We start from the raw sequence: 144179 nt of genomic DNA on the forward strand, positions 1-144179 counted from the left end.
AGTTTTTCCGTATAATCCCAAGGAGTTAGCAATAACATTTGGAGAATTAAGGTAGATCGGATACGACGGAAATGATTTGAGATGGAATCACTGAGGATAGCCTTCGTCTCTTTCAAGTTACAAAACCAAATTGAACCTTAAAGCGGGACGCAAACCCTATTCTTCCTATTCATCTGTTTCTTTGTAGTCCCCTCCTATTTATTTTTCAAATCGAAGGTTCAGAGAATCGTTTGAGTTTCCACCATTGAAACAATAACGTTCATAAAATGTCCTTTGGAAAGCAAAAAAGGCGAGCCCTTCGTCAAACGAATATGGTAATGGCGAAGCCCTTTATGCTCCAAAAACGATCTAGCCACACTTTGCCACTCATCTGAACGATTGCAACAGAACAACGGAACTACCAATTCGCATTTCATATCAACGAGGCAAACGATCTATTGTACTTTTCCTGAAGCCTTTCGGTAGATTCACTTGTGAAGAGTGCATCGGACTGTATAGTTATCGTGAAATAAAACTGCGTATGATAAGGAAGGAGTTCGATAGAATGGTGGAGTATGTTTTACTGATTGAAATATTATAAAACATTGATATTCATTCCCCAGCAATGATCCTCCAAGTCAGCTTCAACTGTTAGGCCCTTAGGCTAACAGTCTCACATTAGTCTAATGATGGAGAGAGATGCCAGAAGCGAGAATGTGTAATGCGGGTTGCATCTTCAGGGGCATCTCTGGGAATTACACTACACAAGTACAACAGCGTACTTAACAATCGTCCAATAGACATGATCTACTCTGGTATTAGTCGAATGGCAGAAGACTGACATGATGGATGATATCACATATATGGAAAAATGAAAATATTACATTCCAACGTTATTGAAGTTCAGAAGAGGAACAGTTTTTTTGGCGGAAAATTTAAATCGATAAAACAATAAAACATAATCAATAAAACAATACAATTTTAATCGTATTGGAGAATAAGGATAGTTAATTAACCAACATATTCGACTCGAGAATAATACTTTTGTTAGTTGGGTTCAAGTCTCATCATTCATGAAATATGCAATGTAGCCTTCATTGAATATGAATAGTGACGCACTGATACAGAGAATCATACTATAAATTAAACGGGTAAATCATAAATACAACTGTAGCCTCAATAATATCGAATGATTCATTACAAAAAACAGACTCAATAAAGCTAACATGATATTCTTATATTTCCATGTGAACAAATAGTTGACAACATGAAATTTTTCAAATTTCTCAACAATAAAGAGAGGTTTTCCGGTTAAAAAATCTATCCCTAGTCAGAGTTTTAATCTTTATTGATATATTTTCTCGATAAGTGGAAAAGGAATTATGAAAACGTACGAAGCAAATATTTTATACTTAACATACCGGATAAGCTATTATGCAGGAATTCAATGAAGAAGTGATCAATAGGTTTACAATCGTAAGTATACTTTTCTTCAATTGGCATATATCCGCTTATAGAATTTGGCTAGAAGCAGCTGACATGTGATGTAGTGTAGATGAAGAGAGCTAATGATGATGAAGAATAATATGTTGAGATATTTTTGTCAGATAGGAACTGATTCTGTGAAGATTAAAACAGATTAGATTTTCACTTATGATTCTTGCTAAATTGGACAAGGGATCCAATTGTTAATATTCAGGTTGGGGCAACGAGTGACTTATAGCTTCAATGTGGGATGAAATAATGACGAAATGGTGAAAGAGGGAAGTGCAAAAGTTAAGTGATTTTGGAGAAACAGAAAGCCTCGCTTTGGAGAAGCAAGCAGAGCAACGTCGACAAATTTGACAGTAGTTGACTGGCAGTCCGGCAGAATGCAGCTGTGACAATCACTGTCTGTTCTTTTCGTGTGTTGAAGCGTGCCGAACTCCTTTGAGCGTATAATTTCGCTCAACACTCCGTCCTTATACTGTCTCTCATTATGTTCCCTTTCTCTCTCACTCATATAGTAAGCATCTCTGCGTCTCTTCCTCTGTTGGATGCCCTCAGACCTTAGGCCACAGCATCCAAGGCGAGGTGACGGCTGTGGAGAGTGCGGCTAGCCACATCAGCCTCTGTTTCTCTGAAGCCTTCGCGCGCCACCAAACTTCTTGGTCTTCAATGGACAACAATTTTCCCCCCTCTTCACCTTCTCACTGTTCCTCTCATCACTTCCTATTCTCTCGCCATTCCCTCCTCCTCATCATCACCGTTCATTTCCGGTGCCATCCTCTCGAAAAGTAAAGGCACATTTTGAAGCATTGCACCGAGAAAAGGTCCAGTTGTATTGAATTATTTGCATCACACTTGAGTGATCACTTACTTAATTTATCCGGATGAGATATTGCTGGTGGTCTTCTCCAAATTGGATCATATCGATACAATTCTAATTGATGGTTTTTTGGCTTATTGTAACCAAAAGCTCACTCTCGTTATTACACTGTTAAGCCAGTTACACACACATCGACGTTTGTTCGTACGATATTTTGACGTCCTTATGTTAGATTGAACGAAACTTGCCAAACATCATCTATTTAATCTGACAGAATTTATAAGGACGGCAAGAAATCGTACGAATAAAAATCGATGTGTGTGTTGTTAACCTTACGGGTCACATGCTCAGATGTTCATTGACTCGATTACTTTTAAGAGTAGAAAAGGAAAGTCAGGTTGATATTATGTGGATTTCAGTTCGCGATCGACCTTTCTTATCTGAATGAACTCTTTCTTCTTCTTTCACAAAATACAATATATACAACATTATTTGGACCATTATCAAAATTTGGGAATGGAATAGTTTTAGGAAAGGCCTATTGTTCCTTCGCAATCATATTTACATGATTTGTGATTGTATCCACAAATAAATGAATGAATAATAAATAAAAATTGATGTAAAGAAAACTCCTCCTCATATGGGCAGTTGCCTGTGTGTGAGGAGCGAGCTCTAAATATAATTGAATAAGTTTCATAAGAATAAAGACAAATCATAAAAAAGTATTTCAGATTACATCTTATCATTCTATAATACCTTCAAGTAGTACAAATAAATACAGTATTTTTTCAAGTACTGTATTATTACAGTCATCGACATAGATCAGGCATTGACATAGATGGATTCCAACATGCACTCAGAAACACACGAGCACACGTCATACAGACCAAAACCCAAAAACCACTTTTTTGGACTGGAAGAGTACATTTTTATTAAATACTCTCCTTACCTAGGATAATAGGGTAAGGTATATAATAATTACCTGTTTGGAAATATCCAAGCGGACCTCTACATTGTTATGACAGCAGGATAATATTGTTATTATTTATATGTGAAATATGAAACCAGAGTTTCCCCCATTCATCATGGAATATTGTTTGACGAGGAAACAAAGAAGAATAATCTTGATAATGAAGATAATAAAGATACCTACAATGATCCCTGACAATGTGAATTTTAGAAAGCTTCTGATCACTATCAGAATTGTTTACATATTTTACTGCCAAAAACTTCATCATAAAAAGTCAAATAAAAGTCTGAGTCTATTCCAGGTAGACGAAATCTTTTTTCCAGACTTGACTGGAATGGAAATAATATTTTTATGTGAATCACACCGTTTCGGCTTACGGTAATTAGGCTGCAAATGGAAATGGATAGCACTAATACAATGGCCAATTAATGTTGGGACCACAGTGAGAATTAATTACACTTTACACATATTTCTTCCATGTTCACAATTCAGAAGATTCGTTCGTTCTTTTGTTGTGAATCGGACCAGCCGGCCGAACCTTAATTGAATTTCAGTGTGGATGCAACCGCCATGAATAATTCTGTTGTTCAAAATGCGTGAATAACTAGATATTATAAAAGCGTTTTCCAGCGAACAAGGATCTTCAAACTACAGATGGAATAAATGCACGTGTAGCATTTCTAATAATCCATATAACCATAATTTATTCCAAGTTTCAATCTTGAATAAAAAAAAGAATTATTGGTTATTATTATTAGCAATCACTCATGATTACAAGATAATAACCACCTTTTCAAAAAACCAGAATTTACATTCATTTCAATGGATAAGGATGTGGTTGAAGGTCATGAAGTGAGAAGTTATAGCATTTTGTTTCTAATAATGTTAACTTAAATTGATCCATTGGCCTACTTTTGGCTGTGGATGAACCTGACATGAAATTCATTTGGTTGGTTCACAGATATATGGGAGCTTCATGGCTGGCACTTCCATGAAAAATGACCCCGTTGAACTGGGCCCAAACCAGGCAGAAAATCCCAACTGGTCAATTTCGAAAAAGTCGTTAGAACAGTAACTTAAAGGCGACAGGAGCTTCCTGGCTGGCGCATACAGGCCGTAAATTAGGCATATTTTTAGAATGATTTTTTGCAAAGCCTTTTTGGCCCAAATTATAGGGCGAAAACAAAACAAGACGTTGTCAGTTTATGAACTCTGCAAACTATCAACTTCCTCTACCAATTTTCTTTCCGCTCAGTTTATCACCTGAGCTTTTGTTTTGTCGCAATCTATGCTCCTCCCAACTTTTCGTTCGCCCGTGTATGTATTAAAAGCCGAGAATACGTTACAAGAATAATAATAATGATGACGTGGACATTGAAGCATGGAGAACAACGCAGTACAGGTACAAAGAGGGACAATTTTCCCATGAGAGCGCCTCTAAGGAGTAGTCTTGCAGGTATCGTTCGATGTATATAACAAGCAAGCTTGGAAGGAAAGTGTGTTGTAGTCCTAATTGTTTGGTGCGAAATTTCTTTAACAAGAAAAGTTGTCATCCGGTACAAACCAATGAAAAAGCACCATCGTACTTTATATTTATACATTATGGACTGAAAGTGTACAGACACTTATAATGCTACAGAAGTTGTATTGAACTTTGGTTTGGCAGTAGTGAATGTTGTTAGTCGCCAGTCACCGCCCAATGTGCGTCCGCCCACTCCTATTAATATTAATAATGTGCAGTGATATCGCTTTTCGTCGTCGTCCAAGAGTTATTGTCTTTGTTTAGCATACAATAGCTGTTGGCTAACTGTACATCCTCCTTCTTCAGTCGTCATCAAGCTTCCGCCAGTCGCCCCAGTCGCTTCTCCCAAACTTTATAATCAATTGTCCAATTGGTTTTTTCGTATGTGATCCGACTAGTTCCTCCTCACCTGTTTCTCAACTAAAATCACTACTAGATTGTTTTAATCTATTTTTTGAATTGATAAATAAACGATAATGATGATGTTTTGTTGATGTTTGTGACAGAACAACCTCTCTCGTAGTTTCTATTATCCAACAGCTATTTTGATTAAATCACTCATGTACTTTTTCACACTGATCTCTTAAATATGATCTTGTTAAATGTTCCTTCTATCAAGAAATCTGAGAATCGAAGAATCAAAATACTGTTCATCAAACATTCCAAGATTATAGATACAACGGTAAACTTTCCACCGCTCAACAGCACCTACTATTTGAAACCGAAATGAGCCTATTATTACAATAACTCACAACGCGAATTGAATGTTGAGGAGATGCTGAGTAGTTTTTCCACTCAGCAGATCAGTTCAAAAGATTGAATGGATAAAAAATGTTATGTTTTCTAAAGGTGCATTGTCTGATCTTTTCTTCTCGGATGAGAACAAACATGTTGAGCCCTTTAAATTAATTCAATTTTTCCTGAATAGCTTCCTACATGAATTTTATTCATTTAAATAATGAAGTGAAATTCTTTTATCCATGTTTCTGACCGAAGTTCCATGCTTTAGTAGCACGAGGATATTTGTCGGGTGTACTCAACTCTGAAACAACCCCGAAGGGATGTTGAAGAATAGGCAGGTAAACCAGAGACCGAAGGATTTTCTGACAGACCCTGATTTTTCCTTCAATTTAAAAAAGCGCCCTTCTTTCTTCGGTCCTAATACAATATTCGGACATGTCGTTTCTCCACAGTGAAAATTCTATTAACAACAAGCCATTTAGCAGGAGGCAAATCACGTTATTTAGCGTTCTGTATTTTACGGAAGGCCAGGGAAATGCGTTGTGTAAAACGCTGCAAGGCATTTGTGAGAGAGAGTGAAAGAGATGGAAGAAAGTAAGAAGAGGAAACGTTAGAACGTAGAAAAATGTATTATCAAGTTAAGCGCAACGTTGGCACGTGGTTAGCCTCTCTTATCGCAATTATTTCTCATCCGATTAGCCGTGCATCGACTGCGAAATAATCATGTGGTCATTTTCTGACGCTCAAGAGCTGCCCCCCCTACACCCCTCATCATGATGGTCCCTGATTGGCCCCCGCCGAGGGATAGCTTATAATTTTTATGCCTTGCGTAATTTAATGATGGACCACTTCGGCTCTTTCTCCTGACCTTTAAATTTGCACCACCTCGGCTCCCTGGTGGCCTCTACAGGCAGCGCTTCCCGCCCCCGGGCTGGCTGGCTGTTCATTTCCAATTTACTGTCGATTATTGATACGTGCTTGTAACGCTGATGAATTCCTGGAAGCTAAAAGCAATAAATGTGGACGATCTGGAATTATTTTTCTGCGTAGCATTGTTTTAGGTATATCAACAAGTTCTGGAATTGAATATAAACGATTTTGGTAACAGTGTTGTTAGTATAACAATGAAAAGGAATACTTACGGAGTACAATAATTGGGTCTTGATTTTTTCAGATTAGAATAACGTATGAATTGTAATAAGTGTTTTGAGAAGGGGAAAATCTTCAAATTGGCAGGTTGGATTTTTTCATTGTACTGTGAAAGGTATTTCTGATGAATGAATTCTTATTTGATCCATTCAAATTCCTCAGGAATGGAAAAATTAACCACATAAACAAAAATATTTCTTAGGAACGTTAAAATTTATCACATTAAGGAAAATCATCAATCGGAATAACATACTCGTCCATAGAAAATGCATAAGTGCTTCTCAAATGAATTTCATGTCAATTAAAATGTAATTAAATATCAATAAATTTTCTCCGATTCCATTGTTAAAGATGATTTTTATGCTGATGAATGAACGGGATAGAACTATGTGGATATTGAGAGAATGATCAAGTGATAATACATGGAATCAAATTATGTTTTTGTTGGGTGATTATGATTCCAAAATACCTCAATTACTGATAATTGTAGAGAATGATTTCTAGTTTTCAACAGCAGGAATGATTTTATCTGATATTTGTTCCAAGATGGTCACTCGAAGTCTGCATTGGACGTAGGCCCTACAATGGAGATTGAAAAGTATACAAATGTTTTCTCAGAACAAGTCACAAGCTGCGACTTTCCCCCAGGAAGTTATCTTATGAATATACAGTACTCAGTACTCAAAGTATGTACTATGTGAATGATGAACGATAAAGAGTTGGTTTGTGATCAAATTCCTGTATATTATTAATTCTATGATAGCCTTGTCGCACCTGGAATAAATCATGAAGAATGAAATCTGGAGGTTCACAATCCAACTTTCTCAATCAATATTAACATTATAAATCAATATCAAAACGAAAACAAGTATTTTAGAATCATTTTCCCGGAACACTTTTTATGCTCATACACAAATGAGTTCAAATTTCACTGAAAAAGTGAAAATAACATAATACAGTTAATTAAACATATTATATAACAATATATTCCTATTTGACTATGAATATGACTCAAATTCTACACTAACTTATAGGTGATTATGTTACTCACAGGTTGTTATCGACCATAGGTTTTCCTGAAATTCCTCTTACATCAGTCTACTCTATATATTTAATCTCCAGTCGGAAATTTGCAATTTTGATTTTGGAGAGTGAGCTACCACCTCTACAGTAAAAGATACTGTAATATTATAAATTTAATAGTTTTTAGAAAATTTATCTAAGCTTCTAATGAAACCCATTTTTAGGGACATAAGGAAATAATAGAGAATCACACAAGTGCCTTCCTAATCTGGGATAGGCAAATCCGCAAAGCACGATCAGGAGCAGCATCGTAGTCGGCGTGTATAAAAATAGCTAGCACCACGGCAGATTCGGTGCGCGTGTGTGCGCAGGCGCGTGCTCGTGGAGTGCGTGCGTGTGAGTGGAGAAGTGGTGGGGGTAGTGTGGAGCCCCCTCCAGCGGCAGGCGACTTGAGGCGCCCTTGAGAGTGAGCGCGTTCGCGTTCAGTCGGTCACCGAAAGCGAAAGCGGCGACACGAAGCTGAGACCGAGAGAGAGACTGCGACAGCGTCCAGGAGCGAGCAGGAGCGTCAACCGAGAAAGCACCAGTAGCCGGCATTCGGTCGATCGATGTCGCATCAACACATCACTCGCCACTCATCCTTATCATCGCTTTCGTTTGTATCATCAGCATTCATTTACTATTGATTTGTCTCATTATACAAACTGAGTATACACCAACATGTGTTCATCCTCGTGGTCAAAAACTTCTGCAGAAGACTTTCAAATAGTGTTATAAAATTTTCCCCAACCCTTAGACTTTCTAGTAAGGACCTTAGTTGTCGTGTTATCAGTTTTTATTTGTATTGTACATAATACTACAGATAATATAGAAACTATTGCAGATAAAGTATTCATATTTGATAGAGATTTATATATGTCCAGTTTGTTGTAGAAGAGGGAAGTAAGAAGAAATGGAGTTTATTTAAATCAGTACAAGTTGATCAAATCCTGTACAGTACAAAGAGGAGAGGTAATTGTTGTCCGGTGGAGATAAATAACTTAGAATAGACTGAACCGACAAGTACAAACTAGCTCATTCTCAGCGAAATCGCACCGATCTCAGGACAAAACTTAGGGGAACTTATTGTTGTTAATATTGTTGAGATGGCACCGCGTCGCAACCAGCAGGAGGGCCTAGACGGCGCGGCCATCGAGCGTCACGACGCTTCGACGACGCGTTGCTGCACGCCCGGCGACTGTCTGCGAGGAGGCGCCCTCATATCGGTCGACGACCTGCGGGACGCCATCAAGGTGACTTGCAACAACGAGCACTGCAGCGCCGGCCCGTTCATGCACCGAGAGTGCTTCGAGCAGTGGGAGCAGACCGTTCTCACCTACCTCAAGAGTTGCGGCCGGGCGCGATCCTGGTCTGAGCGCCAACGCCACCAGAACCTGTGGACGAAGAAAGGCTACGACCTGGCATTCAAGGCATGCGGCTGCCGGTGCGGTCGCGGCCACCTCAAGAAAGACTTGGACTGGATGCCGCCGCCTTGGCCGGCCGGTTTGCGGGCTGACGACGCCGAGGCCGCCAAGAAGAAGAAGCGCCGTCACAAGCACAACTCACGTCCAGCACTTGCCGTTTCCGCTCATCACCTGCCTGCACCGAACCCAGTGGTCGTCGCCGCCTCCGACCTGACGAGGGGCCGTGCTGGTTCGCTGTCCTCGTCCAATGGCTCGTCTTCGCCGCCCGCATCCGCCTCCAGCATCTCGCCCGTCCACTCGGGCTCCGTGGCTGCCGTCCTTGCTGGCAAGAAGAAGACGAAGTTCGACTTTTTCTCGGACAGGTGAGTCAACTTCATTATTCTCCATTATTGCATGTCCGCTCGACTTCATTTCATTTTCTAATACCTCACTGTTATTTCCACGGTATTCCAGTTGTGTTATCATGTTGATCATAAAACTGAGGCACTGAGCTGTTGTGTTATACCCTGGAAATACTCTTTAATTCAGAACTTACGATTCGAGCAGAACTTAGAGTATTTTACTCCAAGAAAATTCTTAGGACCTTGAATTCATTATTTAATTAGTTAGAGCTTTCACGCTCTTTCATTTATTTATGAAATGTCAATTGCTTACAACTTACAATGATTAATGAATGAATCATAATAAATCAACATTATAATAAATCAATTAATTGTGTTGAAATGATTTTCTGTATGTATTTGAATCATTTATTTCATGAAAACTTGATTCACAATACTGAAAGGTTTTTAATCTTGAATTTTTAATTTACCATTTTATAAAAAATATTATTGATTCTCGTGTAGAATATAGTATTCATAAAATTAAGGTTGTTCTGTCATTCATAAACATGGAAAAATGAATGAGTTTATGAATTTTATTTATTCACAAAAAATAAATTACTAAATAAAACTTTAATATAGTGATGTCCCATAATTTCAACATCAATTCTAGTTTTGTACATTTTAAACAGTCTGAATTTTTGTTTATTGAGCTGATGTCAATTGTTCATCGAGGATTGTTTATATAGCTTACTGTATTTGTATTCATTTATCCTCGTGGGTGTTCATGAAGTTGTCATCGGCCAAATTGAAATTGTAGTGATGTCCAACAATAAGAAATCTAATTTTGTGTGAATAATCAGAACTTCTGAACAAAAGATAGTATGGTATAGTATGAACTATAGTTTGGTTCAAACAAACGACTATTTGTTTTTTTTTTTTTGTTAGATAATAGAGAGATAAAGTATTATTCATTCTTGAATGATTCAATAATGCAATTACATTACTGTGAAAAGAAACTTCACCAACTATATTTGAATTTGCTATGAGTTGAAATAATGAATTTACTTCATTACTACATGCAATATTGTTTCATTTAGAGTTGCACAGAGGACAATCACTTGTATCATCACAATAATTACTCCATAATATGTTTCTGTAAGCACTTACATAAGATATTATGGATAAATCATTAATAATTATATTATGTTATAGATGCCTTGTTAAATTTTAAAAAATCAGTCTACTGAATGAATAGGTTTATGCCTACTAAATATTATCATCTTCTAGATTCAGATTCGACTTATAATCTTTCAATTATGGAGCTGTAATAAATACTGGTGAAGCTCTCTGTATTCCAACTTCTAACAAAATTGATAAAACAATTTTCGTTCAACATGAAGTTTAATGGATTCTTAAATTGTTGTATTGATTCTTCATTCCATATACTTCTTCAAATGCTCAATAAATAAATAAAATTTTGTTGGATTTTTTTTTTGGTGCTCCTTACAGAGATCAAATTCATGAATTATCATCCACTAGGATTTCTGTTACTGATATTACTTATAAAATTTAGGGCACCCAGAGTCAGTCTTAATGTTACAACAAAAGAATTTATCCATTCTTATTGCATTTCAATCAGATAATCATTCATCAATGACACAAACATTCAACTATTTTTTTATTAAAAAAGTTATAACAATCTACAGGAAATGAGAGTTTCACTTCTATCCATAGAAGATGATGAGAATCATCCCATTAATTAATAAATAATAATATTTAATGTAGCATGTTTGCATAGTAACCCATCTTCAAGTAAAATTGAAAAAGATGGGTCTGTTTACTAGCAGATTTCACCAGGTTAGGGAAGCTCATTGCCTGCGTAGGATGAGAGAGCAGCTGCGTAGATTTATAAACCGTCGTCGACTCCTCGCTTGGCGCCCTGTTCAGTGGGAAAGGGCGCGAAACAAGCTGAAAGGGCGCATGACGCTACCGGGAAGCACGTGCTTAACCCAGTGCTTTTCGTTTGCCTGCAAATTTAATGCCCAAGACATTCACGCACCGTTCCCGTAACCTTCAACCCGACTGCGAATCTCGTCTCATTTCTGACGCGCGAGTTCTTTTGTCCAATTCGCAATCACTTCTCCGTAGCGTCTTGTCGGAACAGAAATTATTCATTTTCAAGCTATTCGCTCCCATATTCTTGTTTATGAAGAACGCGAGCTCTGATATCACCTGGTCTTAAATTAGAATTTTTCTCGCCAAATTTATTCAGACCTTGTTAAACACCTCCTGTTACGATCTTTTTCTATCCCTCACAACGGCTGTTTACTAAATTTGACCCTTCTTCCAGCAAGCTTTTCTGTTGAGAACATAGGAAATGCTTCAAAAATTCAGAGTAAAGTTATATTTCAAAGTGAAATTTCTCCCGGAACTTGATCTTCAACACCCATGAAAAACCCCTGTTATGCAGTTTCCCATAACTGTTCTACCTGCTAGTTTTCACATTTCTGCAATAATTCTTATGTTCAATCATTATTTACTGCCAAAATGATTAAACAGAAAATTTCAATATGGACCCAACAAACGATGACAAAGCTGAACTAAACTTTAATATTATTTCAATTTATTTGCCACTGATCAGAAGAATGTGATCCACTAACACAGGATAATATTATATTTGAATTGATATATTTGAATCATTTTGAACAAACAATATATGATAGTAATTATTCATTTGAAAACAAAATCACTAGTGTGGTTTTTCCTGCAATATCACTAAGTTAGAGTGGGAATTTTCATTCCCTGCAATCAGGAAGATGGTTTAAATGGTTTCAATTTGACATGATGGACCATAAAAAGTTGAATTATTTAGTCAAAAATACTAATTATAAGATTAATGTTGTTTGCTGCTATCTAGACTGTAGTCTCCAGACAACTTCAACATTCAGTGATTAATTCCAAATTATTCAAAGTATTTCTGTCTGAAAATCATTGTCATGCACGGAAGCTTTTAAATATTTACTTTGTTTTATACCCAAAATAATAATAAGGGACTAACCGCGTTCTAATGAGATGCGTTCCTAGTAGCATTATGTTGCGTAGCACGTTGATGGCTCTATCTACTATCTCGTTCCAGTAGGCCTATGTCAAGCTGCTTGCTAGAAATAATGCCCGATTATTTCATTATTTATGATGGGGTATGCTCAACAATTTATTATTATTATTCGGGAGTGAGGCTCGTTATGGAATAGTTGTCACGCCAGTAGTTTCAGAAGTCCTACCCACATGTTGACTCAGTACAATTAAATGTCGGACAATGCAATAGTAGCACTGGAAATTGTTAGCGTGTTTTTATTGTTACAATGAGTGTGGTGCGGTGGTACATAGGGTAGGTTGGATGCGTCCTGTCCCTTAAAAAACAGAATTAGACGGCATCCGGTCAATTATAACTGTCTGGAGGCAACGTTTGATCAGTTGTCCGTGGTAAAGGATGGGGGTTAGAATACTTACTCTAAGTTGACTGCATTTGGGCACATTCCGTTACGCATCCAAATCTGGGCTGAATTGGGCTCACAACAATGGTGGGAATGGGAAAGGTAATGATTGCTTGACTTATCTATTCATTTACCTCAACCCTACTACTCCACTGCTCCGGAATGGAGCTCCGCAATGCACGTAATTAGAAGTAGTTAAATATACTTCTCGACAAAAAAGTGCGTAACAACATGAATCGTTAAGTGGTACTTGGAGCAAAGCCACATTAGTTTCTCCATGTAACCGAACAATAGTGAGCTCTTTGAAAAACAAACATCATTATCTGGATCATTCGGATGGTGGTTCCAAATAGTAGCCTAACATTTTTATTGATGAAACACGGGAAATGAAGCAATATCCAGAGAAGAAGTAAAGATGTATGTAGGATCATACTTTCGATCCATTTGGCATTATCTTCCATAAAATTAAAATACCTCTTATTTTTCAATCAATCAATGTCTCAGACTCTATTGCCTCTTCATGTCGTGTGGCCTGCAAATGGAAAGAAATACGATCATAATACAAATGCCGCGAGTTTTCTCCAGCTACTCCTTCCAAACAAAATGACAGGAGGCCCACTGAAGAGATCAAGCAGAATAACGTATTGCCAGAAACGAGTACATAATTCATGAATAAAGTTCATTCCATTAAAAATGAGATATTTCTCTCGTTAAACCTTCAAGGCGACGGAAAAACTAAGGACGAATCCTCACGACTTAATAGCATGCCCTTCCATTATGCTATCTTGTAATTTCCTTGCTAAATATTGATGAATTCATTTCAACAGCTCTCAATCCTTGGCTAGCTATAAACTGAACATTACCTGTCACTTAAAAATTTATGGAACTATAATTTTCAGCCAACAAGGTCAAACGAAATCGTGAACAACATTTTTCACAACTGTAAACATGAACATATTCGTTTATCTGATCTAGAAAAGTTTAATGGTTTTATTACCAGTCCTAGCGCACTATTTCCATGCATTCAACATTTCCAATAACCTTATTAGAATATTGGAGACTTGGAAAAATGTTTGTTCAGTTTTATAGTTCTCAATTATGTGTTTGCTATACTGTTTGTCAACAAATTATATGCAATTTATGATTGAAATAATTATGTTGGAAGCGAACATTTTGAATATTGAATAGCCTTGCTTGCTTTTTCATGTTATGTAAAATATAATTCGAGTATCAATGGAATTCAGACGAGATAAGATAACAATGGTAGGATAGTAAGATAGAAAGAAGAACTTAGTTGTCATTGAGTGAAGATGTATATGATTGAAAGTAAAGTACACTAGTAGATAATTGAAATATTTATTCAACGGACACTTGCGAAAGTAAGGCTTATAATTAATTTATATTTATCATTTTATCCATTAACAAACTTATATTTCATCGAAGCAGCATTCTGTGTGATGAATTATCATGAGACCCTGAACCAGAATGTGAGTGAAATAAAGAATTTAGGAAATAAGAGGTACTATAATAGAGAAGAGACTATTGGAAACATGTCGTTGATGAAACCGGGTTATGACTCAGCCATCGACCATATTTAATTGATCATAATATTTTTAGCAGTAGTAAATAGTTTTTTTGCTTTTCTTTCTCAAACATTTTACTTCTACAACGCAGATAACAATTCCGCTGCTGTTTTCGATAGTTCGATGGTAGGATCGTACTGTAATGATATTCGTTTTGTTGCCAGAAATAATGAACGATTACGCATACCGTTGCTTTGTCAAGGACACCTCGATGACTCCACCAGCACCTGCTTAGTTTGGTTGGTCTTGATTTTTTCTTTTGTTTTGAATTGATTCGGTTGTAATAGAGTACTCTTTCAATCAAATTTCCTTTTCAAGTTTTCATAGAGTTCAATAAACAACGTTTATACGTTAATAAACTATAGATATAATCAAAAACTATTCTATAAATTTTTTAAATTTATTGTTTGTCATGATGCATCGACATCAACACTTAACTATCATCTTGTTTTCCATACAGTATTCAGTATGATTGCTCTTCCAGGACGGCAGAATGTAACTACCTACAGATAAATATGAACTTAGCAAGTACGTACTATCAATTGCTAATAAACTGTGGCCTAATAAACTGAATAAATCTATCATGGACTGACTAGAATGAATATAATAGCCAATACTTATATACTCATATATATTATTCATTCATTGATGAGTTTTCTTGAGTATGATTCCTCTATCATGCAATGATCACTGCCCTCTCGTTCAACCAAGTTAAAAAATTGAACTCGTGAACAACATTTTTCATGATACTGCAATTACATGGATCTGTTTCTACAGCTCTAGACCAACATAATGCCAACTTGATTACGAACAGCTCCGTTTATCACTACAGTAATAACATTGAAATATTCAAATGACCCCATTTAAATCATTGGAAAAGATATAATAATTAGAATTTGTTCAAGTTTAATCGATCAAAACATAGAAATATGATGATGATGTAGTTTCAAGCACCATTGGAATTTTTGAAAATGTCGTGAGAAAAGATTTTTTCAAGTGGTGATTGCTCACTTTGCATATACTGTACAAGAAAAACATCTCCGATTTTGGTTGCTAAAAATAGCACGAAACTAGCTATGATTGCCACATGGTTTGGAAGGAATCGTGAGAAAGAACATACATTTCAGTAGTGGAACACTTCATCTCGCTCTCATCTCTAGATTAGACCATTGAGGATAACACATTTCTATTCGGATAATCTTCTGTTGAATAATCTTACTTCGGATTTACTTTTGAAATGTCTTGTGATTTGAAAAAAAAAACTAGCAAGAATGAATGAATGAATTGACATCTGAAAAAATTGTGTTTATTGAAAAAATTCAAAACACATTTTTATCACCTATCTCCATTTTATTTTAGTGTGAGTACAGCGCAGAGCTCACCTTCATCAGTATCCTCCAATTTATTGCTCTCAAGAGAATATAGAGCTATAAATATAAAAATGTTTATGCCAGCATTTTGATTTTTTTCACGATAATATTGAGAATCGTGAGTTATAGAAGTCAGTGCCTTGTCCAAGTGGTTTACTTGATATTTTCCAGGCCAATCTACAATTTTGTTAAGCTAGTAGATGATATATTATCACATATTCGATGCTTATTTAGTCAATGATATTATGTTGCAATAGTAAACAAGTATACAAGATTACATATATGGTGGAATAAGACACCATACTAGCTAGGAGAGCAAGAAAAACAAGAATTCGACCCAGTTACTTGTGACTTGCCAGACAAACCACAGACTGCAATGTGGGTTACAGTCTTACAGTAGGAGTAGTGTCTCCCGTCGCCAACATGCTCGTTTTATTTGTCTGGTTGTTCAGTATCAGAATGTGCGACCTCAACAAGAACAGAGCCCACTATTGTGAGATTCACTTGAAACAGTCATCATTGGTTGAATGCGGAGTATTGGGGAGTTGTTTGCGGAGTATTGGGGCAAATGCTGACAGTTGTAGTGATGTACTCTGGAATGCATGGATCTAGTCTTCCCAAGGGCGCACCATCATAGACAGGTTTATTTGGACCGATCCATTGTAGGGTGTCTGTTCTATATTTAGATTTTGTTTGGGAATTAGTTCTGGAAATGTCTGAAGCACACTGAGAGCACATGAATCACTCTTCTTGTCATCTATCATCTAGTGATTGTTTTACATCTTCACTTCATCCAATCTTTTTTTCTTACTTTCATTCCTTTAATTTTTTCTGATCTGCTAAGCATTTTTCATCTTTTTACTCCGAGAAAGCTAGTTTCTAGTGAATTTGAATTGGAATCAAAATTGATATACTTTGAATAATTTCGATTGTATGAATGATCGGATCGGCTGGTTCAAATACTGTGTACTTTCAGTTATAAGCTTCAAGATAACTCCCTAGCAGTCGCAAATTCTTTGAATCTAAATTTAACTTTTTCTGGTTCGTATGTAAAGGACGGTCCAGACGCTGAACTTACATTCATCCTCCTTCATAATTCATGCCAAACTCAAAACGTCTTTGACCCCTATGGCCATCATCTCATAATAATTAGTGCATTGCACATAATAATATTCAACGTCTTATTTTATCATCTTCTCCTCAAAATTTTCAATTTCTGAACAAGAATGGAAAAAATTATCGCAATGAATAACTGTGTAAATTTGGTTTATAACCATTCTACTTAGGATCTTGGTGGATCATGTATGTTGTAAGCTATCTACTATTAGATTTTCTAGCAACGAAATTTGGAGAAACTTGTGATTTGTTCTCCTTTCTCATCTCTATTGTATCGATTATACTCATTGGAAACAGTCGGCTTGTTGTTATCGACTTCCTGGTTCATTTCCTGAAGTAGGACTGAACATTCAAAATACGAGTGGACTTATCGGATAGGCTAAACCCAAGTAATTGGTTTGCAATTAATGATTTTAGTGACAAAGTCCTCAGTAATGGGGACGAGTCGCTCAAAGCAGGATTGTTAATGGAATATAAGCCTACATTACAAAGGATCTGTTAATTGATAGCCTATTTTTGAGGCTCATCGTTGTATGCTCTTGCACTCGTTGATCGATGGTTAGCCTGTTTTACTTCATCTTCTGAATTAAACATGAATCGAGTTGGAATGTTATGTTCTGATAAATCGAATATTCTCCACACATGGTTTATCGAGGTCATTGTCATTGTCAGTATTGTCACACATGTCCCCGTGCATGACTGACGAGCATCGCTCAAATGCTGGGAGGTATCATTAGGATCACAAAATAACATCATCAGAAATTCATTTTCAATTGTGCATTATGTTGGGACATATAACCGAACGAGATGCTATTGTTTCTGTTACAAACCCTATTTCATCATCCATTGGCTTAAAATCAACAAATCTATTTCGATAATTATTCCACTTGTAGCCCTGAAACGGCTAGGGACATGCATTACAATATCCCATTTATAATTCAGATAATTTAATGTTGTTGAATTTTCAACGGAATGAGGGTTTCAAGTTCTGCTATGTTGGATTTTTTTCTAAATAAATTACAATAGAGCATGAGTCTTCCTATTTAATAAATTGTGAATGATGATGTTCCAACTATTCACAACTATCCATGTTTAATATAGAAAAAGTTATTAATAGGAATTTGTTGTGCACAATGAACATTGTAACGTAAATATTCGTTTGGCGTATCAAAATTGACCTGCTATTACGAAAAAACTAGCAGTCGTTATAGTTTTGCAGAAGTTTTTTAATGTGTGAGATTTTTGTTTTTGAAATTGAATTTTTGTTCTCTGAGCTCCCTAGACATTGATTAATGTGGATCGTTCAAGTCCATAATCGGTGATATACGTATGCATGAACCGGTATGCGTATACGTTCTATGGTTGATTGGGATTTCAAACAGAATAGGAAAATCAAATTGCGGATGCGTAACTCACGTATTTACAGGAATATGAACGTTCCGGTTTCAATCATTCAACAATACATTGGAATCTGATGCACCATCACGAGAATTCCTAGAATTATCTTGATTCTGCTGAGAGATGATGTAAATGTGTAGTAACAATACAACAATAATGGGTAACGATCTTTGAACTTGGAATACAATCCAACAAGCAATAACAATCTGAAGCCCAAACTTCAGGTTCACAATAACAATAGAACTCATGTGGAGTTTTTGATGAGAAATTTGTTGATCATCCTACAATAGATGAAACACAACTTAATTAAACTGAATTAAGTCAGAAACTAGTAGTTATCCATAACGTCTACATATAAGAATCAGAGAGAGTTGAAATCCACTGTGAAAAATATGACCATGTTCAAGCCATCTCATCATATAATAATCTCTTTTGTCCACGCGAGTAATATCATAACCAATGGAATTAATGTATGCTTGCCCACTGAGAACTGTTGGTTGTTCACTCATTCTACAAAGACTTAAAATCCAGCAACTTATTCGATGCTGTCATATTGGGCATTCTCAACCATTCAAGAAATGGAATTAGAGGAGAAGGGACAATTAACATATATTTTTATGGGCAATTTGACCCAATTCCTTGACAATCTTGTAATCACGTTTTTGTGGAAAGAAAAATGGATTATAATAATAAACTATCAATTCTTGTTATTAAAACGATCCTAGGAAGTTACTACTCCATGTCTGCAAGCGAATATATTCTTTCTAAATCCCACTCTTTATATATTAACAAAGTTCAATAAACTCATTTCGCTCTCATATTAGTATGAGATCGATAGTTATTCACATAGCAAAACCTATGACTTATGAGGATTGATGGACCCACTAGCTACTACTGCAGTTCTCCATTAGTTCTTGGAATAAATTTACTGCTAAAACCAGTTCTCCCAGTAATATAGATCGTTGAATGCCGAGATAAACATACATTTCCAGTTAAAATTGTTTGTTTATGTAGATCTGTAAACAAAATGTATCGAGGTCAGCATTTCTAGAGGGCACGCCACTTTCATGCTATTTATCGATAATTCATTGATAGCTTTATAACCTATTCCTACAGTAATCTCTAGGGAATCGTGAGTGTCCATTTAATCGCGGAGCTAATATACTTGCAGTTATAGAAGAAATATTCTATCACCACATATAGCTAATAATAGGGTAAGATCTTACAGTATCATTGTATAAAGTCAGTTGAAACGTTTTGAATATTTCTTCGAAAAATTTGAATTATTAATAATTTATATTAATTCCATCAAAGTCTATTTTTATAGAAAAAAATCAATCAGGAATTGAGGAATTATGTTGTGGAATCATAAAGAAGAAAATGTTTCTATGAAATCCTTTAAATTCATTGAGTATTTTCGTTGTGGGATCGAAGAGAAGAAAAAATATTTTCAATGAAAACAGTAATAAAGATCGTCAAGGGGAATCAAGTACCTGAACTAATGAGACTAGGTCTAGGATGAATGACTTCCGGATGGGTGATTTCATTGGTTATGATTTATGGGACAATAGAGATTGAATTACTCTGTTTATATCAAGGGAACTGGCACCGCTGTTGAACTTCACTCTCTAATCTCCATCGGCATTCTCCTACTAGCTAACTAGAGGGAAGATTCAAATACATTTTAAGATGTAAAAAAATGTTTGGAATTTCTGATTTAAAATTTGCAGTTGACTTTAGGTTTAAAAAATGATACTTAAATAAAAATACTTATTACTTGAGATATTGAAAACGTATTCTCATCATCATTAAATAAGAACATGATATTTGGCCTCCAAAATGATAAGGAATAACAAATAATTTGACTTTTGAGATTTCATTGTTGTTTTGGAGTAGAGTACGCCTTCAAGAGAAGTATGCTTTGTTTGTATAGCCTACTCTCTGAGCGGGTGTAATCAATTAGATATCTCAACATCCATTTAAAATTGAATGATCATTTGACCATTCTCGGACAAACTCTATGATAATTAATTACTAACCACCTAATTAATCACTCGTTCATGATCTTATCTAAACAATTATAAAATTATGTGTTGCTGAAGCCAATATCAAATCAAAAACAAAATGGATTTCATACCGAGTGACCTTGATGCTTTCTTGATTATCCACACTCTTGAACAAACTAATATTTTCAACCTTGCCTCGCTTGAAGATCACTTGAATATAAAAATAGTTGAAACTCAAAAGTTAGCACCTAGGAGCGGCTACCTTTATTTGTGATCTTGGAGTTATTATTGTGATGGCTCTTGGGCTAGATCCAGCGCCCGACACACCTGTTTCCTGCTATTGACAAAAGTAAACAATAGATGACAATGTGTGCTGTACATTGAAATTGAAGTACCCGACTCGAACCGTCTCATTAGAACACGTTGTGCATCGACACAGCTGAATGCAACCCATGATATTGTGGCTTGTGTACTTGATATTCTTCTCATGCAGTAAATCCAATGAAAATAGTAAATCATTTCAAGATGAAGATTTGAACAATTTTCCGTAACAATATTGCACAACGATTAAGTTAAAATGGATAAATAATAAGTGGATCATTACTTGAATTTTTGTTGAATAATTCAGTATCTTTCGGAAAATTGGAAAAATTAGATCTTGAGTTAGTTACTTGTAGTATCCATTTCCGATTTTCATATAAGTGAAGCTCATTTGGTATTAAAATTGATGGATTATCGTTAGAAGACATTTCCTAAATAAATAGGATGAAGAATACATCTCAAGGCACATAACAAGATAATAAGATGAATGATGATTACATGATAATAATAATTCTTCCATACATCCACATAAATTATCATTATGATAGATGTTTGTTCAGATTCAAACTTGTAACTTCTTTTTATCTCATCTCCCAAATATTAAGCTAATTCACATTTGCAGTATTACATTTTTAATAATTGACAAAAAAAATCTCATGACAATAAATAATCATAGAAGGGTAAAAACATGGATGATTTGGAAATATGTAGTTTCCTGTTTGCATTATTGAAATATTTGTATTTTTCTTGAGCTTTGTAGTCAAAGTTTTCCACTAATGTGAAGACTAATTATCCAAAATCTGAAATCTGAGAAGTTCAATTGTTTCTGAATAGTCTGTTTTTTGGTCAGATATATCCAGTTTTGGAGCTGCTTACTTACTACGCAGTTTATGCCGAAACAGGTGATGTGTAAAAAAAGGAAACCGAAAGAACCGGAAGTTATATAGGGTCAAGTCACCTGCCATCAGGGGGAGCAGAACCAAGTATCTGTAACGGTGCAAGGAATCCTCATGAACGACGCCCGCCCCTCATCCCTCGCCACGTAACCCCTACCTGCTTTGTTGTTGTTTCCCTCCACCCGTGTCCTTGACACACATGCAAAAACCTTACAGTACTGAAATAATTATAGTATCTTTGTGCTATCATACAATTCTTCGCTTATGTGCTACATTATCATGCATTTAGCGTGCTACAATAATTCCACTATTCAGCATGTGGAGAGCTCACTCTCAAAGTATTAGTAATATTTGTATGAAACTTGAATTATTGGTATATAGATACAAATAAGAAGTTCAGTTTGAATGATAGAGTTGTGAAACTTCTGTTTTCTTAAAATATTTTTCAATATGGGAATATCAATGTTTTTAATATATAATGATTTTGGGGAGGCGTACCAACATTCAGTTAGGATAGCACTATTGCTTCAGGAGCATCGAATATCGAATTGTATCTCAAGATAAGAATTTCAAAACTGAATTCCATTCTGATCATCTGAGTTTGAGGGTCAACTAAATTCGAATCGAATTGTACATTTACCTTTGCACCTAGTCTAGTGCATTTTATCGAAACAAAAACAAATGGTGAACGCGTGCGAGAACTAAAAATCAAGAGAAATTTATTATTTGGAATTGGAATTCAATACAGTAAATGGTCCTACCATCTATCGGCTCCAACGAAATTTGTAGAAAGGCAGTGGCTAGTAGCCTACATTCAGGACATGCTATAAAACATGATAGGAGCTGGGCTTCTCAATCCCAAAAACTTCTCATTCTCAAAAAAGAAACCTATTACTCATTGATTAAGAGGAATATATTTCACATTGGAATGCCAGATATGGCCTTTCTCATGAGATTAGTGGGACGATCACGCTCAGAAAGAACTTGGTCTTGATAAAATATGTTCAATCCTAATAAGTGCTAAAAAATGTTTTCGGAAAGGACACTCATAATGCGATTGGAGCTGCGTGCAAGAAAATGGTGTTGAAGAGGCGGTGGGAAGGGAGAGAGTGAAAGGGAGAATCGAATTCGATAGAGATAGGAAATCTGTTGGATGTGGCAGAACAATTCGTTGTTCCTCACCGAGTTTTCAGATTTTTGGATCAGATAATTTCTCACTTATTTGAAATTTCTCAGATTGAAAAAAATATTGCATAAAAGTTTATATGGATAGATAAGCTCGAAGGTTATGAAGCACAAGCAGATTCAACATTGTTTTTCATATTGATATACAGTAGCCCACTCATAGGCTACTCTTATCTAAAGTACAAATTGGAAATTCATGAATGTTTCAATTATTATAATGTGTATCAAAAATATCATTCCAAAATACGATAAGAAGAATGATTAATGATTCTTCTCCTCTTATCAAAGCTATTCAATTGTCCATGGAATAAATTTAATCAAACCATTTACGCGATTCAATTGGTACTGAAGCCGGAAACCATCTCTTATCGAGTGGCAGTTTAAATTCTTGCAATAAATATTTGAAACTATCACATTGTCTATCTAACCTAACATGAGCTTTCCATCACTGAATGATTATCAGTCTAGTCATTTATTCAAGTCATTTCTCTCCCAATTGATTACTTTCTATTATCTCCTACAAAGACATTATTATCTGTCAAATCATACTCACTAACCACATGGGCATAATATCTTCATTCCACTATCTTCAAAGGTTCAGCCTAGAGATTCATAGAATATAACTTTTTATAATACAGTATAACTCAAGCTGAATATTTGCTGTCATATTACATATTCTCTATGTTCTCTCATCATAATAAAAAACTTCATCCAAATAACTAATAATATTTTCAAAAAGTTCTGATCTCCAATTATTATCATTTATCGCAATTATTCATCTATCATGTGAACAATACTTCAAGTAATTACTCAAGTAATACTTCTCACTTCACAACTAATTTATGAATATTCATACATGATTACTTAATAATCATTTTGTTCATTGATTCAGAGAAATAGTAACTCAACATTTTTCTCTATTTTCGACTGTTTCTATATTTGTACGTCTACTCGGTCCTAACCGTAGCCAGTTGAAGTCAGTAGTTGTGCAGTAGGCGCACACCAGTCAAGCAGTACGGCGTAGCAACACGGTGCGTCAAATGAAGGCTTCAAAGGGCAGCGAGCAACGCTGCATTTCGGTGGATCACACAAAGGGCAATAACAATATAGCAGTAGTCCGGTCATGCGGAATCACCAACGCCTGGCTTGGCGGGTTTGGCGGGCCCAATTAAGGACTGCTGCAATTATGCATCGGCCTTTGTGTGCGGTGCAGCTTCATAGTCAGAGCTGCATGAGTCTCCAACAACCACCAACATGTGAACACCAACTTGAATAAAACTCGACCTGATCATGTGTGAAGCTCCAGCTCACTTGTCGCCATTTTTAATTTCGGCCCTTTTCTCGATTGCAAATCATAACACGCCACAAACCACTGCACATTCGCATTCATTTGATTTCGCTTCCAAAGGAAACAACTATTGTTATTGGTACATCATTTTAATTAGTGTCTCTAAGAGTTTTGTTGGAATGTTTTGATTAATCAGATCATTCGATAACTAAAATGCATCTGATCAAATAGTATGCATACAATGTAAAGATGGGATCATTGTCCCTTTTAATCGAAATCAATGTGAGTTATTTGATTGCAATATCAAGTAGCATTTACTAACTAAACATTAGGTTAGATCTGTGCATTTAGATTGGAGAAAAAGCAAGGATCACAATCGGATCTTTGAAATTAATTATTAAAATAGATTACTTTGAAGTAATCAGGTACCAGCAGTCAATTTCATCTGAATTTTCTTGAAAAATTACAATTTTCTCTGTTGACCAATAATTATCAATATGCCTCATCTTAAAAAATCATTCAATGGTTTTGGTTCTAATCAATCGTACATTTCTGTAATTTAGGCTATTGAATATAGATAGTTTTATTGTTAAGAATCATTATGACATAACTCCATTCTAAACTAGATTAGAATATGAGCTATCATAGGAGGCCTGAATTGACCTAAATTAAATACAATTAGGCCCTAATTACAATGATAATCCGCATGGATATGGATAGAGAAATTTAATCATATCCGAAATTTTGCAATTCTAGTTGATGAAACTAAAAGATTTCCATTTATTGAAATGGAACCTTTGGTATATCATACATTTTCATATTGGTTCATGCGAAAAATGATTTATTAAGATTTTTCTGTTGAAACCACAGTAGAAAGGACTAACTGACCTTCCTAAAATTGAATATTAAAGCCAAGTTTGTTGTTGGACTATTTTGAGAATAGGTGATTCAATCATTCAGAACGTCGATCTGTTTCTGTTGCTGTATTGCAAGATAGCATCTGAGAAAGTAAAAATAGAGAATGGAAGGTGAAAATGGTTAGCAGCGGGCTTTGAAGTTGTGGAGAGTCGATGAGCAAAAAGAAAGCACCAAGTTCAAGGCCAATGCTACAACAAGCCGCTGCAAGCAGACAAAACATCAGTCTATTTCAAGGACATAGTTGATGCTTTCAATACTACTGCCTGTCCCGTATGCTTGCATATCAACGTTACAACAATGTTATCATTTTGTCTTGTCTGTTTTGGACCATTTGCCCGACAGAATCTATTGAATATTAACTCACTTTTTGCTATTAGAAAAAACGACTAACAGTCAGATATTTTACAATAAATGAATTAATTACTCACTTTGACAACGATATCTTTCGGCAGGTTCGCCATCTTCTTGGTTGTCTTATGAAAATGAATATTAACATTGAAATATGTTGTAAGATTGTAATTAGATAAGTAATGTGTAAGATTAACATTTGGAGACATTTTCGCAATCATTTTATTTATTCATTGACGAGTGATTGATAGATAAATGGAGAAGAAACAAAAATCTGTCTCCTGTGATAGTGTTATATCGATTTATTAAATCAAAATAATATCAGCAGCCCCCCTACCCGAAACAGTAGAAAAATCGACTCTATAGATTCGGAAAGATCAAAATGTAATTTATATCATATATCGACTTCATCACATCACAAAGCGTTATGTACCTAGTAGAGCTCATCATGTTGATGAACCAGAAATCATAGCAAACAATCAATTTACTAATTAGATGGAAAACCGTCAGTTACTTTTCGGGGTGATTTAGATGAAAGGGGGAACATTTAAAATATTCATAGTCTTATTATGATTTAGGCAGGAGATGTGGACTACTTTTGAGTGGAGTATGGAAACATTATAATTTTAAGTGAAAAACGACCGTTCGCTTCCTTTTTAAAGCGGTTTGAGAAGGGAAAGGGTTGATGCCTCCTTTGTGCGCAAATATCCCCTCAACGCTGATGCTGCTAATTCATCAGTGGATCTCGGGCAACCCTTCTTTTCCGAATGTGCTTATTTTCTTTGAAGACTGCCAGAAAAAGTGGCAAGTGGAGTCGAGAGTCGAACCCATGAGGGCCACTCGACCATTTTGGTCCAGCGCCACTCCATTCAAAACGAAGCAAGTGCTCACGTGCTCAGCAAATAGACACCAAACAGTCAAACTTTCATCATTGATGCCGAAGGAACGGCTCGGCTCGTCTCAAAAGTCTTTAGGGTATCATCTATTCAGTTTCAAGACCCAATGATCCCATCATTCAAAAAGACTCCACACTTTATAACAGTCTTGACTACGGTTTTAAAATTTCGGTTTCGAAACTTTTGAATGTTTTGTATGAACTGGCTGTTCATACTTGAGATTTCTTAATTCATGCTCACCTTATTTCTTTATCAAAGTCCCCGCTGTAGTTAACTGAAGTTGACAAAGCTTTTGTTGGAAATAGTGATGTATTTAAAATTCACATATACTGAATGTCAATTAGGAATTTTAATTCAAAGACCACACTTCCTATCCCATGGTAGAACTACTAGTACTGCTACTACTATGCATCTTACAACATTATTCCACTAATAGAATAATGTACGATCATGATTGTGAATGAATACATTCTACAGTTCATGTTTTCCTGAGAATGATTCGAATCACAACACTACCTGGTTTTGACTGTAACCGTGTATAATTATTATCAATACAATTTGGCACTGATTTCAAATCATTTATTTTATAAATATCATCTCAGCTTGAATCATATTGGTCAGCAGTTATCAGTAAAAGCTAAATTACCTAAAATAAAGGCTAAATGTGATCTATGTTTATAGTACACAATTGTGCTGTAAAAGGGCATTATATTTACTGTCTACATATAAAAACTAAGTGATAACTGGGTAAACTGTTTGAAATTCAGAAAGTTGGATGTGCTGAAATCAGCTCTTTTAGAAAAATAATGTTTTGTTCAATTTTCGAACATCGTATTCAAACCTTTGAAAACGTGGATTGGAGATTATAGGGATTGATAGTTGTCGATGAAAAAAAATCCAATAATATCGTCCAAGTTCACTGCATGATATAAATGTATCTACTGTATTTAGTTAGGTATTACATAAGAAATATCCGATTCATATCTGCAAATAGGATTTTGTGTGCATTTCCACCAGCGACTATGGTTCATTTCAAAAACAGTATTGATATGAATAATCTTTCCATTAATCTAACGGATTCTCCTCAAAATGAAAATGTGTACAATGCTATAATCTACATTATCATGCCATAAAATATTTCGCGATACACAACAAGCAACAATCAATGTTTATTGACGACAAAGTTCTCATGAATATAAAAAAATATTCAGAACTTCACTCTCCTGCCAACTTTTAAATATCCTTCCACTGGAAAATGTGCATAAGTAGTTCGAAGCCATCTTTTATTATAATCAAATTTTTCCATCCATGCCAAAACTGCAAACAACTCTAAAATCGCTATTTTTCGGTCCCAATGTAAACTTAAAAATCAGTTTCGGCCAATCATTATCCACTTAGTTTACATTGTTGGGACCTTATTATCCAAGTTTGTGTTGCATAATATTTTCGGCTGTAGCCTACATGCAAGGTGAGCTTCGCAAGGAAGCCGCTGGCAGACAGCTTTGGCTCTGGCTTGGCCCTAATAACCGAAGCATTTGTTTTGTATTGAGAAACACGGCCTAAGGCTATCAACGTTCATTATCATTCAGTTTAGACTGAATCGAAGTGAGCCTACTCCTTAGAACAGGTGGATAGAGAAGGTTAGTGGATGGGAAATGCTGCTGGCTGAATCGTGCTCAACCAAACTCACTCTAGTAATCTAACAACCTGTCTATTGAAAAATCTTATAACTGATACGTGCCAATACATTCCTATAATATCGATATTCCAGTTCGTGATATTTAAATGCCAAATATTGAAATCATATTCCATTAAAGCAATGTGTATCAATTCTATTTTGAAATCTCTAGTCTACTGGACCATTGGACAAAGGAAATGGAAATATTAAATGGGAGTATATCAAGAGAAAATAATATGATTTGACATAGAACAATTTTTAAGGTGTATGAACCAGCTTCTGTGAAATAGAAAGTAGGCCAACATAAATGCACAACGCATTTCAGAATTTCAAGTTTTTGTCAATGATCACTTGGTGAGGTGATATTTTTGAAGTACTTGATGAAATATAAAATAACTCATTGGATTGGATTGGAATTGAATCAACACAATTTGAACTAAAGCTCAAACCTTGTGCAAATAGAATGGAAATTTGTTTTAATTTGATATAGTTTTTATGGAATTGTTCAAATGGGAAATATATTGGATCTTGAATAACTCAATCAATCAGAATGATCTCTAACAAGTAGGATAATGCAAATGAGTCTCAATTAAAGCTATTAGTGTCTCAGAAATGGCTCTCTCAGGAGAAATTACGTTGCACTTTATTCCCGAATTGCTTCCTTCCTTTAAAAAGTTCAATTTCTCCCAATGACTATCGACTAATTTTCTTTTTATCTTCCAACAAAAAACAATCAAATCTCTTTAATTTTGTAGGGAATAACCTCTCTTGAGGACTGTTATTGGGATTCAATAAGAATACAATGTTGATTAGATAAGAGGATGAGACTGTGTTTGTAGTTGTAGATGCTTAAAGATTATGTGTCTCATGTCTTGAGAAATGTTGCGGGGGAAATTGGAGGGAAATTGGGAGAATGAACTGTGTTCAATTAATTAAAAAGAATACGTTTTACAGAAATATGTTATAGTCTGAATATGAGTGCAATTTAACTGATTCCAATCACTTACAATGATAATGATATAATGATAAATTACAATGATAAACATTATTATAGTGAGCAGCTTGAGTAAACTATTCAAGTAAATTATCTTCTATGATTTGAAAATGTCTTAATTGGAATAAATTCGATAAAATTTGATAAGAGTTTGCTGGTAGCATAATTTAATGTAAGTTATTTCTAAGCCTTTTTTCCATGAATAAGATGTGTTTATCAAAAGATAACATATCATTGCTTATATCCGTTTCCTCTCCATCAACAATGTTTTATCTTGCCACTGGATATGGTTATGTGCACTGCAAATTGCCTGTATCAATTAGCAGTAACTGTCAGTTATCTCATATCTTGAATCTTGAGGTTGTATCATATTTATATTGCGGTTCCAGCCTTCAATAATTCATTATTCTTATCACAACATTGTGTACAAATAGTCAGTAGCTCTTGAAATGAACTATAGTGAGGTCCACGTTATAATGGCAATGGAGAAAGATAGAAGATCAACGTTGCCGATCCTCTGTCTTGACAATGCCTTCTATAGACGGTAGCTGATACAGGTTTATTGATGTAATATTAACTGTTCATTCTCGTTTAGATTAAAATAATCAATTATATTTTATTAAGCAAGAAATTATATTTTTCAATAATTTAATAATGAATTTTCATAATTAAGATGAAATATTTTGTTAGTTGATTATTAATTCTACATTTTTGAAAGACTATCTGGCAACAGAGCAAAGCGAGAAAGAGATAGTGCTATCCGCTTTGTTGAATGGTAGACAAGGATAGCAATAGCATTTTTTGCTTATCAAACACTGCCATTATAACGTGGACCTCACTGTAGAACAATGTTTTCAAAGAGAGATGAAAATAATTATAGAAAATTAGGCATTGCCAATCTCAAATAATTGCAAATGAGAGTTCATAATAATCTTGTATAGTGATGATTTTCCACTCTAGAACTTATTCATTAAAAAATAAAACTTATAGTAATTTGTGTATTTTTTGTTCAGGAGCAATGTGAATGGGAATGGTATCTTCTCTAGGCGGCAAGACTTCAGCTCGTTCAATGCGTTGCCTCGCCACAAGCTCAATTCTTATCACATCAAGGTAAGTTTCAGCAACTATTCATGATTTCTAGTCATCATCATTTATTGTGTTCCAGTACAGTTCAATAAACTATTTGAGCAGTGGCGTAACGTTTTCAAACCGGGCCCCCCCGCAAAAAAAATTCCGGGCCCCTCTTCTAAAATCGTACCACCTTTCTCCAGCCCCCTTCTCCCTTAATCACCAGCATTAAACTCTAATGTGAAAGTACATCTTTTATGAGTGAATTACATAGCCTACAGAGTGGGTGAAAAGTCCGAGAACGGCTCAATATCTCATACACAAAGGTTATTTGACGGTGGGAGTGATTGGGGATCCTACTCAAATTGAAAATACTACTTTACTATAACATTAAAAATCCTGTCCACCATCTTGGATCTGCCATATTGAATGCAACTTAATTTTTTCAAATAGGAAGGTGGTCATGCGATCATGATTTCGATACGAAATTTCAAGAGAAAAATAATGGCGAAAACCGCATATCGATATCTCAAACTGTTCAGAAGATATTCACATTCTTAATCAATACTATTCAAAGCAGAAAGGAGAGAAAAAAGTCCGAGAACGGCTTCATATCTCATACACAAAGGTAATTTGATGGTGGGTGTGATCGGGGATCCTACTCAAATTGAAAATACTACTTTACTATAACATTAAAAATCCTGTCCACCATCTTGGATCCGCCATATTGAATGCAACTTTATTTTTTTAAATAGGAAGGTGGTCATGCGATGGATGATTTCGATACGAAATTTCAAGAAAAAATGAATGGCGAGAACCGCATATCGATATCGCAAACCGTTCAGAAGATATTCTCATTATTAATCAATATCATGCATATCAGAAATGAAATACATACGTGGTATTGAATTATAATGTGAATATCTTCTGAACGGTTTGAGATATCGATGTGCGGTTTTCACCATTCTTTTTTTCTTGAAATTTTGTATCGAAATCATGATCGCATGACCACCTTCCTATTTAAAAAAATAAAGCTGCATTCAATATGGCGGATCCAAGATGGCGGACCAGATTTTTGAAGTCATAGTAAAGTAGTATTTTCAATTTGAGTAGGATCCCCAATCACTCCCACTGTCAAATAGCCTTTTTGTATGAGATATTGAGCCATTCTCGGACTTTACACCCACTCTGTATATGTTATAGGGTATATATGTTCAGGAATTCAATGGGAAAATAATTTCTTTCCTCCAATGCTTACTTAAAGATAGTAAATAAAGATAACGATCTACTTTAGAACCATTCTGACAATCTTTGTTTGAATCAGAGAGCAAAGAAGTAAATCTTATCTATAAGTAAGTGGTTGAATAGTCTCAGTCTGGATTGTCTCACCGGATGTATAAATTTTAATGTTTTGTAAACAAACAACATTCCTAATTTCTCAATAAGCTCACTACCAGCACACAATAATTATTGAATCTCTGTCATGATTATAATTATTATTACGAATAGATTTGAACAATGATTGTTTTTCTTTCTTGCCTTATTCATTATTTTCTACTTGTATTCTCTTGATATTAATTTATAACCAGACTGATAACATTGTTCTATTGCATATTTCTTCTTACACAATGAATGAGACCTGTCATTTTCCACTATAAAACTTTTGCTTTTTTATCAAAAGTTACTTCCATGATTATTTAATTTTTCTTTTTAAAGTATACAATATAAAATTATCATTTCGGGCCCTAACCCGGGCCCCCTAGACCGGGTAATTTTATTTTTTCAGAAAACCTATATTAGCCTACATATTATCCGGGCCCTAGCCCGGGCCTCCCCGTGCCGCGGGGGCAGCGGGGGTGTACGTTACGCCACTGCATTGGAGCTAGAGATCAATTAACTTTTCTAATTTATTCTTGATATTTTTGTACTCTTTATTCTCTAAAAAGTGAAAAAGGAAATCGACTAAGGAAAACTGAAGAGTGAAGTTGATGATCTCAATGGATAGGGTTCTCCTTATGATTTTTGGATCTTTTATTGTACAAATAAATAAATGAAAACTGGAAAAGTATAGGCGGCTACATAGGCTTTTCAACTTTGTTACTGATGTTCTATAAACACGATAGGAGTAAATTTTATCTTGGAAAATTAGTATTTGAAGAAAAATAAGTATTAGAATGATTGTATGAGTATGAATGAGTATTGGAATGAAAATAGTCACGTTAAACCTCATCATTGAACGACAAAAAATGTTCAATAAAACGTGACAGTGATTTATCATAAGTGACCAGGTTTATCCTTGAAAAGTCTGTGATTGGATTCAAGTATTCGAGAATTGAGTAAGGTCAGTAAACAATAAACACCTTTCAATGAAACTTGTAATGAGACTTTTATTACTTTCGATTGGCTATTAAACGGATACCGCGTGACTAGCAAATTTTCATCTATAGTAGTTCCCCAGTCAAGTCAAAGAAAAATCTTATTCTTGGGAACCGTAGAATTTATTCATTCTATGACTTCCCAGATGAGGAGTTGAGAGTTCATATTAATCAAGAAGTCAATCCGAAGTTGTTAGCTGTAGCATAGAGTAAATAAATAAAGTCTTGAATTGAATATATTGCCTCCTATTGGAAAGTTTTAGTTCAGTAGGAATGTATCCTATCAATAATTATATTGGTTTACTCGGTATATTTTTATAGCAGATTGCATGAAATTAATTTGTTACAGGAAAGTGAAATAATGTTTTTCGCTTTTTGTTTTATTATCAATTTTCTAATCTCTGAACTGAAAACTATCAATTATAACAATACAATTGACCTAATATCTAGACAAAACTCGTCATGATGTCAAGAAGATGAATCACCACTTTGATCAACTCTGTTGACAAAAGAATTGCCACTCTTATTTGGACTGTCTCCTTTATTCTTTCTTCCACTTATTTTGGCTTTATTTATTAATTGCCTTTTTGACGGATGTTCCTAATTGAAGAAATACTCACAATTTATTTTCGGTTATGGCTTTGATCGAATTTTCAATTACGTTTAATCAAGCTAGTTTGAGCCTAACTTCCAATGTGGTTTCTTATGACCCTTGAAGATCCACTAAGTTGCATTGTGCACGTTTGAGATATTCCCTTCAGTTTTTCCTGTCAATTCTGAATCCTCCATCGAAGAGTCTAGAACTTCGAGGAGACTTCTATCTTTGAGGAGTATTCCCCAATATAATTTTTAGGAAATCTTCCAACTTCAAGCCACACTTCAAACTACACTATTAGTTTTTCGCTTTAGAAAGAGAATTACAAATCGCCAATCCATAATATTTTTGTTGTATCTTCCATTTAGTAAAAATTATTCCGTTCAATGCTAAAGTTGTCATCGTACGTAGGTGAGAGAAGTAATGCTCATAAGAATCTTTTTAGTCGTTGTTCTCTCTTTATTCTCTTAAGACCAATTCAATAAATAAATTCATTTAAACGTCCAAAAAACATTCTTCAAACGAATTCTTCATTGGCCAGGCTATAAATATTCAGGTTAGGGACTAATAAATGGATCGACCATGTAAGGCTCAGAGTATCTTATCTTTAGGTCAATGCAAAGCTGTTCACAATTTCGTATTCAGGTAACGTGTTCACAATCACAATGCTCGCCACGATTTGTGATCCTCGATATCATTGGACTATACTTGTTCTTGTTTTTATCAGAATGCTATTTCCTTTGTTATTGGAGAGCTGAATTTTCAGGCTGTAATATTTGGCCGGAGCACTGGAGCTCCAATTCTCTCCAGTGCTCTCTCTCCAGCGAAGCGATCTCCTCAAGGATTTCTTGTCTGTCAGGATGAAACAAACCGGTTATCAAGAGTCCTGCGTCCTTCTTTCTCTATATACATAATCCATAACTTCCTTCTGTTGTATTGAAGTAACATAAACAGACTTACATAGAAACTCTCACAAGTCTATAAACAGTGAACACCTGTGAACACCTTTGTGTTAATTATCTTATATTAAATTGTAACAAATTAATAAAAACAATATAAAAATCTTGTAGTACCCTTCATTTTTTAAAAACTTTAGAATATCTTCAAGTTGAAAATGGCCTAAGTTGGGGTCGAAACTAGTTGTTGAACAATTTTAAAGTTTTTAAAAAAATTAAGGGTACTACAATATTTTTATATTGTTTATATTAATTTGTTAAAAAGTAGCCCATGTGAGTGAAGTGTTTTTATAAATTGTAACATTATTCATTTATATGTGTATTTTTATCCATTATCATTTCTTTCAGATTTTTATGAAATAGAATTAGTATCAGAATCACCAAATTTTTTGTGAAGAACCACAAAGTATGTTGAGTACTTACTCCTCTTGGAAAATAATTGAATGATAGAACGCTACTATAAAACAATAAAGAATGTTTATGGTTATAATCAAATTAATCAATATGTTATAAATATAGGTTTATCTATTTCTCCTCCAATTATTGAGCAATAAAACTTTGTAAGTATGTGATCACATTTGGCGTCATTAAAAGAGTATTTGACTATTATGTTTCATTCAATGAATGTGGAGTCTGCTTATTGCACCATAAATAAATATTGCACGAAAATAGAATACAATTATTATATAATTTTCTAAGCGCCTAGAATACATAGTGGTACCTGAGGTGAAACTATTCATGATAGAAATTAGAATGGGCAGGATGAGAATAACTTCCATAGTCTCTGATATCACAGAGAATCCATCACGATTATCTAGATTATTAATAAATCTAGGTGCCAGAAGACACAATTTTTCTTGTTTTTCATATTCTAGACGACTAGACAGTTTGTTGTGTTCAAACAGTAGACTGGTTAGTCAACAACATTGACTAGTGAGTGATGCACTCTCTAACCAAGTGATTGATAACACGTGGCACTCTTATTGCAACTTTGTTGGAAGAGTAATCACTTCTTTCATAGATAAACTACACTGAATGAATGGGAGGCAGAATACAGACAGTTTTGATCGATAACCAAAGTGTTGACGAAACTCGCAAGATGCGTTTTTGAACACTTTTGAATTATTGACGTACCCATTCCCTGAAGAGTAACTGCGTTGAATCCTCGTTGAAGTCTATTTTCGGGTCAACGTTTTCAACTTTCGTTCAGAAATGTTGTGAATGTTGCATGAACGTCGTGCGTACTCTGCTACATATTCCCTGATTACTGAAAAACGTTCCCAAATATTAGTCATTCCCTTTGCATTTTAATTCTCCCAAAAAAACATGGAAGTCTGTCCTCTTCTCTGATAAAAGTAGGTCAAACCCTTCAGTACTCATGTATTTTGAAGCAATCCTTACTCTTCTGAAATTTCACAATTAATAATAATGAAGAGTGGATTTTTAGAGCAATTGTTGATAGGTCACAGTTCAAATGAAAAAATCTATTAGAAAATTCTATGATATTGGTGTGGGATAAAATTATTTGTAAATCAACAAAAACAGTTCACCATTAGAAAGAAAGTCGTCTCTTATTGTGATTCGAATGGAATAAATTGAAAAATAAAATCGCTGATAATGGTTACTTTCAATATAATATAAATGAAAAATCATTTCGCGGCTTGATTAATATACTACTAACATGATAACGACAGTTTTGTTGTATTATAATTATCATACGTTTTTATTCATTAATTCTTTGTAAGGGTAATGCGTTTGTCACGCTTATTAACCTTTGTATCAATCTCAATGTATTCAATTAATGTAAAAGTCCTAATACTAGTGTTACATGAAAACTTATACGAGGATAACAATAAGTATTTCAATGCATCATCATAGAAAAAATTTATTCTTCATGGCAATCAGCTATGGTGTTCGCAAAAATTATTGATTATCACAAATCCATAATCTCCAATTCAACGTAAGCTTTATTCTCTTAGCTGATTCCACTCACCACAAATACTGTGTACTTAGTTTGTAATCATTCAACTTTCATAAAACCAATTCATTACTCATACTATCAAATAGATAAAACGCATTACAAAAAATATTTGCACGATTGTCTGCCTACACTGTTGATACGAGCCAACTTTTCCACATTATTCATAGTAAGTTAGTATGTAGGTAGAAAGTCTAGTCGGAATCAAGGTTTTTGAGAAGGTGAGAAACACATCATTGTGTCTGCATGAGTGGAAGGATTGTCATGCTGACTGTAGACTGTTGACTGCTGACTGTTGACGGCGTCTCTCTATGTATGACATTCGATGGCGCTGCTGCATTCATTCTGTATTCACGACCTGTTGTGGATGCAAACAACGCGTAATGCATTATATTATGGAGTCGAAGCATTTGCATTTTCTAGCCTGCATTTTGAGTCGGGTGAGTGGTTATACACGTTTGGTGCGATTCAATGTAGGAGTCTGTCTGTCATAATAGTTTTCACCTCTAAACTGATGGGCTATTTTTATGTATTACATTTTCAAGATTGGTATTATTATCAATGTTAAAGTTGGATAACTTTCAATTCTTACACTTTCAATAGTTGACGGCACACATATCTTGGTTATTTACTTGTTCAAATGCTAAAAGACACATAGTTACAATTTCAATTCAATTCATTCTCCACATGATTTTACAAAAAAATACGTGTACAAAAAATACTTGAGGCTACAATAAGATAATATTAGGGTAAATAAGATTATTTGTTTACATTGTAACAATATAGAAAAGTGGAATCCCCCAAAAAGACTATTCATCTGTGAATTGGGGAGATGAATGGGTCTGTGAGTTTAAAAGGTAGATAAATGATAAATTTGAAATAATAGAATCAAGAATCATGGGAATTAGAAAATGAAATAGGGCATTTTCTATCAATGAGCTGCAGAGGTCGTTTCACTTATTTCAACAATCTAAGACTATTCATTCATAAATAATAAATGAATGACTCACTCCAATTTAGTTGATTTGAGAATAATATGTTATCGAGTTTCACAAAATGTCAATTATTACTTCTGGGAATGAGCTCTTCCAATCACCCAGTTGCTCCATCCTTCACTGCCAAACGAATCTATAATTTTTTGCCCTAAGAACTGGATGGGATGAAATTATTTTTGATTTCAGGAAATGTATTGATTTTCAACGTTGATAGGGATTAAACCATGTTGATCAGAATTGATTGATTGATCAACTTGAAATAAATCGGTTTCATTCGGTTATGGAATTGATTGAAATTGAATAATTTAAATTTAATATAATAATAATCATCAAAAAATAATATTGTTCTCCCACTGTAGAGCTCACAAGCTTTAAAATTTATCATAATTCTTTCAATTATTATTATAATAGATTATTATTAGATCCTTAAGCCACTATGCGGGTGATAAATTAATAACAAATGAAGCACATGTGACTATGCATGTTAGTCGCGCATTGTCTAGCCATACATAGTCTGCTATTATTTTTACTCACTATTATTAGACAACTGGCTTTTTAGAATCATAACCTATGCCAACGCGCTTCAAATTGTGAAGTGTGTGAGTGAGGCCACATTACAAGGCCATACAGCTATCAAACGTTGCTTATTTTTGCTCCAGGAAATTGATGTTGAGCGTTCATGCAAATTGCTCACAGTTTTCTGTTTCAAAACAGTATTCTCTGACGTCTACAAAGTTGATAGTTTATGTCATTCAACTGACCTACTTTGAAATGTGTCACTTGTTTATTTTTGCCAACTGAAAATTGCTACTGAAAACGATGACCTATTTTTGAGATCGGTTCTTAAACATGCTCAACTGCAGTTTTGAGTAAATGAAGCCATGGAGACGTGTCCTATCTTTGAAGCGACAATTTCGTGGACGATTTGCTGCAGTGATTGACATGTTGCAGTTAAAAGTTTGACCCACTGATGGAATGGCTTATTTTGCGAAATGTCACTCTAGAAATAAGGACATACACTGCATTTATGTTTTGTTTTCATATAAGTAGAGGGGTAATATTCCAATAGACCTACTCGCTATCGATAAAATCTCTGGAATGACTGCGTATCAAGCGTATTGAGTACGGTACTGATTATTAATAATGCTGATTGAGCAATCAACAAAGAAATCAATTAGATAAATTAATGTTGATTAACACATAGACACATGTAGCCTACCTGAACAGCCTTTATTTATCGTAATCAGTTTTTCTTTCAATTATTGCATTACTACTTTTCTATTTGTATTATCATCTTCTGTCACTGAGAACAGGTGAGCTGTATCTAAAACTTATTTTGAAGTTTGAAACTTTCATGTTCTCAAGAGCTCTATGTCACGAGAACCTTGAAGTCCTTATGTCTCGAACACTGATGTTTAAAATGAAAATTCAATAACGAACTAGCAATATTGTTTATATTACAGATCAAGATTGCTTTCAAAGATCCAATGAATCCTATGATCGCATCAGCAGATCATTTGATTCTTCTTATTAAATCTTAGTGTTATTCCTCTCCACTCTGAACTTGTTTTTATTTTGGTCAAGGGATGAGAGTAGATTAAACTCTTGAGAGTCTAGGAACTTTTTGTTTTCAAATTAACAATCTTGATTGCCCAAGCATCAAATTTGATATTCTTTTTGAAACTTCTGACTCACAATGGGATGAATTTTAGGAGAACATTAAATGAGCGACAGTAATCAAATTCGATTCCTACTATTTCTACCACCCTTATAATTTCAACTCAAATAAGCTTCATTCCCTGTGGATGTTTGAAGTTGGAAAAAATATGCAAACGCAGTAGATGCAAGCCCCTGGGCGTAGTATTGTGTACTCTTATCTTTGTCAGTTGGAATTGCATGTGGAGATTAGGCAGCATGATTCTCCGTTGCAGGATGCTGCTGCTCCTCTCTCTCCTCTCTGACAACTCTCCAAGGATTGCTTTCCCTGTTTTCCGTTTGCCCTGGACTTGTGTTGTTGCTGTCCCCTTTCTGCCTTCTACTCAACAAAACAGGCTCTGTCTTCCTCTTGAGCAGCTTCGTGGAAGAACAAGATATTGCTTCATATCAGTGAGCTTTAGTTTACTTGCGGTTATTATAATGCAAATATTGTGCCCAGGAGATATTTCCAAAATATTCACAGGACAATATTACAGCGGTGGCCATGTTGTTCAGGAGGCCTTGAAGTCCCTGATAATTTTTCTCAAATGATATGATGTTAAGCTCCCACATTCATGTAAATACTACAACATGTACAACTGATTTGTAATGATTATCATTCAATTCGTTTCCATTCGCACGGAATCGATGTATCGTGATTCAAAGATGAAAATAATATTCAGCCCAAACTTTTCTTTTCAAATGTTAGGCTATTCAGAGAAAGGAAAGAATAAGTGTGAGTTCACTGTTTTTTTTTTAGTAATATTGCTGTTATTTGGAACATATTGTACAGTGATGGAATTGTTGTATTGATACGAGCTAAAATACTGTCTTTCATAATAAACTAAACTAATTGAATTGACAATCAACTGTCCTGTTCCCCTACTAACTAATATAAATTGCAAATCCTTCTATCTAAGCTAAATTTGTGTTTCACTGCTTGCTTCACTCACTCTCTTATATCGTAATTGGAGAATATATTGTAAAAAATCCTAACTCATTTAAAGTTTGAAAAGGAATGATATTCATCTCACTTTCATAAAATATCTTTAACACTCTTTGAGTGTATCAATGATAAAATGGGAATCATTCATTGTGATAAGCTTTCATTATTTTCCCTTACAGTGGATGATGCTCGAAACATATTTGGGTCGTATTCAGTCTGCTCTGGTAGGAATAAGAATTCAGCGTTCTCGAAGTGAATTCTGCTCGGGAGATATTTGATCTGAACAAGGCGGAGTGGGTCGTCCAGAAGTCGAGCTGATAAAGTTCGACCACTTCTTGGAAGTCCCCTCGCACAGAAATTTATTCCGAGATTCGGCAATATTGGGGGTCAGCTTTATAAGAGTTTCTTCCCGATGGCATAATGTGACGCGATATTCAGGTTCCGAGCTTAGTCCAATGTTCCTCTTCTTATTCTTCCTGGATTCACTCGATTAAATTACATCAGGCTTTCATCTGAATTTGTAACTTGAGGCGGATGTATAAATTGCTTTATCAACCATGAAATCTCTTGAACTCATCTTCACTGCTCCACTCTACCAAATCCATAAACATTATAGGAGTTGAAATAAATTGTTTTACTCTCATAGATAGTGGCGTAAAGTTTTGATAGTAAATACTTGCTGAACTATGGATATTCAGGAATCCAACAACATAAACAAAACCTCTGTGATGCCACTTTGCAAATCAGATTATGTTTGGAAACTTCGATGACTTCATGGGGAGAGCTTATGATAAGACAATAATTGTGAAACTTCTTCACTAACACCTCTGCCTTGCAGCAGAATTCTAGAAACTTAATTATAGAGCAAGCCGAGAAGCAAATCTTTACATTAACCTGGAACTTGACATGCTTCATTTATTACTGTACTGTACTTCAAGTACTGTTTCCGGTTTATTTGTCTCTTCAGGAAGATTGGAATTCAAATTAAATTTCGAAATGAATTTCAACTTCAAATGTGGCATATTATGTGCACTATAAATATTTTTATTCCATTATAAGTTATCAATTATGTATTATCAAAATAATACTGTCGATATCATGTATTCAATACAATAGAACGATTTTATGAATGTTTAAGCTGATAAATATATCATCATATTACTTGTTCACCTCATTCGAGAAATATTCTTAAGAGTGATTCTTCCAGATACTGTATAATATTTTCTTAATAATACCCTCTAGTGATACCTAACCATCACTAATTCCCATTGATTGAATTTTCCAATTGAATAGAGGTTTTATAAGTTTTCTTGATCGTTTCACTGATTAAATGCAGTTATTGGAACAGTCACTATCTAGCCCACGTGAACTGGCCCAATCTGGAGACAGCCTCTGTTAGATTGAACTCAATAAACAACCCCATTACTTCTGGAGACTACCATTCCATCGAAAAAGCACTCTCACAAACATGTTCTTGTAGGGGTGTATTAAAAAATAAATTGATATCTTTCTCTGACCGTTTAGATGTCCCGTAAGGGTCATTATTGCTGTCCGATTCCAAATGGATCTTATTGTTCAAGATCAGAAGTCATTTATTTGCAGACATGGTCCCTTCGAATAGTTGACTTGTTTGCAAGGGTGGCTACAATGACAAATTGGGATGATCGCATACTTACTAGCACTCGTCTGTTCTGGCAACTTTCGATTTATCTGATCGCTTCACCCAAAATTGGTTTGCAGGAGACGAACTTTGTATGGGTCGCTTTTCTGTAGGAAATCTAGACGTTTTCCCGACAATCCTTTCTCCCTTTCATTGGGAGTGATTCGTCGATTAGTGAAGCTCCACCGTTCCCGAATCCCAGGACCAAACAAATTAGAGCTGAATTCGGGATCAACCATTCGGAATATCAAGTCAACTAATGGAGGCATTTGTCCTTGTAGTGGTCTTCCGTCTCAACGTTTCGTCAGGAGATTTTATTAGTCCTGTTATTCAGTAAGCTTATATCCATTGATTCCCATCCACATTACACTTACACTAATTATCCAGTAAACTGACAACATTCAAGATAGATTCAGACAAAAAGCTGATGAGTGCACAATTGACGTGATACTTTTACAGACCTCCGACTCATTTTATTCGGAATTTTCAAGACAAAGCATGTATGATTTTGGAAAATGATACAAATCCATAATGATGATTCAATTGAAAATTGTAATATTGACTATAAAACCATTTTGGAAATAGCACCTGGGTAGTTTTGGACCTACCGCAGAATGCTGAGAATCTCATATAAAGACCATGTAACAAATGAAGAGGCTCTCAGAAGAATGGAGAAAAGGCCAGAGCTCATAGGTGAAATTAAGGAACGAAATTAAAGTACCTAGGTCACATAATGAGGGGAAAGAAATATGAAATAATGCACCTCATTATGCAAGGAAAAATAACTGGCAAGAGATCAGTGGGCAGAAGACGAATATCTTGATTGCGCAACTTAGGGATTGGTTCCAGTGTACATCCAACGACCTATTCAGAGCAGCTGTGAATAAAATAAAAATCGCCATCATGATAGCCAACCTCCGCTATGGAGACGGTACATGAAGAAGTTCAATGATGAGGAAATGGGGAAAACTGAAGAATATTAATAAAAAATCATTGTTGATTCGAGTTTTTTCATTTAATGTTTTGGGCGGAACATTAATATCAACATAATTGAAGTTATTTGTACGATCAATTGGAATGCTTCACCCTCGACTCAGTAGAAAACTTTCGCTATTCGACTTTGTTATAATGTAATTGATTGATTTTCATTAAAACAGAAAAATGTGCTCCATAATTCTTCAAATTTTTCATTTGAATCCGTACATACGTGAGAGGTTAGATGAAAACACAAGAACTTCTATCCTTATGGGTTTATTGCATTCTAAACTTTTCATTGTTTATTGATTGCTCATTGCAATTGTTAAAAATTCTGTTTTATTCCAATAATTCTGAAAAATATAAACCACAATGGAAAATTGTTTTCAATTCTGGAAATTGCAGCAAGTCCATTTTTGAAAGTCTGATTTTATTACAATCTGTTTATCAGCATGAATTCCTTCTTCACAAAAATTCAATATTCAATTTTTTTTGTGAGCCTCTTCGAAGAATATGGTTAAATTTAATTATTCAATTAAAGGGAGCATGTTAATCATTGGTAGAGAATGTTTTTACAGTCATCGATGAAAATTCCGCTCCCATTTCCCTGATGAACAGGGATAATGCTTTGGTATTTGGTGATCAATTGAAAATTATGCAAATTAATGTTCATATATTATAGAGCTTGTATTGTTACACAATGTCTGCAAAGGTACTAAAAAAACACAGCATTTTTCACATTGTTAACTCAATGATAAAACAAGCTACCTTTCAATCTAAATACAATATCACTTATCAAATGAGGGAGTATTCTGATATATGATGCAATGTGATGGAAAATAATAAATAAATAAATATAATTGCATACATTCAGTAGAGCCTGCATTGAACTTCTTTCGATGATTTAGTACAATCATGAATAAGCATCTAGGATCCAGTCATTGAATATTGAAGCATCCTATGGTTCAATAAACCATCAGTATAGATGTTTTGAAACTAAACTTTAGTTTATCGTGTAAAAATGACTTACATTACTTATTTTGTAAATCAAATTAACGCCACCGGGTATTGGGGCTCTGCTCTCTCTTTTCACTTTATTGTTAAAGAGTGTCTTGTTTTCTGAAACATTGAAATTCTCGAAAACGGTTAAACAAAAGACTTACATTTAAAAATCTGTTCTTAAGACGTAACAGATATATGATAATAAACAGTTGAATGTTTACCCTAGTTGACCGAGCGAAGTGAGGTCTAAGATTCAAGTCGACGGTTTGGCATTTCTCTCAATGTTTAAATGTTTGAATGTTTATATGTTGCGCATTTACGGCGAAGCGCGGTAATAGATTTTCATGAAATTTGATAGGTATGCTCCTTTTTTAATTGCGCGTCGACGTATTTACAAGGTTTTTGGAAATTTTGCATTTCAAGGATAAAAGGAAAAAGGAGCCTCCTTCATACGCCAATATTAGAATAAAAATCAGACTATAGAATTATTAATCATAAATCAGCTGACAAGTGATTACACACATGTGTGGAGAAGCCAGTCTATTGCTGTATTTTCATAAGGTCTATAGTTTCAATCAGGTACTTGTGGATGAGAATACTGCGTGAGGTCTACTGTTCACAGAACTACTAGTAAATCGATATTATTTATGAAGATAGTCCCCAAAATGTATTTGGGGAGCTGAATTAGGTGTGGAGTGCTTTCAGCATTGCTGACGTGAGACCACTTCCCTTTCGACGGCTTGTCATCCGCCGCGGAATGAAGAGGCTTTCAGTAGATCGATCAGGCGTGTTACGCAGATGTCCTAATATTGATCAGACAGCAAGTTTGATATTCAAGGTCCATTATGGTGAATCTTGATTGGAACATAGTTGTAGAAATGAAAAGGAAATGAGCTGACAGACGTCGTGGAGCTGTATTGTGCATTAAGCTTGCACTGACCTCCCCCAAGCGAAAGGGGTCCAGAGATTTCAACCCCTCGGGAATATCCTGATTGCAACTGGATCCAGAAACCAGAAGACGATTGAATGACTTGCGGTGCATCGTGGAAGGGGTGCATCGAGGCGATGCACATGCACCAATGCAGTCGGCCATTTTGGTAATGTGGCCTTGGTGTAGGCCTAGGAAAAGAGTCGGAGGGTGCTGTTGGTAGGATTATTGATCTGCATTCATGTCGGGTGCATTTCAATGTCAAGAGCTCGAGCTCCCCTCGATCCATGTTGGTTTTCCCCTCACTGTCAGCAGCAGCAGCAGCAGCAGCAGCAGCAGCAGCAACAGCAGCAGCAGAACACCATTACTGACGCCGACATTCGTTTGCAGCTTGGCCGATCCTGCCACTGCTACCTTTGTCCGCGTGTTTCCGTGTTTCATGAAGTGACGCACTCTTTCCCGCCAAGCTCTTTAAATAAACAACGACGCCTTTAGCGTTGCTCAAACTCAACCAATATTTTCCCCTCAATAAAGAAGAGAAAGGGCCCACTGTCTGCTTCCTTTCCACCGATAACGTTTTCAAACGTTGTGGAATACCCTTCATGATATTCGATTTTCAGTTTTTTTAATGTAGTACTTTCAACCATTCATCAATGTACAAACATCATAAATTAACATCGTGCCCCAGAATTATTGATAAGTCTTATCAATACTGATAAGATTGTCTACTCTTGACATTGATAAAATATAGAAATACTTGAGAAAGGTATATTAGACATCTCCACTCTTGTTGATTTGCACGTTTCAGATCTGTTCACCGGAATCGATTTCTCGAAGAATTAAAATGTCATTATAGTTTATTGATTGGATCATACTTTCTCATTGGAATATTCGAACCAGTACCACTTAATTACAAATAAATCATAAAATAGTTGTTATAAATTACATTTCAACTCTTCACTAAATAAAGTTGCTATGACATTTGGGGATATAGTGATTAGCGTCAATACGCAATACAGTACCTAGGCTATATACCATTATTTTGAGTTTTTGAATCCATTGATTCTCAGTTCAAATTATATTCAAAGCACAACCCTACTCAAAGGAAATTAATCCTATACTATCAAACGAGCAACTTCTGTTTATATGTTTAGATGTTTAGATTTCGGCTCTAACGATTTTCACGAAATCCAGAACATAGTAGGTTTATTCGATTGCACTAGGTCTCATCCCTGGGAAAACTCGCTGAAGGACATTAAAAGGATAATTATTATTCATCCTTTGAAAAACAGCAGATAATAATTATTTCGTAGTCTGTTGGTGATGGAAGTGAGTGAGCGAGTTCATGTGTGTGGGACTGTGTCAAAATTATAACTCAGCTGTTGAACTTTTGTAATCATTCAATTAGGTACTCAGTGCCGGTTGCAAAAAAGCCGGGTTATTTTCATCCTGATTAATTCCAGTAGATCCATCTTTTTGAAATGGTCTTCTCCGATTTGGTTTACGTGAAGTTAATCAGGATTAAAATTAACCGGCTTTTGTGCAACTGTGCCTCCCTTGTGAGGGAAATTTTTACATTCCTCTGGGAATTAATCTCAATTTACTGTGATGAGATAGAACATTTCTGTATGAATGCTATTATAATTTCTTCTTTCGTAATAATTTTTTTTATGCCTTTGTACTCCAGAGCGAAGCTCGGTCCCTGATATTAAACATTACCCATACCTAGCTTCACCATGTGTAATAGGCTACCATAATAAGCCATCTGTAATAGGCTACCTACTATTTCATATTGTGTACTGTTCCATAAAATGTGCTGTTCCAATCTGAGAATGTTCGGTCCTGGGATGTGTTCTATATCATACTACTTTTGGGAATTTCCAAAGTATTCGTTTCATTCTTCTCTTCCACAAAAAAGCCTAAAACTACTATTATAACTACTAACAAAATATTATTGTCATTATAAAGAGGCATATGTTTTTCAATTTGACGGAAAATAGGATTTCGATTGACATGACGTTGTCAGAACGTGGGGATCGGTCATTTGTGACAATTGAACAATGCAAAGTGGTGACTCGGGGCTAGTTGGAGGTGAACATTGTTCCAGTAGGCGTAGGAGAAAGGAAGGAAAAAAGAAAGGCGGACAGTAGAAAGGGGCAGATGGTAAGAGAGAGAGAGTGAGTGAGAAAGAAGGCGCGCAAGCGCGCATGATAGAGAAGCAGCTGTTAGCATTGCGCGGGTCAGGATCGTCACCCGGGTAGGAGAAAGGCAACAGCGGCTGCCAAGCGGGAGAAAGATGCTCTCCTGTGATGCGTGTGTTTGCGCGCACGGTAACGAGTATGATAGTGTGGTGGAGGCTGCTGTAAATTGGACAAAGAAGCCTCCTGGATCCCAAACCACTCAACCCGCGGTTACTGTTGTCAAGCGTAGATTATCCTCCTGGCTTTGTCATCCTTCACTCGATTACTCAGTAACATTCCTGTATAGTAGATCCTTCAGCCTTGTAATATTTGTCGTCTAATGTTGGTTGTTGGATCGACTCTCTCACTCTTACTTCCATATTCCATGTATTACCTACCATCTGTGCAGAGTTAAATGAATTTATATCATGCACAATTATATAATATTTAATCATGAAAGATTATAGAAATATATTAAGAAAAAATATTTGATGTTCCATGTTGAGTGATAACTTGTTTCGATAAAATCAAATAAAGAAATACATATCAAAAATGAAAAAAATAAACCCAATTTGATATTAAACTTAATTCAATTTCACTCCGATACCATTAGTCGAAGTTTATTGCAATTTGAACTATTAGTGGAGAGTAGAAGATATGAAGAGAGTAATTGAGTAATTGAAGTACCAGTGTTCGCTGTTCATGTTCTATAGCCCAATCCCCTCATGTAAAATGAAGATCCTCGCCACGTCATCAAAAATAAGAAAGTCACTCTATTCTGTTCCATTAATGTCGCAGAACGTCCGAAACAATAATTGCAACACACTTCGGTCAGAGGAGATTAAATTCATAAAAATTTTGCATTATTACTACTTATAGCTTCTATTATTATAATCTACTTAATTATATTGAGAATGTTTATATGTTGCGCATTTACGGCGAAGCGCGGTAATAGATTTTCATGAAATTTGATAGGTATGCTCCTTTTTTAATTGCGCGTCGACGTATTTACAAGGTTTTTGGAAATTTTGCATTTCAAGGATAAAAGGAAAAAGGAGCCTCCTTCATACGCCAATATTAGAATAAAAATCAGACTATAGAATTATTAATCATAAATCAGCTGACAAGTGATTACACACATGTGTGGAGAAGCCAGTCTATTGCTGTATTTTCATAAGGTCTATAGTTTCAATCAGGTACTTGTGGATGAGAATACTGCGTGAGGTCTACTGTTCACAGAACTACTAGTAAATCGATATTATTTATGAAGATAGTCCCCAAAATGTATTTGGGGAGCTGAATTAGGTGTGGAGTGCTTTCAGCATTGCTGACGTGAGACCACTTCCCTTTCGACGGCTTGTCATCCGCCGCGGAATGAAGAGGCTTTCAGTAGATCGATCAGGCGTGTTACGCAGATGTCCTAATATTGATCAGACAGCAAGTTTGATATTCAAGGTCCATTATGGTGAATCTTGATTGGAACATAGTTGTAGAAATGAAAAGGAAATGAGCTGACAGACGTCGTGGAGCTGTATTGTGCATTAAGCTTGCACTGACCTCCCCCAAGCGAAAGGGGTCCAGAGATTTCAACCCCTCGGGAATATCCTGATTGCAACTGGATCCAGAAACCAGAAGACGATTGAATGACTTGCGGTGCATCGTGGAAGGGGTGCATCGAGGCGATGCACATGCACCAATGCAGTCGGCCATTTTGGTAATGTGGCCTTGGTGTAGGCCTAGGAAAAGAGTCGGAGGGTGCTGATGGTAGGATTATTGATCTGCATTCATGTCGGGTGCATTTCAATGTCAAGAGCTCGAGCTCCCCTCGATCCATGTTGGTTTTCCCCTCACTGTCAGCAGCAGCAGCAGCAGCAGCAGCAGCAACAGCAGCAGCAGAACACCATTACTGACGCCGACATTCGTTTGCAGCTTGGCCGATCCTGCCACTGCTACCTTTGTCCGCGTGTTTCCGTGTTTCATGAAGTGACGCACTCTTTCCCGCCAAGCTCTTTAAATAAACAACGACGCCTTTAGCGTTGCTCAAACTCAACCAATATTTTCCCCTCAATAAAGAAGAGAAAGGGCCCACTGTCTGCTTCCTTTCCACCGATAACGTTTTCAAACGTTGTGGAATACCCTTCATGATATTCGATTTTCAGTTTTTTTAATGTAGTACTTTCAACCATTCATCAATGTACAAACATAATAAATTAACATCGTGCCCCAGAATTATTGATAAGTCTTATCAATACTGATAAGATTGTCTACTCTTGACATTGATAAAATATAGAAATACTTGAGAAAGGTATATTAGACATCTCCACTCTTGTTGATTTGCACGTTTCAGATCTGTTCACCGGAATCGATTTCTCGAAGAATTAAAATGTCATTATAGATTATTGATTGGATCATACTTTCTCATTGAAATATTCGAACCAGTACCACTTAATTACAAATAAATGACATACCATAAAATAGTTGTTATAAATTACATTTCAACTCTTCACTAAATAAAGTTGCTATGACATTGGGGATATAGTGATTAGCGTCAATACGCAATACAGTACCTAGGCTATATACCATTATGTTGAGTTTTTGAATCCATTGATTCTCAGTTCAAATTATATTCAAAGCACAACCCTACACAAAGGAAATTAATCCTATACTATTAAACGAGCAACTTCTGTTTATATGTTTAGATGTTTGGATGTTTAGATGTCGGCTTTAACGATTTTCACGAAATCCTGAACATAGTAGGTTTATTGGATTGCACTAGGTCTCATCCCTGGGAAAACTCGCTGAAGGACATTAAAAGGATAATTATTATTCATCCTTTGAAAAACTTACTTACTTACTCCTCAGCTCTACAGGTCTTTGCAACCCTTGGCCTCCTCACATAGCCTCTCCATCTGTCACGATCCTCGGCCTGCCCCTCCAGTTACGAACTCCAAGCGTTCTCAGATCTCGTTCCACATCATCCGTCCATCTATTTCTCGGTCGACCTTTTCTTCTTCTTTTATATATCCTGTCCTTCCATATACATTTCACTACTCTTTCATCTCCCATTCTCACCATATGTCCCATCCATCTTATTCTGCCAGCTTTAATAAACCGCACAATGTCTTCATTGTTTAAGAACTGCTCTATTCCAAATTTTTTCTTCCTCTCCAAAGACCATTCTCAAAACAGGACCCATGATTCTTCTCACTACCTTCCTTTCAAAAACTCTCAATCTTTGCACATCTCCAGCTGTAAGCACCCATGTTTCCGAACCGTAACTCACCACAGGCCTCACCAATGCTTTGTATAATTGTAATTTCGTAGCTCTAGATATCAATCGAGATTTGAACAACTTGATATTAGCATAGTATGCCCTGTTTCCCGCCATGATCCTGTTGTTAATCTCTGCTGAGACTTTCCCACTACTTGTCACAAGTGTTCCCAGATAGACAAATTCTTCTACCTGTTGAAATGTGTAGGGTCCAATTTTCATGTCTCTAGCAACTCTCCTACCTAGGCCTACTGCTGGTGACACTCTCAGATACTTTGTCTTGGCCTCATTTATCTCCAATCCCATTGGTTCACTATTGATTGCCAGTGATGTGAAGGCTTCTCTCAAGGCTGGTACTGTTCTAGCTACTATGACCAGATCGTCTGCATATCCACAACTTGCCATAGTCTATTTACTATGGTGCTTCCATGGGTGATACCTTTTACTGCTTCATGGAGAGCCAAATTAAACAATAATGCAGACAACGCATCTCCTTGCCTTACACCGTACTTTACAGGGAACGCCTCCCAACAGTCTTGCCTATTCTTACTCTGGACATTAAAAGGATAATTATTATTCATCCTTTGAAAAACAGCAGATAATAATTATTTCGTAGTCTGTTGGTGATGGAAGTGAGTGAGCGAGTTCATGTGTGTGGGACTGTGTCAAAATTATGACTCGGCTGTTGAACTTTTGTAATCATTCAATCAGGTAGGCTACTCAGTGCCGGTTGCAAAAAAGCCGGGTTATTTTCATCCTGATTAATTCCAGTAGATCCATCTTTTTGAAATGGTCTTCTCCGATTTGGTTTACGTGAAGTTATTCAGGATTAAAATTTAACCGGCTTTTGTGCAACTGTGCCTCCCTTGTGAGGGAAATTTTTACATTCCTCTGGGAATTAATCTCAATTTACTGTGATGAGATAGAACATTTCTGTATGAATGCTATTATAATTTCTTCTTTCGTAATAATTTTTTTATGCCTTTGTACTCCAGAGCGAAGCTCGGTCCCCGATATTAAACATTACCCATACCTAGCTTCACCATGTGTAATAGGCTACCATAATAAGCCATCTGTACAGTAATAGGCTACCTCCTATTTCATATTGTGTACTGTTCAATAAAATTTGCTGTTCCAATCTGAGAATGTTCGGTCCTGGGATGTGTTTTATATCATACTACTTTTGGGAATTTCCAAAGTATTCGTTTCATTCTTCTCTTCCACAAAAAAGCCTAAAACTACTATTATAACTACTAACAAAATATTATTGGCATTATAAAGAGGCATATGTTTTTCAATTTGACGGAAAATAGGATTTCGATTGACATGACGTTGTCAGAACGTGGGGATCGGTCATTTGTGACAATTGAACAATGCAAAGTGGTGACTCGGGGCTAGTTGGAGGTGAACATTGTTCCAGTAGGCGTAGGAGAAAGGAAGGAAAAAAGAAAGGCGGACAGTAGAAAGGGGCAGATGGTAAGAGAGAGAGAGTGAGTGAGAAAGAAGGCGCGCAAGCGCGCATGATAGAGAAGCAGCTGTTAGCATTGCGCGGGTCAGGATCGTCACCCGGGTAGGAGAAAGGCAACAGCGGCTGCCGAGCGGGAGAAAGATGCTCTCCTGTGATGCGTGTGTTTGCGCGCACGGTAACGAGTATGATAGTGTGGTGGAGGCTGCTGTAAATTGGACAAAGAAGCCTCCTGGATCCCAAACCACTCAACCCGCGGTTACTGTTGTCAAGCCTAGATTATCCTCCTGGCTTTGTCATCCTTCACTCGATTACTCAGTAACATTCCTGTATAGTAGATCCTTCAGCCTTGTAATATTTGTCGTCTAATGTTGGTTGTTGGATCGACCCTCTCACTCTTACTTCCATATTCCATGTATTACCTACCATCTGTGCAGAGTTAAATGAATTCATATCATGCACAATTTATATAATATTTAATCATGAAAGATTATAGAAATATATTAAGAAAAAATATTTGATGTTCCATGTTGAGTGATAACTTGTTTCGATAAAATCAAATAAAGAAATACATATCAGAAATGAAAAAAAAATAAACCCAATTTGATATTAAACTTAATTCAATTTCACTCCGATACCATTAGTCAAGTTTATTGCAATTTGAACTATTAGTGGAGAGTAGAAGATATGAAGAGAGTAATTGAGTAATTGAAGTACCAGTGTACGCCGTTCATGTTCTATAGCCCAATCCCCTCATGTAAAATGAAGATCCTCGCCACGACATCAAAAATAAGAAAGTCATTCTATTCTGTTCCATTAATGTCGCAGAACGTCCGAAACAATAATTGCAACACACTTCGGTCAGAGGAGATTAAATTCATGAAAATTTTGCATTATTACTACTTATAGCTTCTATTATTATAATCTACTTAATTAATATTGTGAATGTTGTTATTGTTATTATTAGTCTATGGGTCTGAGTAAAGCTATAGAAGTATGGCTCTGATCATAGCTGTAGATATAATCTTCAAGAATTTTAAATTTGAAAAGACACCGTGAACTGAGAATGTATCTGTTAAGTTGAAAACAATTCTGATACCTTCAAGTGGGTCTACTTGGTACGAGGAGCCAACTCCTGCTTTGAAATTTTTCGTAGTCTCCAGAACTGTTAGTGTGTTTATTCCTGGTGCCATTTGGCAGCTCCTCAAATACCGATCTTCGTTCCTGAGGGATCTATCTTTGCTCCTAAACATCACAAACAACGTCCGTGCTCAGAACTCTCCCTCATTATTTACCATCCACGGTTCTATGAAGTTCAAGGTTACTTCAATCTCATCTGTAGCCCCACCACTCATCAAATTACTTCTCAATTGTGTTCATTAATCAACTGTTTTTTTTCTAAATTTGTTCGTGACATTCGGCAGGCGTTCTTTGAGTGACATTCGGTCTCATTGTGTCGAATTCTGTTTCGTAACACCCTTTTTTCAGAGTGTCACTCTAGCATTATTGTTCAATCATCCCTCTCTCACTAGAAGAACTATTGATGTAGGTCCTATGCTGCGCCTGCATAGACCAGCTGCATTCTTTCACCCTATTTTATGTCACGTGACATCAAGGTTCCGGTGGGCTGCTTTGGTCACACCGTAGCCATCTATACTTCAGAATATTCTTTCAACACCTTTCCCTTCCTTTTAATTATTATAATGAGGAAGGGCCATTGAAGAAGTTTTTATTTCATACATATTTTGAAAACCTCAGCATGTGTTACTCTTTTATAGAAATTGAAGCACATTTGCTTACTGTACTTGATAAATTATCAAATTCTTCCTGCATTACAGCACTGTGAACCTTCTTATTGAGTTCAGTACGTATAAAACCTCATACGTTATGTCAATTAGGATTTGTTCTGACCTACTGCTAGGATTAATAATATACCTAAGGCATTTTAGATTGGAGCAATTTAATACTTTATCCTGTAGTGTATTTTACATTGAAATAACATTTGTTGTCTGTTTATCTACACAAATTTACAGAATCACGAATTTAGTAAAAACTTTTTTATCTTCTGATATTTCATCATTTATTCTGTTAGAAACACATTGAAAATAATAGAGGATTCAATTGAAATGGGAAAGAAATCATGTTTTGTTTGAATGATTTATAAGCAAATCATGCTTCTTATCTTTCTTTTACAATGCGAATATCTTTTAGAATCTCTTGTACTATAGTGAAGTCCACATTATAATGACAGTGGAGAAAGATAAAATAGAAACATTGCCGTTCCTCTGTCTTGACAATGCATTCCATAGACGGTAGTTGATACAGGTTTATTGATACGATTCATTCTCGTTTAGAATAATCAATTATATTCCATTAAGAAAGAAATTATAGTTTTCAAAAAATTCATAATGGATTTTCATATTAAGAAGGAATATTTTGTTAATTAATTATTAATTGTTAAAAAACGATCTGACAACAGAACGAAGCGACGAAGCAAGAAAGAGATAGCGCTATCCGCTTTGTCGAATGATAGACAAGGATAGCAATTCCATTGCTAATCAAATAATGCCATTATAACGTCTACTTCACTATAGGAAGATCACATTATCATCTTGCATAAATAGTTTTCAACCCTGTTATGTAATATAGCAGTCTACTTTCAACTAGTTTATTGAACAAGTTCATTCCCATTTATTGAAAATTAAACTGGGAAAAATTTAAGCATATAGCTCACTTCAATATTAACAAAATCTTTATTTTCATTCGCAATTGAGAGAACAGATATTTTATATAACTCTAGGAAAGAGAGGGATAGAATATTTTTCGAAATAGAATGTTATTTGATCTTTTCTTCGACCGTTCAATCTCCTTCGAGCCATCATTCAAAGTGCCAGAATTCATATTTTGAAAGGCCTGAAAGTAAACACATAATGACAATCTTCAAGTGTTCTTGTAATCTGTTCTTCATCAAGAACCAATATTGAGTTCACTGGTTATGGGGAAGTGGATAATTGAGAAACCTTTTAAAACCATGATATAAACAGAAAGTATTAATTTGTTTATGTTGATGAAGAAAAACAAAGCTTCCATCCATAGTCGAACTTTAAATCTTGATAGTTGAAGGGAAGAAATTGGTTTTATCTGAATATTTGGTACATCTTCACGTTCTTATCAACGTAAATTTTAATTAAATCAATTGTAATTGCAATTTACTTGTTGTTTAATTGTACTTCATAAAATTGCAAATTGTTTGAGTACCGGTGCAATAGATTTATATTTAGTTACTTATATTATAGAATAGACTATTGAACGCTGAACTCCTTACTAGAAAGAAATGGAATCTCTCATCTCAAATAGGAAAAAAATTAATGGCCTCTGAACTGCTCGTATATTTTGTGCTCAACTATATCTCTATTAAGGACAATAATATGATCTATGAGCATGATATCATTAAGACTTTTAAGTAGATCACTATTCATGTTAGCTCCATAAAGTATATTGCCGAGTGAATCTCAAACATTCTATTCATTTTGTTGTTCATCTATCAATGACAATAATTAATAGAGTATAAGAGCTTCTGTTTATTCTAAGTCGAACCTTCAGAACAAACAAATATACAGATATTTTGAAATTGAATTTAATGAATTCATTTTTCTGAAATTTATTATAATATGGTATTCACGTAATACAACAAGAATGAAAAGCCAAACCGTTGTTTTTCACCATTGATCATAAATAATTAATTTTATTCGTAGAAAATATCAATTATTTCTATGCTTCATCTGAATCATCATCCTGTAAGGAAGGTATTTAATACATTCTCCAATAATAAGATTAAAAGATTCAGATAAAGATTAAAATGCGTTCTTTCTCCACCACTTCCAATAAAATTAGACTTTTCCGTAAGGGAAATCAAGCGAATAGTAAACTTCGTCACTCAGGATCAAAATAAGCTTAAATTGTTGAGCTACAAGCGGCATAGTTGAATATTCCCAAAAATATTCCACATACTCAGCCTCAACGCTAAATCAATAAAGTGAGATTGAGTTGTTGTGGAGAAGGTAGTTGATAGACTGGGAGCGTATTGCCGAGAACTTTGATAAAAATCGTTCAGATCATTGAATTTGAGAAGCAGGTCGTGATTCGATCATGCGAAATTATATTTTGTAGAGCATTTTTCTGGCGGCGATAGTGTTTTCTGGAGAAAGTGTATTATTTTTGAAGCCGAGGAGAAGATTAGCTTTTGGAAGGGACTGTAATTCAGGCCGACCTACCTCAAGTTGGGCAACCCTCGCTGTTGCTAGGCGGAAGGACGCTTGGGTTGAGGGTTGAGGGTTGAAACCGACCCACCCCATCACAACCCCTATGCATTAAACCCTGAAGCAAGGGCCTGATTTAAAGTTCCTATTCCACAAGATGCGCACTCGGCCTCTCTTCTGTTGTCCTCTCCTTCCATCCCGAGTTTCAATATCGGCGAGGCACGCTGGAGCGTGAATCAGGCACAATACTTTTCGTTGATTAAATCCACAACGCTCCATTAAAAGGTCCACGAATGACAGTAGCTGAGAATAATTAACCCACTATAGGCTACTCAATACAGAATCATAAAAAATATCAAAATTATTGGCTCAAGTGGTATTGATTGGAATGAAATAATTACCAGCTTTTCATGTTGCATGATATTTTAACAACATAGTTATCCTTTGAAAAAGAGGGTTTTGGAAAGGTTCTAGAAAAATCCCATTCTATTTAATTGATGTAATCAGTTCAGTACCTCACAATACTGTACCTACAAACCTCCATTCTCTCTCAAATAAAAGCTATGAACTCAGAATTCCGTCGAATAATCTATAAGAAATATATAGCAAATCTCATAGTATCCCTCCTGTAATATGCACATCCCAACCCAAAATGACATACTTCTATTGATAAAGATCATTTCTCAACCACATTTCCAAAATTGGATCTGAAGGGAATACAGATCCAGCTATTCTTATCATCCCCTTCATGACCACGGTATTACAAAACTATTTACACTACAGAATTCATGGGAACCATCACAATTGCATCATCACATAGCTGACAACTATGTACATATATGAACTACTAATTCCTAATGTAGGATCCATGAGAACGCCGATATGTTCTGTTCTTCTATTAATCCTCTCTGAAACCTAGATAGTGACACTATTATGTTGTTGCACGATTTGTATAATATTGTTGAACTAGTGAATGACAGCTTCCTCCAACTTCCGTATCAGTTTGACGGGGGAACGTTCGACGTAGCCTATCTAGGCTTCTATTCAGAAAACAACTCAGTTTACATTTTGTACAGAGATGACGCCGAATCAGTTTTCCGTAGCTGATGATTTCGTGAATATTGTTCTCACACGTGTTATCAGTGAGTAATAGATGGACAGCTGCCATTGTGATCTATGGCCGCCATTGTGGCTAGGACACGTGCCAACAACACGTGGCTGACAATTCGCACGTCAAAAGCCACATTTCGGAAGAATCGTGTGCCAATTTTTTCATCCATTGATGATTTTGTTTCATTGTACTGAGTGAGGCTGTAGTAATCATACGAAGCCACGTGGTTCTCACAATGTCAGAAAAGAAACGGTGAATTGGAAATGTTGTAGTGCTTAATCATTGTTTGTGTGAACATTGAAGGGTAACAATTCGCTCTATAACTTGAAACTGTCAGAGACGAAATATAGACAATTGACTATAGAACCGTACGGTATCTACTCAGATTATCCCACTTTTTAAAAGTCTAGTTCTGCTTATCTAAACGGTTATAGCATAAAATATATTCCCTGAGGTGAAAGATAATTTTAGGGATGACTGTCACTGGAATTATATTCTAACAAAACTCATGAGTCTCAAATGCCTACATAATACAATGTATATTTCCAATTTCTTTGACAAATGATTTGATTACTATAGATAGATAATGATAATATAGAAATTAAATAATTATTAAATTTGATATGATTGACAACTGAAGCTACTTGAACTATGAGAAGTTGTAGTTCTGGAATAATTCAAATACATTTATCTGATGTCTCAATTGGATATTCAAAGTATAAATCAATAATACTTTATTTAAATTAATAAAATTATTCTCTGACATTAACATCTACAATATTAAATTTGTATTTCGCTGAGTATTGATAATTGGATACTTGATTATTGAGATTACGTCATGATTCTTCTACATTAGTGCAAGCACGTAAAATTTGTTATTACTGATACTCTCAGGTGATATTGCCAAAGTAAGTTTCTTGTGCACAAAAAAGTATAAACTTCGTAACACGGCAATCTTTGTTTTATGGAATGCATGGAATATAATTTTTAAATTATAAAAATATACATATCAAGTTTATGTCTCAGCAATTTTATAGCCAGAAATATTAAAATATTACTGTAATTTCGATTTCAAATCTATTGTACGATAATTTGAAGAATTCAATTAGAGAAAAGACGTATTATGAGGATGAATAATGAGAATTTTATTGGTATAATAGGCAATCATGAGAGCAAATATGAATGATAATAAATAACATTGGTATGCCGTCATATTTATATACACGTTTAATACATGTTGGATTTGACTTTGTTCTAAAGAGTAGCCTACCTTCCAATACAACTTTTTAATTTGTAAGTTTACGTGTATTTCTCTATCCTCCTATCCATCTCTTTCTCTTCTCATCTCCTGCGAATGTACCTTTCTCCTGTCGGTGGCATGCTTTGCTCTCATGGTGGGACATTAATCATCAATTTAGGAATTATTGAACATCAATTCGTGGAATATATCCACCACAGTTTTCGTCAAAGAGTCTGAAAACATTTTTTTCATTTCAAGTTATCAAAGAAGCAAGTTATCAAGTTATCAAAATTTCAGAAGCTATCAAAGTGATTCATTTTCAAGTGAAATATTTTTAAAAAAAGTATCATTTTTCAAATCGCAAAATTCTTTGCCACTCATTTTATGTGCATCGTAATTGCACATGAATAAAGAGTTTTCATGGTCTGGAAAAAGCAGTCCTTTGTATCTCCCATCATCGTTAACTTAGGCTATCAATATAAATGGACCAGATGTACATCCAAATGTCAGTGACTTTATAAATTTCAGTGACTGTAACATTCCATTAATCCAGTCCTTGATAAAAATACTTTAAAATTCCATTTTCAACTCAGTATTTACTCAACTGTATTTGTTCATAGTATCAGTGCTATTGATTGACTGACAATAAAAATATCACTCCACAATGTCAAGAAAAATTGAAGTTGTATTATATATATATATATATATATATATATATATATATATATATAATATAGTGTTTCATTTTATTCATTATGAAAAATAGCAGTTCACTTTACCGATATCACTTGAATGTGAATTCATTTGAACCCAACATTATCGTACTGAAAGCCATTCAAGTTGTTCACTGAGCATTCATGGTACAACATCACTGCTGTCAACAAGGAGTTCAACAACATCTTGTTGTATTATTTGAATATTATTCTTGGTACTTTTTGTGACATATTGACGGATTGCACATCCCCAAAATTATAACTTAAAGAATTTTATAAACTGTTGAGTAAAGGAAACAAATTGCAATACCGAGTACGAACCATAATCTAATCAAAGGCAGAAAAAAACTGTTATCTGACCTATAAAGGCTGCACTTAGAGAGTTAAATATAGTATATTTTTTAGAAATTAATTAATAAAACCACATATCATTAATAATGTTTATCATTTTGAATGTTGGTCGAAATATTTTGAGGTTGGAAATGAACCAGTTACATTACCCCAAATAAATCAAGGCTCGCTTGTACCGACAACCTCCCAATTTAGAGGTAGAGAGGAACAAAAGTCTACGTAAGTTATTCGAATATATCAAAGGGGATCCCCGCTATTCTACAAAATTATACAGCGTATAAATTCGTCATTTTGGAAAAAGTAATAACTGTAAATTTAAGGGTACCAAAATAATTATAAATAATTTTTATTCAATGAGTAAAACTCAATATTCACGCTGTACTTAGCCTTTTTCCTATTTGCCTATTTCCTTAGGCAAACCTTTACCCTGATGTATTTTTATCTATTTATTATATTATAAAACTATAATTTCTGTACAAGCCTACTTGGCCTACTTATTTTTTGAATGTCTTATGACCCTTTCCAAGGGCTATCACCTATCTCACTTAATCAGTTTAAAATCATTACGTTCTCATACAGTAATTACTATTTGAAAATTCAATTTTATCATCATTTAATTATCGAATAATTATCAATAAAAGTATATTTATCATCTATCATTATCGGTTTGTGCATACTTTTTGTATAGCCTATTCATCTATAAATTCTACCTTTGCTATTTGGATACTTCTTATAACAATATGTTTATATTCTCCATTCACTTCTCTGAATTTATTTTACTACACCTTCGAATCTGTTCTTTTTCAACTGACACATATCGATCGTGCAAGACATGGCCTGCTTCATAGTGGTCAGATATTGTTGAGTATTAAAAGTATTATTAGAATGCTATTCCATCTGGCGGTAGATGGTAGTCGATATTCATATCAATTAATAAAACTTTTTGTTGGAGATATCCTCCAAAATAAAAACAAATCAGATCGACTGCCATCAACCTACCATATCAAGGTGTATTGGATCCAGCATTGACAACCAGCTAATGCTACAAGGGGAGTTAATTGACAGCACCAATATCAAACTCGGTACTCGAAGCATCTACTATTTTGGTTTGGCTCTTTGCAACATTACAACCTATAGTATTTGTCACAGACCTGGTTTGCAAGGATTTTCCATTTGGTTTGTTGTCTTGTGTGGGGACTAATATCTCCTCCAACTGTAAAACAGGTATTCAATTTTAAATATTCTGGATATTATTTAGAGAGTGGATTAATTCCGAATTTTAAATCTCTGCTTGGTCCTGGCGACAGCATTCATTATAACATACCGATTCAAATTGAACTGCATTTTAGTATTGAATTAAATTTAATTTCACTTTATCATATTTCCAACCACAGCATTAGTTCAGAAAATTACAGTCCCAGCTTCGGCTACTCCCTACACCATCAACCTATCGATTCAGGAATTTTTTTACCAATAATCTCTTACTATATACCTTTCATTCTGCCTAGATCACACAGCTTCGTCACTGTCTATGCCTTCGCAAAGCCATGCAAATGTCAACATAACCTATAATTACAAGATACGTTCTGATAACCTCAAAGTTTTCAATTATTCATTTTAGTGTTATCCATGCATCTCCCCCCCCCCCTGTAGCAGGATATTACACTTTCAATTTGGTTTAATGACAAATTGTAATCAATGGTGATGTCGTCTATATCATCAAAATAGAAATTCAGATGTTTTACAAGTGAGAGAATTGAATAGAAGCTTTAAAAACTGAGGAAAAACGTTTCACAAGTAGTTCGCCCAACATCATAAATTTTCCTCGATTTCTAAAGCTTTTCTTGACAAGTAGATTTTCGTAGAAAATATTACTGAGATATAAAGTATTTTTTATCGACAAGCCATCATTCCTGATGGTTAAGTTGAGCAACATTAAAAGCTTAGAAACTCCAGTTTCTTTTTTCCACTTGGAAAATAAATAATTCATTGGAAAGAGTGTTCCCAAAACAGTATACAAAATCAGAGGCTTGGTAATTTTAGAAGCTGCTGATGCAAAAGTTGATGAAGTAATCATTCATGAATTGAGTATTCAGACTGTATCTACTGTTAATATTAAACATAAAATTGTACCGATTTTTTTAGAATTTTCAGTTTAAAACCCTGGAAATTTATAAATCATCGACCAAACAATGATTGGTTTGTAGCTCACAGTGAATAAAAAACTGACAGCAGTGAATTCACAAATAGCAATTAACGAACTGTCAAAATCAGATTTCTTTGAGGCAGGTAATGCGGGATGAAGTTGATGTTGAACAACTTCCGAACAAATCATGCATTAGAATGGAAAATTCAGCTACTTCAATCCCAACAGCTGCAATGTGCTACCTGTTGCTTTTCATCCATAATAGAAGGTTGAAATAATTATATACCTTTGAGATTAGATTCCCTGAAGACGCATAATAGTCCATATTTATAATATTCATCTTTTCTCCTTATTCCTCTAAACGATCGGTGGAGTTCTGAGAACCTCCTTCCCATTCCTCTGCGAACGATTCCTGCTTTAAAATTTTCAAAACTCAGAAACAATTTTCAAGATTATGGGATCTGATGGATTTAGAAACATGAAAATTAGAAGCATAACTGACTATTGCTGTCCAAATACTTGGAATGTTTCTGGACGGCAGGCTCACTTTCGTGCCACTTATAGAAAATCTTATTAGTTGAATACCAAAAAGTAAATTCTTATTGCGCACTATTATCAAAAGTACTGCACCTGGTACTGGAAAAACTTTATAATACCTCCTAATATATTCGCATTTGGTATACGGCAATGAACTCTGGGGTAGCGCCAGTGAAACAAATTTAGAAAAAAAATTATCATACAGAAAAAAGCTGTTGGATGCCTTGATGGATTTGAATTTGGTCGATCTTGTAGAGAAGCGTTTATGACTCTGGGTATTCTGACTGGGCCTTGCATCCATATTATTTTATCAACTACTCTTGCTAACATAATTATGATAAAGAAAAGTTTTCAACAAACTCACAGGTTCACCAACACAATACTAGAGGCAAGGGAGATTTGTGTGGTGTCTCACATCGGATAAGGCTTTTTGTGAAGAAGTCGAGTTACATGGGAGTCAATCTATTTAATCACCTGCCATTTGTAATCAAGGGTAGAAGTCGCTGATATTTCAAAGGGGATGTATTTTCTTTTTTAGTAAAACGGGAAAGTAATGAAACAATTCGAAGTGAGTGCAATGTGCAACCACTAACAGCAATCATTAAAAATACAGATTAAAATGGACAAATCACCTTCGCCGTATGCCACCAACTCGTCTTCCACTACAAGCTTGGAAGTTACAGTTGGATGGGAAAAGGGACGTCGGAAGACCGAGGAAGCGGTGGACACCGGAACAGGCTTTACAAGCCTAGTCCATGATGGATGATGATGATGATGATGAGTAAAACGGGCATTTTATGGTGTTGACGATTTTTTTGATAATGAAATCACCTTATAAGAAAACTTACAAATTATACATGATTGATGTAGTGGCCCACTGTATAGCATAAATGTTTTATGTTTTGATTTCATACTTTTACTTCACATTATTTGATACAATTAACTTTTTGTACAACAATGTGTTAATTAATAATTTGATTTTATTTGATAAAAATCAGGATTTTAAAAAGACGTGACATCTTTCACTTTTATATGTTTGAGTTTTGGTATAATCTTGATGAAGCATGATTATATGAAAACTTGAGAAAGTAGGATTATCATCTCAAATAAATAGTTATTCAATTGTACCAAGAGAGTCAAATCTACACGTTTTTCCTGAATCGTAAATTCAACTGAATTTAAACTGTATTTTGATCAATTTTTGTCGTTGATAACTGAACGAAGGATATTGTATTAGCAGAACACAATATAAATATATGGTAATGTTCTTGATATACAAATGGAGCATTCAGAAATCTTCTCGGTTGGAGTAATTTTCCAAATCTCTTTTGTAATCGAATCCATTATTTTCAATTGCTGGGCGAAAAGAATGATTGCGTTTCGTATTATTTTGAGCACAGGAAACAGAGAAAGCACATAGATATGGTTGAATGGTAGTAAGCTGGCAAGAAGTTCGATTTGGGAGTGTAATTTCGTGCGTTTTATTGGCAAAAAGAGAAAAGGAGAAAGAAGGGTGTGGTTGAGAAAGAGAGGGCAATCGAGTTGGCAGAAAGCAACTCAGTTGCGAGAGGAGAGCAGATCTGCAGAAATGAGTTTATATATGAGTTGGGAAGAGTTGGTTTTGGTTGTAGGATGAGTTCTGGTGAGGTTATTTGCCACTGTGATGTGGGGGGAAAGAACGCCTATTATACGAGTTTGTTCTTGGCCCATTATGCTGTGTTCAGCCGCGAACCAAGTAGAAAATGTAAAAACTTCGGATCAAACTCAGATTGCTGTTCTGTTTTGGTATTTGAATTTTATGGACCGAAATTCCGCCCCCTTTTGGAATTATTTCGGAGTCTTGCCACTATTCTTACCCTTCTTCTTCTATTAACTGGCACCTTCCCTCTTTAATGAGCCTGTGAGGGGTTGGAATTAACTGACAATTACGCCTAATCTCCCTGGGTGCCAGTCCTAGTGAAAAAATCTGACTCCTTCAAGATCCCGTTCTTCTGCTCCAGTTATTTCTACAGTCGTGCTCACTCCATAAATCCCTGTGAATCTCGTTTCCAGAGAGGATGATACGCTTTACAGTGAATCCGAATTAACGAGCCTTATATACACTCCAATTCAAACAGAGCTCTTCAGCAATTGAATTTCCAATGGAGATTCGGCAAAAGTGTTGACGTTCTCCTTTGAACGAAAATTTCAAAGCCAGAACTTCTTCGAAAGTCATTTCGTTGCTTCGTTGGACTTGACACTTGTTCGATAGCATTAACATTAATATTCGTTCTTTAAAGATATAGAGCTTTCCTGAATCGAACATTGTTTCTATTTCAATTGCGTTAATTTAATAAGTCCTTATAATTCGATAAATGAGATACAATTGAGTTTTGGCAATGATGGAAAGTAATAGGGAGTAAAATGAATGTGAAGGTAGAAGATGTTCAACTTCTAAATGGTTTCAACATGTTCTAAATCATGTATGAATGATGTTCCAATCACTGAACCACATACTCTAGATGTGAGGTGATTGTTTCACTGAGGTAAAAATGATTGTTTCACTTCCAATCTCTAATAAACAAGTTCCATTATGTAAAAGCAAAAAAATATTATTTGAAAACACTCTTTTTCGATAGAAATAAATTTCCAGTACAGTAGGGTATACTACATTCTCATTATATATTTTTCCCGAAATATATCTTCCGTGTTTCCGCTTATTATGAAATTATATGGATCTTAAGTCATGCTTGAATTTCTTCCCCCATAAACATAGACGGTATTGTGAATCACTACGTGAGATTCTCATTTGTAATAATAATAAATTATTGTCGAGAGGTGTGATTTTGGATATGGAACTCGAAATGAACACGAACTTTCAGATAGTGCAAATATTTTCATTTAATCTCAGTGACTCCAAGTTCAAAAAAGACTTCTGAACTCTCTTATTTTTTTGGGAAAAAAGTCAAACGTGCCTCTGTTTGCGATCCTCTGCCTTTCTACATTCTCTCTTTCCACGTCTGTCTGTCTCTCCAGATTATCAAACTTTTCAGACCTCATGTAGTTTGTTTTCTCATCACGTCCTCACAAAATATTATAAGTATAACAGTTTTCTTCTTCGAAATTCCTCAGGTTACAATTTTTCTATGATGATATCCAGAAGATAAATAGTTTGGGACTATCAATTTCTGTTTACATCCCTACAAATTATAAGAGCAAATCCTATAATCTTGCACCGTAAATTTTTTACTCTTTATACATGAAGCTGTTTTTTAGAATTTTCAAACTTTTTGTTGAAGTTAGTGGATTCAGTTGATAACGTCAAATGCATCACAATTGTCATCATTCTATCAAAAATATGAAAATAGTAATTATTTGCGCACTAGAATGAGATTTGAGTGATTAAAATTGCGGATCACTCTTGTAGGAAACCTTTTTGATGAAGAAATATCTCTCTCACAAGAAAGAAATTAACTTTTCACTCCATAACGGTCTTCTTTCTCTCCCTCATTGTGGTTTGGAGTGACTCCAATAGTCTCTCGAATATTTATTTAGTCATTTCGATAACTTCCAATCATGGAAAGTGCGTTCCAATAAGTCAGACTCTGGAAACTGGTTGTTAGCTGACTATCGAATCTTGTAAACGGTCTGAAAGCATGAAGGCTGGAGAAAGTGAGAGGGCTGTTCTTATTTCATCCTGAACTAGAAATTGAAATTAGGTTGATGGATCGCAGCTTTTATTTTGGTGTGCAACGCTTTTGGTCAAATAAACAAGTCAATCTTCGCTTTGTCTTTCAACGAATTACTCAAACTATTTCCATGATGAACTATAATAACAGGTTGAGCCATTCTATTCGGGAACATTTTTGCTTATAAAGCCTAATGCTCCTGTAACACGAAACAGCCTGAATATTTGATTCAATGTATCAAATGTCATTCCCTGTTCAAACAAAATCCTCAATCATTACTACGTTCGATACAATAAACAATCTTATTCGTGATCCTAGATTTTAATTTAAGTTATATGATTTTGATTTCATTGTTAATAATAAACTATATGCATTTCAACATCAGTAATTGGAGTAAACTATTCATATCATGACCTCTCTCATTTCGAATTTGGAATAAGTTTGACTTAGAACTATTTTCGAATTTGCTTTAATTTTTTACTTTTACTTACAGTAATTTCCAATAATGTCATCATTCTGTTGATTCGATATCAATGAAACACAGTTTTCATCTAGTGATTTCTAAAATTCCATGATGAAACTTCCTTGAAACTTTAAATGATTTTATCATTTGGCTATTTAAAAAATATAAGTAAACTTTCGAAAACAATAAAACAGTATTGCAGATATTTCTCTTATCAGAAGCAAATAATAGAAGCAGTATAACAAACAAGTGAGAGTGAAGGAAAGTGAAGGTAGGTTGAAGAATATCATTTGATAGGTTTGTATGAATGTCTTTCTGAAGTGTATTCGATGATCTGATGGAGCCGGGAGAGAAAATAATATAAGAGGGAAAAATAAGAGTGGCAAGGGAATGCTTGGGTATTGATTTCTTTGTTTCATACAAACAGGAGAGAAGAAAAAATATAACAATTGGAAACGGACTGTGCTGTACAGGAGCCACTGCTTCCAGCTCAGCAAATGAACGCATATATTCAATATAATTCTCATCATTTTTCCTCATGAAAAACGTAGAATAAACAATGTAACTTGTTAGGATCAATTCCACAAAAAGCGTCATTATTATAGACTTGATTAAAATGTTGAAACGGAGTCAGTGTTGATTTATATTATCAGTGGAAAGGCTATCAGGAAAACATTCAATGATGAAGAATGAAATTTATCGGGTTTTATTAGAAACTAAGCTGCAGGCTGCTTCTTTCGACGTGATTCCATATTTGCTCTTGTATTTTTGATGATTCGTGAAAACTTGAATGCTCTTGGAGTAATTTTTGTCAATGAGAAGTTTTACTCAAATGAATATTGCATGTGGAAACTGTGAAATTTTTCATTTTGAAAAAACCCAAGTCTGTTGATATTTTTGTAAATTTGAAGGACTAATGAAAGGTTATTTTACAATGCTCATGAACATTATCAATCCTGTCATCCATCACTGTTTATTGTGTTTCGCTTATTACTTCCGTGATTATTTATTTTGTTTTTAAAATGCGACCGCAAGAATTAGTTGAAAATAATAAAATTTAATTTGCAATGAACGATTCCAATCCCCATTACGCTCAAGAAAAGTATAAGTAATGGAACCATCACTTATTATTACTATTCATTATTATTTGTTACCAATTTGCAATAGCGGAGAAGGATGATGGAGAAGCTCAAATGTGTTATCACAACACAGTAAAAAAGAAATTTCTTCGGGCGAGATTTCGGTTGAAATTGCAGGGTCCACGTTATAGTCTGAGAATAAGAGGCTCAAATAAAAAGAAATGGGGAGAAAATTGAGAATAAGAAACAGGCAAGTAATTGCTTGGAAGCAATACACCTAACAGTTTTGCTGCAAATGTTGACATTAGAATGCATTGGTCGACAGAACGTTCTGTATAGAATGCAATTGGGTTTTCCAAGTTTTTCCGTTTTGAATTTCATATTTACTCTAGAAACTAAATGGTGCGTCCTATTCTGTAATGGGTGGACATGGGATGCTCTGAGGTTTCGAGGAAAGAAATTCAGCGGCTCCTCCTCTCAGCACTTGTTCCCAAATGGGGACAACTAATTCGTTCAAATGTCCCGAACCCCAATAAAAGGGTGGATGCTTAAGGGGTTATCATAGGATGGCTCAAGTGAAAGTGGTTGGTAAGTGAGCTTTCTTGGTGACTATTTATGTAATTTGAAAACGGCATTGTCATCCAGATATTTGTCTAGAGTCAGTAGGAGAAACATAGTTGAAACATGCCGTCATAAGATATTGTCTTTTGGTTTATCTATTGATATAATCAAGGAAGATTATAATACTCTTTAGTTTCCCATCTCTCCATATAATCAAGTAAAGCACATGCTTACTATTCAAAACAGAATTGGAAAATCTAAATTAACCGCTTTGTTATTCCAAGTATGAGTTACATGAGGAAAATATACTACTGTCCATTTTTACCCTCATCACTCACATTCATTAGAAAGAAGACTGAAGACTCCTTTCCTTGTATATGCTTGAACATTCATTTTCGATTCGTATCATATTTCTGCAATAGTCGCTGATTGATAGTGTGATTATGAAACCTGATTCTATTTATTATTCAATTATCAGTCCCGAATTATTGTTATTGTTTCATTGACAAACAACCTCATCAATTCGCCTCCCCCTTAAATGTCTTATTGTGATCTACAGTCCAGGCTCATGCTGATTGTTCGAAGCAGTTGGAGCGGCATGACTGTCTTCACCCTTGAATGTGTTCGCAATGTTCCATTGTTACATCAAAGCTAACAACTACAAATACATTTGGGGGCGATGTGTTGATTCAAATTATTCGACCTAAGACGTTTGAAGACGTAATTGAAAGCTTGAGGATGTTTCGGATGGGTGGGCCCAGGAGGAGGGGTGGGGTTTCTGGAAGAGAATCAGACAGTTGTAGTTCCGGTAAGTTTGCTAATTATGCGAGTAGAACAGAAGCTAGGGCGAAGTGGCGGACTATGGTTTGGTTTTGACGCCAGCTGGGATGGAGTTTGGTGACTGACTTTTCCCACCACACTCCTCAAACAAGCATGGCAAGACAATTGATTTCAACTGCCTGTTACCGGAGCTACTCAATAATTATGTTACTTATGTTAATCATGTTACTTAAATTTTCAGTAGTTGAAGAGCTCAAATCATAATGCGAGTAACATAATATTCATTAACATGAGGATACAACATTTTTTTCAGAACAAATATGATTTTCACCTTTTTTCTCTTGAACCATCAACTCTTCAAGTGCAATATTGATCTTCTTGAATTCACTTACTTACTTGAATTCACTTACTTTTTGTCGTTTGATTTGTCCGTTTTCATCCATCAGGACGAATAATAATTATTAATGATCGATCAATTAGAAATTCAAATTACTCATCTCATGTGAGTTTACATAAGTGTAATGTGAGTATAATGTCATAATATGAGTTTACTAAGTAACTCTCGTCAACCAAGTTTGTACCAGCATGACTTAAACCATGAATTATATGACAAATGATCAATGAAAAAATGTGACTCATATTTTGACATTATACTCATATTAAACTTCTATAACCGCTCATGAATTTTGTTAGTTTAATTTCAATAGATTACTGAGCAAAAGACTACTAAGTAATAATAGACTACTGAGTTTAGTTTCACGTTCTCACTCATTCCCTATGATCACTGTTCACTACTTTTTCATAAGTGATTGTTTTTATCATTTACTTCGCCTTTTAGGATTTAAATTTGAAAACTCAGAGATTTATTCTCCTGTATGGTTGTGCCTCTGAATAGAGCAGAGCAGATTTCATAGTACACACGATTGCTGAGAGGTGAGAGCACTCCACTCATTCTTCCATCTCTAAGCTGATCCAATTTTATTAATACCTTTCGAATCAGGTATCAACGATTTGGAGGGATTTTTCAAGCCGACTGCTTCACTGACAAAAAGGTGATATATTTTGGGAGAAGTCGATAAGTGTGCCGAACAATGCCTCTGGCTGTTATTATCGATCATTCGAGAGATAAATGGGAAGCTGGATAATACAAAGAGAGAACAAACGAAGGAATTAATTTTTGAAGAAGGCTTTTGATTGGAACGTGAGCTCCATCCAGCTCACAAAGCGATCACGTTCTATTTCATCGGCCCATATAACCTATCGCAGGTTTTTTTCCGGAAATTTGCTTCATCATCGACAAAAAAAGAGAGAATTATCTGAGCGCTAATTCTTTTCAAGTATGTTCTCTTCTTTCGCTTTCGTTTCTCTATTACACACACTCCAAACCTTTCTGAAATCCCTATTATCCTACAGTTTTATGATCCAGTCCTGGAATTATATAGAGAATGTTACTGAATATATTGAGTGCTTACCAACTCAATCTAGAAATTCCTCGTGAATGGTTGGCCCTTATATATTCCACACATATCAGTCACAAGTTTGTTGACCATCACAATGTATGAAGCTCATTACTGAAAACTATTATGGGGGACCAGCTACTAGTAACGTTTCGTACGTTCTTTAATAATAATTTAAAATAATATACTCATTCAATGCCAATTATCATTAGTCAATTAAACTGAAGTGGCTCTTCACTGTTACTACACATAATAATAGTTATTTTCTATTCAATTTTGTTAAGCAGTCGTCAGTATTGAAAGTTTTCGAGTCTCAGGAGAACCTTACACTTCCTTTATAATACTGTACACCATTAATAAACATTCCAATTCATGATTCAGAAAAAGCAACTGCATTCAACTTTGATTGGGTTTTTGTTTGGTATTTATTATAGCAGTATTGTATCAGTATTAAGAGTATTAGAATACTTCACAGCGTGTATTGCTTCCAACTCTTCAAATTTCAACGGGATGACATGATGGAATTTACAATTGTTCATTTCTGTATCCAAATCCAAAGAACTTATCAATACTGTGTGTTAACACGGTTAACAGGAATGAAGTACAGTTTACTATGGCTTACATAGTCGAAACATCCACATAAGATCACGTGCTTTGGGTTTATAATCCTAGTATTAAGTTGAAGCTGTGCTAACACACCGATAGCTGAGTATTGATAAGTCAAACAGTGGATTCCTTCATAACCGGCAGCCCAAGTCGCTGTGTAAACATCAGGAGCAGATTAGTCCAAAAAGGTATACTCAAGCAGTATTATATACTGTAGCTGTTATGTCGTGCTATGAACATCAAGAACGGTACCAAATAAATGTTCTGGTAGAAGCCATAAACAGAGTTATGGCAGCAAAAGCGGTTGCTCTCGTCGAAATACTAATAAACCTCGAAACCTTAAAGCCCTTCGTAGGAACTCATTCCGGCCGATTCGTTCCATTGTTCACTTTCTCCAAAACAACCATTAAATAAAAACCATTCTAATTATTGTAAACATAGAAATATTTCAAATCTTCATGCAAAACAGGAAGATTAACTTACTTTGAGTTCTGTTCATTGATAAATTTCCCGAACATAACGTTATAATATACTCTTCATTCATCAATAAGTGATTCCATATATAGATACTTTTACCATGATTAACAGTAACAATAATTTATTGTGATTTCTGTATTCCATCGTGCCATTCGCATAATATAATGTGAGATATTGTGTTTATTGTTAAATTTTAATGTTGTAAATGGAACAATGCCGAAGAATGTCAATGTTTTAAGAATACTAAAAACATTATATATATATATATATATATATATATATATATATATATATATCTTCATGAACAGATTCTACACTTTTTTGTACTACTTTTCAGTTATAAAAATTGATTTCACAGTAAATAATTTCTAAATATACGTAATCATTTAATCTTATAATCATGATAGATTTTTTTTTGTTAAAAACTTTATTTATTTTAATAAGATTCACTATAGTTATTTGTGCAACTAGTGCGCAAAGTGACAGTTTGCTGCACCGAAAGAAACGGAATGGCTTCTTGAGTGCAGCAGAGGAACTTTGCGCACGTATTTCACATTTAATTTTTCCTACAGTTACCATTGAATATGAGAAGTGGTTGATTGAATGATCATGGGTAAAATGACGGCTGAAATCCATCAAATGTTTGTGTGTGTGTGTGTGTGTGTGAGATGCTGTTATTAATAGCAACTTTAATTCATTTAAAAATTAATAATCCAATTGAAGTTGAAAATTCTCAGCCAAAGTTCTCATTTTTATTAATTTAAGAATCAGAAAAAATACAGTTGGAACAAAAACTTCACATTCAAAATACACGCCAACAGCTTGTTGGCTGAACCGAAAAGCGCGCGACCTAGCGGGAAGAATCGTACCTAAGTTTGTTTCATCCAGCTAAAAATTACTGAAACACGATTCAGAAATTTAGACTTTTGCTCGAATTAACGAGAAAAATGCTCAAAGTGAACTGAAAAATATTTATAAAAATCTGGTGTGCCACACTCACACAACTTTCCTTGCCGTTATGAAAATTGATCACCTGACGCTAGTGTTCCCGCGCATCTCAAGTATACTATTCAAAGATTTGAGCCAGCTGGTGACAGGACTATAACGCTGGAGACACACATGAGGTCTGCTATCTCTTCATAGTGAATGATTTAATAGAATCAACTTTAATTTGCAATTGAATAATCACATTTTCTCGAATTTAAAGCTTATTTTCAATTTTAGGTGAATATGTTACTGAACATCAATTTTAGAGATTTTCTTGCTGAATCTACTCCACTTGATTTTTTTTGTTTAAATTGTATCTGAAGCCTGATAATTGGGAATCTAAAATCGAACTTTGCATTGATGGGGCGGAGCTCCTGAAATTTTTACAGATATGGGACTTGTGGCAGTTGATAGAGCTCATCAATGACTATTTTAGGTATGAATTTGATCAAAATCGTTGGAGCCGTTTCGGAGAAAATCACGAAAAACCCTGTTTTTGACAACGTTTTCGCTATTCTAGCCGCCATCTTGAGTTGCATCTGATCGAAATTGTTCGTGTCGGATCCTTATAGTGAAAGGACCTTAAGTTTCAAATTTCAAGTCATTCCGTTAATTGGGAGATGAGATATCGTGTACACAGACGCACATACACACACACACACACACACACACACACACACACACACACACACACACACAGACCAATACCCAAAAACCACTTTTTGGACTCAGGGGACCTTGAAACGTATAGAAATTTAGAAATTGGGGTACCTTAATTTTTTTCGGAAAGCAGTACTTTCCTTACCTATGGTAATAGGGCAAGGAAAGTAAAAATAACATAGACAACAGAGAATATTTATTGTAGTATTGTTATGTTTTTTATTATTTTTATTTATATGAATATCGAACGGTAATCATTTAACCTCAAAATTCGAATTTTATAATGTATATTTGCTACTTCTCTCATTTCTTGGAGTTGAAATAATAATTATCAATAGAAAAGAACTATTATTTATTATTTAATGATGATAATTCGTAAATGATGATTATTTAATTATGATTTAGATGAACATTATTCTTGTTTTGGATTTCTAGATTGGGATTTTATCATAAATGTAGGGTAGCCATTGAAATTATTCTTATTTAAATCTAACCACAGTCATTTTTACCAACTTAATTTTTGTTTTCGTGCACTAATCCTCCATATAACCCACCAACTATTTTTTGTTGCCATGTTGCAAATCTGGAGTGCAGAAAAATTTTTTCCCGCACTAGAGCGGAAAAGTGAATCTTTGCGTTCTGTAATCATTGCAGGAATCGTCACTTTTCAAGTTAACTGTAGGAAAAGGTTTATTTTAATATTGATTGTTGGGATTGAATACAGTAGATTTATATTTGATAAAAATGATTGGATTATCAATGACGATAGAATTACTAAAACTGGAAACCAAATTCTGGATTTTGCAACCGAAATAATGGATTATACAGCATGAAATAGATTTTGTTTGGAAAAACTAGGACAGAAACTGCGTTAATTGTGAGAAAAGCTATTATCGAACTTTGTGATGCGTTTATTGTTCGGTCAGTGTTATTGCTATTGTTGTTCTTTAGCAGAGCAGTGCTAATTCACTTTCAAGGACTTTGGTTCGACGGCCACAATCCTCCCGTCGAGTCCTTCCAGCCTCCATTTCACAATTAGTCGTTTATCTCTAAATCCTATCAAATTTCCTGCTTCGCTCCTCCAATCATTTTTCTCTACCGTCATTGCGTTCATTTAATTGAACTTGAGAGATACCTGTGGAAAAACATTAGTAATAAAGAAAATAATATAAAATAATAACCAGTCTTATCCAGGTACGAAATGTAGTTTCCTGTTAGATACCACTGTTTTTTGTTTTCTACTGCAATCAGTGGAACCATACAATAAACAGTGTCTAAAAAGTTCTAAATTGCATATTCCACGATTAATGTGGGATAAAAATCATTGTTGGTCTTATTGCACTACAAACTGCACTAATGAGAAATTCTTAATGAGATGTAAAAACCCTTATGAATATATAACAATACTTCACCAATGAATACACAAATATAGGAAGAATTGAATACGTAAATTGCATCATTACTAGGTATTTCTCCTTCTATACCTACTACTCTACATCAATATTATGTTTCACACTTCATTTTAATAGGTCTACCAGCTATTATTTTAATACATGTATTAATAGATATGTATCATTTTAATACATGCTGTACCTCAACTTACAATTATGGAAGTAAAAATTTGGAACAGAAAGACAGAGGAATGATAGGAACAACTACAAGCCTACAAAATTATACAATAATAATGATCAACTATTATGAAATAATGATATTTTATCATGTGATAAATAAGCTTATAGATGAATATGTTCTCTGAAACCTGAAGTTGAATAGTGTAATCAAATTGTCAAACAAAACTTCTGACTACTCATCTGGCTCATTGCAATGTGAATTCGGAAATTTCCTGGATTTTCTCAATTCTCTGTCTTATTTTGGATAAAGCTTCACATGAAGGTATATTTCATTCGGTGACCTAAACCTTTCACAAAATGAAATTCATGAAGCCTCTTGAAATGCTACCTTCATACTTTACTTCTAAAAACAATTTGCTTTATAACACAAAAGTTATACGCATTTCTCAATGTGTTGAGCCACAATGGGTCAGGGCCAATGAGTTTGTTGACCTTTGCAGATCAGACCTGCATCATCCGTCATTGACTGCTATTGTTAATTCGTTTCCTCACGAAGCCGTCAAGTCTTCCAGCTCCAGCATATTGCTACTTATCACGTTCATGTCAAAATTATTTGATTGTGATTGAAACACAATAGCGTGCTTCTTTGCAAATGTCGTAGCTCAGGAATTGTTGGAATCAGATATTCATCCTTTTTGATTTTCTGTCATCAGAATCTTGGATAGAGTAAATTGGATCACTCTTAAGTATCTCTCACAAACTATTCTCTTATCTTAATGTTTAATCCATGTACCATGTATTCCCTCGGTTTGGACTATGTGAGCTCCGTCCTGTCCGGATAAAAAGTACAGACTATCCGGTGGATTTTCCTAGAAACGTGAAGAAAACTCATCGTTGATCCAAACAAGCTGGCTGACAAGTGACTAGACAGCAGGAGTGATAATAAAAATACCAATTGAAATGAATGGGAGCTTCTTACTTACCAAAAATATGTAAAATATGATAATTGAGGATTAGAGGACGTCAACAGTACTAATTTGAAACCTTTTTTTCTCTTACGTATTTTCTTCTTTTCCTATTAAGCTATGGCACCTTTGAAAATTCATAATAATATTTTCTTATCTTTGTTTCAGGTATGGCATACCCTTCTACTAAGAATCCTTAGGTCTGGATTTGGTAAAGTACATGGCTTGTTCAATAAGAATTATCAAATTTCTTTATCATCTAGAAAATTTAATGCAATGAAGGACCATGAATGATAACAATGTCTTGTCCAATTGTTCATAAACAATGCAGATGTATAAGAATACTAAATTAAACTTTTATCTGTGTTATATCTAATATTGTCAGTTAGAATCTTTCTATTCTATTCCATTTCGTTATGCTGCCTGATTTTGTTTTTAAAATCAAAGACTGCTCAATTGAGAAGAGCCTTCACCAGAGTGGTGTTATAACACCACTCCTGATCATTTGTATTATGGTGAAGTAATAGTAAAGATGCCGAATTTCGATCTATTCACTCTCATTGTAATGCTTTTTCATATGAAGGACTCAGGGCTAACAAGATTCATTATCGTAATAATAAATTGATATAATCTACAGTGCTATTGTCAGACATCATTCTCCTCCTTCTCATTATTCGAAATATTTATTACATATAGTGAATGGAATATGATAACCAGTTAGTTTTCATTGTTATTGAATACACCATATTCAACCAATCGGATTGTTATGTTAGCTACATAAATCTCTATCAGCCTTCATCGTACGGTTCTTTCGACTCTCAGGTGTCTCGGATTTGAGGTAATGACAACGATTTATTTTCACATTTGGCGTGACCAAGGACACACGAAACGTCTTTGCTGATTCACTGTCCTAAAATTGCAGAGCGGTAGCATTAAATCACATCTAAAAGGTCATTGAGGAGTGTATTGTGCTAGTATTGTGCATTAATTCAATCTTCAATCACTTACAAACATGTCAATATGGTCGATATGAAGTTATCGATTATAAGCCAACATTTTCCATCTACATACTTTCTATTAAGTACAAAAAATATTACTGACTGATTGCAAACATCAATTACTAGTGTGAATATAGTGGAATATTTAGATGAATAGCAATTGCAGAATAATCGCAATGATTATTTTTTATGAAATGAACTACTTACTTACTTAAAATGAATTATGTTGATGAATAATTATTCACTCAGTGGGATTTCAACCCAATAAAATGTTCGTCATTTAAATTCAACTACAACTTGGTGAAACCCCCCTTTCGTAATGAAACAATGAATTCTAAGCTATATGATTTCGGTAAATTATAGGGATGAATTTTTTCAATTTTTAGTTTTCCTATTCTAATTAGTTGCATCCTTTTGGGTTTCTCGCTCTAATTTTTTTAATTTTTACGTATTTAATTTGCTCTTCTTACATTATTTCATTCTGTTGAATGACTTTCAGATAATATCTGCATTCAACAGTAAGAGTATTTAATAATTTTGCCTTGGTTTGGATTCGAGCTGTCGATTCCTCATCTGAATCGGTCAGTGAACAAATAACCAATGGAGTGGGATTAATATTCTAATATCATAATCCCTGGTTGAATATTTCCAATATGGTCCAGTTTTCTGACATTGCTAAATTTCATCGCGTTTTTCATTCCTCAAGGCCATACCATGTTATCATAACCGTTCGTTTATTGATTTTGAGTACAATACAATAATATTGAAAATAAAATTTCAGCTCTGTTTCTGACATTATGCCTCTAGCTCAACAAATCACTTTCCGTTCCATTCGACTCCCACAGTAAAAACTTTTCCACTGCTAAGGATATTATCAGTTAAATCGATTCTAAAGTAAAAATGTACGAGTATAAAGGAGAAACAGTCATTATTGAACTGAGTTCTTCTACTCCATCCATTACACTTAAACTAATATTCTTCATTATATTATTCTTCAGTAATTATTATATTATTATATTATTCTATCATTAATAATATTCTTCATTATTCTCATTATTGAAATTCTTATCATCTTAGGTATTTTTAAATTATTCCGTAAACTTTTTATTCCATAGATGTTCTCGAAATGGATTGATATTGAACTAATGCTATAGATATACAGTATACTAGATTGAATTAAAACATAATAATTGTGTCTATCTTTATTTAAGGTAATTCACACTGGATCTGTTACACTCAGAGAAATCTACCAATGAACATTGTTGATTTATTCATATATATTACCCTGGAATAAATTTACGCTGAAAGTAGGCCGCGAGTTTTATTAGAATGTATTTTTTATCATACAGGATGGATGAAAAGTCCGAGAACGGCTTAATATCTCATACACAAAGGTAATTTGACGGTGGGTGAAATTGAGGATCCTACTCAAATTGAAAACCTACTCCACTATGACTTTGAAAATCTGGTCCGCCATCTTGGATCCGCCATTTTGAATGCAACTTCATTTTTTTAAATAGGAAGGTGGTCATGCGATACATGATTTCGATACAGAATTTCAAGAAAAAATGAATGGCGAAAACCGCATATCGATATCTCAAACCGTTTCGAAGATATTCACATTATTAATCAATATTATTCAAAGCAGAAATAAGAGAAAAAAGTATGAGAACGGCCTAGTATCTCATAAACACATGTGATTCCAAAGTGGGTGTGATTGGGGATCCCATGCACTCAAATTCAAATACTACTTCACTATGACTTTGAAAATCTGGTCCGCCATCTTGGATCCGCCATTTTGAATGTAACTTTATTTTTGAGAATGGGAAGGTGGTCATGCAATACATGATTTCGATACAGAATTTCAAGAAAAAATGAATGGCAAAAACCGCCCATCGATATCTCAAACCGTTTAGAAAATATTCACATTATTAATCAATACCACTCATGTATTTCATTTTCATGGTTTGCATGGTACTTATTGATAATGCGAATATCTTCTGAACGGTTTCAGATATTGATTTGCGGTTTTCGCCATACATTTTTTCTTGAAATTTTGTATCGTAATCATGTATCACATGACCACCTTCCCATTCAAAAAAATAAAGTTGCATTCAATATGGCGGACCAGATTTTTAAAGACATAGTAAAGTAGAATTTCCAATTTGAGTGGGATCCCTGATCACACACACCTTGGAATCACATTTTTTCATGACATACTAAGCCGTTCTCATACTTTTTTCTCTCCTTCCTGCTTTGAATAGTATTGATTAATAATGTTAATATCTTCGGAACGGTTTGAGTTATCGATATGCGGTTTTCGCCATTAATTTTTTCTTGAAATTCTGTATCGAAATCATGTATCGCATGACCACCTTCCTATTTAAAAAAATGAAGTTGCATTCAAAATGGCGGATCCAAGATGGCGGATCAGATTTACAAAGTCATAGTGAAGTAGTTTTTTTCAATTTGAGTAGGATCCCCAATCACTACCACCGTCAAATTACCTTTGTGTATGAGATATTAAGCCGTTCTCGGACTTTTCACCCACTCTGTATGTGTGATGTTTCGTTAACACTCCATCGAATTGAATTCATTTGGCTCTTCCAAACTGTGTCAATCTCTTCATGTTGATTCTGAATTGATTGAAATAATAAGTTTAATCAGCAGTGGTTATTGTGAAGAGGTTTTCCTGTTTTCCTGTGGTGGCGCAGAGCCGCTTTCGAAGCCTGACTTGCATTATTACAAGTGCCGACTATTATTATTATTCTGATTTATTCATCCATTTCTATTTCGTCGTTCATTACCTTGTTCCTTACAAGTTCCGTTGCCAAACATTATGAATCGTGAATCCGGCCTGAGTCGCTGCTTCGTTGACTCATGAATAAGTGAACAGAAAAGGGGTGTGGAGGAGGTTTGGGGGGCTGTTGGGGGTGAGGAGGGTGTTTTTGTGGCGAGGGATGCTGACGAAAGGAGCTAGAGAAAGTGGTGCTTAAAGGAGAACTGCCGTTCCAAGTCCCCGCTGTTATGACTTTGAACTTGAAAGTTCTATTATTACTCTTTTAAATGCTGCGCTGCTTACCGGGCTCAGTTCTCGAAATCTTTCCAGTTCGCTGCGTGCTTCTTGAAAATCGTTTGCACTGCTAACGAAAATTCCTCATTCCAATTTTTTTGTTCAGAAATAACCAGCTGCTCTTGCTTGTGATCCTTTCATCTCCTGGCAGTCCTTATTAACAGAATACAGTACAAATGAAACTGAAGGAAAAGCAATTATGTTTTCTCTTGAATCGGAGCTGCATTCACTGAATCTGTATCGAAAAAATCTGTAATCAGATTCAGTGTTAATTATCGACTTCACTCTATCACTTATGTCCTCATTACTTTTTATGCCTATTACTTCTAGATGAAGTCTGGACGCTGATGAACCAAAGTCCGATAGTTAAATGTAATAATATAAGCGTTGTGCTATTTGTGAACACAAGGTGATAATGGTATTAATGGTATAAATGAAACACATGTGAGTGAATAAGGTCGCAATGTAATCAAAATCTCTCAATGTGATCGATATTTTATAATGAGTTCTCTTGGAAATTGAAAATATTTCAACAAAATTATTTATTCTGTTAATCCTACTTTCAAATATTGTGAAGAATAGATTTCAAATAATATGAGAAAAATAATACTCTCCGCGAATGATTGAATTTTTTACTTCGTGTTCAAATAAGAGCTGTGTAACATATGCGCTTGAGAACAGTGAATCATTTTTAAAGCTAATCCCTTCTCTTATATTCGTAAAATCTACGTTTCTTGTTTTTTGTAATACTGTGATTTACTAAGGGAAACGTGAAAACTCTCAGTCAACTTGTTGAGTTTCAATCCCACTTGTATCGATTCCACCTCTGGAATGACAAATTACAAGGGGGCTGGAACCCCTCAACTCCATATTAATACAAGATATATTGGCTTCAAGTTTGCAACTTCCTGCATAGCGAAAATCGGGGAATTGGCCATGATTCAGCACTCGGCCCGGACCCGGGGTGGATTAGCGGATGAGGATGAAGTGGCTCGCGAGCAGAGTCCACGACTAACGGGGATGCCCGCTTTAAAATATCGATTTTCCAGGCATAAGTTGCCCTTGGCCCCTCCCAACTCACTGGTCGTTCGCCCCCACAGATTCAAACACTGACTGTCTGTCCTATCAATAACATGCTGCTACCTGCTCTCACAAATGTTCTCCAGCTCCTTCTATTTACGCACTTTCTCAACCCTCTCCTTCTGTCTGACTCCCACTTTTGTTGTCATTCACTCCCTCTTCATCTCTCTTCTCCTAAACCTTATTCCTCCTTTCGACAATCATCTCCACTGCTACACCGTACTTCTCAACGGTAATATTCTGCCACGCACTTTGTTCAGAGCTCCTCTCTTTCTCTCTCCTTTTCCAAATCCATTTTTCTGTTTCATCATTCTTCCCTTCATACTTCCTCCTCTTTTTTTCCTCTCTCTCTTTCCTCTCAAACACTTTTCTCTAGAAAATTGAGATATATATGAAGACGTCGAGCTTCGATTTTTAATCTTCTTCAGCAGCAAACCAAGTCGCGGGAACGTGAACAGAATTTGCGAATAAAACGTCACGCACCTCCAATAAACATTCTCCATTCTATACTCAACTCTACGTCATCCAAATTCTTACAGTCACATTTCTTTCTATCACTTTCAGCTCCTTTCCATATATTTCGAATGTTCTGCATTGTGACTTTTCAAATATTTTAGCTTGAAGGCAAAATTTTGCAACAATGAATTTGAGAATCATCCTTCATCTGCTACCAAATTTATTAAAAAATGAGGGCGCTTCTCTAGAAATTCTTTATTCCTTGGTTGACTTCCTTGCTTGAATTTAAGGAACTTCATATTTTCCTCTCCTGATATTTTTTCTGTGTAACCTCTGGTTATATTCCTCCTGATCTGGAAGATCTATTTGAGAATTTCTTCATTCGTATATCTTTGTCAGAAGAGTTCGAACTCAGTTGATAAATTGAGAAGAATCATTGATTACGCGCTTACAATGTGTAAATCTTATTTGTTATTACATATTGTGAATAGTATCTCTATAGTTAGAATGCTTGATGGAGCAGCACACATGAATAATACCAAAATTGCAATTCTCTTTTCTCATGTAGAAAAACATCATTGCAAGCATTTTATCATTGTAAGCATTATAGAATGCCAGCATACAAAAATTACATGATTGTGCAATATGAAGTAGCCGTTGGGCTAACTCTCTTATCATGAAAATTTGGTTGTATGGAATGCTTTTGAAGACTCTGTGAGTGCCTGAGAATCAATCTGCACAGCTAGGAAAGATGTTGTCCTGTATTTTGTTGTTATAGATTGCTGACAAAACAGTATCCCATATTCGAATCAACAACCCATTCTTATTCATGGCACAATAAAAATTGTATCCGAAAACGGAAGTTCAAGAGTTTTGATCGTCTTTGGAGTGGTGGGACCTGCCAGAATGGTGGATAGTTTGGGCGGCTGTACGAGAAGAAACGCCGCGTAGTTACCATGAAAGTTTCGCCAGACGTCAGACGACACCGTTTCGTGGCTCGTAAATCGACGCTAAAGTTTACGGCGACGCTTCTGCACGGATGCCGGCTCTTTTCACTTTACGACGACTTAATCAGCGTCTTGAGACGTCTGTCCGTTCGTTGTCACCAACATTTTATTTCGCGATAAACAGACTTCGCGAAATCTTACCTGAAACTCTCCTGTTACGAGTAGGCCTATCCACCCACCAGTGATTCGTGACGAGCCTGGAAATTTGTCAGAAGTGCATCACACTTGTCGCAGTAACCGCAGAAAACCTCCAACACCTCGAAAACCTTTCTTTCTCCGATCCTTGCGACATCTAAAACACAAAAAGCCTTTTCCGTCATTTACAGCCGGCGCCCTAACCACCATTTACAACTTGTGGATCCCTTCACGTGAATCGACTGTTAAACGTGTATTGCTCTTCACATTCGAGTGAAAGCTTCCATGAAAAATATTGCTACACTTGGTTTGGTATTGATCCCTCTATAGGAATTCATGATGCAGTAAATTACATTTTGTTAATCGAAGGGGATTCGCTGGAATCTGAAATCTTCAATGTGAAGATTGACTTGATTAAATTCATCACAAATTGATTGTATCATTGATAGAATACACAATATGGAACCGTGTTATAAACGAGATCTAGTTTTTTAATAATTTCAAATCAGATTTTAATTTATATCAGAGAAAGGTTGATCTATTCAAACTTGTTTATGATATGAATGTTCATCACGTATTATGGTGTTCGTTCCGAATAATAAATATACAAATTATGGTTTGGATAACGACTTTTATCATCATGGTGTCTGTAAGACATTATTTGAAGCTTTATGATCATACTCCACACAACCAATCTCTGCTGAAGAAAATTACTACAAATGGTTCAATGTGTTGTCCTGATTCAACAAGCAGGAGAAATCAACGCAATAATAATAGCGATTTCCTGAATAGAAATGAACGGGAGAGTTGGAAAGCAACAAGTACTGAGTGGGTTAGGTGCGCGTGGGCTTGTCTGAAGAAGCCATTTGAAATGCGTAGGTATGGTCCAGAGCCCAATCCTTGAATTCCATAACGAATTGTAAACTCTCGATGCTCCTCGTTTATTCTGCAATGCTTTTCAATCAGATCTTACCACGTCGTGAAAATGAGTATTTTGTTCGTATCAGAGATTAACTCAACAATATTTCTTCAGCATGTATTCATTTGAATACAAATACAATAATTATTTAACCATTCACCCGAGAGGTGATGAGATGAGACGGAACAAATTGAATAACGTTTGTATATTCTAGTTTATCCAACATCTGTAAATCATCGAATGGTATGTGCGGAATTCTTCCTTATCATAATTATTTTCGAAAAGGTTCATTTTTTTCATCAAATTAACCAGCTACTTCTCCCAAAATCCCTTATTTTAGTTCTCATATACCCCAGGACTATTAGGTCGGGATGGATCCACAAATCATACAAGCTACAATTTCCCAACATTTCATCTAATTTTTAAAGACTATTTTGTAAATCTAATTGGCAAATTTATTATTTATGGCCAAATCAGCACATCATACTACTTATTTTTCCATTGTTGAACCAGTGGAGATGGAATTTCGGAAAGATTAAACTTTTGCCTACCGGTGAAACTCAACTCATTTGATTGATTGATTAATTGATTGATCGATTATATGAGTTAATAAGAAGAATCTCTTATCATTTGTGAAACTTTAATGTTGAATTCAGCTCCCGATTTCAATTTTTTTTAAATAATGTCATAGAGAGAAGATAGCTTAAGTATCTTCAGTTGTATCAGTTGTCTCTGATAATATCATGTACCATTGAAAAATATAAAAAATTGAATGAAAGTTTCTTGCATTGTAAGTCCAATGGGATTCTCACAGAGAAGGTACCGTACTAATGGATTCAATTGAAATAGTTCATGATCTTCAATGTCCAAGGAAAATTTATTGTAGAATTGGCTTCAGAGATTTACTTAATGATCTACAGACAATCTAGTGTCTTCAATATTTGTTATTTTCAAATTAATGTAACAATATTATTTAAAACATCTTTTTAAATATATAAAGTTTACGTCTTAAACTCCCTCGCAAGGAAACTCATCCATTATATTTTCTGAATAATCCTTCCCTGTAGGATTGGATGCATGAAAATGAAAGGTTTTGAGGAACGAAGTTCTCTGACAATTGCCTTGAAATGAACCTCGTCCCTAATTACCCCAACAATGAAGAATTCAATTTCCAGGCTCATATTTTTGATAATTGGCCGTAATGTACTGGGCGCCAGCGATAATAATTCAACAAGTGTAGCAGTGAATTCAGACGTTATTAACGGCGTAACGAGGTCGTTACGTTGTTTAGAGGAAAGCCTAACAGCTTCAAGGCATAAAAAAGACTCTGTATCATCAGTGTAGAGGTGGAGCATTAGATCTACTCTTTTTTTCCTTCCCAAATTTCTTTCCATCAATTAATCGATTAAAACGTGCTCAGGAAACTCACATTTTTATTTTCCTCCTTCATTTTTTATTTTTGTAGGAATTCCTTTGAAATATTCACGGAAATTTTTGGCTTAGTGATTTTATACAAGGAAGAACGAAGTAATGATGACTTTTTAATGTTATTCTTCGTTGCTTTCTTGGAAACCTCACAGAAAAAACTGTTCAGTGCCCATTCCTTGGCCTGGAAAAATACAAGAAAGCTGAAAATCGTGGATTATAGTCCTCAAGGAACTTGAAATAACATTCCCTTAGCGATTTTCTGATAGATAGAGGGAATAGCTCCTTTTCTGAACGAGAAACACTATAATCAAAACTTGACTACTACTTATATTTTAATTTGTCAATAAAACAGTTTTATTTTTGTCAAAAAATTTTTGTTGACAAAAATAAGACTGTGTTTTTTTCAATTATGGAGAAATTCCACTATATCAATTCCTATTCAATACGTGATAATGACGGTTAAAGTTGATCACAAAATGATTTCTGTGGTATACGTTAAATCGTATATCAACCTGTTGTTTAAGTTTATGTTTTTGAAGGGACGGATTCAAGGATTCAAAGGTGAAAAGAACCTGTTGTTTCATTTTTGTGAAGATTTTTTATAACAGTATCTAATTTTGGAATATACTGATAGTATGTTTGGTCAGTAAAGGATTATTACATTTATTACATATATACCAAGTTATTACCTAACTTTATATTTTTCAAAAATTTCACGAACTCTATTGTCAAATGCTCTCTCTGATTCTTTGGACTTCCTGCCTATATTATTTGAACTATGGAAATAACTGAAAATGTAATTGATGTCTAAGTTAGTAGTCTTCTGTTTCGCATTCTTTTATGCTGCAAGATAATACAGTATAACTTTTTCGTTTACCAAATTTGTATTTTATCGTGATCGTCTACATTCTATATTCCTCTGTACTTATTCTACTATAATAATTATTTCGAAATACTAAAATACTGTGAATTGATGGTGGAATAAAACCGAATTTTTAGTGCAGTAAGTGAGAACGAAAATAAGAGGTGTAGATGATGAGAATGAGAAGAGGAGACCAGCCAGAGTTAAGTGTACAGACAGTCGTAAAAATGATTTCAAGATGATTATATTCTAGCGAGCTGAAAGGAACGTCCAGGAGTAATAAAGCCTGATAAAGAGTGCCCTGGGATACGCTGTCCCTTGTTGAGAAGTCTTTCGTTGCAGCCCGGTTTTCAAAGCCTAAATAATTTTCTAGAATTGCGGTGGTCACAAATTGGTGAAATTTGTTACTCCGTGTTTGAGAGGTCACTGATATCTAGTGTTGAAAAAAAGTATAAATCACTACTGAATGGTTTGCTTTATTACTAAAGTGATTAGACTAGAAATTTATGACTGACAAATTTATCCAATGAACGTCCAAAAGAACGATCTCTTCTCTCGAAAATAATAATTTAGTAGTTTGTTCTCCTTGTACCAGATTTCAGTTGCACATTTATTAGGCCTATTCAACTTCTACTGTGTCATTTGGGTAATACAATTTTACAGTAACTAAACTTATCATTCAATTCCATTCAACATATTTGTTAATGTAAGTAACAAATTCTTTTTGAGATAGACCATTCTAAGTAACTGTCTCTAGAAAAGTCTCTACTCAGTAACTGTAAGTGAAACCAGCGAACCAATAAACCAGTCTGGTCATTCGATATCATTTATCTGATCTTAGTTCCTGCGACTCTGCAACAATTCAATTTTTGATATACATTGAACATCTGCTGAACATGTTGACCAAGATTGAAAACACTTCAGTCCTGTAGTGTAAGATTTGTTTGTATAATGCACAAGTTCACAAATCAATTGTTGTGGTTTATACATACCACTTTATTCTATCCATTTTTTACTTCTATGTCCATTGATTTGTTCACTAATGCCATAATCTACAAACGAGGTATTGATTAAGACAATCATACAGTGTGAAATGACTTCTATCAGCCAAAGTGCCAAATCTAATAAAATTATTGCAAATTAACATTTACACTGAACACGGATATATGTTGTGGAATTTCTCCTCAATTAAAAAAAGATATCGCCAGTTTTACATGCAATTAATTGTCAAACTAGTTTTATAATGCACTCAAGTTAAACCAAAAAATCACAGAAGATGATGCATTGAGTGCATAGAAATTAGTTCGGATATACATGTGGAACTGACAATATCTTTCTCCATTTCACCCCAATATTTCAAATTAGACTGATCCAGCAATGCTTTTCGATACTTTTTAGTTACCCCTGACAAATGAGTCACTTCCAAATGAATAAGATGTGACTTTTCTCGTATTTCTGATCACTTTTCGCAGACATTTCGTGGCTGCGGATCATTGTCGTGTCGCCGGACAGTTTCTGAACAGACAACGACAGGATTTACTGTATCCGTAGCGAACGTGAGAACTGAAGCGACGTCCAGTTGGTAATCACGACATCTAGACCACGTCGCGTGTGATCATAATTCCAGCAACATTTGGAGGGAATGAAGGAGGAAGAGTCGGTCACGAGGACACGGCAAAGAGGAAAATAGAAGAAGAAATTAGAAAAAGAATGAGGAAAGTCTGCACGAAAAGGAGGAAGGAAGCGAATACCTTCTAGTCGTTGTCTTCTTATTCCCTCTTGTAGAAGTTTTCAAGGTCAGAAATCCTTCTCCTTGCAATCTTTGAGCTGTATTTTATATATACGTAACAATTGTACTATATTCAAAGAAAACTCGTAATATGAATTACGAGAATATAAGAATATAGAACACTCCCCCATGTAACAATGCTCTTCTAACCTCACAGTCTTTGTCCTTCAAATCCTTTGGCTCTTTTTATATAGTCTGAATTCCATTAGAAGAAATATAGTAAGATTTTATATATTATGATTTTCTCTCTATGGTATGGATTATCATTGTTGACAGATGCATGTTGATCATGATTGAATTTTAAGTATTAGCGTCCTATTTTTTCTTATAACTCAAGAATTTTTCCTATCGAGCTTGCTAGTGAATACCTCAAGATTTATTTTGTTTGGAAGAAGTCATGCAATTGAATAACGTAAAAATAAAATAATAACAACATAGCGACGTTGTCGCTAATTTTTTTAACTTTAACCAACAAAGTCTTTGTAATAATTAAAAATTATAAGAACTGGAAAGAGATCCACTGCGATAGTCACATCTTGGGAGATGAGAAATTATAGAAAAAATTATCAGTTTCCAAAATATGAGATCGAAATCAAACAACACTCTTCTGATTATTGGAATAGTTGAAGCCTCTATAACTATCCTACCCAAAGCTGCAGTAATCTTTATGTGAACTGAACTAATCGATTATCATCATTGGTACACCAATGATATAGTGCCTTTCATTCTTCACTGACCCTGGTTTGAATGTGGTTCAAGCTGTTATAATCCATCATATTTGATTCACTGCAGGAAAAATCAACTTGTGAGTGAAATTCAGCTGGGTGGCTTTTGTCGACACTGGAGTATCATATTGTCGAGTTGTACTCTGGATTATTGTTGAAGTTGGATGCTTATTTTGGAACTTTGTCTTGAGCTTGTGAACGTTTCAAATTTGGTCTGACGAGAGCAGAATTGTGAGCCAGCCACTCTCTCGTTTTCGGTTCGAGCCGAAAATTCAACAGCTTTTTTAACAATGTGGAGAACATGACAAACAATCTGTTTTGTTGTTCAACTTCCTGCAATACTCGTTTTGGATTTTGTTAATTAGTCACGGGCTTCTAGTCATTTCCAAAAACAATACCTTCTGTCATTCACCGGCACTTAAAAGCTACGGTAGCTGAAAATACATTATGAAGCTCCAGAATCTGAATTTGCTTTGATTCCATCACAAAATTTAATCGAACCCACTACTAAATTGTCCGTTAATGTCCTTCATCCAGTTTCAATTTCCACTTTATTAGGAAAAAAACAATGTATGTACTTCCTTCTCCTCCCGCTTTTCTATCTCATATCATAATGTGAAAACTGCTAAATTAATTTTTGGAAATCAATATATCAAAGAAAATGTGTTGATATTAATTATAATAAACAGTTTCAGAGACTCATTTATTAGAGCTTGAAGCGTCTTACATTTTTTGGTTACCTTAATAATGATAACTGAATGTTAAAAATTGAACTTCTCATGTAATAGTGATCTCCACTTGAATTAAACTGGCATTTCCCCATCAGTAATAATATTGTCGGTTGAAATGAGTGTTAACTATCTGAACTTATTTCACAGGAAATGAAAAACTGCATGTGGAAAAATTAATTTGAATTCCTTCATGTTTACATTGTTCGATTGGCTGTAAGGAAGACGTTCTCTAGGAGGTTACATTTTAGGTTTTACATTTGGAGGTTACAAGATTCTCAGTTGCTGATAATATTATGCTCTATTTTTAAACAATGAGATAGTTTAAGAATCGTTTGTACGACAATCATCCGTATTGGTATCATGCTCGATATTATTTTTGTGGAGACCGGGGACCTGGGAACAATAAATGCCAACGTGAAATGAGCCCTACCCATGTGAAGAATAGAGAGCACAGTTGGAACTCCAGAAACAGACACTGCATGTCTGCCAGATATGCAGCTGTTCTCAACTCTTTCAAATTCTATCCTGTTTGGAGTGTTCCATCAAAAACAATGAAAAACAATACGAGTCCAGAACAATGACACGGCCTGCAGGAGCTGTTCATGAACGCAAATAATGCAATACTGCACACAATGCATTTATGAAGTGGTTAGTGCACTTTAGTTCACCTCTCATAGTTTATTCCACCTGGAAAAAATAGTTCAATAGTGCAGTAATCCAGTAATAGAGTAATAAGTTCAGTGAATTGGTAGTGTGAAGGAGAAATGAACTTTTGAAATACGCACATGAATAAGATGATCAATCCCCTCGTGTAAAGCAGCTCAACTCTCATTCAATTTGATAACTATTTTAAAAACTAACAATAACAGGTACTACCGTAGAGAAGGGGTCTTGTGAGATTCATTGTTATGCTATTGTAAACAGGAGTTGAATGATCGATGTATGAACGTCATTGCAAAATAATATAATCAAATATGGAGCTATGGAAGAGTTTAGAATTCGCTGTGATTACTCAACTGGAAGATGTATTCTATTTTATCAACGTTATCTGAATCACCGATAAAGTGTAACCAATATGAGAACGGATTCTTGGATGAGGTTATTATTATGTGTAAACAATCGAAAAAGTGGAACCAGTAAGAGAATGGATTTTGGGATGAGGTTATTATTATGTTGGATAAAAAGATTGGCTCAGATATTTAAAAAAAGTTGTACCATCGTACAATATCTTATTTAAAATGTAAGTAATTGATATATCCTAAGAAATGGGTTTCACCTGAATATAACGAGGAAATGAGAAAATATAAGCGTTTGCTGAAATCTGAATTATGAGAGCTTCTAATTTACCAGATACCTCTAACCTTATCCAAATCAGCAGAATACAACATCTATTATAATCCACCATTATTTCGATTTTTTAATTCATTATAAGTTATTCACATCGTGATTGCGATGAGTACGAAGTTATTTCTGTGATTGGAGCTGAATAGGCTTCAATATGAGAAGAATGTGTGAATCGAAACTTTTTCAGGACTACAGACATCCAAAATAAGTTGTTGTACTGTGTTTTGTACATCTTGGATTTTCAAAAAAGAGCCGATGATTAATTTTATAGTTCTCCAGTCTGTTTTGTGACATACATCAGATTGATAATTTTAGTTGAGAACTAGCTCCAAGTTGAGGCTTTGGAGATCCTCAAAAAGATTCAGCTGAAGCTAAAAGTGTACATTGAGCTGCGCATATACTTTTTAATGAGCAGCACTGTTTTGAGCCCGGCTGGAGTGTTATGTTGGTGCTGGCTGACTTCCATGTGCCCTCTAAAAGTTGTCAAGGTCACTAAGGATATAAGGAGCGCAGGCTGGCGGGCAGCCCGCAATGCACGTAGGAAGGAAGGAGAATGAGTAGTCGCGCGGTCACAAAAATAGTAGAAAACACCGTCTTTATTGGATATATTTTATCTGCCGCTCCAGGATAGGAATAGTAGTGGTATTTTTAAATCACCCCTTCCCGCCTGGTCCTTAGCCACCAATCACTTTGTCCTAGGCTTAACCTTGAGAAGCAGGAGTAGGGCGAAGCGGCACATCATGAGAAACACTGCTTCCTGTCATTTGTTTTTTCTTCCTTTGTAAATTCACTCTTCCGTTTATGTTGTTACTTTTTCTTTTTCAACACTCACCCTTTCCTTCTTGCTTTCCATTTAAATTCTTGTGCTCTCCTACCGGCTTTCTCAGTCAAGGTCTTCCACTTGATGATCAAACCAGTTGATTTTCAAGAAACGCTCTTTCCAACAGCAATTCAGGTCATCATTCTCAGCAATTGAATTCTGGAATTATTCTAGAATTGTGCTGTTATGATTCCTTTGTTCATTTCGAATGAACCCCATTCTTCGAATGCGATGTACTATTAAGTAACACTGAACATTTATTACATTTTATGACTGTCCTTGGCTGCGGTAGAAACTCATCAAATTGGTTGTGTCTTGTCACAAATGAATGAAGTATCGGATAACTGTTGAATCGAGAGGGTCTATGTTGTAATTTATATTTATTGCCTTTAAAAGTGAAATAGTGATAACAGCGAATAGGATATTGAAGGTTCATAAATTCGCTTCTTTTATAAATTGGAAAATTAACAGATTTGGGATTTTGGGGAGAATCCAACCTTCGGTTAAATGAGTGAAGAATTAAATGATGTGTATTCTACACAAATTGGAGTAACATCTGTAGTGAGCCCATTGTTTCATTATCTACGGACGAATGTGAATCTCCAATCTTGCGAATGAAGGAAACATTCAAGTAGTGTGTTAACAACTGCCCAATGGGCGAATCACCAGTTCAACATTGGGCAACCCTTGTTAAGTCTTAAATTAATGATATGGTCAGTACAGCGCACTGCAGAGAATAGTAATTATCAAAGAGTCGTAGATTTCGTAGGATCCTCCACAAATTAACCTCACCCCCTGCTTCTGCATTTGTATTATGAATATTTATTTTATGGCATAATCACTCTGAATGTTCCTTGTTCCATTAGGACCTCGTACATCAGAACGAGATGATTCATGAGCTTGGTTTTCTTAGTTTTATGATTTTTGAGAGTAATGTCTAATAACTTAGCCATCCGTTACAAAATGAGATCTAGAGTTTGTCCATTGCACTGATGTGCAGGTCTTGCAGGTGTATAAGGTCACTTGTAGTATTCCCACTTCATAAACTTCACATCGATTTAACACACTCATTATTATCTAGTTTATATTTATTGTCAATACCATCCTTTAAAACAAACTTTTCTCACTCTATGGATTGTCACTTTGACTCAAACACTCAATATTAATGGAAAATCTAATATAATCAAGTTGCATTGATGCTAATGATCCCCATCTAGTTTTAGTAAATACAAATAATCATTTGTCACTTCCTCTCCTTTTGATTGAATACGAGTATACTGATTTTTTACAATATTGTTTTCCCTCAAAAAACTTTTAAATTCAGAATTTCGTTGGACCTATTTCAAGGATAAGCTGAACTTCTCACACACTCTCACTTGAATATGTTCCAAACTGTAAGATTGCTAAGAGCACTACAACAAAAACCAAGTTTTATTGCAACTATTGATATCAGCAGCTGGAAATTGCTACTTCCTCTCACTTGAATACCCTTCAAAAACAGTCCGCTTGCATGCATACTAGAAGCGATAAAGATGCATATCAAGTTGTAGGAGGCCTATTGGAGCAAGCAAAGGGTGTCGAATTTAGTGCTGCAGAGATGCAAATGAGAGCACGCCTAATGTCGTCGTATCTTATTTCCGAAGCCGGCGACTGTCTTCTCCCGAACGAGTAATGGAAATCATGATTTTGAGGGCGGAAAAATGACAACATTCCTATGCAAATCCGGCCCGGCTCACAGACCAGAGAGTGATTTCTTTTTACAGCTGCAGTGGGCCCCATTATTAGACGGCGCATTGTCAGGCCCTGAAAACTGCAAGATCCCAAGTAGCCATAAAACGATATGTTTCCAGCTACGCAGATTTATAATGGCCATTATTCCATAAACTGGAGATTAACTGATACGAATGGCGGGGCCTACGACCATGCTAACAACATGCTTTCTCAATTTCATATGTCAACACTGGAATTGAGTGGGTCTAAACAACTCCTTATTCCGAAAATATATACTCTTGCTGTTCACTTACTCCTTACTCAAGTATCAAAACAAATGCAGCTATATTATACTTATTAATCATTTTGTAGAGAGTACGCTTTAGTTCATTGGTCAGGACTGGTAAGATCTTCCTTTGTGTGGCTCTCGTCCATCTTAACCAGTTCTCTATTTTCATTATCAAACGAGCCATATTCTGTGATTTCTTCAAGTTGGGTAGTTGCCAAGATTCCTACTAACATCTAGTTTGTATCAACTACTGGGAACATAATTTTTTCGTGTAACTCGTTTGAAAACTTCAATTTTTCTACGTTCTAAATAATTTGAAATCGCTTTCCATTCTATCGAATCAAATTCAAATTGAGTAATGAGAGAATGAGTAGGAGCAACCACTACTCTAGCTAATCACATGCTTCTATGTCCTACTCTATCAAGTATCTTCTCTATCGGCACCTGAAGTATCTTTCCAATCGGTTTGCACCAACTACTATTACAAAATACACAATGTGAATGGCCCGAAACGTAGAAAACTCATCTTAGCTATATCGCTTAGGTCGTAAGGCTGTGCAAAGGCTAAAAATAAACTTTCTACTGGTAATATTTTTCGAAGTTTTTCGATTTGTATATTATCAAGCTATCAAAATGAAAAGTTTTCTCAGAGAACATTTTCTTTCTGATCATTACTTTTTGAGATATGAGCGCCTAAAGTTCAAATTTTCTCGATAAAGGATGAATCCATGAGATTTAGAGGAAACCAAATGATTTTTTTTGATGATTTTTCATGGTATTGTCGATTTAATAGAACAAAATTTTTTTGAAAATATCAATTTTTCAGAAATTTATTCAATTTACTAAAAATGACCAAAAAGTAACTCAACTAAAAGTTATTCTTGGTAATTTTCAGAAGGCTAAATTGAATAACTTCCTCAAAAATTGATATTTTCTGAATTTTTTTGTTTTATTCAATCAGCAATGAACTACTCAGAACTGAAATAAGTTTTTTGTTTTCAATATAGTTTTTTATGGTGAAAACATGGTATTTTCATCTCAATGTAGGCCCAAGTTCGTTCCAGTGCTCGTTATTCAAACAGAGTTATGTAATAATTACATGGAAAATAATTATTATTTCTAGTGTTGAATATTTTTCATCCATTTTGGAGTTATTGGAGAAGATGAATACTAAACTTTCTACCTCTTCCAATGCAACAAAGAAAGGTGAAAAGGTGACTCATTTTATGTTATGTAGCCCAAGTTGCGGAGAAGCAGACGCTTGTTCGAAGCCGCGGTTGGCCTATAGTTGGGTTCCTGAACAACACAATATATCACGATTGGCCTTGTATTTTTGTTTACCAGTGTGGGCTGATCAGTGATGCGTGCACTGTTGTTGCCAGCTGAATTTCAAAGCATTGGCTGATAACTTGAACTCTGGAACAAAACCATTCCTTCGTGACGGCCGAAGCAACGAATACATAATAACTCAATCGAATTCGGCTTCCATGGGCCTAAACTTGATAACCATCTTGTTGAATTGACTTTCTGGGCGTAGTCAACGTGGATTCTTCTAACAAAACTGAATAAAAAATGACATTGCATAAATCTATTCCATTTGCATAGACATTCTTAGTTGATAGTGCCAAGTTATTATATTGTCATCATTCACAGCTGGTGAGGACTGTCAACTTGGTGAACATCACATCCACACCAACCACGAATCATTTCAATTCATTATCTTTCAACTGAATTGTGATTTCAAAGTTGTTTGATATTTTATAAATATGTTATTTTTCTATATAGAGTGAAATATGTTGGCTAGTATCTCTTGGGATAATCTGATGTTTTTCCACAAAACTTACAGGAATCCCATCTCAACTCATCAATAATTCGTTGTTCTTATCATCCCTCTTATTGCCCACACACAAGCCGAGGGTTCAAGTGTACTCAATCCTCAGTCGAAAAGTAGGTAAAAACTCATTCTGCTTCCCTTCTAACGAATGTTCAACCGTCAATTAATATTGACATAAAAGTATTATACTAGTATGAAATTCTGATTATTTTAAATGGACAATAGATTGATGATGGATTCCAATCGAAGGAGGCCAGGAAAAGTTATAAATTAAACGATTAGTCATTAAGTTACTTATTATTCTCTTTTGTTAAAATATCCATAAAAAATAAAGCTGAACTTTGTCTCACTGTACTGATGTAGCGTGATACCAATGGCAATTCAAATAATGTAAATTGGGACCTTGCTAATTGAATTCCAAGCGTTAGAGCATAATTTATTCCAACTACCGCTACAACTTTCACCTGAAATTGGAACATGATGAATTAGGGCCGAAAATTCCAGTTTCCGGTAACCATCAACTTGCAGGCAGTATTTTATGAGCACATTTTATCGTTGTAATGGAGCGGCGACTCAGTGAAGCGCACGCGCGCAGTCATTGTTAATTGTTGACTGACGAATAGAACAGTTGTCAGAGACGATGTTTTATTATGTTTATTGGGAATTAGCATTTCAGTGGCTTGAATGTTGCTGTTAACGGTGTGTACGGCTTGTTAATTTTGAAACTGTAGAACAGCGCTGTCAAATTCCGGGTGATGTGTGTGTGCTGAACGCTCGCGTGCGTGAGAGCATTAGTAGTTGTCGTGTGCTGTTTAGATGTCGTTACGAGTGCCGACTTTGTCTTTGGCAAATGATAACAGCAACAATAACAGTAATGGTTGGTGTGTTCTCGCGGATTAATTGAAGAAGGTGGTGGGATTGGGAGCGACTTGCAGGAGTGCTTCTGGTGCGGCACAGAGTGCGATTATGCTAATTCCAGCTGAGAGAGATCCGCAGCCAGAGTCCAATGCTTCTTGCAAGACACATCCACGGATATCTTCTGTTGAGTAGCATAATTATTAGAGCACTACAATGCCCCTTGCAATGAGTATGTGTGTATTCAGACCCCTTTTGGACGTCCGATGAGGAGGAGTGCTCTTCCAAGTCCCTAGTCTCAACATCTTGTCGGTTTTTGCGAAAACAGTCACCATGAGGTGGAAGAAATGAGAACATAACTGATCTGTATCATAATCATTATCATGCACGATCGTCACCATTGTTCTTGGAATTCTCGTGGCGGCTTATCAGCCAGTTTCAAGTACTCCTTCCTCTTTCCATTACTAGATAAGGTTACGGTCTGTTAAATGGTTATTTTCGCGTTGCCAGAGCTCAACTCCAACGGGAGTCTGGAGTGGCTAAGAGAAGGGGACACCTTTCGTCTCCTCGGAGGTGATAAAAACATATTACCAAAACGAGACGCGCCCCGCTTCACCCCTTCACCTACAAACCTCAACCTTCCGGACACCCTCCGCGTCAACGAGAGTTCTCCAGGGCATTCACTGGAACGTGAATGAATATTTAAGCGCCGCCGTTCATGGTTTGTTTCCGTGACCTTTTCACACATTTTTCACTCCTCTCTATCGCGAATGCCTCACTTTTCAGCGCAATCAATTCACACCTTTTCATACTGGCATCACACCGATTCATTTCAACTGCTATTTTCCTCAAAATTTCTAAATAAAAAATAATACAGCAGAATAAAATACTTCAACTCGTTACCCTTAACCCCCCAGCATTCCTCAAAGTTGGGAAACTTACCCTTTCGTGAACTTCTCTCATTACTACAAGTTAACGTTGAATACTGTTTACGGACTCTTTATATAATTATGTTATAATGGACCTCGCTGCAATATCTTCATATTCAGCTTATGAACTTTATTCTCCACCTTTATTAGTTGCTCGAATATCCGTCCTCTACTTTTATTAGTTACTTAAATCCCCGAATCAACATTTGTTCCTATTCCACAGGCAAAACATTGAAGACTCATTTCCAAGTTTTCAGCTCATAGTAATTTAACTCTCATTAAAATTCAAAAGTTCTGTATCACAACTGATGTATACATATTAAACATCCTATATAATGAGAATCATAGAGCCACTTTCTGCTCGACACCAGAGATGCAGAATTATAATTATGAATACGTCAAATAAGTTGAAAAATAATCTTACGCACTAATATTAATGGATAAATGTGTAATTGAAATTGCATTTTGTATCATGATTCTTTGTGATAAGATTGCAATTTCCATTCTGTATTTAGATTTCGCATGTGTATAACTATAAATCATTAATAAATTATTAATGCTTCCACTTCATCGATAACAAGATAATAAGAACCGATTGGAATAATTTTTTGCTCTGTAGGAACAAAAATAGATTGAACATCGAATTCGGGAATCCTGACTTGTTAGTGGAGTTGATAAATGGAATCCAAAAGTAGTTTACTTCTTACATAATCTCATCCAATATTATACAATAGATTTGTAACTATTTGTTTCAGTGGAAATTTACTAGTTTGATATCTAAAATTCGGAATTCGAATGGAGAAGATGTGGGAGAAACACACTTATTGCCACCCTAACTTGAAACATAAGCCCAAATTCTTTGAAATAATGAGCGTTCTATCTGACTTGTAAAAAATAAAGGTTTAGTCCGAAAACGAGTTGCAGCAACATTTTTACATTCAATTTAAACTGGATGCAGAAGCATGCTGCCACCAGGTCGTCTTCATGAGACCTTATAAGCATCATCTAACTGGCTTTTGCTCCCCAACTGCTTGCCTCCAGAGATAAGCGGTCGTTTTTTGAATTTATTCAGCTTGTTTCTGCCTTTCTTAATGCGTGTCTTAATGTTGTTACATAATAGTAAACATTCCGACCCGGCCAGCAACGACTCTAAACTGCTTTTTATTATATCTTAACGTTGTCTTTCGGTTATCAAACATTTTCTTTTATTGCTCATCTGAACCAACTTTTTTCTTGATAATTAGCAATGATTATTTTGGCTGGAATTGGAACTAGAATTCTGTTCGAACCTTTTACAGTCATGTTGTCAATTGCCTGGATAACACAATGTTGCAGTTAACAATGTTTGAACTTATTAATTCAGTGTTCGTGATTAATTCACAATGATGTATCTCTTATTTGCTTCTCAACCATCTTTCTTTCCTTCAAGTAAAATCTATAAAACCTTAAATGTGTTAGTGTATATGTTTTTAATTATTTCTTTTTTAAGATTGATAAACGAATAAAAAAATGTGCATTTATATTATTGAAACAATAATTCTTAAACATTTCAAGCACAAACAAGAAATGTTCTGCCTCATTCTATGGCTATGTACACATGGTAGCGTCGCACCGCGCGGTGCGACGCGCGTCCAAAATTCTGCAGTTGTACACATGCGAGCGTTTTATACGCGGCGTCCACCTCCAGTTTAGCAATGGAAGTTGAAGAGGTAACATGTATGTGGCTTGTGTATCGTAGATATAAAGCGAGAAAACGAAGGCAAAGAAACTTTTGCGTTCACCCTATTTTGACCAATAGATTAACGCATGGTGCTTTTGTGACTCTTTACCCTAACTTGAGGAAATACAAACCCAAATTTTTTAACTATCTGCGAATGTCGATTTCATCTTTTGACGAGTTGTTGGAGATCGTAAAAGACGACTTGGCATCAAGTTCTTGTTCTGTTCAGTTCTTGTAATCAGGACTCGCCATATCCCATATGACACGTCGACTTTTTACTTCTTCTATGAACAATTCTGTGTCAAAATTGTTCATTTTCATGGCTGCACACTGAACAGAGTTGCTGTAAAATCACTACACAAAACAAGTGAACTATATCAAAGCTCGCGTCCGACTGCTCTCATGTGTACAGTCCAACTGACTGTAGTGTACTGGGAACTGCGCTGTCGCCGCGCGGTTCAGGTTGAAAGTCTGGGCGGCGCAGTGCGCGGCGCGTCCAGATTTTAGTGAGTGGTGCATGTGGACGCTGCCATTAGCTCCATTGTATATCGCACCGCGCGGTCGGACGCGCGTCTCAAACCGCGCGGTGCGACGCTACCATGTGTACATAGCCTATTAATCCAGTGGGTATCAAAGTGTTGAACAGAACTTCCCTCAATGAAGTACTCCAAGAATCAATTTATTCAAATACAAATTAAAGTGCAAAGTCATAGGAGGTAGTTTTGCACTCTTCCTAGTGGGTAGCTAACCATGGAGGAAGGATAGCATGGCTCGTGCTATATTTTCTCTATGCTATAACCCGAAAGCAAATAATGACGTATTAGATTGAACTCATAATTCAATGCCGATGTGTTCTCTCTCGTATCTCGTACTTCGAGGGCTAAGAAGTGTTAAAGGTGAGGGGTAACTTATAGCTGATTATCATTTAAATTGTTATATTGAAGTTAAAGAAAACTTATAGTTGGTCGGTGCTCTCTTATCTTTTAACTAAAGTCCTTTCAATTTTGAGGGTGAACGCACGTCTCTATTGGAAAGGCATGAACATCTGTCGTCTTTCACAACATAGGTTCTTTTACCATTCATATGTAAATCATGCTAGTATGAGGTCTTCTCCTTGAATGTGATAAGGAGAGCATTTGGAACTAGTGAATCTTGAAGTGGTAGTTGATAATGGCTTTGATAAAGATATCCATTCAACTGCAACGCCAACTGTTACGTAGACTAATAATGACGACAGTAGAATAAAGAATATGGTATAATTGACAATCTGATTGATTGATTGATAGATTGATTGAGTACTTTATATAGATTACAATATGTACTGGCTTATACACTTATATACAATAGCTTACAATAAAGCAAAATTATAGATGAATTTACATAATATAGACTAAGAAAATAATTATTGAACTGTATATGATATGAAAAAGCAATTTGTAATATAATAACTATAGATAATTATATTGTTATGCATCTACATAAATTGGTGGAGCTTTGGACACATCAATGTCCATTCTTCGGAAAGAATATTAAAAATATCCTCCCCACTAACTCTCTACCAAAACTCTTTACCAAACTCTCCCCTCTAACTCTCTGTTGATTAAGTTTGTGTATTTTCTGCTTTTCACAAAAATACGCGTATTTTCTGCTTTTCAAAAAATTGTGTTTTCACAATAATTGTTCACGGGGTTTCAAACAATTCAGAAACCATGAACACAATATCCGTTCTATTTGTAATAACTTGGTACTGTTGTTTCTCAGGACACTCCAATTAACCGAATTTCAAAAACTCCCACACAATGTGAAAGTCATCCACTGTAAACAAATGAGGACTCTCTTCCTGAAGCTACACATATTGAAAGGGTAGTCATAGTATGGACATTTGAGTTGAGTTCTGTTCACCAAGTGTTTGATAATCTTGCCGCAGCTAATGTGTTATGTTCCATTGTCATTGCTCATCTTCCCCCAGTTCAGTTATAAGATTCGCGAGCATGCGGAATTGTGAGTACGTACCCCTATGAGGAACTTGAGAACTGGTAAGTTATATACAAGTTTAGAGAAGAGGAATTTTTGCAACAGATAAGCTTCTCTATCCTTATCTTTAGCTGAAACTCCCCAAGCTGTTTCTCTTTGTTGTGAGTTTACTTCCCAATTCCATGCAAAAGGGGTTCTCTCCCTTTCTGTTTTGCATAACTACTACTCCTACTACTCTCACTCTCCTTCTTCTCCTTTCTAATCCATTTCATAGCTAACGTAATATAATTCTCATTGAATTAAAGAGTTGAAAGTAGAAAAAAATGTTGCTTACTAATTATTATATTCTAGATTATTTGATCGATCACTTCCCTTTCCCTAACTTAACGATAGTGGAGGGAAGTTTTAACTTTTAAAAATCGTATTAACGAAATTTCCATCCTAATCCAAATATTATTCGTGCTTGAGGATACCCTGAAAGTCAATATTATTATGAAAATTAATATCAGTGGAATTTTGTGATGTACAATCTCTCAAATATCATAGATTACTGGAAACTTCTATGATTTATAATAGTTACATGAAGTGGTTGTAATAAATACCTGTCTATTTTCAAAACAAAGATTAAAAAAAAATTATCTCCATCGACTATATTTCAACATCTCCACAGCCACTTGTTTCGTGATTGTGCTCCACAGCTTGGAATCCAGCATGCGTTTACGAAAAACATCTTAATGCTCTATTTTGAGTTTTATTTTGCACATAACAATCGGGGAGGGTATGACCATAATGCTCAGCCATCTTTGTATAATCTGCTGCGGCGCCTACGCTGGGCTTTGCTTGTATCATTTCTGAGGATAGGGAAGTTCAAAGATGCCCCTATGTTTTGGGCACGCCGGGTTATCTTCCCTCATAGTTTGGCACATCAAGTTCATATTTTTATTGGTTGCTTCGACAGAATCCGGGCTGAATGCTGTAGCCGATGCGGGGTTTGTTGCTTTAGATGCTGCCACCGCTGCATCACCGTTCTTAGACTCCTTGTTTATTGCCATTTTACGATCAACCTCGTAATGGTATTTTTTATTTGGTGGATTTCGGCAGGTTTTATGTTTTATAAAAGATAAGCGATATCTTCTCTGAGTTGGTGTGGCAAGCTATGAGTGAGGTATCGGTATGGAACAAGATCCATGTTGAGTCTTCATAATATTTTCGTTTATCTTGGATAAATGAAATGGAATGACAGATTTATCTGTTCTGCATTCCACTCTTACATTTCTATTTCCAATTTCACTTATAAAATTATCAATCCAATAGTCTCGTTCGGATTCTCATCAAATAGATAGATGAACAGGCAGTTGTTCATGTCGTATCACATAATGTGAGGTGTGTAAATACATAGAAGAATCGTGCTGAGTTTTCTTTTGCAATCCAATGAAAACTTTTTTACTTGAATGTTGACCATATGAAACTTCAAATACTACTTGAGTACTCTGTTGAGGATATTCTCAATGTTCACATCCCTTTAATAAAAGTATTCAATGGGTCGGAAAGATGAAATTGGAGAAAGAAACAGATCTCAAAATCGTTGCAATTTCAATCCCGACATATCGCTTGATAAAGTGGCAGAAAAGATTTTTCTTGATCCACTTCATAGCTCTTTCCCAAGGTAACTCACAATCGACGTTGTTTGCAACATCCGTTTCTCCCAGTGATGGAAATGTTCCAGCTTTACAGATAGTTTATTTTTTCATTTGCTATGTCATGAATGAAAGTGGATTTTTTGTTTATTCCCTCCTAGATATCTTGCAGCCCCATTCGTATCGCCCAGAAAATTTAATCAGAGAAAGTTTGCTACATAGTGTGTTGTCTCCTCATAGGCAGGCTCAGAAGACAACGCATCTCCACTGAGGAACATCTGTCATGAGATCATAGAAATCTTTTAAAATAAATGATTGCAATAAGTTCGCCGTGTCATGATTTTCAGCCTTTTTATGTGTTTACATTTTTCATGGTATTGTTCCTTCCATAGTTACACTCACATTCCTCCCACTATTCAACTTTCCATATGATTCTATTAATGTTTACAAAATATCTTCACTGTATTTATCAGTTTAGTACATCAATCAGTTTCAGGATAAAAATGTTATTCATAATCCCATTGGATCTTCAGAATGTTAACTTCAAAGAACGTTTTACTGTTGTAGTTTTTCAATTTATATCAATATTTTATCTTTCCAAATACTTTCCTCCTCCACTAAACTCCTCTACTAACCCAAATAGTCTTCCAAATAATCTCTCATATGAGAAATGAGACTTTTCATTAATGTTGTTTGTTGTAAATTAATATTGGTTTGAAATTTCAATAAAACTTTTCTCGCAGTAATTTACATTCATTTGTATATTTTTTCACGGCGTTACAGCAAACATGACTCACTAGGAGAGAATTTACGAGTTATTGAATGTTATAAACATTACCCAATTCTGTCATTCATTGCTGAAATATTGGCATAGCCCACATACGATGTGCGTGATACATTGGTGTTGCCTTCAGGTTGCTGTACGTGGAAGAAAACTGGCATTTTTCGCGATGACAGGCCAACTTGGAGTAGGTAATTTGCGTTAGTGAAAATGAGTCAGCTGGGAATTTTTCATTCACTCTCCATATCCTGGTTGGAAAAGTTTCGCGCGGCGCCAGAAAGAAGCGAAAAAGCTCCCTCAAGAATTAGGATGGGCTAAGGAGAAAATTCCGTTTCTCATCTAAAACCATCGCATCCCCGCGCCTCTTCTCACTCCCTTTATCAAACCAGCCGTACAGCGCCCAGCCCGTGGGGCAAATTTCATAAACTTGTTTCTCTTTCGTCGTTTGCGCGGGAAAAAAGGCGCAAGTATATTCTTTTCCCTCTAAAAGTGCGTCCATATTTCACCAGCAAGCAGCAATTTCAATTTTCTGTTTTGAATCCAACTGAGAAACCACCTGACATCGTCAGTCGCAGCAAGCGAATTCCTTTCCCCTGCTCTGATTCCGTTCGCTTCATTATTTTTATCACTTCTCCGGGTGAGATTGTCTCCTGATTAAGTTCGGTGAAATTAATCTCCTGGGCAATTTCCGTTCCCAAAGGATGCATCGTTTCCTTAATATAGCTGTCTCCTAAGACGGCCTAAACAGCGCACGCTTACTGCAAATGATAAACTCATTCAGACAGGCTACTCAAACAGTGAATAGAGTGATATGCCATTAACGCTATGTCCATCAGGTACGTCATCTCAACATAAAAAATGCATTCCAGTAGAACTACTTCAAAAACAAAAATATCGATCTTCTTTCTCGTGCCGCTACTTATTGAAACTGGAAAAGATTAAGAAATTTCTTGGTAATAATTTTCCTCTTTCGAAACAACAAAGACATTTTCCTGGAAAACTCTTATTGGAGATAGAAGGAGCTTCTCGAGTGAAATTAAGAGAGCATAATCATGAAAATTTCCAAATAATAAAGACGAAAGTAGCCTTCTTCCTCTCCATCAAAATCACTTCATTCAAACACATAATATTCCTAGAAAGAGCCTCCATGTTAATATTTTTTCAAAAATGCATACTGTTTATGAAAATGTAAACTTCCTCTTCAAAGAGATAAGTTGGAATTCAAATGAAAACAGGAAATTATTCTGCCATTTGTCAAAAAAAGAACTTACGGAAATTTTCCACCCAGCTTCTCATTATTGGAGAATATTCATGTAAACACTCCAATAGGAACCAAAGGTGTCTTTTTTGCACAGCAGCCCAGTAATTCATTGTAAAACAGTACTTTGGGGCATAGCACACCATTGAAATAACCCTCTCTTTGCAACATTTTATTTCTGAAGAACTTTAGCACACCATCGGAATGATCACGCCATGTCAAAAATTGGCTTCTCGTTTGCATTTTGATCAGTAAATTGACTGTTTTGTTTGATTGAATTGGCTTCTCGTCTGTGTTACGATGAGTAAATTGTTTGATTGTGTGTTGTAGATGGAGGACGAAGGGAATCACGGCAACGACGACACGCGCTGCTTCATCCTGTCGACGCTGGCTGCCAACCAGATGTGTCGCGTCAGCTGCATACTCTGCACCGCGCCAATGCCCGTCTTCGACAGATACCCGCTCATCGACGGCACCTTCTTCCTCAGTCCTCTCCAGCACAGCAAGGCCTGCATAGAGGTCAGTCACCTATTCACCATCAAGTAGCCCAGTTTTCTTATCTTCACTTAGAGATAAAGTAGTAGAACTTAACAGCACTAAGTCTAATTTATTTATTGGATAGAGCAAACAATACAATAGTCAGAAAAGAAAGAATAGGTTATTGTCCAAAACACCTCCTTTTTTCAAATTTTGTCTCAAATCGTCCAAATAAAAATAATTATAATAGTAATATCGGAGCGACAAATAGAGATGCTCAGGAGCGAACTATGTGGAGACAGTTTGTTGGTGCGGCCAAATGTCAACTTAGATATAGATGGCCCTGGGAGTAAGTAAGTAAGTAATAATATCGGTAGTCCTGGCTGGCTCAGGTCTGGTGTCGGATTTTCAGGTCGCACCTGATCAATTTCAGGGCTTCTCACATGACCTCACGCCTCACGACTGTTATAAGGCAGCTTGGACTTACAACCGTGTCCATCTGAAACACGGGAGTGGCACGAGAAAAATATCTTGCCTGTGCTGGAATTTGAACCCGGGTCTCTGAATTATAAAGCCAGCATCTAATCCACGCGACTCCCAATGTCGAAAATCATCATTATATATATATATGAAGCACGTCATATGGAGCTTCCTCCAAAAAAGTTGAACTAAAGTTGAAAAGTTGAAAGTTGTCGATTGAAACACGTTATAATAAACGCGACCTTCAATTTATTGATCAAACGAGTATCATAATTAAACCAACATTAAAGAAAGCGACCCTAAACCGATAACCATACACCATAAAACCATGGACCGTTACCACCATACAACCGAAAAACCATATATATATATATATATATATATATATATATATATATATGAAATTATTAATTTCATAATTAAACCATATATATATATATATATATGGTTTTTCGGTTGTATGGTGGTAACGGTCCATGGTTTTATGGTGTATGGTTATACAACCATATCATACCACCATACAACCTAAAAACCATATATATATATATATATATATATATATATATATATATATATATATATATGATTTTTCGGTTGTATGGTGGTAACGGTCCATGGTTTTATGGTGTATGGTTATCGGTTTAGGGTCGCTTTCTTTAATGTTGGTTTAATTAAGATACTCGTTTAATCAATAAATTAAAGGTCGCGTTTATTATAACGTGTTTCAATCGACTCAGCTGATAGTTCAAGCTAAAATTCAAGTTCAACTTTTTTGGAGGAAGCGACCCATAAACGGAAGTAGATCAGCTGATTGTTGATTCAAACCCTGAATGGAACGCGTGTCGTATTATTAATGATTTGGGTTGAACGTAAATGGTGCATAAATGTTGGTCCTAAGCTGGGAAAACTTTCAATGAATGATGGGCGTAGGTTCTTTATAACAAAAATATTCCTCCATTCAAGTATCTAATTACTAGAATTACTATATTATTAATAAAAACAAATTAATAATAATTAATTTTTACCATATTATTGAGAAAACAGGCGGTAGCCCCAAACATCTCCTATTTGTTAATATTAGCTCAATATTTTATTGAACTAAGAATTTCGAATTAATGTACTGAATTTTCATAAGTGTTGCTTTTTTGGAGATTCCCTTACGAAAATCTCCATAGATTCATTTCGTAATAATTCAGTTGAAAATCTATTAGAAGAAAAATCATTGATTAAGGATCACTTCAATTGAGAGATATATAACGTGAATCTCATCTTGTACTATCGGTCGGGAACCATGATGGTCATGTTCAGCTTTTCTCAGGGATTAATTCAGTACCAAAATAATATTCTGGTAGATTATACGAACAAGGAGTGTGCTCCTTCATTCACCGAACAAATAGTCCAACCTCATATTGAAGGATGTTTGCCCACGTTCATTAGGGTGAAATCTCCGGTTATAATAATCTCACTGGTCGAGAGGTAACCAAGTTTGATAATTACTGAACTCAATCTGTGAAAATTCAACAGAGTAACAAAGCTGATGATTATTGTGTGTGGCCTTCCGCCTCCGAAAATCGTTGAGCAAACATCGGATTGAGAGTGAGGGCTCCGCTCGGAGATGACGAATTGTCACGTAGTGTCAGGAAAGTGTAGCTCAGCACACAAGTCGGAATCGCGAATGAGTGCTACAAGGAGGAGAGATGTAAACGGTCTCCTCTCCGTTCTCGTCCTTCTACTTCTCCTCCTCCTCCCCATCCTCCTACTTCTTCTCTTACCCCTCGTCTTTTTCCTACTCCTCCTTCCTCCAACATCCTCACCACACCGGCTATTATTTGTCCATCACGCTTGCGAATATACACATTCGAAAAGCAAATATCAATTATTTGTCAAGCCTGAATATTGTTTCCAGTTGGCAAACTTCTCGCTTTCTGTCATTTTCAAAGGTATTTCGTTGTTTATTGTTGGACGAGAGCTCACAAGAGGGAGATACGATCCTGTGGAGAAAGTTATTTCCTCCAGGAAAAAGGGAAAACTGATCTTAAATTATATTAAAAATAGAAAATGAGCTCAAAACTTATTATTTCTTCCATCTAAAAACTACTCCTCGTTCCAAATTAACGGTATACAATAATCACCCTTGAGCTGTTCATTCATTTTCTACCTCAATCACTTACCTTACAAATCGCACTTACTCATTACTCCCAGTATTAACTAGAAGTTGTGAATAAAATATGATTATATTCGATCCTAGCAACATTAACAAATTATATTCTCATAATGCTAATATTATAATCGAGTTTGAATGATTAATGTTTATTCTCATTATTCTTGCTGTAGAAGAAACTCCTCTCTATTTGTTTAGAAATGACTGAAAGCAAGGACTGGTCCCATTTTTTAATGAGGAGTGATGTTGTGAAGGTGGTATTGTGGTAGTTATCGTAGTTATCCATAATTAATAAAAAGACTAGATATTGTCCAATCATAGATTTTTTTATCGGTTTTATTTGTGGTTGGTCAGTACCCATTTCTTCATTCGATCTCATTTCTCTCATGCAGAGATGAGATTCATTTCAGATCTCACCTCTACTCTTTTCCTGTATGAATACATCAATACTACCTCGAGTCGATTTATAATTCGAATCTACTTCTATTACTATCACCCTGGAAAAATGGACTTTCAATCTTCCTTCTTCATGTTTCATCTTCCACATACATTGAGTCGATTGAATAAAAAATAGAATCTAGTGACTAGCAACTAGTCATTGATTCTAGCTAAACAAATAAAATTATGCAGCTGACTCGAATCCTAGCATTTGCTCGAGAATTACTGAAGAACTAGCAATTGCATTTATTGGTCAATTTATTCAAGTGAACTAATAATTCCCTGAATCACTAGCTCCAAATCATTCACAAATTGCAGTGTAATTGAGGAAGGACTATGTGGTTTGTTGCAGACCAAACTGGAGGGTCGAACCCAGTACCTGACGGCCGTGTGCATGGGCTGCCTGGAGGGGTGGGCTCCCGGACGAAGGCTGCTCTGCCGCTTCTGTCACACGCCCTGGGACGGCTCGTCTCTTGTCCTCGGTACCATGTATTCCTACGACATCTTCGCTGCTATGCCCTGCTGTGCTGAGAGGCTCAAGGTTAGTCATCTCTGCTTGCTCCAGTAATGTATTTTGTTTCTTTGTTTCCTGTTGTATTTCATGTCATTATAATATCCTTACATTTATTGTATTATTTCATTCATATCATAATCATAATATATGAAATATATTAATTTTGTATTAGAAATCATTAATATTATATAATTTTGTATATTATACAATATTTTTTTCAATTGTATGAAATTCATTCAATTTTATCACAAGGATTTGCACTTCTCAGATCCTTGAATAATAAATTGATTATTCTTCTTCTTTAATCATCATCTTAAAGACTGAACTTCCTTCATTTGATTGTTATTAATGACCATAGAGCTCTTCAAATGAAAGATTCCAAGAGAAATAAATCCATATCATGGCTTACTGAATGAGTTTGCTTTTTCTGTAGAAGCTTCTTTTCTGCATTATATTTAATATGATAATTCAATCTTCTGCATCTCCATCTTATATAGTTTTGCATATATCCATTGTATTATTTAAGGATTATAAGAGGTATGCAATTCGAGTTCATGGGTTGATAGAATTGGCTAACTCGAAACTCGCTGACTCCATGGTGAACTGCCATAATTATGAATCAATACTACACCGATCAGAGCAGTTTTGATTCATACGGCAGTTAAACATGGAGTCAGCGAGTTCCGAGTTAGCCAATTCTATCAACCCGAGTTCACCATAGAATCTAGAATTCAAAAAATTGTCAATTTTTCTTAATTCTCATGTAATCAATCATAATCATTTTAAAATGGTTATGCTTTTTCTAACAACCACTTAGAAACCACTGAGCACTTGAAAGTATTCTCTCTCATTGGTGTTCGTTCCCTGCATAACGTCTCTTAGGGTAAACTTCTGTCTTTGCCATACTTCCTGTTGATAATTGAAATTCTTAATAGTTTAATAACTTCTCAATTTCATATAAAACGTCAGATAAAAATAACCCCTCTCCTTTTTTATTCATGCATTGATATGACTCCAAAACTGCTTCTCAGTTTCCTCACAGAGGTGAGGATAGGAGAGGATAGAGTAGGATAGGTGATTTCCATAGTATCAAATGCAACCATCTGTGATAGAATTGGCCGCAAAAACCTACTTATATCCATGGCATGATCATAGTTAACAATTATACAATTATGTGTTCCTCCAATTATTCCTAGATTCATAATGTGCAGATTTACAAGGGAAACGATGTTGCCAGATGATTTACTCCGTTCACACCATGCAGTTTAGTGGATACTGCATTTTCTTCTCCCTTTTCAAGTCAGAGCCTTTACATTAAATTTGAAATCCTGCAAAAATGGAAACAAGCACTGTTCTATAACATGTGAAGAGTATGATTCCTCTATGCTAGAAAGGTATGATATGAACGTGAAAAGTCGAAACGTGCAAAGCATTGAGCATGCGTTGTTGTTTGTGTGTTGCAGTGCACCAGTTGCCAGACAGCACTGCTGATGCCGCACCAGAGGCTGAACTTCTTCAGCGACTACAGCCACCGCGTGGCGTGCCCGCGCTGCTCCGTGCAGGACTTCCACTTCGTGAAGCCGCTGGCGGCGTGCTACTCGCGGGAGTGGCCCTAACATCCGGCGCGCGCAGAGACTAGGCGCGTCTCAGTCGTCGAGAAGTTTCTGCGCGACTCGTGGCAAAGCCAGCAGCAGCAGACCTGCTCCTCCTCCTCCATATTCGACATTGCTGCCAGCATCAGCGAGCTCGGCATCTTCTGAGCTCCAACTCTCTTCTCAACCCGAACTCATCGAGTTCCAACTGAGTGAGTTCGGACTCTAATCTAAACAACCCCACCTGAATGAGTTTGGCCTCCCCCACCTTCTACTGAGCACCTTCTCGCTCACCCTCTGTGCGCTGCACACTATTGTAAGATATTTTATTTGTTGTTTTTAATTTAGTAAATTTGTATAAATATTGTTTATAGGTTTCGAATTCAACCTATAGTTATTATTGTTTCTCAACGTGATTCAAAATTTGTTCGATAATAACTATTGTTACGAGTTTAGTGAAATTTTAGTTGATTTTTCCCAACTGTACATTGGAACAAACTTGGTTTTCCACAACACACTACAGTGCTATTCACTAGGTTAACGTGTTCAAAGACGGATGTTTTTAGAATTTAGGATATTGTACAAGTGTCGTTAAGTAGGTGGTTCGATATAGGAAGTGAATAGATTTTAAGTGTGATGAATGTGAATAACCTTTTCCAAACTATCCTAGAAGAGAGAATGGAATTTCAAAAATAATGAATGTGATTTTTCAAGTGTGTGATGGTTTTAATGCATGTGCTTGTCAATTTCAAAATACTCTACTTGATTATGATGAGTTTCGCATCCATTTTCGAATTTGGAATGCATTGTGGTATTTTATGTATAATAGTATATAGTTGTTATAATTATACAGTATATGTATACAGTAATAATGAAAAAATGTGCATTTTCAGTTGTAGCTGTTGTGGATACAGGATGATCATTGTGCAATAGTTATATGTTTTTTCAATCTCACAAATCCTCTAATAACCTGTTGAGATTCCCCAGAGCTGCTTAAGGTGCTGGATCTCCGAGTAAATCTATAACACTCAGATTCATAGGAGGAAATTGATCAGAATATAATTATTTAAAATTTCAAAATTCAATTTGAATAATTTATTAATTTCTACAAAGTCATTGATTTCTATATAGCGTTCTATTGACGTTCTCGATGAATATGGAAATTCATCAACATCTCTCCAGAAGATTATTCAAAAAATTCATTTATCGAAGAAATTCGAAAAACAACACACTCAAAACTAATCCAATGAACAGCTACAACGCAGATGCATAATTTCAGGCCTACTGATATTCCTGGCATGAATTTATCAAGTTGATGTTAACTACAGTATATATAGATATTTTAATAATGATTACTCACGGAATGCATGTGAATTTTCATCTTTTGTATCTGAATGCGTATTCATGTATAATCAGCATGCGTTTATCGATATGTATGTGAATTCAACTTCCGATAATATTATCATTGTAAGTTTCTTGATGTTTGTTGATATTCTTAGTTTGATGTTGATACTTATTGGTGTTCATATCCTAACCAGTCCTAACCAGTTTTATGTAAATTTCCGGTTGTATTGATAATCTGGTTCCAAGTAGGTACTTGAAAAACGAATCAAACTTAATCTAGTTTGAAGTACCTATTCTACCGACTGTTTTTTTAAATACGCAACTCACTGTAACTGCTCAATGGACTACCTACCTAAACATTGACTGATCAGTATCAGTAAACCCTATCATTGAATTCATCCATTAGAGAAAAATAACACACTTTGTATATGTATGATGAATTTATATTATCATCAACGGCCTGTAATTTTCAAGAATCAGCGACTGAAAACTACTCAATTCTAAGTGAGGCTGAATAAAAATTGATGTTCCGTATGTACAGACTTGATTTTGCTTTTACCATGATTAAATAAACTTAGTGACTAGAAATGAATAATCCATAGTAAAGTCTATATTGTATTGATTTATAAAAATGAGAGGCATGAACGTGAAAAAAGGTTCTATTAGATGTAAATATAAATCAGATAAACATTTGAATTTAAGTAATCACAATAAATACTCTGAAGCAAACTATCTACTACTATACGATACAACTTCTCCATTTTGGAAAACGATGGAATTTTTGATATCGGTATTGGAAAGGGCTGTCCTCGAAAAAACGTTATTACTGTTTCAACACACCATTTTAATGAGAGAAGAATGATCGAGCAGGTTTTGCATAGCTTGAGATGGAATTTGAATGTTTCTATGAAAGTAATCCAACATCTTCTCGTGAAATATTGGTTTACTCTCTTTTACTCATGATTAAAAAAGTCTGATTAAAAATTTGAAAACTTAGGTATTGATAAAATTACAATACAGGCAGGGCTTAATTTGTGACGGTACGCACCGGTAACCCGTACTGTTACCTCTGAGAAGGAAAGGGAGTGAGTGAGTGAGTGAGAAAGATCGAAAAATAATGCCGAAATTTATGCTAACGAACCTCGTAATAACGAGAGCAATATCAATTATTTTGTTAACGATTTTTCTCAAGAAGTCGCTATTTTTAAACTTACTCGCTACTCCTATAAAGTGAATATAATTTCATTTTTTATTGAAAAATATGGAAAAATACACAACTAAAAGCTTTACAATTTTAAAATCACTTTAAAAACGAGTTTTGAGGAGTTGAAATTTCATTTTTTTCTCCGGGGCGGGGGAACCCTGGACCCCACCCTCATAGGTTTCCCCCTCCTTCTTCGTACTTCTAATTTCTTGGACTTCTATTTTCACAAGTTAAGCACTTACTATATGCATTGAAACTAACATCAATTGTATACTTTGAATATTTTAGTTGAGATAATAAATAATACGTAGGCCTACAGTACATCCAGTAAGAAAATCACCCGTATTGTGACCTTTTTCCACATTTTTCTTATTTTATTATTCTGATTTGTGCTCATTTATTTTTTCAAATATTTTGTTCAAATTATTGTTCGATTTCTATAAATCATTATCTAGTATAGATCAAAGATAATCGTATCACATTATTAATACTTTACATTACATTAATAATATTCTGTTAATATATATTTTGTCATGATTTTTAATTATGCGTTTCTATAATAAAATATCTTCGATATTTTTTGGTGATTTTTGATATTCCAAATTTAAATTCACAAGAGAGATTTGAGTCTGTAGTAAAACTTCATAGGAGAGAAGTGCTTTTCCAAATTGGTGTTACTCAAATCAATTTTGAGCTTTTAATTGAAGAATAATCAAAAAAATATTATTTTTCTCAATTAGCAATTTGACAAGAATTCGTCCTCATTCCTAATATGATTGATCAGTTCAGTGTTATAACCACAAGAAAGATTTGAGTCAATTTAAACTTTTATTGGAGAAAAAGTGTTTTGCATTTTTGGTGATACTCAAATCGATTTTGAAGGGACTAAAAACTGTTCTCATAATACGTTTTGTATTCTTTCATTTTTACTCTTTTACTAATTTGCTTGTTTAAAAAAGGGTCACAAATTCAACATTTCATTCACAAAATTCAAATTCAATGCTTAGTAGAAAATAGTTGTTCCCTTCACTTAGCCTACTTTATTTCACAAAAATGTTTCTGTACTTCTCTTGCATAATTATTTGATAACCAGTAATATTTATATAAATAAGATCTATAAGCTTTAAAAATTGTCCAGTATTAGCCTAGTGTATGACGTGCATTAATAAACATGCCATGCATGCTCCTCCCTTTCATCACATGCTCATCGCTTTCCACTTTTATGAATGCTATGATTAAAACTCGCTCAGGTATCATGTAGGGATCATCCGGTTTGAACGTTCTTGTAAAATGGTAGTCAGTCATTCTATTCATATTCAAATTTGATCTTGTTAGAATATTATAAGAAAGTAAATTCAATATAACTTGAGACAATACTTCATCAACTATTCTTCTGAGTTTGATTAAAATTTCCATGATTTGCTGTTTCAAGAAGATATTATTGAATCTGATACTCAAAACATCCTTTTTTGTTCCAATAGAGATCGATACCCAGTTCTACAAATCCGGTTTATAGTTGTATTTTATTTGTACATATTGAAATTCAACAATAATATATTCATTATACCATTGTACTATGGATATAACCCATTTTCTTTGAAAATTAGGAAAATAGGTTTGCTTCGATCTTTTTATAGTATTAAGGTAAACTTGAATATCATCCAATTTGTAAAGTAATCTTTCTATCATTGAATTCTTATTCCACTTTTCGATTGACTATTGACCTACCTTTTAGGATTTTTTGATCCCCTATTCTTGTACATAGTTATTATCAAAAATGTCCTTTTCTAATCTTATTAGGGTATTTTTATGAAATTTATATAACCAATTCTATGAGCTTAGTATTTAATAGATATATTGGTGCTTACCCCTATTATTAAGGTGAAGTTTAATTTGATGTAGGGTGTATTAGGTATCAACTCTTATATTTACTGTAATGAAAATCACCCACCCAATATTTTTCTCATTTGAAATTTTCACATTAATTATGATTATTCCTTTATCAGTTCAAATATTGATTGTTCAAAATCTCAACGAAAATAATATTGTTCCTAGATACATTTTTCATTTTGATTGACAGAAAATATTGTCGAAGGAAATAGAGACGAAAAATAAAGTAATTCTGTTTCAATCAAACTAGTAAATTACCTTATTGGTTAGGCCTGATCAATATTATTTTTATTCAAATTCATGTTCAATGATTCTGATCCCAGAATCTTCAAATCAGTTAAGAAAGATCATTTTTATAGCTTGATTTTTTCACAGGTCGTAATAAAATGTCGATTTCATTTAACCATTTGAGTTAACAAATTCCCTACATCCAACTTGTTAAAATTATTGTAAATTTATGTTTTTCATTAGAAATGGTCAACTGGTTTTGAAACATTATGCATTTTTCAATGGGAATTAATTGTAATCTATAAGACACAGTTATATTTTTGTCGATGTAAAATAAGTGCTGCTACAGAGCACAAAGTATGTTTGAATGGGAGTGATACTCACTTTTAGTTGGAATGTTCCAACAATAAATTTAAAAAATAAGAGAGAATACGATGAAAGATGGATATCAGTTGAATGAACGAATCCATTGTAAATCGCTGCTGGTACAGTGGACCAATCGTGGTAATTGGAACCAATAAAATATAAACTACGATTATTCTGGAATACTAATATTTTGGTTAATCCCTTTTGGAGTGAGTGGAATTTCGCTCACAATAACGGGTTTGAATCGGAAAAATGATGCTGCAAGTGCAACAGTAAGTTCATGATTTATTTTTTCTTTCATCAAATATTTTTCTAATAACCTGAATTGAACTATACTTGCATTAATTCCTCATATCAGTTCCATTATATTGAAGTTATATCTTAAAAATTACATATCTGAGTCAATTGAGCTTCGAACGGCAAAATTATTTCATTACATTATTACAACACATTCTGTCATATTACTTCATGTATTCATTGATGAATAATAAAAAACACGTAGCCTACGGTAATCATAAAATGATGAGGAATATTATATTATTTATCACATGATTATGCATTATCTTCTCACAATTTTTTCCCAATTTCTTAACTGACAACACTATTATACATGAAGTTCCCTTCACAAACTTGTATATCAAGTGATTCTTAGTTCAAAGTTCTTAGATTCTTAAGTTAATATCTTTTCAATTTTAGAACATTCAACAGAATTATTAAGTAGGTAGGTAACTAAGTTAGTGATTTCCGTGTGCAACTCATGTGTTGGAATAAATTGTTTATTGTATTATAATAATAATTTTCCCCACTCTAGATGAAATTATTGACTCAGATTTGTTATTGATGATTATGCTCCTTTGAGATCAGTTCAAAACAACCAGATTACTTATTCAATCGATTAATGCCAATGTCTCTATCATGTAGATAATATTGCTGTCTGATAATGTGATCTTGTATGTTCCAAGTTGGGAACAGTGTTGTAATTAAGAATATCTACTCATGCCTCTCCCTAATAATAAAATTGATATATTTATGGTAAAAAATATCTACGGTAGATTCTAATATTGTGCAAGGTTCCACTATAGGCCTAATTAAGCCATAAACTATCACTAAATATTATATGCTATAAGAATAAATATTTTCTCTCAGTGAATCAAATATGTTGGATTTTTTTGTTCGAATATTATCCATAAAATATTTATTTATTGGGTAACTTTATTAATTCTTATCAAAAATTGAAATTGAAGATTCAAAGCAATGATTAACTCTGGAATAATTATATCTTTGATCCAAAATAGAAATAATTAATGAAACATCTACATCAAAATAACTAATAGATCTCAAACGCTCAATCACAGTATGGTATAGTAGCCTACATCATAAGCTTCTACAGGACAAAAATAAATGTCCCAAGTGTAAGGATTTTTAAAGGTATGCTCCATATTTGAAAATGTGAGAAATAAAGACTTCGAAGAATTCAAATTTTTCTCATCAGATTATCCTATGCCCCAAAATGATATGGTAATCACTCTTCATTTCCCTACAAAGTGTCAATTTAAAGAATATCTATTCCATTTATGAGGATATCGAGAATCCATCTCGGATAGATAGATCCAATTCTAATCTAATTACCAGAAGCCCATGAGAAAAATTTATCGACCATCATAAAATTTCAATATAGCTTGACAATTGACATTCAAATGAAATAAGTTTATAACTTAATCCACAAAATCATTTATTTTCGGGATAAACAAGTTCAAGTGAATTTTATCCTCATTATACAGTTTTCTATAAACCAATTTTTGATTGTAATATTTCATTTCTCTTCAAAGGATTACCTTTAAAACACATAATGACTAAATAGAACAAAACTAAAGTCTAAATATCATCAGAATACTCCATTTTCGGTGTTTTTATATTACTCAATAATTATTTATTCATTGGATGATAATGGATATTATAAATTGATCCCATATAGGTTAGCCAATTTTGCTTGATAGGCGATATATTGAGATTAAAGATAAGCAACAACCAATTACTAACCCCGAATATAATATATAATATGCCTCTGGCGTTTTTGTATTTTTGTGATTGAAGGCCTACACCGAAATATATCATTGTTGGCTACAGTTTTAAATCTAATTTGTCTCAATAAACACCTATGTGGAGTGTATTTCTCTGAAGTCAGATATGAGTTTGAAAAATATCTCAAGTATTCCATGTATTAAATGAGAGATTAATATCAGGAATACTATAAGTCACCCGAACACAACATCGCGAATCTATGTCAAATGCACAAATAAATAAAACCACAATGCTTCAATACTAAAAATGATATCAGGGTATTTTTATACTGAACCATCAAGTGTTCCGCTGAATATTATTCAAGAGTGCGAGACTAGATTTTTCAAACTAAAATGGAAATTAAAGTAAGATTTTCTAACTTTTTCAAATGAGATTTATAAAAATTTTCTATTGAATTAATGAATAATGGAGTAAAGTCGTTTGAAAGGTTATACGTTTTTGATGATAAATGTGAAGTTGATGATATATAAAAATAAATTGATAAGCTATTTAACTTTTGATGTTTAAAAACTTTTCGAAATTCGTAAACAAACTTATTTTTATTGCCAGAAAGTATTTTAATAATGTTATATTTCTACAGAACCCTCAATCTTCTCTTGATGTTGTGGCATAGATGTTTTACTTTTGCATGTAATAATCTAGCTTAATATTTTCTACCTATTCTTATCGTACCTATTAATATTGTATATGGTTGTAATGATTGTTACAGCATTAGTGTTAACTCAGAAATATTTGAAATAATAATAATTGTTACAGTATTGATGTTTACAGAGAAATATTGGACAAATGCTTTATACATAATATATGATGTGAGAAATCATATACAATAATAATTATTATTTCTTATTCATGATAATATATATCATTATAAAAGGCCAGTAGTTTCAAATGTACCCCCCATAACGTCTATTCTTCAACCTACTTCTATCAATCTTATTATCTTTGAATAGTACCGTATCTATATGAATATAATACCTACTAGTGTAACCAGCAATAAGTCATTAGCCTATATCGTTCATCCCGTATTTTTTTTAACTGTAACTTACTAATGATAATACAGGAAGTATTTCTGTTTGCATCCCAGATGCAGTTTTTTGAATTTCAATAATCATTATAAGAAACTGATAACAGTCTAAATTCCAAGTATGTGTATTATAATCGTTATGGATGTATAAAGCTATGTATAAAGCTATAATTTACATGAGTTCTCTTGACATTATTCAATCATGAAATATTCAGCGTTCCAGTTCAATGGAGATCTAGCATATTATTCATATGCGCAATTTTCTGTTGATGCTACAAACTTGTTGTTTGGGAATCTTCCATTGATCTACACTTGGATTAAATCTTTGATTTACACTTGAACTTATCTTTAGGCGATAAGCATTATTTTGCTATGCATGAATGAAAATGGTTGATGTGTGTGTAAATAATGCTTGGATTTTGTTGATTGATGAGTAAGTAGTTACATTTGGAAATTGATTTCCAAGCTTGTATGGATAACTATCATTACTACCTACACTCAGTGTTATTGAATGTTATTAATGTACCCTTTCCAATCGGAACCCTCTGTGCGTGAATGACAAACTTTTTAGGATTGTTTGACTACGATGGTATAAATGTATATGTAGAATAAAGATGTTATATTCAAAGTAAAGAAAAATATATATTCATCTGTATGGTATTATTCGAAAACATGGATACTCCAATTTGTAAAAATGATTCTAGCTTTCTTGCTTCCCATAATATACTGGACATAAATATTTTAGGGAGAGATTTAAGACAGTACAAAATAACATGTGCACCATCCATTAACAGAAATATTGAAATCGTAAAGTTTATTTGAAAAGATTATTGTTGAATGTTCAATATAATAAAATTTATTTAATACTCGCATAAATATTATTCAATATACTACTGATATGAATATTACAAATTTGGTGTATCAGAAAAAATCCTATGACAAATGTACAATTTTTAGTGCTTGTAGTTAACAATTCGGAGGCTAGTTAATATTAATCTGACGATTTAAAAATATTTGGTTAAATATCATAGAATAAATTATCTTGAAATAAAAATTGATTGTAATTATAACATGTAATGATTATGGTGACAGGATATAAAATAGGAATAATACGGTACCATCACAATAATTCAATATCAAACTTAAAATGAGTTCAAATAGGGCTTTGGTGTTTGCAGCAAGGTAGATAAATGCACAGCTTGAGAAAACTTATCGAAAATCATTTGCTCTATACTTAGATATACGGGTTGAAATAAATTATTATCAACAAAAACTTTCAATGTTGTGTCCCATTTCTCAACGTTGAAGGCTATGGGTTGCAATTGATGGATTGATAGGATTTCATTTAGAAAATATCAATGCAGCTTTTTGAACCATCAATGGTCTTCAATGGTCTTTAATGGCATGCTGGATAGAAATTCTAAAAATATTACATTGAAGTACACGCTAAGGATGATTGAAAATATTTATTGTTTATTGTAGACCCTACCTCGGATGTATAACAATATGGTACAAATCAATATTGAAGCGAATAAAAATTTGTTAAGTATTACAGATTCTCGATTATTAAGGAATTACGACGATAAATCTCAATTTATTAATATTTGTGCTACCTCGAAAATTCACTATTATTCGATAAAAAACATTCTCAGTGTCAGAGACTACCTCGATAGTTTATATACGTGATCATTCCCGCAGAATTATATTAACTCTTGGTCTAATGATAAATTATTCAAATGATCTTTTAAATACGGTACAGTAAATCAAATAAAACTCTAGAGAAATTCATTTTTGAAAATAATGAAAAAAGATTATTGATTTGAACACTGTCATTCATTTTTTTGCAATTATCTTGATTTTTTTCAATTTTCAATATTGAGAAATATGACCTAGTACAAACTGACTATTAAAAATTCTGTTTGTCCCTCTAATTCTATGATTTTTTCATGATATTGAAACGGAAAAGTTAATAATGTTTATGATAATATAATATTGATTAATAACATCACTGTATTCAGCAATAATGAATGATAAAAGATATTAGAATTGAATCTCTCTTTTGAAAAATCTTGACTTTTCTTATATTTCTTAATAATTTTCTTATTGGCTAATTAAATTGATGGAGAGAAAAAACAGTTTTACAAACTCTATCATTCTCAAAAACAATACTATTATTTTCATAAAATTTTCGGTAAACTGATCACTATATGACTACCGTATTGAAATTGTAACTTTTCATAATAAATGCGGTTTTAAAAATGCAAGTATTATTCATCACTGATTTTATTTTTAATGCCTTGTTTTGAAGTTTTATTCTCCTGTTTTTTCCTATAGTGAATTGACATTCGTTCTCTAATCGCCATTCATCTGTTGTATCCGTGGATTTATATTTGTTAAATAATTGTATCTATGCAATTGACTCAAACTAGCAATACTTACATGAAGTACAAATTAATAATGTTCGTTTATTAGCGTATTAATTAATTATCATTTTCTAGCAGATAAATTTCAGTTTTGAAGAATGCTTTCAGATGTCTTATTATATGAAAATGGAAAAAATGTTAGTTCATTGATTGTAACAATTATAGTCAATTTATGTTTCATTCCAATCCCTTGACATTTTTATACTCGATTTTTCATAATCACATTACAAATTATTGTTAATGCAGGAAAATAGTACAATTGCAACCTACATCGTACAATAACCAAGAAAATTTAAATTTCTTGTATGTTGAAGTGTCTAATATATAAGAATTATGTTTTGGAGCTCAGATACTTTATTCAATTGTTGATGTGGTAATCTATTTCAGTTTGAATCAAGTGGAATATCATCAATTCTGTTCCTGATGAATCACAATATTAATTCAGAATAATTTCCATTTATAAATATTTTTTTATTTTTTGTAAATAAATTAGCCAATTTTCGTGAAAGCATAGTTTGGTCAAATGGAGTATTGTATTTTATAATAAAAATAAAGGAATCTTTATATTTTAGGTTCGATAATTTCTCCTACCTCTTAATAATATAGTACAAATGTATGTGTAAAAATATTGTTTTAATCGATCTATAGAAAAATTTTATATAGCTGTAATAAACGCAACAGTTAGCACGTTTTCTCTGTACCTCAGAACAATGGATAACTGTTATGATCATGTTTATTGTCCATGTATTTATCTTTGCAAACTAGTGAATTTTTATGTAAATTTAATATTGATGGTTTCTATTGTAGGTTGAATAAATAGTTTAATTTATAAAAAGTTGCAACGACTCATATTTGCCAAATTAGTTTGATTGGAGTATGATAGTGATCATCGATCGAGTGTTCAACCTGTCTATCGTATCCTAATCAATCAGTTTTCAATGAATTCCATGCAAGATGTAGTGGATGATAGTCATGTACTTACATTACTTTATTCGTGTTGTGTTCGCAAATAAATAAGTCCAGTGTAAATTAAGCTTCTAAATAATTTTTCCATTAATAAGTCAGAAATTTAAAAAAATAGAAAAACATTACCCGGTGATGATGAGAATGATACAAAGTCATTATCTATCATATCTTTTTCTTGTTAATATAAGTTGAATTTGTATTTATTGTTAGAATGACTTTTAGCAGGATAAATTGAATTTCAATTATTCTGTTATTTCTCTTGTGATTTTCAGAAAACAATCTAATATCCATTCCAACTACCCTTGCCTTTTCTTTAAAAATGCAGCACTGATTTATGATGAATATTCAAATTTCATAACATTCATAACTTAGATGGAAAAATCGGATAACCTAAATACAGCTTTCCAGTGTTGAGCTTTGATTGTACCTTGTGGATTGTGCATTGGAACACAATTTCTCAGTCATATTTTATTATACCTCAATTCCAATACTATGCTCAAATTGCCTATTCATTTCCACTGTATTTCAACTATCATCATGAGTATACAGAAGCCTAAACTGCATTATTTTTTCAATTAATAAAAATTAGACCCACAGACAGTCCGGTAAGATTGAAATTTTAACTGAATGGAGTATGCTTTTATGAATGTAGAATTCAAAATAATATAGGACTATTAGTGTATACAATATCATTGATTGTTAAACGTAAGGAATTCTGCCAGAGGGAAATATTATGAGTATGTAAGGTGATGTTGTTTGTGATCAATATTATAATAGTTTCTTTTTAATTATAAATGTAGTGTTATCATCGTTACTCAGTTGTGTAATAAAAAGAATAATTGATTTTTTACGTTGAATGTTTAGTCTTACAATTTTTTGATACTTTCAAGTAATGCACCCATGTATTCTTTCTCAAGTGTTTTTTCAAACTTACTGTATTATTTTCAAGTGTTCTCATGACATGAGCTTTTGGTGTCAACTTTCCATATTCATAATAGGATTTCTGTAACTGGAAACAAGTTGAAAATCATAGAAATAAATGAAACATTATTATTTGAAACTTGTACATTCTTTACTTACCCGTATCCTTAAGATATAAGCTACAAACGTAATTTGAACAGTCCTAATCGATAATTGACCGAGCGAAGTGAGGTCCAAGATTCAAGTCAACGGTTTTGAATTTCTCTTCATGTATTAATATATCTATGTATGTTTGTATATATATTTGCATAATTATATATGTTCCGCATTTAAAGCGAAACGCGCAATAGATTTTCATGAAATTTGACAGGTACGGTATGTTTCTTCCTGAATGTTTACATGATTGAGAAAAGAAGAGATAACATTCTTTAACTAGATATTGCTTGAATATATTTTTTATCTCAACTATTGAACATTGAGTTTGAGACAAACTCAATTCTAGCTCATTTTAAATGTAAGGTTCATTTTTGGAAATCTGATTCATTTGAATAATTGCTCAATGTTCAATTAGTGATGAACAAATAAATTTGCAGTAGCAGATACTTGACTAGTTCATCTGATTAGTTCAATCTGATTGAATGCTCTTGAATTTATAATTGGAAAAAGTTGAAGATAAATGGGATACAACAACCAAGCTTCTATAAGATTGAATCAAGATTAAAAAAAAAATGGCCGCCGTAGGTGGTGGCCGGCATTAATATTTTAAACGGAAAATAGACGAACTGAGATTTCGACAATCTGAGACGCTCTCTAACAGCTGATCAGTGATTTTTACTGAGTAGGAATTTCTATAAGACCACCAAGCACATACGGCGGCCATTTTTTCTATGCTCAGGTCCGGTAGTATATAGGAGGTCCTGATTGAACTGTCCCAAAATTCGAAATCAGATTCATTTTATCTTTTCATCTTGTATTCTCAGAGGCTGTTGATTATGTTGAGTTATTATGAGGATTAAAAAATGGATGTTTCAATTGGGAATAACTTTTAAATGGTGATTTTATCCAGATTAGACATGGGGAATCTGAGAGAATATATTTTCCACAACCTCTCCTCATTTTGATTTTTTTACCTATCTTACCAAAAAATGAGAATGATTTGAATGGCTTTTCAAACATAATCGCAAATTTTCTTATACATGACTATAGTTGCTTTATTTTTGGATATAATGAAATTTCAGAGTAGGGGATTTAAAATGATTGTTAAGTTGGGTAAGAACTCTTCCTTGATCAGCACCAATGAAGGTATTTATGAATGACCTCGCTATTCAGAGTCACACCCAACGAGAAAGAAACTGAGATGATCCTTTTTTATAGTTTTACTGTTTATCAGAAACTTCTATAGGCCCATACTAATCTATGTAACGAATTTGTGAGTGCATACTAATCAATCTTTTAAAGCTTAGTTGTCTCAAGTTTGATTTTCTCTAATTCATAATACATTCGCTTTAACCGTGAAAAGGTGGAGAATTCCATCAACTATGTAGTTAAGTGGAAGAGTAGACATTACTGTCCATCTTCGTCATGTATTCAAATAAAATAGTTCTATTCTAATTCTTTCACTTTTTCAAAAGAACGTGTGAACGTTTTGAAAGCACACAAATACTTCAATAGGAGAGAGAAAACACAAGAATAAATTCCAATACAAAAGAGCTACAAAATTCGAAACAAGGAATAATTTCTTATCATCGAGAGACTACGTGAAAGAGAGTACAGTGTTATTAAAGACAGAAATAGGCCATCTCATTGGTTAAAAGGAAAAGAGGTTGAATAACCCTGAAAAATTTGTGCATATATTTTTCAACCATACTTTTAGACCGCCTTGAAGAGCTTAAAAGAATGAGCTGTGTTATGAGATGTATCCATACAAACTCATGGTCGTCCTTATTTGATGTCGTTTGAGAGACATATCAGAAAAGCCAAATATAAGAGCAGAAAACAATCAACTTTCGTGTAACATGATATCAAGAACCTGTAGTGAGATTCTGAGATATTTCAAAACAGGTACCGTGAAATTTGGTAGAGGTGAATATTAAGAATATGTTGTTTTATTTTCAATGTAAAGCCTAGTAGAAGGCAGATCTACATACTAGGAGACCAAGTTGCAAGACGCTCTATAATCCAGAGAACACAGTCTATATTTAAGCCGTCTAGAGACAGAGATAGGTACCACGTATCAGATGTCCAGCGTCTACACGTCCATACAGATTTGGAAGAGACAGATAATTTTTCACAATTTCCAACATTGCATGAAGTCTCCCATTTCTGCAAGGGGACTTTAGTCCTGGAATTGTTTGGTCTCGCAACCGGCTCATAGACGAGGATTGGTCTATAGACATGTCTCATAGACAACCTGAGGCATGTTTGTGAGACAAATATCGCGCAACATGTCTCCTAGAGAGTACTGGACAATAGAAAAGTCTTTCACAAGAGTAGCTGAATTTTTTAGAGAAAGTGAAGAAAGAAAAATTCTAGACCTCAAGAGAAAAACCTGAAACATGAAGAGAAAATTGCCTAAGGAAGAATACAATTTCTATCGGAGTAATTTTTTGTTGGTAAAAATCAAAATATTCAACTAACTATATTGAATTTCAGGGTTTCCGGAAATCTAACACTTTTGTGGAGAATCATAATGTCATTACTCCAAGAAGTTTAAAATTCATGGAGAGATGAATCAGATCTCTTTCTCTCTTCGGAATTCAATGGAAGATACAGGAATAATTTTATCTGTCTGCCAGTTAGGACGGGAATTGCAGTAAATTTAAAAATTAGGCAAACCAAAAACTTATGATTTCTTAATCATCCACAATGAATCACAAGGTGGAACATTTAACAAATGAGTGTAAGCAATAACTAGTGGAGAAACAAGTTTTAGACTATCTGGAAATATCTCAAATCTTATATTCTGTTATTTTATCATTGATTGAATTGAGTAGGCTATAAAGGATAAAATCAGGTATTACAATTAAAAAAGCAAATCTGTGCCCTGAAACACCTTTGTTTCGGAAAAAAATAGTTTGTTACTCATAAGGATTTGAGAAAAATTAATTTTTCCTCCACCTACTGTAAGTAGATACTTTACTCCCTGGAACATAACGATAAAGTGTCACTTTTCGCACTTGTGGGACTAAAAAGCAAGAAGCTCCCTAGAGACTAAAGGTAACTCCATTTAAATAACAAGGGAAGCATCTCTATTTTAAGTACTTACATTGGAATTACTTAGGTTGGGAGGTCGAAACTCAGATGAGGAAACATAATAGAGTTGTCTGTCATTGAGCCAACTGAATTCAATACCTCAACCAGAAATTTGATCAACTCATGAAATATATGTTTGTATGATATTACATACTTGATATTAGTAGACAATAAAAATGAATAGGCCTACATATTTTTGAATATTTTATTCTATTCAAAATACCAGCCAACAAATATTTTTCATCTGGGATTCGAATCTGAAACGCGCGAACTGGAGTCAGCCATTGTTGATAGTCGGCCAGCTGATAAATGTTACAACTTTTTCCTGTAGCGCAATCGGCAGTGCCAACCAGACGACCGGTTTTTAGTTTTTAGATTTAAGGTTATGTTGTAAAAGAAAACATTATCACCAATAACGTGAGTAATTAAATTATTATTTATTTGATTTGAAGTTTCTATAAAATGTAGGTGGAGGAAAAATGTTGTGTACATCATGAGTGAAAAATACTTTTCCTCCCTGAGGGAAATTGTTGCCCTCGGCTCAGCCTTGAGCTTCAAACCTTCCTCTCAGGGAGAAAATAGAGTATACTTTTCACTCTAGATATACAAATAACTATTCTTGAAAAATGGTAGGAATAATTTTCTCTATCTCACGCATGAATTTCCAGAATTGACTGAAATATCAGAAATTACTTTTGTAAATAGGTTTACAAATATTATCCAATGAATTGATTTTTCATTTCAATTATTAAATTCAATCATAAAATTGAATTTTCTCAAGACCATTTGGTAACATCAATTTAAACTTCTTATTGTTGAAGACTTTAGTGAGAAGATTACCTCCATGATCTCATGATCAGAAAACATTTGAATACGTTTCTTATTCCAATCAAATATTGTTTCAGATTCAAATTCCTAATGGTGTGTGCCTCATTCTACCGACTAGAAAATATCTCTCTGAGGCACTGTCCACTGAGTTCCAATAGACCTACCATCTGAGTAACTAATATGATAACTCATATGTTATTAGAATTCATCTGAAATCTTTCAATATTGGGCTTTATTATTCAATCTGAGCTCCATGGGTCTGTCTGTTATGAAGTGGGTGCTAAGGGCTAGGTAATGTTTATAGAATGCAGGGAATCGAGCAGGTGGTTGTAATGGTTTCTCTTTCTCAGCAATATTATTCTTTCTCAGATAAGTATGACAAAAAAAATTGTATGTAACTTGTATGTTAACATATTTACCGCATTCGTATGTTAATTCTGCCCTAAACTACGTTTTGGGCAGAAACAATCATACTCATGCAGTAAATTATCGTTACCGGACATGTGATGTAAAGTACTAGAAAATTAGTAGATGATAAAAATGAATAGGCCTACATATTTTTAAATACAGTATTTCATTCTATTCAAAATACCAGCCAACAAATATTTTCCATCTGCAATTCAAATCTTAATGGGCGAATCACAATGAACTATTCTACCAAGTTTGGTATAACACACTTTCACCTAAAACATGAATTTAACCTACAAAAATGAACTCTTTCAAAAACATTCAATTTTTCGCAAGGGTTTTTTTTCTGAATAACTACTTTCACTGACAATTTTTGGATATAAAGTGCCAAACAAAACTTCTTTGAAATTGAATTTATGATCTATTCCCGTTTGTTTCAAGCTTCTATCACATTTTGTTCTGGAGTTATGATTTTTTTATGTCATTCTAACCGCTGAGACACACAACTATCATTAGAACTGAACTATAGAATCAATTTTTTCACGACTACTTCATGATAAATAATTAAAAATAGTCTCAATCTCTTTGTTACAACCAGCCAAATAAGAATATTAATGAGAAAACAACGAATATATTTTCCATAATTGATAAATTTAAGATGGCGGTCATAACTAATTAATTCTATTATATCGATTTCTATTCAGTTAAAGTGAAAGATATCGGATTGATTCTAGCACCAAAGTGTTCATAACTACCCAAAATATAATGTACTAGATATTAATCTCATTTTAATTACTCTCTCCATGATTAATTTAGTTTCCACTCCTCATTTCATTTCATTTTCATTTTTAATCCGACTGACCACTCATGAAAGGGGTATACCGATTTGTCAATTATAATCTAAGTCGTCAATCTTTGCATTCCATAATTCTATTCCTCACTGGAATAAGGACAAACCTGCAACAACTCCTCCATCACCTTAATTCTAAACTTTTCACTTCACCTCACCCTAAATGTATTCACAGTAAACATCACCTACTATGATTGAGACTGTTTTGTAGAATATTCCCAAAGATTTAAACTGACATCTAGGTGAGGGCTCCAAGTCCATTTTTCACTTCGGGAGCGTCATTGGAAAAAGAGAGAATAGTATGATTTGCAGCCAAAGTTACATTTTTCCCTCCATATTATAGGCCTATGCTGAACCTGACAATTAGAAAACCGTGTATCTCAATAATCCTTGAAGGTACAGACTTGGAAATGGTATCAATCTCTTTGTCATCATGTGTAGAAAGAGAATATCCATGATGGCAATCTGAAAAAAATTTGTCATCATGAAAAAACAAGATGGCGGAAAAAATAGTAAATTCTCAAGAAATCGCTTGTAATTCTATTGATATTGAGGTATCAGATCAATTCCGTCATCTGGTAGTTTCAAATCAATCATATAACAATATTTGAGATTCTTTTCATTCAAACTAGGCATCTCATTTGAGATATAACTGGAATAAAACTTGGAATCTTATTTTTTGTGGACTTGATTTTATTCGAGATCGAGACCCTGTAAATGTCGTAGCAGTGGGAAAAACACGAATTTTATTGGTACAGTGTTGAAGACTATTCCATAAACTTTTAAATGACGTCTAGTTGAAGACTGTAGGTCAAATTTTGATGCCTGGAGCGGCACGAGAAGAAAAATAAAAGTACAGCTTGAGGCGGAAAAACAAGAATTTTTCACTATACGCCAAACCTAACAAGTGAAAAAAACAGTATATCTAACGACTCCTTTAAGATACAGAACTGAGAATAGTATCAATTTCTTTGTAATCACTTGTAGAGAGAGAGAATATCTATGATGAAGTTCGCAAAAGTATTTGTCATCATTAAGAAACAAGATTGCGGCAGCATTTTATAGACTTTTACAATATTGAGCTCAGTAACTCACGTTATATAAAGGCCTAATATAAACCAGATTCAACCAATTCTATAGTCCATTCCATTCTGAACAATTCTGTGGGAAAAAGTTCCCGTATCATCAACATTTCCATATTTACAGGCAGTATTGAAAAAATCTACAAATTTCTGAAGCCATCTTGTTTCTTCATGATAACTATTTTTAAGATTGCCATCACGGATATCCTCTTTCTACATATGATGACAAAGAGATTGATACCATTTCCAAATCTGTACCTTCAAGGATTATTGAGATACACGGTTTTCAAATTGTCAGGCTCAGCATTCTCTCTACAAACAGAGATTACTGACCATTTCATAATATGCCTGGATATTAATTGTAACTCACCAAAAGTGAACAACCCAGTCACAAAAACTTTTCAAAAAATAAATTGGCCAAACATAACTAAATCACTAAAAGACGAAACCTGGCAAAGAGTGCTCGAAGCAACAGAGGTGAATGCTGCCACGGAAAATTTCAATGATATAATACTAGGAAACTTGAAACGAAATACATCAGAACACGTTTACAAAGCAAAATATTCTAAATTGAAACCTTGGATCACGGGTAGTCTATTGTCTTCAATGCGTCGCCGTGATAAGCTATGTAAAGAAGCTAGGAGAAATCCCCACAATTTACAAATTAACGAAAAATACAAGCGATACCGAATACATTAAAATCAATTATAAACGAGCAAAGTTTGATTATTATAAAACTAAAATAGATGATGCTCATGGGGACCCTAGGAAGTTTTGGAATGTAGTAAATGAGGTGGCAGGGCGCTCTGTGGGTAAATCCAAATTCCCGCTAGATGCATTTAAAGAGCACGGTGGCACTGCGCCTCCCACCCCTGAGGAGATAAATAAAATTAGTAATGATTTCAATGACTACTTTGCCTCCGTTGGTCGCCGACTTGCTGAGACTCTCAACCCCGCGGGACCGCTTGAGGTGGACGATGCCGACCACGCCGCTGACTCTCTGTTCTGGCTGCGGCCGGTCACACGGGTTGAGCTCACTGATGTGATAAGGTGCATCAAGGGCAACTCTGCATCAGGATCAGATAATATCCCCTCAAAATTAATAAAATTTAATATCGATGCTTTGATCACACCTTTGTTGCATATAGTTAACCTTAGTATTAATACAAATATTTTTCCAAATGCACTCAAGATTGCCAAAGTGATACCAATTTTTAAATCAGGACAAAATAACTTAACTTCTAACTATAGACCAATTTCTTTACTCTGCATTCTATCTAAAATACTTGAAAAATGTGTCAAAATACAACTTGCTGACTACCTCAAACAAGAAAAACTAATATCAGATTTACAGTTTGGTTTCAGACAAGATAGAAGCACATCTCATGCATTCTTTGAAATCACCAAATACATTGCCAAACAAATTGGGGGAGGGAGGCGTGTCCTGGTTACTTTTCTGGATCTAGCTAAAGCATTTGATTCCATAGATCGACAAAAGTTGATAAGGAAATTACAATACATTGGTGTTAGATCAACGGATTGGTTTATCAGCTACTTAGAAAACCGTTTGCAATACGTGACTATAAATGGAATTAACAGTGATAAAACTGAAATCGACTATGGAGTGGTGCAGGGAAGTACACTGGGGCCGCTTCTGTTCCTAATCTATATTAATAACCTGGAGAAAGTAGCAATTAGAGAAAAATTGTTCCTTTTTGCTGATGACACAGCGGTGGTGTCGTCCGGCTGCACGTGGGATGAGGCTTACGAGCGGGCGGAGGATGATATGATCAGGGTCAAGCGTTGGCTGGATCAGAACACCTTGACCCTGAATGTAGGAAAAACTAAACATCTACCCATATTTTTTAAACATGACAGTGATCCTGGTCCGCGACGCTTGGCTCTGCATTCCTGTGATGTACTGTGGTCGCCTGTGATTGCAGCGTAATTGAACGTGTTAATACCTACAAATATTTGGGGGTCACAATAGACCATAAATTATCATGGGCCCCGCACATTCAAACAGTAAGGCAAAAACTTAGAAAATTTATGTTCGCCTTTTCGCAGCTTGCAGGCGTGCTGACTGTGGGGCATTGCAGGTCTGTTTACTTTTCCTACGTGCGGTCTTTGCTTCAATACGGTGTGTTGGCGTGGGGTGGAGTCTCGGCGGCGTTGTTGCGGCCTCTTGCTGTCACTCAGAAAACCCTAATAAAAATAATTTTAAATAAACCCATGCGATACCCTACAGAACAACTTTTTTCCGAATTCCATGTCCTTAATATCAGACAAATATACATAAAAACCCTCCTCTCCTTTACCAAATCCTACAAAGCAGAAATATTTACTGAATCACCACACAATTACCAAACTAGACATAGATTAAATTTCAGATATGGTACTCCTAGAGCCACTTTAGCTCCAGCAAATAACACCCCATTTCACATTGTGCACCTCCTCTACCGAAATTTGCCTACATCAATCCAGGAGGCTGAGGGGCGCAGTGTACCTGTTTACAAAAGAAAAATAGTCCAATGGCTATTCAACATTGGTAGGGATGCTTCGGAGGCCCTTGTCAATTCACCCTACACCTAGGTTTTGTCTTGGATATTTGTCTACAGATATTTTTCATTTTGTTATAAGCCATTAGTTTTTCCGTGTTTCGTTATTTTTTCTTTTTCTCTCTCTCTTCTTGCTTGTGTTTAGTTTCTTGTTTTTGATGCAGCGCTCTATTAACTCTTTCGACCTTATAGCACCAACCTATATCAGTAATAGATTTAACCTATTTTATTTTCTACATTTGAAGTTATTGTTTAATTAAAGTTCATTTTTTGTTTAGAAAAAAAAGTAAAATTTAAAAGTTTTTCAAGAAATGATTTCGATTATCCTGTATTTATTAAGGCTTTTCTAGATAGGAATTCTTTCCCCACACACGGATTTATAGTCTAAGTGGGGAAATATATTCCCTGGAATTGTTTTTGTATAACTATTATTGTTATTAGTTATTTTGTATAACTGATATGTATATGATTTTTTGAGGAAATAAATTGAATTGAATTGAATTGCATAGGCCTAATATGGAGGGAAAAATGTAACTTTGGCTGCAAACCATAATTTTCTCTCTTTTCCAATAACGCTCCAGAAGTGAAAAATTGACTTACAGCCCTCAACTAGATGTCATTTTAAAGCTATGGGAATATTCTACAACACAGTCTCAGTAATAGTAGGTTATGTTCACTGTGAATACATATTTACAGAGTGGAAAGTGAAATTTCATCCCCGAAGATTGTATGTTCCAAGTTTTTAAAACTAAATTAATCATGGAAAGATTGATTAAAATGAGATAAATATATGGAGCATTATATTTTGGGTATCTATGAACACTTTGGTGGTAGAATCGATCCGGGTATCTCTCACTATAACTGAATAGAAATCGATATAAAAGAATTTATCAGTTATGACCGCCATCTTAAATTTATCAATTATGGAAAATATATTCGTTGTTTTCTCATCAATATTCTTATTTGGCTGGTTGTAACAAAGAGATTGAGACCATTTTTAATTATTTATCATGAAGTAGTCGTGAAAAAATCGATTTTATAGTTCAGTTCTAATGATAGTTATGTGTCTCAGCGGTTAGAATGACATCATAAAAAAATCATAACTCCAGAAAAAAATGTGATAAAAGCTGGAAACAAACGGGAATAGATCATAAATTCAATTTCAAAGAAGTTTTGTTAGGCACTTCATATCCAAAAATTATCATTGAAAGTAGTTATTCAGAGAAAACTCTCGTGAAAAATTGAATGTTTTTGAAAAAGTGCATTTTTGTAGATTGAAATCATGTTTAAATGGAAATGTGTAATAACCTACTTGGTAGGATAGTTCATTGTGATTTGATTCGCGTAGACTAGAGGTCTCTATCATGGATGGTGACCATTCTATGACCGTTTTAATTAATGCTGGATTCGCCATTTTGAATCGGTCATTACGCGGCCCAGTCGCGACTCCCGAATGCGCATCGAGTGGTTCGGATATCCTGAGGTACCCTAGAATCAGAATATTTGGGTCTGTTTCCATCTTCATGAAGTGCCCACGAAACCCCGTTCTTGTGCCATAAGAAGCCGGACTGTAATGGAAATTGTTGCCCTCGGCTTTGCCTCGGGCATCAAACTTTACCCTCAGGGAGAAAAGAGATTTATTCACTCTATTTATATTTCAATAGAAATTTTTTACTCCAGATATACAAATAACTAAATTATGTTTCCTGGACATTGGGAGATTGCATTTTACAGCAGCAAAGTTTCCCCAGTGCAAAGCACGGGTTACATGCTACTTATGAATAATTCTAGTCTGGTTCATTGTATAATGGACATTGATATGTCAAAAGCTCCGCCAATTTATGTAGATGCATAACAATATTATCTATTTTATCTATAATAGTTATTACAAATTGCTATTTTTCATATCATATACAGCTCAATAATTATTTTCTTAATTAATATTTTGTAAATTCATCTATAATTTTGCTGTATTGTAAGCTATTGTATAAGCCAGTACATATTGTAATCTACATAAATAAAGTACTCAATCAATCAATCAATCAATCAATCTCTCTCTCTCTCTGAATAAACAATGAATAATAAAATTTTTGTATCAAAACATTGATCATCAAATCATAAGTTGAAATGTGAAAATTTTCAGCTCCCTGATCTCTATGTTAAAGCAATGGCAAAAATTGAAACATTGATTGTTCATTCCTCATGTCCGATCGTGAATTCTGGCTGTAAAAGGATGCATGAAGAGAGAAGAGAAACTCTGACAATGATGAGAGATCTATCTATCGCTACAAAGCCTAATAAAATCATTTTCGGGAAAAGGAGGTGAGCAAAATGTTAAACAATCCACACAAATCATAAAACTAGCAGGAAACGCTGGAAATTGGAAAGATGAAGATATCTTATTTGTAGAAGATGAAGAAACTAATTGTAGGTTGAAAACAACTGGAGCTGCTCTAACTATGCTACCCAACACATGAAAATAAATTTAATAGGAGACCAATTGATAGAAAACAGGCTTTCATTATTCCAGAGACTCAAACAACTGAAATTCAGCAGAAATTATGTTTTGTGTGTGGAGACACACAGCATTCTGCTTATGCTTATGAGTACAGAGTTTAACAGGCTTATGAATTCCCATAAAAGAGACATAAGTGACAAGAATACTTTTTGAAAATGAGGAGTTTATTACTTTATCTGTGCAAATGTTAGTCTACTACGATTTACTCTTCCATGGAAGCATTTTACCCGATGTTTCCTCTCACCAAACGTCTACAAGACGTCTACAACGAAGGAGAAATTTGTAAAAATAATAGTAGAACCGTAGTGGAAAAGAATATTAGAAGCTTTGCACACTCTTCAGTGGATCCCATGATGGGATGGTAACGTTAAAATTTCAACCATTTCAAATTTCGACTTAGGCTTGAATTATTCCCTGCTTCCATTGCGATTAGTACCGATGTGCGCACGGCTTCCTATGGTCAGATCACAGTTCCTTCATCCACAACATGGGGATTCTTCATTTTATCTTAGTGCAGCTACTATTCTACTCTACTGAATGCTTTTTCTCACCACAAGTCAACAGGGATGTCTAGAGTGGAGTAAACATTCGAAGGAGGTAAGATGAAGGCGAAATAGTGTTGGAATAGATTGAACAAATTTTTTTATCTATTCATTCGTGGACAGAATCACAAATCATATAAATATGATTAGGAAGGAACAACAGGCTTGGCCCAAATCTATTCCATTCCCAAATTTTGATAAATAATTAATAAAATGTCCTAAAAAATAGGTTATGTTTCTACTGTAAAACGTTCAAGTTTAATTTTCGTCCAAAGATATATATATATATATATATATATATATATATATATATATTATATATATATATATATATATAAGCTAAACATTTTGAATTTAGAGAAATTAAAACACCAAACTATATTCAAATATAACACTTTTATCACTTCATATTAAATTAATCAAGTTATTTTATAAAATTTTGAACCCAAAAATACACACAACTTTTATCACTTAGCACAGCTGTTATATATTTCTAAATTATAAGGAATTCGGCATTCTTATCCCAAAGACATTTGTTTTCTAATATCTTCCACTTTCTGCTTTTCCACAATACATGTCAACGAATAGTTTGGCTGTAATGGAGTAGAAATTTTAGAACGTAATAGTCAAGTGGTATGGATGAAATAAAACGTTATTGAACAATATAGTCACAACTCTATAGCCACAAAAAGTAGAACTTTCATTGTATAATAAATCCAGGGACATTAATTTGTTACCTAGAATCAGTTCCTCAGTGCTGTTTGCCACCACTCGCCAAAAATAGCCTGGAATAAAGTAAAATGCGACCAAATAATAGTTAGTAGGTATTGGCACCTCTGGAGACTCCCCGGATGGTGATCGTGACCGAAAACAAGACACAAATTTGCGTTGTTTCGTCGTCTGTTTGCTATTCAGCGCAGGATCGCTACGACCGCTACAGTAATTTGCACGCAATTCCACTTGGTGCATGATGGGTAGGGGGCCAATATCAGCGCGTCAAAATTGCCTCCCCACTCCCCAGCGGGGAATTCGATGTGCTCCGTTATTATAGCTTGCCCAATGAATAAATCTGGCGATCTTCGCATCACCTCGCAAGTCATCTGTAACTCACAGATGACACCCTCGAGTTGGTCAATAGTATACAACCCTCTACAATCAAGACTGTGATGAAATCCATTCCTCTTATTTTTTTATGGAAAGGTGATGTGTTTTAAGACCTGCCCAGCATTGTGCAACGGAGGCCTACTATTGTACGCGAATATAAAATTCGCAATAATCACTGAATGAAGATAGTTAAGGTACATCACTGATGTGATTGTACTTGACACAAAATAAATACCTTATCAGTGTCAATAATACTGGAATCGAATTGTCTGAAATTTAGTAGATCCATATAAATCTCAAATTGACATTCATTATTTTTATGATTTTGAACAGAAAATTGTACTCAAACTAATGAAATATAACGTGACCTTCTATTTACGGATCAATACATTCATCTATCAAAGTTTGGAAAAGGAACTGTTTTGGGCTGTAACTATTGTTCTCTCTCAATCATTGTGAGACATCCATCAGAATAGACAATCAATGTCAAAAAAGTTCATTCCAAAACTTTCATAGGTCATAAATTATTACGAAATATAAAACGATAAGCCAATTTAGCGTGATAAAATTTCACAGCCAATGAGAAAAAGTCAACAACTCTAACTTAGGAACTCTGAATAGCTCAACAACTCTAACTTAGCAATTCTGAGTAGCTCAACAACTCTATTTTCAATTTAGGTTGTGAATCATAAGGAAATTCTTATAGACTATTGATCTACCTGACACTGGGATGAATATACTAAATTTATATTGAAAATCCATGAATTATGAATACCGTATGTGAATATTTTCCGAGATCAGAGTAAATCCAATATCATTTCAATTGATAATTAACAATTCCTTACGTAGAGAAGTCTAGGAAATAAATATTTCTTGTCATTCTTCTGTTTTTGAGACATACATTTATTTGCATCACTTGTAAGAACGTTTGACAGTTCAACTGTTCTTGATATATTATTTGCAAGACTGCTACAAACTCGTGCTGTGTGACTTTGACGGGTGTGAATAGCATTCAAATACATCAGTAATGTGCTCGACAGAACCTCAATTTCTGAGCACATTATTCCTTGCAAAAGTGACACTTTAAAAGTGATTCGTGACATACCCACCCAAGAAACAGGAAAAGGACGAAGAAATTGAATTTTGTAGGATTATCGGAGCCTGCCTCTTGGCGAGTGAGTCGCCTTCTCAATCGAGGCAGTGGTTTCTGATAGGGTTAGGGCAGTCGAAAACTACCCAAGGACAAAGGGCAGGGTGAAGGGATAGATAGTATGATTATTCAGTGCACGAGCGAGACACTCCCTCTGCACGAGAAGACTATTTGATATTTAAATTCCTTCCGTACGCTGTCTTTTCTCAGAAGACGGTCTTAGGGGGGAGGAAGACGTCTTCTGTCCAGACGCTTTATTGGTCACATCTTTATCTGTTTGAGGTCTAGCGGACTAACCTCTGGCCCTTCACCCGAAATTTTCTCATTTTCCTCTTGCACCCCTTATTCGGCGCTCGGAGGAGGCATACCAAACTCTTCCACTGATTTAACTAAAATAAAAGACCTGATGCCGTTATCGAGTTTGGCTGCGTAGCCTTGGCTGATGACGAGAAAAGAAATACAGACTCATTCTAGATTCGCGTCAGGTAGACAACGACCAGACTGCAGTACCCCTAAACACCCCCTCCCCTATAACAAACCAAGCCACTCTCCCCTTACCCCTTGCTAACAAACATCTGCACCGTATTTGGCTTCTTCTGATTTTCGTGTTCTTTCTTTGTCTGCGTCTTCATCTTCTTCCTGTTTATTCCAAATAGGTACTTCAACTTTTCGAATCCTCGAAAGTAAGATGCATCGAAATTCTGAACGGGTAGACCTCCTCATCCTCAACTATCCTTTGAATAATTCATTTCTTCTCTCTTGTCTCCAAAACACTTTCTTAATTCATTAGCTTCTTGTTGGATCATTCAAGTCGTCGTTTAATTTGTCTTCATTAGATAAATTTGATGCTTTTATTTTCCAGTCCTGATTGGAATATAGGAGTATGGGAGACGCTAATTTACTTCGCTGTTCAAGTTTCTACTTATTTTTATTCTCTTTCTTTCATTGAATTCTGTTCAATGAAAAATTCCCTGAGACTTCAACTGTGGTTACTGTAATCAAGCAGGAGTTGATTAAATAAATAGAAGATAGCGAAATGAAATGTTACAGTGAAATGTTAGAAGCTACAGAACTATTGGATAATTTCATTGATTTCCAAGATAAGTGAAATTAGAATTTATATTTATTATATTTCAACATCAAAACAAGTTTGAAGATGTTAGAGCCTCCTTCGCTCAAAGTTAAAGTTTTATAGCTTTCATCCAAGTAAGAGATACCTTTCGTTTCAGCTTTGATTGTGCCATTATGGGCAATCTATTTCTAATTCCATTTATATTGAGCTAAATGGCTCATTTTGAAATTAAAATTTATAGGCAGACCTGAATGAGAAACCTCATATCCGCGTTCATATTTGAACAATCATTATAACCAAATTGCATTTTATTTATTTTTGATTTATTTATTATTTTTATTTTTAATCTGTCTGGCAAAATTATTGAAGCTGCATAATAAATGGATAAATAAATAAATTCAATAAATAGATGAATAAATAAATCAATTAATTAATTTATTAATTTATGTATTCATTCATCTATTTATTGAATTTATATATTTATTTATTTACTCATTTATTATGCAGCTTCAATAATTTTGCCAGACAGATTGGCAATTGGAATTGAGTAATTATATACTGAAGAAGATTGAAATTTCATTTGAAGTATTATGATAAATCGTGCTTCAAGTATCCAAAAAAAAATAAAGTGATGAATTATTATCGAGTGATAGTGGAACTGATAACAAAACCTGTGGCTTGTCACATATCGTAACGGTTGACAATGATATTTGAGAGGAAGGAAGAGCAAACTAAACCGAATCTGTGCTGAAACTATCTTAAAAATTTTCGATTGTACCATTTGACAGAAAATTTTTACACGACAGCAATCAAGTGATTGAAATATCTTAAATTTTGTAGTCAGACTGAGGAAAAAATGTAATAATGGACTTGTTATAGTTGTTTTGAATCATAAATTGAATAATACTTTTCTGCCTTAAGGAAACCTACAACAGTATATTAAAAAAAGGGGTTCATCGCTGGTGATAACGAGGTAATTCCCTGGAGATCAATGCCTTTGGAAGCGCACTCCAACCTGCCAGTTCATTATGGACCACTCGGTTTGCTCCGGGCGTCACCAGATAGCGCGTCTATCAGTCCAACTACCCCACACCTACTTTACAAGCAGCCTGCAGCTCTGCGCCAATTCCCATAGCACATATAAATCTTATTTATCACGTTCAATGCTGCAAATGATCCAAATTTTTATTATTTATAGAACACTCTTCAACTGTATTTATGAATGTTTCCAAGTGCAATGGCCAATCCAAAGTAATTAAAGGAATACTGCTTGGTAGTCGACAATTTTTGTGGTACCTAGTTCTTCCATTCAATTGTCAACTGCAAATCAATAAACATTAATTTTAAAAGGAACACGAGAAGTCTGGATGGGATAGGAGAGGAAAAGGATCTAAATTCAAGAGCTTTATCAGCTCATATTATGTTGTTTAAATCAACTTGTCGTGAACCGTTTCTAGAATCACAATTTTTCCTCAACCGCATCTGATAACACGATCTTATTGATTCATCAATCGACTCACTCTATGATTTTAAAGGAAGATAATTGTAGAGACTCAAATTCGTCACATTTTGAGAGGGATATTGGATGTTTTCTCTCAACAATATAAAATAAATTTAATTTGAATTACATTTTCATTTTCAAAAGATTTGCATCTTTTTTCAAGATTTATCAGAATTTGATCAGTTTCAATTTCATATTTACATTCGCAAATATCAGTCATACATTCCATACAGAGTTTATTGATAACATCATCACTGCATGAAGTAATTGTACTGTATGATACAACAATGTATCAACTCGCTTTTGTGTCTGTCTATCTATTTGTTCTTAATTGTTTATTTTGGCCTGCATCCTCCATATATTAGAATACCTCGTTTGAATGGATTCCATCCAACCGTTCCATTTGGCGTATGAATTTATTCCCAAGTTAGTTAAACGAATCGCATCGATCAAATGACGACGAGCTGCAGGCTGCATACTTTTCGCGGTTGCAAGGCACTGACCGATTGCAGCTACGCACTATTGCATCGTTATTAATGTCGTCAGCATTTTGCAAGGACAACAATTTATTGAGACTTTAATTCGGTAATTGCATGTGCATAGGTTGGGGCAGTGATGTACGGTTTTTCCGGCGACCGCACAAATTGTTCGCCGATCGCGCATTTCGTGAGTGATTTGTTCGCAGCGCTGATCGCTGGCATCTGTTGCGTTGCGTGAGACTGGATTTAGTGTCGGCGGGTAGTTTAATCGCGAACAGCGCAGTTTTGAGTGCATGTTTCATTAATAATTAGATGTTGATGGACTGGGAGCGGTGGCTCCTCAATAACAATTAATAACGCGACCGCAAACTGTGGCCATGGGGCTGTGACTATGTGACAGTGACAAACGGGTCTGTGCTTAGACATTGTCACCGGCACATGTGTTCGTCTAATGACATCGCCCTCTATTCGGCTGCTCCCTAAACGGCAGCGTTTTTGCGCGTTTAATGCGTTTCCATACGAAATTTTAATATCACACAGGCTTCGGTCCGTCATTACTCAGAAGGAACTCTTTATTGAATCCTCTTTCGCTATAACTCCCCTCCCCTCACACTATTCTTCTTCTCCGTCTGTTCTTTTCTTTCTGTTTTTCCAATATTGCTCTTGTTATTCCTATATTTTCCTTTCACTTGTCTTCTATTCCCATCTTCTCTTCATCTCTAATTTCTCATTCTTCTCTGCTATCACTACCTATCTTCCTTAGTTTTTTAATTATTATTAAATGAAAATCCAAATTAAATGCTGTAATTCATCCCGAAGACTTCTGCTACTGCAAATATTGACAACAGGGTAAACATCTTCCTTCTTAGATTTTCCTTGTACTCTCATTTTCTCGACCCATATTATTCTATTCCTCTTTTTGTCTCATCTCCTCATATTAAGAATCTCCTCATGTTAACACCATTTTATCAGTAATTTCTCCCTTGCATACCTTCCTTCTCACTGTTTTTCTTCATCCGTTCTTTCAATCTTTCTCTCGTCCTTCTCTCAGAATATCCTATTTTACTTCTCGTCTCATCCCTTTACCAATATTCTTGAAAACGTATCTTTTTTCATACTACTCTGATATCTTTTCCTCCATCATTCCTCTCCTTCCACCCCTTTTTTGCTCGGTGTTCATTTTCACGTTCCTTGAATCTTCCCCTTTTTCCTCTTCTCTCTCGCATTTTTCGCTCATACATTCTCCTCCCATCTTTTTCTCAAAGTCCTTTTCCTGTTTCTCACTTGCTATCTTCCTGTCTTTTCCCCTTTTTTACCACTCTCTCCACAGTCCTTTCCTGTTTATCCTCTCTTCAACTTCTACTCCTCTTCTTGTACTGTCATCTCCTTTATCATTCTCTATTTCGCTTTTCCTTTCTTTTTCTCATTTACCCTATCATATTTCCTCTCTCACTCTCATTAACAACTGTTTCACCTCCTTTCTGTTTCGACACATCTCGAATTAAATCTAAGTTTATCAATTTCTTATATTCTCTCTTCCTTTCTCATGCACATCTCATTACATTCTTACCATTTCCCCTCTCTCTTCTTAGTACACTCTACTCTCCCATCCATAATCCCTACAAACTCCCTGATTCGTTTTTGCAAATATTAAAGTTGTGTCGTGGTCATTAACTCAGAAAGCTCACCCTACCCCACCGCCACCCAACCTACTCATCTCAATCATTTACATGTATTCCTACACGTAGACGCACGCTTACATATTGCACGCTCGTGATGTTCGAATTTCATATAATATAAGTCTCGAAAACATGTTGATTCAGCAGACCCAAGAAGGGAAAGTTTAATAAAAATTCTTTTTCGTTTGTACATGGAATAGCGGCCTTAATAAATTCGGACTACATGAAGATATCAAGAAAACATTCCCAAGTTTCCAATATTGGATGTGAGAATGCTTTGCTAAACTGCCTTGGAATTTTAAACTGCCTGTATTTTCAAAGTACAGTAGTTCCGGTGGAGATGCATGAGCTCCACATGTAGACTAGATAGCGAGTTCAAAATATTTCATCCAGTTAGAAAACTAAATTTATGTTTTGGCTAGACTATTTTCTATATCTATCTTCCAAACTCTCCTATTCCTGATCAAACTGGAATGGACTGATTGTGTCCTATTCTTTCAAATGATTACCAAATAGCCTGATGTGTTTCACTTACAAGAGCAATTAAAAATAATAGAGAAATCCATTTAGTATAACATCTCAGTATAACATAGATCGGTTCATACAGTAAAAATCCTATGTTTAGAAGTAATTGGGTTGGCTCAAAAAGTAAAATACTTATCAATCAAATCACATATTGGAGGTCAATTGATTCTATCATGCTACAGTAATCTATACTTCGAAAAAATCAGTTAGCATGACAGCCTCTCCTGAATTTTATATTAAAATATTGTAAGCATATGGCGGGAAAAAAGAAAGAAAAATGTAATAGTTTTGGTCGTTCAGGGTTTTTGATAAATAAAAAATTATAGGTTTGAAAAGAAAAAATTTATTGCCTTCACGAAACGTGAAAAAACACACGTTTCATCTTTGCACATTGGAGGTCTTCTCGCTTTATCAATTACATTTAATAATTGAATCCGCGATCAGATTTCCAACTCACAAAATAATATTTCAATGAAATTGAATGGGTTTTGATGTCATGTATGACAATATTGACACTATTTCAACATAGAGATGAATTCCTTATCACATCAACGATGTCAACCGTAATTTAATGAACAGATCAACTTATTAATGCAGCCAAGAGTTGAATGGAAAGTCTAATCTACTAATAATGTGATAATATCCTGCTTCAAGAAGAGCTAAACTTTATATTAATTTCCTCGACATTAAAACTCGATGAGACCTAAACAATGTAATTAAAGTAGGTCCATCGAAGTTCTCCCTGAAAGCATCACGGAAGATGTTGTAAGACAATGAAAGCTCAATCGATGGGGAAGGAAAGGGTTTAATTTGGGTGATTCTCCAAGGGCACTTTAAAGACAAGGGCGGTTCGAATTTGGAACAGGGACGATCGAAGGGCGGGGCAATTAGCGAGTAGTATTTGCGAAATATTCTACAACGAATTAAATTCCTGGTCTGGGCTTCTGATTGGAGCGCCAACAATTAAAAGCTGCATGTTTTTGGGAACTTTCTTACTTTGCCTTCCGCCAGCCCTTGTTCTGTAATAAGCGTTCCAGACAAATGAGAACATCAAAATAACATCAAAAAACGTTATTTCCAGGTTCCGCGCGCGCGAATTCGTGTCTTCAGTCGGCTTTTATGGTCTCAACTTTAATGTGCGCGAAATGAACAAGTGCTGGAATGCGAATGCCCGGCATTTTTCGAGTAACTGTTAAGCTCTCATTGCTTCTTCCTTGTCCGGATTAATTCTGTTTCCATCCATGGCCATAATTTCCCTGCGCTCGCCAACCGTTTGCAAAAGGGGTGAAGTCTCATTCTCTGCTCATAACGTGTATGAATGTGAGAGAGTGTCGAAAGAATTCTTAGCAACATTGAATACTATCATCTTTTGAATATACAAAACTATGAATTATTATAAAAGATTTCATGATCTTCTCAAATGCTTAGAAATTCTGTACACATAATATAGTGATAAGTAGTGTAGCATTTTTCCATTTTAGGTTAATTGTCACAAATAGAGCACAAGTTAGAGTGAAAAAGCAGTTTGAACCTTTTCAATAAAATTGTATTATAGGAAAGAATGTTAGTGGTGATAATTGCATGAAATTATTGAACATTGATGAGATCAACATGTGTATGATGACATCATCTTTCTTATTGACGACTGATGATGTGATGAGCGAGTGGGATGCTGGACCCCATCCCCCCATCCATCACTCAGAATATTCAAAATGCAATAGCCGATCGGGTCGCGGGCACTTGCCTCAAGGGTGACAACCCCTTCATCTGCCTCCGCCTCCCCCATAAAACAGGGGAATAATTTAGACGTTTTCACGCTCTGACCGTTTGCTCGCTGCATGCTCAACTGCTTTGATAACGCAACTCACTCCCAGTTTCTATCTCTCTTGAACTCTTGTTTTATCGATATAGCGCTTTCACTCTTGCTATCAATTGCATAGCTTTGAGGTTCTGGCCTGCCTCTGTCTGTCACGCTGCTCTACCCACGATTGACAGTCTGCGAACACACCACACTCAGACAAGCAGAACACGTCAAAAATGACATCAACCTCAACCTGATTCTCTGAAGTTTACCTCAGGGTTAAACGAAATTCGGATCAGATTTTTTTTTCAAATGAGTCGAATTTGGAAATTGTGAAGAGTGCAGACCTAATAGAAACACATAAGCTTATTCTGAATTTGAAACTTGAAATATGCTGTGTTGGCTCAAAAGTGGAGTATCAGGCACTAAGCAAAATTCATTTTGATGATCATTTTCCATATCAAAGTCAACATATATCCGGGATTGAACCGGAAGATGTGATGTATTTATTGAACAGAAAGAAATATTCTCGAGCAATAAGAATATTTTGAGCAATGGACCCTGTGATGACTTCAAACAAGACGATTATTAAAATATTTTTGAGATCTAGCTAGATAGAATAATTATTGGGGAATTACTCTAAAAGTTACTAGCTTACATTCACTAAAAAATAATATTGATTAGATAGTTTGTCGCTCAGTTCACAAACGTGCTTCCGAACAGTATACTAGTTAAAAATATTCGGAATTCCATTAACTATTAGCTTTCCTTGAGCTTGACTCCTCACGATCTCCAGCTTTCCTTGAACTATTGAGCTTCTAACATTATTTTTCACATAATAACACATCCAACATATTTCATTGTAACCATAGGGTTACCTTTAGTGGTCATTAATATAGTCATTTAATTTGGTACTAGTATCAAAGACTTCACAATTGATATAGTTTGAAAGGTATTTGTACTTAAATGTATTTAAAGGTGAATGTACTTTAATGCAAGCTTCTAAAACTTACATCTTCCTCACCCTGACAGTGACTCTCTCTTTAGTCTCTGTCACTTGGCTTTTTCCCCTTCTCTCTGAAAAGCATGTATCTGCAATGCATGTGTCGACTAGATGTCCGAAACATTGTGTCACCAACACCAAATCCGAAATTGAATCACAGTAATCCAGGCCAGTAGGCAGCAAGCACTGCATTACACGATTTATGCCCTATCACATTTAATCTATGACTTTTCACTAAAACAAGAGCGGATGATCGAGAAGCTCAACGAATTCGCGCTCTTTCAGCGTGCTGTTAATACCTTCAAATCACTACTGAACAACCCTTTTTGGACGCGTAATAAAGTCCCTCATAAAAAGGATTTTGTTGTGCGTGAAAAGTACAAAATCCAATTAAATTTCGGATGGGTCCCTCTTAGAATGTCAATGTCGTTTGAAAATTGCACTAAAGCACATTCACGCGTGACGGCACTTGCATGTGCACAATTTACGGATCAGTTTGCAAAAAAATGAAGTGCTGGCAGATTTTTTGCACTTTTTTCAGTCTGAAATGTGAGCTTTTTCATATATACTGCACGTTCTCAAAGAATAAATATAACCTAACTTGGGTTTTCTTCCTTTGTATGATATTCTTGTATAAAAATATTCAAATTCCATTGAACAGTTAATCTCCTGGG

At 34.8% G+C, this 144179-nt stretch overlaps 1 protein-coding gene across 1 annotated transcript; it reads left to right on the top strand.

The window, feature by feature from the left end:
* The first annotated feature begins 8187 nt into the window (after positions 1-8187).
* Positions 8188-121292, top strand: LOC111043518 (headcase protein). The gene is made up of 5 exons (XM_022328494.2): positions 8188-9517; positions 29983-30079; positions 103374-103562; positions 106952-107140; positions 108577-121292. Exons 1-5 carry the CDS (start codon positions 8838-8840, stop codon positions 108727-108729), a joined length of 1308 nt encoding a protein of 435 aa, XP_022184186.2. The 5' UTR covers positions 8188-8837; the 3' UTR covers positions 108730-121292.
* The last annotated feature ends 22887 nt before the right edge of the window (positions 121293-144179 follow it).

Source organism: Nilaparvata lugens, chromosome 2 (genome assembly GCF_014356525.2).
Source record: "Nilaparvata lugens isolate BPH chromosome 2, ASM1435652v1, whole genome shotgun sequence".
NCBI classification, from domain to species: Eukaryota; Metazoa; Arthropoda; class Insecta; order Hemiptera; family Delphacidae; genus Nilaparvata; species Nilaparvata lugens.

Bases quoted from the DNA above. Each gene is read 5' to 3' on its own strand.
- LOC111043518 (XM_022328494.2), top strand. From the start codon at position 8,838: ATGGCACCGCGTCGCAACCAGCAGGAGGGCCTAGACGGCGCGGCCATC. The intron at 30,080-103,373 runs GTAAGTTTCAGC...TGTGTGTTGTAG, and splicing joins TCAATTCTTATCACATCAAG to ATGGAGGACGAAGGGAATCA. The intron at 103,563-106,951 runs GTCAGTCACCTA...GGTTTGTTGCAG, and splicing joins ACAGCAAGGCCTGCATAGAG to ACCAAACTGGAGGGTCGAAC.